Source organism: Sturnira hondurensis, unplaced genomic scaffold, assembly GCF_014824575.4.
Source record: "Sturnira hondurensis isolate 20B ecotype Veracruz unplaced genomic scaffold, ASM1482457v3 Scaffold0023817, whole genome shotgun sequence".
In the NCBI taxonomy this organism is placed as follows: domain Eukaryota; kingdom Metazoa; phylum Chordata; class Mammalia; order Chiroptera; family Phyllostomidae; genus Sturnira; species Sturnira hondurensis.
Window position 1 is genome coordinate 10340884 of NW_028096448.1, and position 144179 is coordinate 10485062.

The 144179-nt window shown below is 39.5% G+C and overlaps 1 pseudogene; it reads right to left on the reverse strand.

The window, feature by feature from the left end:
- Nucleotides 1–88596: 88596 nt before the first annotated feature.
- On the reverse strand, nt 88597–89783 carry LOC118981225 (40S ribosomal protein S2-like; annotated as a pseudogene).
- Between the last annotated feature and the right edge of the window lie 54396 nt (nt 89784–144179).

Below are 144179 nucleotides of genomic sequence, written 5' to 3' on the forward strand. Positions count from 1 at the left end.
AATGAAGTCAAAGGGTGGAGCGTGAAGTTGGCCATGACATCGTTGCCTACAGCTGAACCTGAGTGAGTGCTTTATTATTTCAACCTGAACACAATTGGCCAAGCCAAGTACGTGTTTTTTTGTTTGTTTGTTTTTAAGCTTGCGTAGGCAATAAAAGATGGATGCGAGGGGCTGGGAGGTGGAGAGAGTAGAGGATGGGGAAGGGTTGGGGCTACTTCGGCAGGCGTGTTGCACAGTCACATCCTTGCCTAGAGTGGAACCAGCAGGGGCTGGTGTGAGATTTCAGGCTGGAAGGGCCAGGACTTGGTGACTGTGAAGATGTGGAAGGCGAAGGAGAGGAATATTGTAAAGGTTTCAAGTCTGGTGACAGAAGTCCCCTCTTTCCTGCCTCTGTCCTTTGTGAATTCTTACGCTCCCAACTCACCTGGTGACGTCCTGTCCTTTAAGACTCCATTCAAATGCCTGTGCTCAGCCAAGCCTCTCCTGCCTCCCTCACCTCTCTTCCTGCTGCCCTGGGATGCAGCTCTTCTCTCCTGGCGCAGCTTTCTGCGGAAGCTTGACGGCCAGTACCCTTGTGTGAGTCTCTTTTTGTTCCCTCCCTTCTTTCCTTTGTTTTTTTTGTTTTGTAAAACAAACACCCCACCAAAAAAAAAAAAAGAAACTCAACCTACTTTATTTTTTAATAAGTCGTGGTGGGCAAAAGTAGGTTAATAATAAATAATACAGTAATTAGTAAATAATAATACAAGAATAAACTGTGTGTTTCACATACTCATGACTGTAAACCTACTTTTGTGCCCCCCTGTGTATTTACTGAGCACTATGTTGAGCTTTTTTGAGTATAAGGCCAATGATTTCTTTAAGATTTAATTGCTATCATGAAACTAGGTATGATACATATTGCATATTGAATAAGTGAATAAACGTGGGAAATCATGGTGCTAGTGCAGAAATAAGTATAAATGAACAAAGTTTACAGCAACATAGAATGGAGATCCACTGTAATTGATCAAGTGATGATCTTCCTTTTTGTATTTTTACCCCCCAAAAAGCCTACATGAGTTTTAGAATATTTCACCTGTCACTACTCCATAGGATAATAGGCAACTTCACAAACTGTCTATTTTGAGACAATAATCAAGAAAGAGAAAATCAACAAAACGTGCTATATCATGCTGTTATCTATGGGTTTTTATTCTCTATTAGCTTCTATTTCCTTTGGCTACCTTTTGTCCAAGAATTTGATTGGCGAGGTTGATGAGGTTCTGCTTGGTAAAGGTTCTGGTGAACTATAAAATGCCCAAATATTGGATAGTATAAGGGCAAGAAAGAGAGGAAACACTTTACGGAATGACTCCTTTGCTCCCTGGAGTTGAATATGATCGAGTCCCAGGAAAGGACGGGCAGTTTGGGGAAGTAGACAAAAATGGGGTTGCACAGAGCTTGGGATTTAAGAGAGGAGCTGTGGAGTGAGGGTGCAGCAAAATTCATTAATGGACATCTAGGTTGAGAATTTTTACATTAGGAAAGAAATGCCAATAAAAGCAACTTGCCACCTCATCTCAAATCCAGCATTACATGTTTAAAGATGGTGGCCCTTAGCCGGCAGTCAAAGCTTCCCAGCAGGTTCGTCCGTCCTGCGGTAGGGAATTTACCCGGCCATAACTGAAGCATGTTTTCTGTCCATACCTTGAAGGAGAGTCTCTCTCGGCTCTGTGTTTAGTTATTTGACTATCTCCAAGACTGCAGGAAGGTTAGCATGTACTTAATAATTTTTAAGCTCCTGAGACTAGGCTGGAATTGGTTTTATCTGCGACTTGTCCAGTGACAAGCACACTGTTGAAGAAAAATAAATATTGACTGTAATTTTTATTAATTCATGACCAATCATAAATCAAAGCCATGGAAAGAGTTTAAGTGGCTCTTCCCGATACCTGGGACCCATAGCTTTCCCTTACCGTTTGACCAAAGGCGGAAGCTGGGCCCCACTGCTGTCCCGGGGCTGTGAGCTTCCCGGAACTTAGCCTTGCCCTCCCATCTGGCTTTAAGACATGATGTTGCTGTGAGACTAGGGAGAGTAGACTTTTTAGTTTAAATCTCTCCTTTTCCCTCAGGTAGGACTCTATATTTTAGATTTCATGGATGAACAGGTAACCTTAGTGAGTGATTTGAGACTACAGTACATAAAAATGTGTCAATAGTTCAGGATGACTGATAGCTTCTCTTGCAACCAAAGCTATCTGCAATTTTTTATGGTCCTGCAACATAAGCCATCTTGAACAGATAATCAATTCTATTGCACAAACAGTCACTTCTGTTTACCAAGGAGGCCCACTTTCTCTCCCCAAGCAGGACTGTAAAAAAAAAAAATAACCTACATAATCCACATGATCAAAACTTCTGAAATGTCGGGGCCCTGTAACTTGAGCCATCTGCACCTCCTCTGGGCACTTTGCCCCGTCTTCCATTGTGAGTTACAGACCAGTGGAACCATGGGCGCAGCTGTTACACAGGTCAGAGAGAGCCTCAGTGACCTGTTCATCTGTATGCGTGCAAATACCCAGGCATGCATATTTTAGTCAGGGCATTATTTCATGCCCAGGCTTTGCCCCGAGTTTTGGTCTTCAAAGCATTAGAAGAAAATTAATTTTTCTCCTTAGGAGAACTATCAGACTGCATTGAAACAACAGCCTGTCCACAGCAGGAATTAATTTTTTTCCAGCTACTTTATGTATTTCATTGAATTAAGAATTGTTAGAGTTTGAATTTGAAATCTGGATTTTTAGTGAAATCTGAATTTCACTGAAAATATGCTTGTGAAATAAAGTTTTTCATTAAAGCTGACTTAACGTACAGATAAAAGGTTTGTCTATTTTTCATCCATGAAAATACCATTATACTGTAGAATCAGTGTTGCTGTGTTTCTTATTTCTTCAATGCAGTATGCACAGTGTCATATTGACCATTAAAATACTGAATAGTACCCAAATGCAAATGAAGTCATTCATTTATCTCACAACTATTGAGCTTTGAAGAGGCGATAGGCACTGGTTTGAGGTGCTGGGACTGGGGATGCAGCATTGAATGGGACAGTTAGGAGGTGACAGTTGAGAAGGTACCAGGGGTGTCTAACCTCTTGGCCTCTCTGGGCCGCACTGGAAGAAGGAGAGCTGTCTTGGGCCACACATTAAATACACAAGCACTAATAAAAACGGATGAGCAAAACAGTTTTAAGTAAATTTACAATTTGGGGTTGGGCCACATTCATAGCCATCCCGGGCCACAGGTGGCCCTTGGGCCAAGGGTTGGACACCCCTGATGTAGGTTCTAGTGACCTCAAGTCTAAAATTTTCTTACTAATAGCAATTGGGCTACCAACAAATAATGATTTTGAAGGAATCACTAAATCTCAGAATTTCACCAAGAGGAAAAAATCAATAGTCATAAAATATCTTTTTCATATTTGGGTTTCAACTTGAAATACAGTTGTTATTACTTAAACTCAGGTACTTTTGGGGTGGGGAGTCGAGTGCACTGTCAAAGCCACTGGGTTGTGTCTTTCCAGTTTCTAGTGAATAGCTTAGAAACTGTATAGAATTCTCATGTTTAGATTTTTTTAAATCAATTCCAAGTGGAAAGCCAACTTGGGGAGATACATATTTTTTTCCCCATGTGAACTTGCCCCTAAAAGGATCCTTCAATGACCTGGCAAACCACTGCCCAGTTCCCAACTGGAGTCACTGTTTTCAGATGCCACAGTGGCCTAGAGCAGTAGTTCTCAAAGTCTGGTTCACAGGCCCCTGAGGTCCCTGTGACCTTTTCAGTGGATCTACAAGGTCAACGCTATTTTTGTAATAATACTAAGATGTTATTTCTCTCACAAGTGTACCGTGAAGTTTTCCATTGTACATTTGGAACGTCTGCATAACTCAGTGAATCAGTATTTTATAAATGACCAAAATTGCACATGGGTGAAGATCAAGTGCTGAATAGGTCAATGGGTTTTAATATATCAGACCATGAAAAGTTCACTGATGAGGGTTTAGAGTTCCTTAAGAAAAACTACGGTGGTCAAATTTTGGTATAGTATCAAGGAAAAATATCCAGAATTCTCTGAAAAGGCTATGATATTATTCCTCTGTTTTCCAACTAAATACCTGTGTAAGAATGGGTGTTCTTTTTGTACTATAAACAGAGTATCACAGCAGATTGAATTGCAGCCGTTAGTAAGTGCACTGCAGCTGTCTTCCATTAAGCTGGGCATGAATAAATTCGCAACAAAGTCAGACAACGCTACTGTTCTCACTGCATGTTCAGGGACATCCAAGCATTATTTATAAAAATTTATCATTTATGTTAATACTAATGGGTTTTTAGAGTATGTTTTCATGAATTAACAAGTATTAAATAATTATATTAGCTTTAAGTTGTAACACAGTAAATATTGATAGATGTAAGCTACAGCTAAGAAGAAAAAGTTCTTTGGAACTTTATTGTTAAAGTCCACAGTAATTGTTAAGATTAATTAAGAGATCTTGATGTTAACCACTTTGAGAACTCCTGATCGACAGCAATGTGTTAGGAAATGTACCTTTGGAAAGTTAAATGTGGAGGTGAGAATTTCCAGTGTTTACATCACCTAGGATCCGGAGTCTGCCCCAACTTCTCATTTTGGAGCTGCTCGGGAAGTTCAGTTCGAATCTCCTTAACACCTCCCCGTTGTGTCTGTGGTGACAGAGCAGGAAGACGAAAAACTCGTAATTTAGTCAACAGAGGCCATTTGTAATCTCCAGTCTCCTGTGTGCCAAAGTCATGAAATCCTCCAGGGCCATTTAAGAATTTCAAGCTGCAGGCACTGAAGATGGAGCCTTTTACAAGGCCGGCATGACATTTATTCTTGGAGATGCAGCTCGCAGCTCCGCATGCTTAAAGGAAATCAAAACTGCTTATCTGAAACATCTTCATCATCCATTTAGAAACGAGGAATTCTGCCTGCTCCACTTCCATCCCTGCAGGAAGCTACACCCAGCTGCTTTTTCAGTCTGGACCCGTCCTCAAGGTCACCTATGTAATTTTTCCCCAAGCTTCAGTGTCCTTAGTCTTCTCGGAGATAATAGCGCCGAGCCCATCAGTCATCATTTCCACGTCCTCAATTTTCTTTTTGGCTTCCTGCAATTTTAATCCCAACTCTCTGCAATTCCTTTCCATGGAGGCTTAAGTGGCCCCATTTACAACCAATTTTCAGCTAATATTTGATGCATTCTTTTAAAATAAACGCAACTTCCTCCCTCTTCAGGTTTTGCACCTTTGGACCTGATAAAATCATAGGCCCAAGTGTGGACTTGACACTGGTATTTTTTGTTTCATGATTTTTAAAGAAAAATAGATCTTTAGAAATGGGAGTTAGACATTTGTTCCTGACAGGCTAATTTCAGGACCCAGTGCCGGCATTAATAAAGGGGAAGAAATTACTCTTTCATCTGCGTTGCACATTGCCACAGTTCTTACAAAGGGGGCAGAGTGGGAGGGAAGGAGGGTGGGGGAGAGGAGCAAAGAAACCGTACATTTTTCTGGGGGGCCTCTTCCTTCTAACGTTTTTTTTTGGTTGCCTTATCTCAGGCCCCTTCTGTAAGCTGATCCAGCTCATGTCGGCCTGACACATGAACCATGCAAAGCTTCTTTTTAAAGAGATTTTAATTCCTGCTTGACAGGCTGGGCTGAAGCCTGTGAGCGACAATAGGTGTGTGTGTGTGTTTTTTCTTTTCTTTTTTCTCTTAAACAAGAGTGAAAGCTGCAGTGCACCTGGTATTTCATTGAACACTACATATACACACACACACATGCACACACATATTTTTTCCTGGAGAACAAAAAAAAAAAAAGTAAAAAAAAGCTAAGCATTAAGTAATAAAACAGCTCAATTCGCCAGGAGTCACGTACTAAGGAAAGAGAGCCACCATTTCCGGCCTCCCTGAAGACTGTTTTTGTCTCTAATCTACTTTCAATCTTTTAAGGGTTTTACTGTTTTACCACCTTTCCATAAAATCATCTCATTTCTTTAATTTTTTAAATCCTAGTCTGCAACTTCATTCTTCATTAGCCTTTTGTGGTGAAGTGTCAGCACATCACATCACATAAGATAAATGACATTTTCAGACCCAAGATATTTGGGCAAACTGACTGTCCAATGGCTTGGTTGGGGCAGGAGGAAAGCTAGAAACTGGGATCAATCCTTAAAGGATTGTGTGAAGCTAAATCCAGAAAAACAACAACGTGATTTAGGAGTTGCCTAAATGTCCTTTTGCAAATGTGAAATGAGCTCTGTTTTATTTACGACCATAGCAAATTTCAAACAGCTTTCATTTCCCACCCATGGTATGCATTGCAAGCAACATTAAAGTCTGCAGGGAATGACGATGGAGACCATGATGACAATGCTGTGACAAGGGTGGTGACAATAGAGGAGCTGTCATTTATTAACTGAGCCTGGAGCCAGGCTTTATATTCAGCACTTTACACACTTTTTCTCTCACTCAATTTGCAGACCAGCTCCTAGAACTCAGTACTGTCATCTCCATTTTACAGAGCAGGGGCAGGGAACAGGGATACCAAAAGTTGGAATGACCTGCTTAGTATTGTGCTTCCAGTAAGCTCGGTGCCAGAACTGATACCTTGTTGCACACAGTGGGTTTAATCAGCTTATTGACAGAAACTATTTACATCAAGGGAAAAAGAGCCTCTTTCTCCAGTAGAGTCCAGCCCCATTTACATAATATTTTTATAAGCTCTCTCAGTGTTTTCACTATGTTGATGAGGTCGATGGTCTTATCCCTGCTTTGCATTTCTTCCCGAGCTTGAAGCTGTGGTGACTGATGATGCATATGATGACTTGGAGGAACTCCGAATATTAGGGGAAGGAACAAGTTCCTGGTAATGCGGACTCTATTCTCAGTTCAGTGGGCGAGCATTTTATTAATGTTCTCATGGAAGAGACTGTTTTCTTCTAATTATTTAAAAGTGGCTTGCTACATTCATGGGTACACATTTTTCTCATGAGTGCTTGCAATATCACATGTTCTCAGTGGACATATCTTAAAATGGATGTTACTTATTTGCAAGAGACTTTCAAAGGTAGCATGACATTCTGATCTGGAAAGTCAGGAACCTATGGTGGGAGGTTCTGATGAGCTCTGTGACTTTGAGTGAGGCCTGTGACCTTTCTGGGCCTCTCTTTTCCCTCTTTACCAGAAGGGGGTGAAATGTTCAGTAAGAACATGTTAGAATTTCTTTTTATCTCTTTTGAAAAAGTTAGAGACACCTTGTTCTTGAAATTGTTGTTGTAACTCTATGAACAATTCTATATCTTACACACACTGAAAGACAGATGACAAATGATTGGAAAGCAGCAAACTATTTCCCCTATGGCTAAGGACCAAGGTGCTGTGTTGCTATAATTATTCTTAGGGTCTAAGTTATGTTTTTATCAGATTACCAAATCTCAAAAATTTGGTATTGCCTGCCATCTTTTCTTGCTTGCTTCCTTAATTTCTTCCTTTTTTTTTCAATAATTTAGTCAAAAAGCTTGAGCAAGGAGGCCCAGTGAGACCCATGAGCAAATATATTGAAGGTAATGGGAGTCAGACTTCATTCTGCCAGAAGAGAAAGTTACAAATATCAAAAAGGAGAAAGCTAGAGTGAACTCTGTACTGCGTGTACTGGAATTTTAGGTATCAGTGTACACTCAAGAATTTCTGTAAGTAAAAATTATGTAAGTAGAAATGTCAATATAGAAATGTTACAGTCTGTATATGTATGTGAATATGTACCTATACACACATACCAATGAAACATAGCTATTTCCTGATCTGCTCAATGAAAGGGCCAGGATGTAGTGATAACCCAGTAAATATGAGCACATTTATTGTCCAGATCTTAGTCTCTAAATACCAGTCTTTGCTGACAGGAACCACAGGTCTTTGAAAAATGTCTGTTTCTAGGGCTGAAAGAGGGAAGGTGCAAAAATAAGTGTTGAATATCTTGTTTTGCAAAAAAATGTGGATGTTTTCCAAGAATGATGGGTAGATGCCAGAAGAAGACAGAAGCCAGTTTGAAAGAGTTCCCACTAGGCAAACCTGGGAGCGTCCGCGCATCAGAAGAATAACGATATTATAGGTCGTGTCTCCAAACAAACCAGGAGTTGTTGGGGCCACAATGATATAAATAAATGCATGAATAAGTGGGGTAAAGAGAAAGTTTTTCCTTAAAGCAGGATGCCGTGTGATAAATAGAAGGCCTGTTGAGAGTGGAAAGATGGTGATTTGACACCATTCAGGTAAGAAACATCAGTGGGTGCTAAAACTAGTGAGTGAAAGCTGGACTGGACCAGGGTATTCGTGTAACCAGAAAGCGCCACCCACAAATCCTTATTATCAAGGGCAACACGTTACCTGTACTGGAGAAATTCAGAAGGTTTGACCTTAGTCAAGTGCTCAAAGTTACCATCACCAATGATGTGACAAACTGACATCAGGTGTCACTTGATGGGATGTAATCAGAAGAACGAAACATCATTTCCCCAAAATGTGACTTATCTTGTGAAGGAAACCTGGCTAGTGCCAATGTCAGGGGCCACTCTACAAGAGAATTAAGCAGCAGCCTTCAGTAATATAAGCACAGTGGAGGACTAGGCAGGGCTGGGTATCGCTCCAGATTCAATGAGACTGAGGAGAGAGGACAACTAAGTACAATGTGTGGTTCTGTACCAGATGCTTTGGCTATGAAGAACAGTATTTGAGTGGTTGGCTCCACTTGAGTCTCTGGGTGAGGAGAATGTGGAGGATTTTTGAGCAGTTCCTACAACTTTTCTGCAAGTTTGAAATTCTTTTGAAATAGAAAGTTAAATATGAGTACAGGAATGCTTCGCTTTTTGTTTTTACTGTATTGTACAAAGTTAAAAGAAACAGTTTCTGAAATCTATTTAATTTTTTATTTTATTAGCATAACAATCTTACAGGCTTTAACCATTAAGTCAGACTTTTAGTTTTAGATTTTTGTGAAGTTGTTGTATAGAGAAGAATATATTTTCATGAAATTGGGGCTTTTCTGGCCACGTGGTATGCTTTGTATACCTACACAAACTCACTCAGATTTGACTGGGAGAAAAATTAGAACATTAGGGTGTTTTAGGGGCAACACTATGAAAATCGTAATAATGGTGAGGTATTTTAGAGTAATGGTATTATGAGTGGGAACACGGAATTCAGGCAACCTGGGCTCAAGGCCTGCCAATGCCAGTTACGAGGTGTGTGATACTAAGTGAACTGACCTCTCTGTTTCTCATCTGGTTGGCAAACTAGCTAATAATAGGACCTCAGCCATGTAGTTATTGTGAGGACTACCTATTACCAGCAAGGTGCTTAAAGGGCATTTGGTGTAGAGTAAATACTATGCAAGTGTTTATTATTATGAATTGCTACTATTGCAACTACTAACATAACACCTATTTATGTAAAGACTAGAGATGATAGTTGAAAGAAATGTCACTGGGTAATTGAAAGCCTGGCCCCTCCTCACACAGGTGGATACTAACATCTTGTACTGATCCTTTGAGTTCCTTCTCTAATCCCCAAAGCCAGCCCCCATGCTTGAGCACCCCTTGGGATTTCTTTACTCTTTTATAAGGGGAAGGCCACACATTTTAAATGTTCAGGAAGAAAAGTGGAAATAAAGACAGGATCCAAGCGAAACACAAAGAAAATAATATTGGAGAATCGGAGAATGAGAGAATCAAGATCCAGAGAGAAATGTTTGTTTTGACAGAAATACCCAGGAAATATAACAATTGCAGGTCTTATTTCAAGGGCACATGGTGAATCTCAGCATGTTTGTGTATTTGCAAATATAAGTAAATTTATTCACCAAAAAGAGTCAGCTCACAGAGAATATCCCTNAAAGAAAATAATATTGGAGAATCGGAGAATCAGAGAATCAAGATCCAAAGAGAAATGTTTGTTTTGACAGAAATACCCAGGAAATATAACAATTGCAGGTCTTATTTCAAGGGCACATGGTGAATCTCAGCATGTTTGTGTATTTGCAAATATAAGTAAATTTATTCACCAAAAAGAGTCAGCTCACAGAGAATATCCCTGAAGAAAGAGAGTTGGTACTGCTAGGCTCCTGCTGCAGCCTCTTAGGAACTCCATGTCTCTAAGGGGTTTCTGATCAAGTTCGTGACATATTCTACATAATACTTAAGAGCATTAAATATTGTGCATTTTCATTTATTTATACTCTGCTTCTTTTTAAAAAGAGTTTGAAAAAAACCTGAATTATGTATTAACCTAATAAAACTAAATTATCCAGGATAGACCAGCATTAACAAAGTATGAAATGAAGGAAGAGACCAATTGGCAGAGTGGGAGGAGACTCGGAGCAGTGCCTAGAGGAATGACTAATCAGAAAAGAAAACTTGCCAGCAGTGGAAGAGGTGAGGGCTTCATGGAGTAATGGCCTTTCTTTTTGCACTGGTGTGGAATTTTAGAACTAGACATACATTAGAGGTCAACTAGTTGAGCAAACTCAGGCATAGCTGATCTTGAGAAACATCTCAACACATAACCCATGAGTTGTAGCTCTGCTTAATTAAAAGTTAGACCCAGGTTCCCTCACCTTAATTAAGTCTCCTTTCCTTATGTCATCCTGACTTAAAATATTTTGAATTTTGGATCACATGTATATATTTGAAGAAACACTAGTGACCAATAAGGAATGAATCACCTAGAATTCCTCACACCATTTAAGCTTTAGGAGTCTTTGGAATATTGTATGTGGAAGTATGTCAAGGCAGTCTCTGTAGTGATTTAAGAACTCAGAACCTACAACCAGAACCTCTGGGTTCAAAGCCTGAGCCACTACATTTTTCATCTGTAAAATAGTGTTGGGATAAAAAACAAATGAGCCTATATGCACAACAGTACCTGTTACATTTGAAGCTTTAAAAAAACTGTTAATATAACTATTATATATTTGTCTAATAAGTAGAAGTCAAACACTACTACTTCTTTTTCTTTTTTTTAAATTTAATTATTGTTCAAGTACGGTTTTCTGTCTTTTACTCCTATCCCAGCTCACCACCCCCAATGCTCCCCACCTTCCTTCCATTCTCCCTCCCCCCACCTTAGTTTTTGTCCATGTGTCCTTTATACTTGTTCCTGTGAATCCGTCCCTTTTCCCCCTGAAATTCCCTCCCCTCTCCCCTCTGGTCCCTTTCTGCCTGTTCTGTATTTCAGTGTCTTTGGTTATATTTTGCTTGCTTGTTTGTTTTGTTGTTTAGGTTCCTGTTAAAGGGGAGAGCATGTGGTATTTGACTTTCACTACCTGGCTTATTTCACTCAGCATAATGCTTTCCAGTTCCATCCATGCCGTTGCAAAGGATAGGAGCTCCTTCTTTCTTTCTGCTGTATAGAATTCCATTGTATAAATGTACCATAGTTTTTGGATCCATTCATTTACTGATGGGCACCTAGGTTGCTTCCAATTCTTGGCTATTGTAAATTGTGCTGCTATGAACATTGGGGTGCATAGGTTCTTTGGGATTGGTGTTTTAGGGTTCTTAGGATACAATCCTAGCAGTGGAATTGCTGGGTCAAAAGGCAGGTCCAATTTTAGTTTTCTGAGAAAATTCCATACTGTTTTCCATAATGGTTGTACCAGTCTGCAATCCCACCAACAGTGGACCAGAGTCCCCTTTTCCCCACACCCTCTCCAACATTTGTTGTTTATTGCTTTGTTTATGATGGCCATTCTGACCGGTGTAAAGTGGTGTCTCATTGTGGTTTTAATTTGCATCTCTCTGATAGCTAGCAATATTGAGCATCTTTTCATGTGTCTCTGGATCCTCTGTATGTCCTACTTGGAGAAGTGTCTGTTCAAGTCCTTTGCCCAATTTTTAATTGGGTTGCTTGTCTTCTTAGAGTGGAGTCATGTAAGTTCTTTGTATATTTTGGAGATTAAACCTTTGTCTGAGGTATCATTGGCAAATATGTTTTCCCATACAGTTGGTTCTCTTTTTATCTTAATAGTGTTTTCTTTAGCCATGCAGAAGCTTTTTATTTTGATAAGATCCCGTTTGTTTATTCTTTATGTCCCTTGCTCTAGGGGACATATTAGTAAAAATGTTGCTGTGTGAAATATCTGAGATTTTCTTGCCAATGTTCTCCTCTAGGATTTTAATGGTATCACAGCTTATATTTAAGTCTTTTATCCATCTTGAATTTATTTTGATGTATGGTGTAAGTTGGTGCTCGAGTTTCATTTTTTTGCGTATAGCTGTCCAATTCTCGCAACACCATTTGTTGAAGAAGCTATTTTTACTTCATTTTATGTTGCTGCCCCCTTTGTCGAATATTAATTGACCATAGAGACTTAAATTTATTTCTGGGCTCTCTGTTCTGTTCCATTAGTCTATGTGCCTGTTTTTATGCCAGTGCCAGGCTGTTTTGATTACAGTGGCCTTGTAATACAGTTTGATATCAGGTATTGTGATCCCTCCTACTTTGTTCTTCTTTCTCAAAATTGCAGCTGCTATTCAGGGTTGTTTATGGTTCCATATAAATTTTTGAAGTGTTTGTTCTATGTCTGTGAAGTGTGTCATTGGTACTTTAATAGGTATTGCATTGAATCTGTAAATTGCTTTGGGTAGTATGGACATTTTGATGATGCTAATTCTTCCAATCCATGAACACGGTATATGTTTTCATTTGTTTGTATCTTCGTTAATTTCTTTCTTCAGTGTTGTGTAGTTTTCTTTATACAGGTCTTTTACCTCCTTGGTTAGGTTTATTCCCAGATATTTTATTTTTCTTTTTGCTATATTGAATGGGATTTTATTCTTGATTTCTGCTTCTGCTGTTTCATTGTTAGTATACAAAAATGCCTTTGATTTCTGGATATTGACTTTGTATCTTGCTGTTTTGCCAAATTCATTTACTAGGTCAAGCAGTTTTTTGGTAGAGTCTATAGCATTTTCCATGTACACTATCATGTCATTTGCAAAGAGTGACAGTTTTGTTTCCTCCTTTCCAACTTGGATGCCTTTTATTTCCTTTTCTTGTCTGATCGCTGTGGCTAAAACTTCCAATACTATATTGAATAGAAGTGGTGAAAGTGGACAACCTCATCTTATTCCTGATCTTCAAACACTACTACTTTTGAAGACTTGGGACATTGACATGACCTGGCAGTAGCCATATAACAACTTTTTTTTCATACAGTGCTCTAATAAATCATTTGCTCTTGTCCATAGGTATAATTGTCTGGTGGCATTATTTCCTTTTCACATTCCATGGACATCTAGATCTTGATTTGGAAGGTTTTTACAAAATGTTCAGAGTCTGACTTAATATCAAAATTACCAATGAAGTTAAGCTAGTATTATTCATTTCAATACATGGAAAATAAAATTAACATGTTTTGATCTAGAACATATCAAGTTAGAATTTGTTTTTCTTAGTGTTGAAAAAATTATGGATGCAGATTTTAAAAAGACAAAAATAAGATACAGTGAATCGGGAGGAAAACTTGTTTTCCCTAAGGCAATGAAAAACTTCATAAGAGCCATATTCATTTCAATTTTTGAAGTCTACAGTACCTAGTTATTGAAATAATGTCATAAAATATGAGGAAATTACAAATCAAGCTGATTACTGTGGGACTGGAACAGTTAAGCTGAGTAGGAAAGCCTTGGGGATGTAAAGCCTTGCGTAGGAAGCGGCAGGAAGTGGAGGAGAGCCTTTCACACTCTAGTCTGAGGATCCAGGACGCTTGACCTCAAAGAAAATCTGCTGAGATCTCCAGCTCACTTGGTGCCTAAGTTGATTGTTTTATAGTGTTGAACATGGAAGGCATTTTGTTTTGTTTTGTTTTGTTTTAAGCAAATCTGGAAAACTTCCAGTAACTGGCTTACTTTCCAGTCATCTCTCCTCTTCCCTCCTCTCCTCTTCTCTTCTCTTCTCTTCTCTTCTCTTCTCTTCTCTTCTCTTCTCTTCTCTTCTCTTCTCTTCTCTTCTCTTCTCTTCTCTTCTCTTCTCTTCTTTCTTTTCTTTTCTTTTCTTTTCTTTTCTTTATAGAGCTTGTTCTTTACCTTCTCCATTCACCTCAGACTTCCTGCCCTGCCACCTTGCTGCTTACTTATCTCAGGGTCAGAAGAGAAGCTATAGTTTCAACTCCCTTAGCTCAGGGGTGTCAAACTCATTTTCATGGGGGGCGGGGGGCACGTCAGCCTCGTGGTTGCCTTCAAAGGGCCAGATGGAATTTTAAGGCTGTCTAAATGTAACTTCTCCTTAGCAGTTAAAGTAGAGTTCGGGGCTGCTGACAGGTAGAAACAAGGTGGAGGGCCAGATAAAACAAGGTGGAAGGCTGGATTCAGCCCGTGGGCCTTGTGTTTGCGACCCGTGCCTTAGCTTCTGTCTGCACAGCCACACAAGCAGGCTGCGCTGCCCTCTGTGCCCTTGCCCTAATGGAAGGTGGGCCACCCTCTCGGTTCCCTTCTTCCCACATGCTGGAACGCACAGCAACTTCCCTCTTCTCTTTATCACCTACCATTCTTGCCGCGTTTTCCTTCTTTTCTTCTTCTTATCTGCTCACCCTTATTTCTTTTTTCTGTTTTTAATTGAATTATAATGCATATTCCTCAAAATTATGCATTTTAAAATGACAATTCAGTAGTAGTATGTTCACAAAATTGCAACACTATCACCATGCTGTAATTCCAAAATGCTTTCATCAGCTCAAGAAAGAGACCCTATACTGAGTTATAGTCACTCTCCATCACCCTTTTTCTCCCCAGCCTCTGGAAACCGTTAATCTAGTCTCTGTCTCTACATATTTGTTTATTTGGGACATCATAAAAGTAGAATCATACAATTTGTGGATTTTTATATCTGGCTTCTTTTTGTATAATGTTTTCAGTCTTCACCCATGTTCATATGTTCTTTTAGTTTATATCAATGCTTCATTCTTTTTTATGACTGAGTAATTCTCCATTTGGGAATGTAGTGCATTTTATTTATTCATTCATTTGTCCGTTGATGGACATTTGAGTTGTTTCCATTTTTTGGCTATTTTGAATAATGCCACTCTGAATGTTCCTATGCAAGGTTTTATGTGGGTGTGTTTTCAGTTCTCTTGGCTATATATTGTCGAGTGAAGGAACAGGGGCATAGGGTAATTCTATGCTTAATAATTTGAAGGAACTGTCAAATTGATTTCCAAAATGAATCATTTGACATTCCCACTAGCAAAGTATAGGGGTCCAATTTTCCACAACCTCCCCAACACTTATTAATACCAATGGTTTTTATTAAAACAGTCTGAGCAAATGCAAAGCACTTACCTCTTAGTCTTTTCGGGCATCACTTCCATTGGGGGACTCTTCTGAACACTCCTAACTTCTCCCCTCTTCAGAGAATGTTGAAAAATCCCTTCTATATATTTCCATAGCACCCTGTGCTTATCCTTATGTCCTCATCACACTGAATTCTAATTGTTAGTTTTATCTCATCTAATACATGTGACCGTATTAGGAAGAATGTCTTAACTTTATCTCTTCCACTACACGTGACCGTGTCATTTCCTGTGGCATATCCTGGGATTAACACAGTGTCCAACATAGTTCTTTAGCCTTATCTTTTTTGGGCAATGGGGCAAATGGAAATATTCATTGGTATTCCAGTATTTGTTAGCTGATATTTAGTGACACGAGAGAGGAGACAGTATTCTTTAACCTGTATGTTTGGTTATTTAAAAAAGTACTTTTTCTTTACTATTGTGCTAATACAATATACTTCCTTAATTTATCAAGAAGTTGAAAGGGGAGAACTGAGAATAGTATATGATATCACTGTGAGGGGAAAACACCTACATGGCATTAAAAATATAAATATAGCTATTTTTACTTTGCCCATTTTGAAAAGCATAACTGATTGAGAACTGTGTCCTTTAAAGAAAATATTACTAGTTACATGTAGTGAACTGAAAAAATTGCCAATGTAGTTTGACATGAAAGAGAGTATCATGAAAGTTGTAGACTTTCAAAAGTAATGCCCAATTCTGGTCGCGTTTAGTTACAAGTATCAGAAATATGAGATTCATTAGCATCAGAGTTGAACAGATAGGGATCAGTGCTGGGGTTAAAAGCTGGAAGTAGAATTAAACATAATTAAAGGCTTTTGAAAAGTTTGAATTAAAAAGTAGAATTTTAAGTTTGACTCATAGTAAATTATAAAGCCCTGTGCATATGTACACATTAAAAGAGATTAAATTAGTTCTTTTGAGAATTTCTGTCCAAAAATGCTTTTAAAAATCAATATTTAAGTAATTTTTTTCCAGTCGTTATTTCATCCCATAAAGACTGGTTCTATTCTAGTGTTTTAGATTATTCTTAGTTGAAATGAGACTATCCTTGGAGTAGATGGCCGTTTCTTTATTCAATAGTGTTTTCAGTGTATTCTCGGCAACTCCATCCAGCTTCTATGCTAGGGTTTTTGTATGCTTCTGGAATGAAGAGGCAAAGGAGGAGAGAAAGAGGGAGAGAGAAACAAATGCAAGCTGGCCCTGGACCAGTGAGACAGCATCTGATGAGGCCAACACGGACTTGGCAGATGCTCTGCTCACGTTGCCCACTGGAGCACACACATATTGCTGCTTGGCATGCCACTCACATTTCTTCCACACTTAAAAGACTTTTCTTCAGCTTCAGTAATAAACTTTTAACTTCAAGTAGGAGCCAGGAATGAAGGTTGAGGCTTTTTTTTTTTAAGTGTCTAAATGTGCTTAAAACGGACATTTTGCTGTTAAGGGGTTGTTAGTAAATAATACAATAGATTCATTTAAAGCATAGGAGTGAATGCGTGGAGGGGCAGAGATAGTGAAAGGGGTAGTATGTTAGTGTCGTGTAGATCTGAGTTTGAATCCACATTTTTCACTCAGTAGGTGCATGACTTTCGCAAATTAATCTGTCTAGCTTTCCTTATATGGAAAATGGCCATATTAACTTTTATGGTGTTTGGTGGGATGGTACTGAATTTAATAACACAGAGAAGCCACTCAACAAGCTGCAGCTGTTTCAAAATTATCTTACTGGAAAAAAAGTGGTTCAGTAATTCTTAGAAGAAAAGTAAATTTTCTTATCAAACAGTCTTTTTAATATCAGCCGGACACTTTATTCTCATAATGTTCAATTTAGATATAAGTGGTAGTTTTTTTTTAGATTTTATTTATTTATCTTTAGAGGGGAAGGGAAGGAGAGAAGTATCAATGTATGGTTGCCTCTTGTGAGTCCCCTGCCAGGAACTGGCTTGCAACCCAGGCATGTGCCCTGACTGGGAATTGAACCACGATCGTGCGGTTTGCAGGTCCACGCTCAATCCACTGAGCTATGCCAACCAGGGCTAAGTGGTAGTTCTATTTTTCTGGTTCCTGTGTGGAACATAGTGAACAAAGAACAGAAAGAAAAACCTCTAGTGTTGGAACAAATACACTTGTATAGGCAAAATAGTACAGTACCACATAGTAATAAGTATTTAATGTTTATTAAAAACTATTTATTTAAAGTTTTTTAAGATTGACTGGGAATAGAAAGAATCCATTATTTTGTTTCTTGTGGTATTTATGTCACTGAACACAACAGAGAATGAGCTTTTAAAAATACATAATTGTATCTATAGTTTCAGAAATATATGTTTATTTCCTATATATCTCAAATATATATATTTATATATGGACTATATGAGATCTATAGATATTTTAAATTATATAATATGTTTTAATTATATGTTTAAATTATATATAATTTAATATAAACATATAGTGAATATTATATAATTTAACACAAACATTATAATGTTTAAATTATATTACATATATTATGATATATGTCATATTTCTAGTGTTATATATAGATATTATATATATCTTTCCAAAGCAAAGAGAGTTAGGTAACCTTCTGAAAAAGTTCATTCCTGTTATTTCTAAAAAATGTATTTAAAAATAAACTTAGGTCACCAAAAAGTGCAAAAATAATAGCATTCCCATGTAGCCTTCACCCAGCTTCTCTTTTGCTAGTATCTTGAATGACCATGGTAAAATACTCAAAAGCAGGAAACTTTTAGAACTTAACTCATTCTACTCTTTTTAAATAGAAGAAATTCTTTAGTTCTCACTTAATTATACTTAAGTGTACTCTTTGAGAATCAGTACACTTAATGTAAAGACATTTTGAAGTAAGAACACCTTCAGTTAAACCTTGGCTCTGCTACTTACTTATTCTTGTGTAACCCTGAGGACTTTTCTTAGTATCCGTGGTGGTCTGTTTCTTCATCTGTAAAAGGGGAAATCATTTCCCTTGCAGATTGTTGTAAGGATTGGCAGCTGTTTGTGCTCAGGAGTCTTTTCAAGAAATTCTAGTTTTCATTATTGTTGTTCTTTTTCTGTGTTTTCATCAAAATTGGAAGTAGCTGGTCATTATCTTTAATGAGGTCTGTGTACTTTTGCACTTTGTGAATACTTAGGAGTTAAAGGACCAGTAACTGAGAATACGTTAAAACAATTTCAAGGGTCCTCGGTGCTCATCTCTTTTTAATGTACCTGCTGTATAATACAGCGCCTTGGCTTTCCTTTTTCTCTTCCCCTCCCCTACCTTACCTATGCAGCCAGCTCATCTTTCTCTACCTTTTTCTACCTGATAGTTCAGAAGTCATTCCTCTCGTTATACAAATTAATATTTCTTCTCCAGGTGTCTTTTGTTCTGTGGATTTGATGTAACCTAGTAATTTTTAGATGTTTGTTTGCTTTATTTAAAAAAAACTCTTAACTTCTGTTTTGTAAGTAGTTGATTATAGCCCTGGCTAGAAATGCCTGCTTTAAACCCAAGCTTTTACAACCAGCTCCTGGCGAAGCCCCCCACCCCCAAAAGTTGCCCCCCAGGGAACACTGCTTCCAGTGGTGTGATGTGGGCTTACAGTGCTGCCGCCTGTGTGTCTGCAGGGAGAGGCAAGGCTGTTCTGTGTCTAAGCCCATCATCCACACAGTGGCATCTCTCTCCTTGGACTTGGCTGTGAAGGCACAAAGTTCAGGGCCCTGCTCCTTACTGTACTTGGTCACTTTATTTAGCCCAGAAGTGCCAAACCCAATTTAAATACTTTAAAATGAGTGCTTTCTGTATTGGCCTTAAATGTGTTTTCTGGGAAGACCTTCTTACCTTCAAAAAACAGTTTTCAGTTGATTTGGAATAGAAATTGTCCACTTTTAATTTTTATTTATTGAGCTACAGGTTGGGAAGAGCCAGGGACCTTGCTAGTCTCTTCTGTAGCATCTCCACCTATTGTAACCTAGTCTCCTGCTCCCTTGAAGTCTATGTAATCTCCTGTTTCCAAGCGGTTTTGTTTTATGATTTTGCTCCTTTGAACTTCCACCATTATCATGTTTTCCAACTTTACATTTTCAAGAGAGGAACCATATTTTCTTGTACCTACATCTTACTCAAATGTGTTTAAGGAATGTTTGAAAACGTTCCTTTATGTTTTAAACTATCTCTTTTATGCTTTAGCAAGTGGCATATCGCTTCCTGCTTCAGTTTTGGCCGTAGGCCGACCAGCCGGGGCTGAAGTGTGGGGTGAAAAGTTCACTCTCCGGAAGTGCTGCTCAGGGCGGAGTCACGTGGGGAGCAGCAGCCTCGCCGAGGGGCAATTCCCTGCGGGTGCTTCTCTGGGAGGAGGCAGCGCTGAGGGCCTTTTCCTCAGTTCTGCTTGATGTGCTTACATTTTTAATGAGTGCGTGACACTATTATTATTCCAGGAACTCATTATAATGCCCTTATTATCGCCTAGATCAGTGTTTTAAAATAGAAAGTTGTAACCCATTGGTAGGTTATACAATCAACTTTATAGAGAGAGATCAGCATTTAGAAAAAGGAAATAGAAAATGTGAACAGTGCTTTGCATGTAATTAGAACATGTTCTATAAAACTTGTTTGATGTCGCGTGTATACATGAACATACAAACATACTTTCTGGTGTGCTTGTGCCTGCATGGATGTTGGCATTCAGACACTCCCTTTTATCCACAATTTTATTCATTCAGGTACCTAGTTTTCTCAGTATATGTACTTGTCTGTGAATATGTTCTTATAAAATATACGCTTTCTTATTTTGAATTTATTGTGCCTGTGTTTTAATTTATGTGTGTTATATATCTTATTTTGTTTTTTATTTCCTTTACTCAGGACTGTATTTTGAGGCCTGTGAATACTGTTGTATATATACACATGTACTCCATTGCATCTGACTGCTCATGGTATGATACAGTGTGCCCGGAACACAGTTTCCTTACAGTCTCTGCGGTGTCTCACAGGATGAGGGCTGCTGTGAACAGCCTCATACTTGCCCCCTGTTGGAAAATACCAAGGGACATTTATTTAGGACCTAGACTGACAGGAGAGTTGCTGGGCCATAGGGCATATGGTTACAACTCAGATACTATGAACAGTATTAAGTTCACAAGTTCTCTCTCAGATTAGCACCAGAACGACTCAGCAGTCCACACTCCTCCCAGCGATACGCGCGTTTATGGTACGGTACGTGTCCACACTCTTAATGATACATAGCATTACTAAGTGTCCTAAGTTTCCTCATTTCCATCTAGTGGGTACAAAATATTATCTTTTTGTCTTATTTGGCTTTTATCTGACTACTGACCAACTTGATCAGCTTTTTACATGCGTGCTGTCTTTCGGATTTTTCTCTTCTGTAAATTCCCTTTCAAATTCATTGCATATTTGTCTACTGGAATTTTTTTTCCTACTGATTTACAGAGGTTCTTTATATATTCCAGATAGTCCATAGCTGGTTTCAGGCAAATATTCTCTCAGCCATTTTTCTATTAATTTTGTCCATTATGTTCTTTTTTTGAACAGAATCTTAATTTTGACATAATTTAGTTTATCAATTATTTTACATTGGAAACTTGGTGAAAGAAATTATTTTCTGTCCGTCTGTTACAGAATTACTTGACATTACCTATTATATTAACATGATAGTGTTAACATTTGGGTCTGTAGTCCGGCCGAGTCCCTGTGTGCGTATGGTTGTAGGCGGCAGTCCAGTTCTCTGTTTCTGCGTGGCACTTTGTTTCCTCAGAAGGTTGGTACCGTCCTTGTCCTCTTCATTCTTCCCCCGCAGTTCGTGCTGCGTGGTTAGTAGACCTTGGTTGTGGATACATCAATATCTGAGCAAAGCAAGTCCTCCTTACTGGTTTTCATTTTCAAAGGGGCATGTGAACTTTATCTTCTCACATGAATTTTGAATACACCCAAAATACAACTGAAATTTTAATTTGGATGGTTTTGAATTTATACATGAAAACAAAAAAAAACTAACATCTTTTTAATAAGTTGATCCATGCAGGAACTTTTACTGTCTCTCCATTTATTCTGTCATCTTGTACAAACAAACCTCACTACAGTTCAAATTATTCTCCATACGCATATAAGGTATTCTTGTTAACACTTGTAGTCAACAGAAGATGAAGATAAACAACACAAATAACCCACAGAGTGATTCTAAAAATAGTTATAGAGACTGAGGGGTTAGCGGTTATTACATTAATAATATTCTTTGATCATGGGTTATTTGTGCAAGAAGAAATTTTAAAGATAATCTTAGTTACCCTAACGTAAGAAAACTCATCCCCAATGAGTAAATGACTCACTCACGANCCGTAGTTCGTGCTGCGTGGTTAGTAGACCTTGGTTGTGGATACATCAATATCTGAGCAAAGTAAGTCCTCCTTACTGGTTTTCATTTTCAAAGGGGCATGTGAACTTTATCTTCTCACATGAATTTTGAATACACCCAAAATACAACTGAAATTTTAATTTGGATGGTTTTGAATTTATACATGAAAACAAAAAAAAACTAACATCTTTTTAATAAGTTGATCCATGCAGGAACTTTTACTGTCTCTCCATTTATTCTGTCATCTTGTACAAACAAACCTCACTACAGTTCAAATTATTCTCCATACGCATATAAGGTATTCTTGTTAACACTTGTAGTCAACAGAAGATGAAGATAAACAACACAAATAACCCACAGAGGGATTCTAAAAATAGTTATAGAGACTGAGGGGTTAGCGGTTATTACATTAATAATATTCTTTGATCATGGGTTATTTGTGCAAGAAGAAATTTTAAAGATAATCTTAGTTACCCTAACGTAAGAAAACTCATCCCCAATGAGTAAATGACTCACTCACGATTACAGAGTCAGATACTGTGAGGGCCTCAAATTGAGATCAGGTTTTGTAATTCCTAGTTCATTACTTTTGCCAACAAGCTGTGCCTGTAATGGCCATTTGTCTCTGGTATCTTGGCATGTTGTGTATTTTCCTCTGTGGCAGAATTCGTGTCATAGTTTGCTTCTGTATCCAGAGAAATCAACTCATCTCAGTGATGCTCACAGAGGTTGACCTGGGAAAGCCATATGACAGAAACGAAAAAAAAGCCTTTTGAACAGCATACTGTGTTCTTATTCATGATGGTGAGTTAGCATTTGGGTCCCTGCATTCTAGCTGAGGTTGATAGACCCTCTAAAAACATAGACAGTGGTACTTGCACAAAATAATTGTCACCCATTAGCATGTTAATGAAGTGTTAGAGTGTTAAGCATGGCTGGCACGCTGAAAGAGGAGAGAAAGGATCTGTCTTCGCTGCTGCGTCAGCCAGACTACACAGTCACATGGAGGCGCAGGGCTCAGGGCGACTGGCAGGGCAGTATTCATTTTTGACGTGCTCTTTCTTCCTCCCCCCACATGCATGCTGAAATTTGTTTTTTGCTGTCTTTAACCCATGTAATGTTCCCCCAAATAAGTTGGTTTGGGGACATAAATGAGTGCTCTTCCTTTTTTCAGACAGACAGCAGAACATATAAGGGAATAATTACGAGACTAATTCCTCTGTTTTAATGACATCAATTGAATAACATTATAAAGTCAAAGCCCACATGATTGCCTAGCATTTTAACTTGGCACATTTGAATCTAAATAACATGCCATTTTGCTTTGAGCTTGTCTGTGTAGTAGGGCCATTAACTTAAAAACCCAAATTGTGTGTGTGTGTGTGTGTGTGTGTGGCTGGTCATGTTGGTGGGTGGCAGAGAGAATTCTTGAATGTGTTCTGAAGGTTGGCAAGATGTCAGTCTGCTCTCGTAGCCAATATAGACACTGCTCGCCCACGCAGGAAACCGTAGAAATGCTGCTGAACTGCCATATGGCCCAGTGATTCCAAAGCCACATCTTAGGGCTCAGCCTTTCTTGTGGACTTCAGTTTCTTATTCCCCCTCACCTGTCAAGATTTCTTTACCCAGCTGTTCCCTGCCTACCAACTCGACACATCTAAAACCAAGTTCATTGTCTTTGGCTAAAACTCAGGTTTGCTTTTGAGTCCTGTATTTCTGGAAGCATTAGAAGCACTCTCCCAGGCTGGTAGGCTTATGCCTCCCCACCCCTATCCACCGAGTTCTGATCAGTACTGCTGTGCAGTGTCCCTCATATTTGTGCTGTTCTGCCACTCCGGCCACTGTCCTGGAGTGTAGCGCTAATCACTCACACCTGCAGGCTTAAGCTTATATCACTGTCTTTTTAGCAAACTGCCCTGCATGGTTCCAAATTCTCCTGGACTCTGGCATCCGATGTGACCTATTATCTGTTCTTCTTGGGAAGCTTACTTAACAACTTTCATGAGCCTATTTTCTAATAGTAGTAACAATTTGAAGAATTATTTTGAAGAATATGGAGATATAAATGCCAAGCACCAAGCATGGTGCCTGGCGGGTAATAGGTGCTCATCTTGTATCACTCTCTGCCTTGATTTTTTTTTGACAGTGACCTCTTTCCTTCCTAGACATACAAGTTCCTTCTGTTTGTCTCTGTAGCTTCCCCTTTTCAGCTCAGATTTCACCTTGCCTGATTATCCCTGTTCCAAGCGGCCTTGTCCCACCCTGCTCCGTCGCTCCAGCACGTTGCTTTTATATTTGGGGCTTTTTAAGTGTCTTTATTTCTTTGAAATTTTCTTGCGTATAGTTGTCTAACTTTGGTTATCTGTCCTATTTCTCACTTCACTAAACTGTGAGCTATGTAAAAGCACAGGCTGTGGGTTGGCTTTGCTGCTGTGGCCCAGAATGAGTGAGGGAATCCTAGATTTCTTCGTAAGGCTCCTATTCAGGACACACAGCGGGTGCAGTAGGAAGAGGATGGGGAGGAGGGTCCTGAAGGTGGAGATATGGACATGTAGGAGACATGAACCTACCTTGACGGGCCTTTGTATTTTATACCTAGAAGAATCATCCTAGGGGTAGTGAGTGTAAGGAAAGACCCAAGGGACTCCATAAAATTAAGTTTTTCTTGCCCTGACTGGTGTGGCTCAGTGGGTTGGGCGTTATTCTGCGAACTGAATGTTCAAAGGTTAGATTCCAGGTCACAGCACATGCCTGGGTTGTGGGCCAGGTCCCCACTTGGGGGCGTGGGAGAGGCAACTGATGGATGTATCTTTTGTACATCAATGTCTGCCTCCTCTTTTTCTCCCTCCTTTCCCCTCACTCTAAGAATAAATAAAATCTTTAACAAAACTAAGTTTTTCTTGTTGGATCAAATAAACTTTCTTATGGCTATTTCATTTTTGGCCTTGACTTTCTTTCAGCCTTGCCTTCATCCCTGCCCAGGACTCAGCATGCCTTGTCCATTACCAGGGCCTTAATTCTTATTTGTAATCTTACTTCATGCTATTTAACCCTGCTTTTAGTTACCACAGATTCAACCTTGCTAAAGGCTTGGCCTCCTCCTGGCTCATTCATGCTCCTCCCCAGCCTCACTCTTCATCTCTGCACCCCTAAAAGGGCGTGCACCACCAGTCTGTCATTTTTCCCCGTTCAGTGGACATGTAATAAGCATGTAACTTGTATACTGTGCGAGGCTGTCCCATTTCAACTGTACTATTAAATCAGAGTGGACACAGCACACTGACCGGCCTGCTGTGAGGTGGGGGTGGGGAACTGTGGTCTCCCTGTCTCCGTGACCTCTCCTTCCACCCCTACTTTTGCGTTTCCTTGCCTCTGAATCTTCCTAGTCCTCCACTGTGTGTACATTTCTTTGCTGCGGAGAAAAATTCAGTGCTGCTTCATCTGCCCTAGGGTAAACTTGAACTTCTGAGCTTAATGTTCAAGGCCTGCCCAGTCTGGATTCCGTCAAGCCATCGCTGCTGAGAACACTTTGCCCTGCTTTCCCCAGGCCCACCAGCCATGTCCACATTGAGGTGTTTTAGCTTTGTCACAGCTGTGTCTCCGTCTGGATGACCCTCCCGACCCTTCATGCATTTCAAGACTGTGCTGTATTTCAGTGCATAATTCAAGTTCTGATGCTTGTGGAAGCATCTCCAACTTTTCCTATTAATCTTCTCACTCCTGCCCCTTGAATTTCACTTTCTTCTCACTGTACCCTTCACTGAGTGGTAGCTTCTGCTTCTCACAGTGCTACTCATCTCACTGTGGGTATGTAGGGTCCCCACTTGGCTTGAAAGCTCCCAAAGGGAAGAAATTTCGCTTTCTTCCTTAAAAATGTTTTAAAAATGTTGTAAATATTATAATTGTTCTCAGTTATTGCTGAAGATGATAATGATATTTGCCATTTTTCTGGGCACTGGGTCTCACGTTTTGTGCTGTATATTTTGTATGTATTGTCTCATTTAACTTTTCCATTACTCTGTGACATGAAACCTATATTTTACAAAGGAAAATGAATTTATTCAGCTAGTATTTGGGGGAGTCTAGTTTCAAAAGTCTGTCTGATTTGAAGGAAAGCTTGTGCTCCTTCCACTCTCCAGTGATAGTAGTCTGTATTTGAGGCTTTGGGATAGAGGTCAGAAAAGGAGAATGAGCTTGTTAATGTGGTTTGAGTACTTTGGAGTCTGTTATCATGGAGAAGGAATAGTGAAGGCGAGGAAAGACTCAAAGCCTGTCAGTGAGACTAACACAGATACACATGAAATTATTCTCTGTAAAACTGTTTTTGTTCTTCTTTCCCCATCAGAAGATGAATGGGCAGCCAGTTCAATTGAATCAGGTCATGGGAAACATTGACAAATAGACGAAGTAATATCATTGATAATATCGGAGATGTATTTTAGCCATTGGTTTTTAATATTCCCTTGAACTTGTTTCACTAGAGATGTGTACCGGTAAGAAAATTATTGATTGTTGACTTTTTCTTCTTCTGTGCTTTCTTGGGAGCCAGACTTGTTTAGTGGAAGGATCACAGCTTTACAGCAAGTCCACGTGGTTTTAGGCTTATGTTGAATATAAGAGGAGAAAGACCTGAGTGTAATTTCTAAAAACTGTTTTTTGTCAAAGGAAGCAACCCAATCTTAGTCTTTGAATTTGTCTTTTAACATCTAGCAAGTTATATATCCTTCTATCATCTTTATTTTGTGCTTTCACAAAGATATACATTCTTCCATGTTTTCATCCAAATGATTGCTTAAGAAAGAACATGTTTTCAATCCAAATGATTCACTTAGGAAAGAACAAACTAATGATAACCAGAGGGGAGGTGGGAGAGGATAGTGGTGGAGTAGGAAGGAGGAAGAGTTGTCAGGAACATGTATAAAGGACACTTGGACAAAACAAAAGGTAGGATCAAGGGTGGGAGGTGGGGAGAGCTGGGGTGAGGGGGAAATAAAGACAACTGTATTTGAACAACAAAAAAATTGTGGAAAAAATAATAGAAATAAAGGAAAATGCATGTTAAAAGGGGCTTTTAAAAGGTTAAGTATAACGTTACTAATAATAATGCTTGGTATTAATTTTTGGATCCACATTATCATTTTCTATACTTTAATTATTACTATCATAACTTTACATGTCCCAATGAATGGACACCAGGTTCATAGAAGCTCTGAGATCTAACTAAATATTGATGTCAGCCTTTTTTTTTTAAAGATTTTATTTATTTATCTTTAAAGAGGAAGGGAAGGAGAGAAATATCAATGAATGGTTGCCTCTCGTGAGTCCTCTGCTGGGAACTGGCCTGCAATCCAGGCATGTGCCCTGACTGGGAATCGAACTGTGATCGTGCGGTTCGCAGGCCCGCACTCAATCCACTGAGCTACACCAGCCAGGGTATGATGTTAGCCTCACGCGGTGCTTGTTTATGACCCTAGAGAGAGAGGAAGGGAGAGAGAAACATCGATGTGAGAAAGAAATATTGATTGGTTACCTCCCATATGCTCCCAGACCAGGGATGGAACCCACAGCCTAGGTATGTGCCCTGATCAGGAACCAAAACTGCAGACTTTTAGTGCATGTGATGATGCCCCACCCAACTGAGCCAGCCGGTCAGGGCTAACTAATATCAAGTTTTGATGTGGTGTTGTATGATAGGAAGATCATGGAAATAGAATTTCTCAGATATCTGGGGCAAGTAGTTAACTTTCCCGGGATCTAGATTCCAAAAAACAAAATTAGAGAATGAGATGAAATGATCTCTAAGGTCTCTTCCGCTTAGCACTTTTCAGAATCTGTGACTCTGTGTCCACTTCTGGACTCATTAATCTCTCCTCCAAAAGAAAAAACTAGTGTCGGCAGTCAGAAGAAGTAGAAACAGTATGTTTATAAGAATTGTAGAGACTGTTTCTTTACTCTGTGTTAAAGACAGCAGTGTCTTTGATTATCAGGAAATGAACAGGATGCATGAAAGGGACTCCTCATTCTCTATGATATGAAGTTAAAAAGCCCCAAAACCTGGGTGATAGGATTCTGCCTGTCCAGACATGGCCAAGAGAGTGTTGGAACTAGGGTGGTAACTGTCCCCCAGCCTTTAAAACTTGAAGTAGCCAAAGATAATCTTCCTATCATAACATAACTAATGAGTATACTTTATTGTTGCTTTCTATGTGCAGGGCCTTACATCCAGGATCGACTTAGTGTTAAGTCGGTATTATTGTCTCCATTTTTTCAGGTAAGAAAACTGAGGTTTAAGAGATGTGACTTCCTCATGGTCCCCCACAGACTGGTGGACTCACTATCCAGTTGTGTCTAGTTGTGTTTGACCACTGAACCTGGGTTGTTTGCACCGGACTCATTTCTATCCACACCAGATATTCTGCCAGAAGTGTCATGTACAGGCTCAAGATCGTGCGTGGTTAGCTGCGTATAACGTGTGTGCTGAAACTCACTACCAGACCTTCTCTGGTGTTATGACTTAATTAAATGTGGAATAATAACGAAGGCGCACTTCTCTTGGATGTGTGAAAACACTGTTTACACCTGACAAAATCAACTCACTGTTATGTCTATCAAGGCATAAGAATGCAAATTGCAAAGTGCTAGACAGAGGCCTTTTCTATCATATTCTTAAAATTAGGGGTGAGTAATACCAATGGTGTAAAATGAGTATTTTTTCCGTTGTACTTTTCTTTCCTAAAATAATCACGGAGCACTTGGTAATCAGTCTTACAATAATGTATTGCCTACAATAAATAAAGAGAAATGTATTTTTCTTTGCAAATTATAGTATTGTATGAAAAAATACTATACTTATTTTTAAATATTTTAAATTACAGACACAGTATTTTAGAATACAGACTTTTTTTTAGATTAATGCCTCATCAGTTTTTACCTTGGTTTACCTTGGTTACTAAAGTAGTTGCCTTGGAGTTGTGTTTGGTCTTTTAAAACTAAAGTTTAATTCCAGTTGCAAAATTATTTTTCATTCCAGATTTTGAGCCAGGGCTCAAGCAAGGACTTGTTTTCTACTGAGTGAGATTTCTAGAGCTGTGCTGTTCAAGATGGTAGTCACTATTCATGGGATATTTAAATTTAAAATAAAACCTAACATTAAAGAAAACTAAAATTCAGTTCCTCAGTCACAATAGCTGCATTTCAAATACATAGTAGCCACATATTATTGGACGAGGCATTACTAGGTTGGGAAGTGTAGACCGATGGTATTTCTATCATCCCAGAAAGTTCTGTTGGACAGTCATGACCTAGGGTCTTTGTAATGATTTTTAAAAAAAGACTTTTATTGGTCTTTATGATAATTTAAAAAGTAAGACTATTCTTTAGAGCAGGGTAGGGCTCACAGCAAAACTTCAGGGAGGGCACAGAGATTCCCTGCGTGCTTCTGTCCCCACGTGCACAGGCTCTCCCCATCGTCAGCGCCACCCACTGGGGCCTACGTTCCCTGGGGGAACTGATGCGACTGATAGAACTGCCGTGACTCATCATCACCCAAAGGCCATAGGTCACAGTATTGGTCATTCTTGGTGGTGTGTGTTTTATGAGTTTGGACAAGTGTGTAATCATGCGTATCCATCATTATGGGACAAAGAATATTTTCACTGCCCTAAAAATCCTCTGCATTCCACCTTTTCATCTCTCTCCACCCTTCTGATCCTGGGAAACCCCTACTCTTTTTACTGTCTCTGTAGTTTTCCATTTCCAGAATGTCGTCGAGTTGGAGTCACGTAGTATGTACCTTTTCAGATTGGCTTGTTTTACTTAATAATATTCTTTAAACTTTCCTCCATGTCTTTTCATGGTATGATAACTCATTTCTTTTCAGCCGTGAATAGTAGTCCATTTTGTGGATGAGCCACAGTTTCTTTATCCGTGTCGCTGCTGAAGGACATTTTGGTTGTTTCCAAGTTCTGGCAGCTGTGAGCAAAGATGCTCGAATCATCCGTGTGCAGTGTTTTATGTGGATATAAGTTTTAAAACCCCTTCGGGTGAATAACCAAGGAACACCGCTGCTGTATGGTAAGAGAAGACTTTAGTTTTATCAGAAACTGCCAAAGTGCCTTCCCAAGTGGCTGCACCGTTTTGCATTCCCACCCGCAATGTTTGAAAGTTTCTGTTGTCCCACGGCCTTCTCGTCCTTGGGTGGTGTCACTGTTCTGGATTTGGGCCATTTTCGTAGATGTATAGCGTTAACTTATTGCTTTCATTTGCATTTTATGACATAGGATGTAGAACATCTTTTCATACACTTATTTACTTTCTGTTTATCTTCTTTCATGAGGTGTCTGGTCATTTTTTAATTGGGTTGTTTTCTTATTGTTGAGATTTAAGAGTTCTTTGTACGTTTTGCCTAAGAGCCCTTATTGGATATGTATTTTGCAAATATTTTCTCCCTGCCTGTGGCTTGCCTTCTCAAATGAGAAGACATTGTCTTTCATAGAACAAAAGTTTTTGAGTTTTTGAAGTCCAGCTTATTAATTATTTTTTTTTCCACGGATTGTACCTTTGGTGTTGTATCGAAAAATTTATTGCCATACCCAAGGTCACCGTGGTTTTGTCCTATCTTCTTGGGGTTTTATAGTTTGGCATTTTACATTTAGGTCTATGATCCATTGTCTTAAAGCGGGTGGTGATCTTTGTCAAAGATCAGTTAACTATATTTATGGGAGTTTATTTCTGGGCTCTCTGTTCTGTTGCATTTGTTTTTCAGTTCTTTCGCCAGTACCACACTGTCTTGATTACTGTAACTTAATGGTAAGTCTTAAAGTGGGTGGTGATGATCTGCTTTTAATAATTTGTTTATTTGGATTAAGACAGTATGAATTAGGTTGTTGTCATAAAAGGTAACCAGATCTTAAAGCCAGTAGGGATTGGTAAGGGTAGTGTACTTTGTAAACTCTGATACAGGCTTCTAATTCCACATAGCTAGCTATATATTATGTTGTTTGCTTTAATATATGTAATAACATTGACCACTGTAATTTCACCTTGTTTCATAATTGGTATTCTAAATAACTATAATTATATTAAATCATTGCACTGCTGGTTTTGATTGGTTGTACCTTTCGTGAGTGGACCTGGTAAGGAGTAGCCACAGACTCACACTAATTTGGTGTAACATCCTAACACAGAGTCTTAAGTTACAGAACTACTTGTTTAAATTCATTTTGTAGTCAAGAGATTGCCCTATAGAAACTCACTCCTGATGGCCGCAGGGAGTTCCGCAGACTGTCTGGTGGCTGTCTGTCCAAGTTCCTTGAGGCAGAGAAAAGAGACAACAGATCCTTGTTCTTTGACAGCTTGATTGAATGTATTCAGTCCTGAGTTCTGAATAACTTGTTTAACTAGAGATATTTTGCACAGTGAATAAAATTTGGTGTGAAATTTAATCCTTATAGTATCTTCAGAATAATTATAACACTGACCAGATCTTTATGTCTACTGTCCAGCTCCGGGTAGGTGTCCAAATACTTTTACTATTTGAGAATAAAACTCTACTCTGAATTTCTGATTTTTCATCCCTAGTAAGAGCTAGGAAGTGTAGAAAACATGTGTATAAAAAATACAGAAGATGATTGGCTTTAAACAGTTTCTCTTGATATTACTTGCTGCAAGCATACAATATTTGACCAATTTTCTCTAAGTCTTAGGTTTCTCATTTATTAACGAGTAGAACAATGTATAAAAATAACTCACAAACTGAAGAATTAGCTCAATAGTAATTTAAAAATAAATGACTGGACAAACGTACCTCCAAGGTTTAAGTGAAAATGAACTTGAACTTGGAGAACAATTTATTCTCAACCAGTGCTTGTTGTTCTTTAAACTCCTTTATGATGATAAACATCTTCACTTAAAATAATTTGCTATAAGTTAGCTTAATGTAATTCTTTTTCTGTTAGGCATTGTTCTTTTTTTTTTTCAACCAGTCCCCATGCATATTATAAAGGTGAATGGAATGTTACTTGCCTCTTGTGCCCAGCAGCCCACCTCCTTTCAGAACTCTATTTATGGAGCGGACTTGAAATAGGAGTGAGTGGGTGTGTTGGTGCCTTCAGTGATGTAATCTTAGCTTCCTGTGTTTGGGAGCCTAGAAAGGTGTCAGCTGTTTATTATCCTTCCACATTCTGTCCCATTCAAACCTGGCCCCGTTAACACTTGGAACGCCTCTGTAGTCAAGGAGTGCAAGCCAAAGAATTGATTCAGCATATGGCTTCACAGTATTTACTATCCTAAAAGTTTTCTCTGCTTAAATCATAACCTTATCTCCTGCGCTTGTCATGCTTGAAATTGGTTGGCCCTTTGGAGAATGGCAAGTTGTTTAGGTAGTATTTGTTCTATAATCCAGTTTAGATCTAAGTAACGGAAATAATTTAGTTAATATAATCATTTTTACTTGTCCTTTTTTGTGAATGATTTCCGTAGTGTTGATTAGCAACTCAACTACCCTTTCTGAATAAGACTGCAGAAAATGTTGATTTGCCCCATTTGCCACGTTTGGAGGCTCAGGACAGAAATATGGAGTGGGTGACTCTAGGTTTCAGAGTAGTGGCTGGCCCATATGAGGCTGGAATACTTTCTTTTCTTTTCTTTATTTATCTTTAGAGGGGAAGGGAATGAGAGAGGGATAGAAATATCAATGTGTGGTTGCCTCTTGTGAGTCCCCTGCTGGGAACTGGCCTGCAACCCAGGCATGTGCCCTGACTGGGAATCGAACCGTGATTGTGTGGTTCGCAGGCCCGCACTCAACCACTGAGCTACACCAGCCAGGGCTGGAATACTTTAAGGTAAAGAGTTTAGAGAACTCCTTAAAGAAGGGAGAGAGGCAAGCAAAATATTGACTATTTATTAAAATAATAATGTCAAAACGCTGGATGCTCCTTATTCTGTGTGAAAGGAAGACATGGATACATATGAAAGGAGAAATGGAAATCGTACAATGTTTGAAAACTCAAAATCCTTTGTTCTTAGTCCCTGCTTGGTATTATGGATTTTGGAGAAAACAGTATGTATTTGTAGTTTCTATTTCTATTTAACTTGATTTTCTAATCTTTTATATTTGGCCAGCTCCTTTCTGAGAACATATTGTACACATGTTCTGATGCTGTTTGAAGGCCCTTTGAGAGACAAGAGTTGATTGAAAGCTTTCAGTTCTACTGAAGTGGGTGGCCAAAGAGCTGGAACCGAACAGCTGCCGTACACCCATTGAACTTTTGTCATTTATAAATTATTTTCCGTGCCATCTGGAGCAAGAATGGTGCCATGGCTTAGAGAAGCTCTTTGTGGGGTGTGTTCATATCCAGTGCTTATATAATTTGCTTATTACCACATTCTACTGAAGTTTTAAAATCTTTATTTGCTTGGAGGCTTCAGATGCAAATACATATGAGTGATTTCTTTAAATGTCAGAGTAAAGACACGACCTCCACCCCCACCAACATTTCCTCCTCCCTCTCTCCCTTCCAGTGGCTACATCCTGCCTGCTTTCAGCTCCAGTGGAAAATACATTAATCCCAGAGCCTCCATGAGGTTTCCTGTTTGATGACATAATCAGAAAACCCTCCTCACATTGCCCTTGGGGTGGCTGCCTGGATGTTATGTTGTCTTGGTGGGCGTAACTCAGCCTTCAGAAAAATCAGCACAGGCTATAAACTCAGAGTCTGAAATGCATTTATATCATGTTAAAAGAAATAAAGCTGTGGACATGTCTGCAGCACTGGTAGGGAATTTCATTAATCTGCAGCTTCCCGCCAGCATGGAATGCATTAGCTGATGACTTGTATGCATACGGCATGAGCTGGTGCAGTGCCACCAGCCGGAAGTATCTGAACTGCTTCAGTGTAAGCTGTTACACCAGATCTTGTGGGAAAACACCACAAACTGGACTTTGGTAGTGTTGGTTCAAGTTAGATCCCTCATCCTACCCACTGTACCTATTTACCTAATGAGTTTTGCCTTTGGTCATTGATCATAAGAAGCAGGGACAAAGAAAACTACTAGCAAAAGTCACAAACGGAAGAAGGGGTTAATATTTTAAAATGAAAGGCAAGATGGCATCTAACATGTAAAACGGTTTGGAAACGTTCTGAAGTAACAATGTTGTGAGGCAGAAACTTCAGTAGCTATGAATTAGTTGGATAGGAGAAGCTGTGATATAAAAGTTGAACTAAGAATATGATATTTAGATGCCAAAGGGCATGTACAGCTTCACAAGTTTAGAAGTTATTGGCTTCGACAGTTGAACATATGCTCAAATATGGATTTTTCCTCTTTGATATGGAGAATTTTTCATGCTTTTGGTTGTTGTTTTGGTAGGCTGCCACAACTATCCATTTGGTTGACTTGGATCTGGTAGCTCCTGCCTTGGATCTTGGAAGTCCAGGCTTGACTGGCATTTGATCAGGATGAAAACTAAGAGCAGGCCCCTTGGCGGGATTTAAATGTTCTAGATGCAAGCCACCTCTGCGACTATCCCTCCTGTTGTCATATCAGACTCTTACGTCTACTTCAGAGGGTACCGGGAGGAGGAAGAAAAGATGTTGCCTGTTAGTGTTTCACTGGAAAGAGTAGAAGAGGAAGAAGAGGGCTTTAGCTTCAGCCCCAGTGAATTGAAAGCCTGGGAAGGTGCCAGCATTTCTACCATTTTGCATCAGAGAAGTCATAGTTGGGTTTTCCATATTATATCCTAAGCAACAATATACCTTTCACAGGTGCTCCCCATGTGGTTGGGGAGTCTGGACTATATAACCCTGGAATTATATTCCTTTATGGATGTTGCGAATATTTTAGAATTTTATAAATCACTATCAGATGAACTCTAAAGCTTATAATTCTGGATTTCAGGTTCTATGGTTTGTTTTCTTATATGAGGCGGGGACTCAAAAGAACCCTGGTATTTATTTATAAAAAATTGTGTATTTATTCTTACATGTTTAAACTTTAGTCACCTTCAAAGTATTCTTCATTTGATGCAATACAGCTATCAAGACATTTTTCCCCTGCTCAAAACAGTTTTTGAACTCATTCATTTTGATGTCCTTCAGTACTTCTGCCATTTTTTGTTTCACCTCTTCATAATTAGGAAACCATTTTTCTTTGAGGACCTTTTTTTCATCCAGGGAAGCAAAAAAAAGTTACTCATGGTGAGATCAGGTAAATTGGGAGGGTGGGGCGCAGGACTCATGCTGTTTTTGGTCAAAAACTGCTGAATGGTCAGCTTGGTGTGACCAGGTATTCTGGTAAATACCTGGTCACCCATCATGAAATGGGCAAACACGTTGAAAGAATTTTCAAAAAAAATTTACTGAAGTTTAACGCAGCCTCTCACAATGCCAGCCGGTACACTGGTACAGATGGGCTCCTACAACACTCACCTAGCAGGGAAGCCTGTACCACAAGGACCTGTCCTCCAACAGATAATTCATTGTGTTGTTTTTTTGGGGGGGTCTCCTCTCATATACTATAATGGCTACATGTCCAAACTGTGAGCATGTAGTTCATTTAAACATCATGCACTTTGTACTAGAATAGTGTTATCCCCAACTCTCCCAGATGGGAACACATCCTAAGTCTCACATCTGATGGGTGAATCACTTTTACACTGATAACATTTCTTCCAAATCTCATCTGATGTGAGTGTAGCTGATGACAGAGTTTCCATTACTTTCCCAACTCCATTTAGTCTTTGGGTACCTCTCATGTTTGTATCAGTCAGAAACTTCTCAAGTTTCCATTTATGGTGGCTTTGTACTGTACCAACCTAGTTAAACTAAAACTATAATTTGCAGATGCCCTTTCTCACTCATTTCTCTTGGGCGGTTCTTGGTTAAGCTTGGGCACAAGAAAAAAATGTATGCAAGGTAGAAGGGAAGGAGCAGGCCATTTTATGCCCTGAATCCGGATGTAGGGAGCCTGGCACTATGTGGCTACATGCACTGTCATTCATGCACTTGGATCTCCCCTCCTCCGCCTCCTGTGCCATCTCGGTCGGCTTCTCCAGGTCCTGGATGAAGTGTGCAGATCTGTAGTCAAGGTACCTTTTCCATCTCATTATCCATGTTGGGGTCAGTTAGAGACATGTTTTCCTTTCTCATCCCCACTTCATGACCAGCTCTTCTTCTCATGCCCTTCCTTCTCGGAACTGTAGCAATTCCTGTCCAAACAATGGACACAGCTCCTACAATTACATGAGATTTGGTCCTTTTATAATTCTCTGACATATCACCTACAGGGATAGATGTAATTTCCCAAACAAACGCTAATAAATTATTGTTCTGTTTCTTCCCTCTCATGGCATACATAGTCTAACCCGTGACGTAAATTTGAAGAGAGCTGTTGGTCTGTTTTCCTTCCTAGCCATTGTTGCTATTTTCTCTAATTCAACATCTATAATTCCTTCTAGTATTCTTCATGTTACATGATTTTTTCCTTCCCTCATCATTGTGATAAGTCCTTTCTAGTTTATTCTCTATTCTTCTTATAATCTACCTAAAATGGTGAATGCCCTTGCCCAGGTGGGTTGTGACCAGAAGAGTGAAGGGTTGACTATGACCCTTTTTTACATACTCGAGATACAGAATGCAGCTTGGTTGTATTAGCAAATTTCCCATTTAGAAATCTCATTGTGCTGACTTTTCAGAACTTCCATATGACAAAATGCTACCCATCTGGATACACTGGGACTCCATTCATGCTATTTCTCACGCATTTCCTCTCGCTTCTGTTTGTGAGATCTGTTTGGACCCTGCATCTGTACTTGTTTCCTGTCTCAGGCTTTGGTCAGAATGTGAAGACGGAAACCTTGAGGTTATATCCTACATCTACAGTTTTTCTAGCTTTACTATTTAATACGAAATGTGTAATTTAACCATAATTTCTCAGTTCTATCAGTTGTGAAATGGAAAATAAAATGTTTAAATTTTCGCATTAGTACTTGTGAAGATAAAGACTAATAGTGCATATAGGTTTTGGGGTACAAAAATAAAGCATTGCTCAACTATTCATTTTTATTTAGCAATCTTAAAATGTGATACGTAGTCCTCCTTAGGCTTCCTCCAGGTCATTGGTTAAAAAAAATGGTGAAGCAACAGGATTAAGGACAGAACACTATTTCTAGGGACCTCCCACAGAACGGCAGTGATTGGGTGCCGTGCCATTTGGTCCCAATGTTTATTAGTGTGACAAAGTGCCCTTGCATTCAGCCCGTGTTTGTTAGATTTCTTACTCAAGTTTGAATATATCTTGTGCAGCACGTTCCCCTGATCGGTTAGCCTACTGACCTTGTCAGAGAGGGACATGCAGTTTTTGTTGTCCCTGTTGAGCCCACGTTGTGTGCCAGTATTTTCTTTCTTTTTTTTTTTTCTGAGTCAACGCAAGCCATTCTTTTAACAATTGGCCAAAGATCTTGTCCAGGGTCAACAGTAAGTGCACTGGTGGTGTGTAGTGTTGGGGTTCTCTCTTTATGTTTTTCCTTCCTGTCTTTTGAAAGTGGGAACTTTATTTTCTTCATCTCCAGTCTTCTGGCACCAGTTCTTTCCCCGCAAGTATTTACAGGAGGGAAGTTCAAGAGCAATCAACTTTTTGTTTGAGTCCAGGTCACAGTCACATTGGCTCATCTGATCTCTGCCGAGGTGATGGGAAGTGCTGAGCAGCCATGAACTGTATTTACCATTTTAAATTTTAAGTTCAGAATAGTTAAAATCCATGTAATTAGAAACGTATGCCTACATATTACACATGCATTTAAAAATCTAGTGTTGTGTTCAATTCCCTTGTGAAAGCAAAACTAACAGCATAAAAAACAAATATGTTATTAAGGATATCGTAATAATACAATTTTATTGTTAAAAATGCTGGACTTTTGTAAGCAAAGAAGAGCCTGATAGAAACCCATTAAATGAAATTTCACTTGGCCCTGTTAGTTTAATAATGACATGGACGAACAATAAAATGATTTTGCTCACAAGGTTTTGTTCAAAGCAGTAATACCAATAAAGCTGGCTATTTTGCAGTTACACTCTGTGGTGTGTATCAGACATTTTACATTTCTTACCTCATTTAGCACAATTACTCTGCAAAGTAGGGGTTCACCACTTTTGGAAATGAGAGAACCGAGGATCAGACTTTAGTAAAATGCTTAACAAGGGCCAGGCTGGAATTCGAATCATCTGATGCCAGGGTTTTCCATTACACCACAATGTAACTTTGAATGACATTTTCCATGTGACTTTTAAATTTTTACTTACTTACTATTATGATGACTGTGCTGAGTGGCCTTTAACTTGGACCATGTTGGTGGGAATTGCTTTAATAAAGCTGTTACATTAATAAGTTGAGTGGTTGTTGAGTTGGACTGCTTTATACATTTTAGATGGAAAACATTTACCAATGGAAAAGGAGCTGCCTTTTTCAGTTGCGGGTCCTAAGTGGAGATTTTGCTTTCTTTATTACAAATCAATTAGTGGTCCTTTCCTCTAACACCCCATCCATCAGTCCCTGGACGTTTCCATTGGTAGGAGACCTCACCTAAAGAAATCAATCGTCCTTTGTCATTTTGACAGGAATTAGCCATAAGGGTGGATTAATCCAGAATGCAATAAGGAGATACCTGCAGGCTATGTCCAAAACCTGGTTTTGTAAAATCAAAATTGTCGTACGAACACTTCACAATCAATGACAACAAAAGGCTTTGCCCCTTGATCCGATGATGAGGCTTCCTTTGCCTCTCCAACAGAGGAGTTGAAACTACTGGGTTTTTTATCTGACCACTCCAGTCCCAGTGCCAGATGCTGTGGAAAGACTCGAGGTGCTGTGTGCTCTGTTTCCCAAGGCTTGGTTGGAATTTAAACCATCTTAATAGGGAACTGTGTAAGAAAATTTAATGGAATGCCTGAAAAATGTACAGTTGCAGGTATGCACGAGGCTGCTTTCTGGCTCTCATACGAGGCTTCTGTCACAGTGGTCCAGAACAGTCTTTGGAAAGGAGAATTTTCGTTAATGCAGGCTCACCAGAGGAGTTTTTGAAACTGTACGAGTACCATCTACGTCTATGCGTACAGTGTTACTAATGGCATGTTGGAATGCAGCAACCCACAAGCTGCATCTGTGGAATCTTATTTTAAAGGGTGATTGCAAACATGTGAGTAGTGACCATGATGACTTCCAAAATTAGAGTATGCTATTTCCATAGTACTCATGGAAATTCATTTTTAAAGAAGTTTGAAGGCTAGACATTAAAAGTCCTTTCTACTTGGCTGTGTGATATAAGTATTCCGGAAACATTGGTGGTGCTTCTAGTTCATGTTTATCCCCAGGCTGAAAATTTTAAACCATTTTTAGCCCCTTTGAGGATATCGCCTAGCTTTTCGATTTTGTAAAAAATTAAGTTATATAGGTCAAGTCCTTGACTAAAAACTCTTCCAAATAAGGTTTACTTCTGAATCCTGGTGTTTAAATAGCTTTGGGGAAACTGTACTTAACTAAATGGTTTTTCCTATAGTAAGACATAAACATTGAATATTTGTTTTTTTCACTTAAAGTTTAAAAAAATATATTTTAAAGTACCATCATTTGTAGGAATATAAAAGTAGTTTTATATGCTTGTTTCACTTAGAATGTTTTAATAGTTTATTTTTATTGCATATTTTCCCTTGCCATTTATCCCCCTTATACCCTTTCTCACCTCCCTCCCCCATAATCAATCACCACATTGTAGTCTGTGCCCATGAATTCTTTCCTTTTTTGCTCAATTCTTCTACCCTTCCACCTCCTCCTCAGAGCTGTCAGCCTGCCTCTATTTTGTTTATTAGTTTATTTTATTCATTAGATTCCACATATGAGTGAAATCATATGGTACTTGTCTTTCTCTGATTGGCTTATTTCACTTTGCATAGTTTTGTCCAGGTCCATCCATACTGTCACAAAGGGTAAAATTTCTTCCTTTTTATAGCCAAGTAGTTTTCCATTGTGTAAATGTCCCATAGTTGTTTGATCCACTCATTTACTGAGGGACACGTGGGCTGCTTCCAAATGCTGGCTGTTGTGAATAATGCTGTAATGAACATAGGGGTGCATATATTCTTTCCAACTAGTGTTTTGGGTTTCTTTGGATAAATTCCCACAAGTCAAATCACTGGGTCATAAGGCAGATCCATTTTTAATTGTCTGAGGTAATTTGATACTGCTTTCTACAGTGGCTACACCAATCTGCATTCCCACCCACTGCAAAAATGGTTCTCCTTTTCCCACATCCTCACCAGCACTTGTTGTTTGTTGATTTATTGATGATATCCATTCTGGCAGGTTTGAGATTGTATCTCATTGTGGTTTTAATTTGCATTTCTCTGCGGGGCGGGCAGGGTTGGGAATATAAGACAGAAAGCTGTACTTGAACAAGAATTAAATAAAAAAATTATTTAAAAAGTTTACATTTCTCTGATGATTAGTGACATTGACTGTCTTTTCATATGTCTGTTTGCCATCTGTATGCTCATGGCTAGGAAGAATTAACAACATTAAAATGTCTGTACTACCCAAAGTAATCTGCAAATTCAATGTAATTTCTATCAAGATGCCAATAATGGATTTCATAGAACTAGAAAAGATATTCCAGAAATTTATATGGAACCCCAAAGACCCCAAATAGCAACAGTGATCTTGAGAAAGAAGAGAAAAGTTGGAGGAATCACACTACCTAGTATTAAACTATACTGGAAGGCCATAGTAATCAAAATAGCATGGTACTCACATAAAAACAGACACATAGATCAATGGAAAAAATAGAGAGCCCAGAAATAAACCCATGGCTTTATAGTCAGTTAATATTTGACAGAGGAGGCAAAAATGTAAAATGGGCTAATGATAGTTTACTCAATAAATGATATTGGGAAAATGGGACAGATACATGCAGAAAAATGAAACGAGACTACCTTCTTAAACCATACACAAGAATAAATTCAAAATGAATTAAAGACTTAAATGTTAGACCCGAAACCATAAAAATTGTGGAAGAAAACATAGGCAGTAAAATCTTGGACATTGCTTGTAGCAGGTAGTATTCTGATACATTTTTTCAGACAACAGAAACAAAAGAAAAAATAAACAAATGGAACTACATGAAACTAAAAAGTTTTTACACAGCGAAGGAAACCATCAACAAAATAATAAAAAAGGCAATGCACTGAATGGAAGAACATTTCACCAATACATATGATAAGGGGTTAATATCCAAAATTTGAAAAGAGCTTGCTTATAAAACTCAACACCAAAAAAAAGCAACAATTCAATTAAAAAATGGGCAAAGGAACTGAGAAGGTTTGCATTTTTTAATATTATATAACCTCTGTATCTAAACTTTTAAAAATGTATTAGGGTGATACTGGTTAATAAGATCACATAGGTTTCAAGTATATATTTCTATGATACATGATCTATGTATCCCACTGTGCACCCACCACCCAGAGTGAAGTTATACTTTCATCACCATTTGGCTCCCTTTACCCTTTACTACAACCTTGTATATAAACTTGGATGTGGGATCTGAGATTTCTTAAATCTCATATACTGATCCAGTTCTATTTGCTGTAGGATAAATTTCAAGATAATTAGTTGGTCTATTACCCAGTGTATGCTCATAGAGGTAGAGTAAGGGATTAGTATTTTTTCTTTAAAAAAAATTTTTTTAAAAAGATTGAATTTATTTTTAGACAGGGGAAGGGAGGGAGAGAATTAGAGAAACATCAGTGTGTGGTTGCCTCTCACATGGCCCCCACTGGGGGCCTGGCCTGCAACCCAGGCATGTGCCCTGACTAGGAATCGAACTGGCGACCCTTTGTTTTGCGGCCTGTGCTCAGTCCACTGAGCTATACCAGCCAGGGCGGATTAGTATTTCTTTTAGAAATTGTATGATTTGTTAAAAATGGTGTCATTCTAAGATATCAGTATATAGTCTTCAGTCTGTTTTAGTCATCACTTTAGTTAAAAAAGGATACTTGTGCCCCTAAAAATAAGTACTCTGTCCATTTCCTACAAGTAGTAATCAAACTTTCACTTAATTGAATAAAAATTTTTTTTAGCTTGCTTCTACTTACTTAAGCAGTCCTATGAGTGACTGATATTTTCAATCAACGTAGCCACAGTGAATGTAGCTATATTAAATTATGCTATTATTAACATTATTTAAATTTCAAATGTAAGACCATATGTTGAACCATCAAATGAGTCACTATAATTTAAAAGGGATTGAAATTACATTAAATATGTTCTTTAACAAAAGCAAAATTAGTAGTTAATAATAAAAAGCCATCTTAGAAAATTCCTTCACATTTTACAATTGAACATCACACTTCTAGATAAGCCATAGGTCAGAGAAAATATTTTGAAATGATAATAAAGTATACTCAATATATAAAAGTCTCTGGGAGATGCAGGTAAAACCCTACTTGGAGGAAGATTCATTGCTTTCAGTGGTTCTGTTTGAGAAGAGTGAAGTTTTTAAAACATGTAAATATAGTTGATAAAGCTATTAAGAAATCTAACACAAAAATCAAAAGAATAGTTACTCTTGGGGGGACAAGGATTTTGGTCTGGGAGGGACCCAGAGAGGGGCTGCACACGTTTAATTTCTTTAAGTGACGTGGGATATGGATGTCTATTATGGGTTGAATTGTATTCCTCCCAAATTCATGCTGCGGTCCCAACCTTCATAATGTAATGGTATTTGGAAATAAGATCTTTCAAGAGATGACTGTGTTAAAATGAGGCCTGTGGTGTAGGCCCTGATTCAACCTCGTGTCCTTACAAGAGGAGGACACGTGGGCACACGGGAGATTCAGTGACACACAGCACAGGGTGGAGACCACGTGGAAGAGGCAGCAAGAGGGTGGCCCCCTGCCCGTCCAGAAGAGATGGACATCCCTTATCACACATGCCAGCCGGCACAACACGCCTTAGCTGGTTTATTAGTAGTGCTTCTGCCATTTGTTGTGATTATTTTATTGCAGTTTAGTTTTCTTGAAAGGTATAGGCTTCAAATGAATCTCGCACAGTAGACCTTGTGGAAAGGGCAGTGAGTTGAATTTGTGAAGGATATTGCCGTTTCCTACTGGCCTGAGGTTAAAACTTTCTGGAGTGAGAGGATGTGAGTGTCCTCGTGGGGCTGGACTGTCCTGCCTCCATCTCCCGCGTGGTTTCTGCCTGCAGCCACAGATAACCAGAGACGAATTTCTCCTTCCAGGGCTGCTACTGCCTTTGGGTCACTTCGGTACTTTTTCCAGAGGAAGTTAGAACAGGGAAAGAAGGGAAGGGCTGATGCTGTTGAGTCACAAAGTGTGTGGACCTGAGTGGCATGGAGGTTGCTCTGTGTGTGTGTGTAAGTGTGCACTCATGTCACTGCAGGCTTAACACCAGGCACAGATAAATTCACACTTGCTTTGGGGATGATATTGATAGTCAAAATGCTGTTGATTGAGGAATGAAGTGTATGTGGACTGTGCTGTTACCAGAGAGCAATGGGAATTAAGCAGTTTTTCCCTAAAAACTCTGCTTGTAAACAAATCTCTCTCCCTTCCCCTCCCTCTCTTTCCCTCTCTCTCTTTTTTTCCCCCATCCATCATGCCTGGGATTCTAGAGTTAAAAATGTACTATTTGGATTAAAGACACTGTGGTCTCTTCCAAGAATTTATTTTTATATGCTGAGCATCTTGGAAAATACGACCTTGCTCCACATGAGGAATCCATCCATCATATTGCTTTCCCATATGGTAGCTGGGCTGAGAGTGAGGATGGAGGAGTGGATCTGGAGAGGTGGCCCGACGTTGGGCTCGGGAGTCCTGCCCAGAGCATGTACTCCCAGGGACTTCGCTTCTGTCCAGAACATGTCAACTTTGTGTTTTCATTGTGATAGCAGTAATAAACGTGTGCAAACACATTGGGAATCATCTGGATGGTAATCTGGAAACTTCAGCGCTGGTGTTTACCTTTGTGCCCCCTCCTAAGTAGTAGTCTTTCTTTCTGGCTAATGACTCATTAATAAGGGATGAGCTTCTGCCCAGTTTGGGCTGGATGGCACCCCTTCTGATACAGGTTAGAGGAGAGTGGTGAGGCAATTGAGCCACCCTGCTGTCCCGGGAACGTAAGCACCCTGAGCTCCAGAGAACGCTGGCTGTAGCCCGAGTGCCACAGTCGGGCTGCAGGTGACAGATCTGCAACATTACCTCATCTATTATACTCAGTTAATATTGTTAAATCCTGTTGTTTCGTAGCTTTTTGTGAGTTTTTCTTAACACTTTGTTTTGGCTTTGTAGTTGTATAGGACTTAGATGCTTCAGGAGTTTATTCCTAGTTGTGGTTTTGGTACATATTTTGAATACTGAATAAAATAGTTTAGTCACTGCTGGGAGTATGGGTAAACTTTTGTAGATTACCCAAGTTTGAGAAACGCTCCCCTGGTGTGCTGCAGAGGGGTCAGGCAGGGCGGGTGCTGGGATGCAGGGCGTGGGGAGGGAGGGGTGGTTACGGTGATAGCTTTGATGGTTGGGGATGAAGAGGCTTTGGTACGCTCTTTTGTAGGTGTTCTGTGTGAACAAATAAAACCTGGGAACGGATTTCAGTAGATTGTCCCCAAGACTTGATCGGCTCCCCAGTTTGGCCTGCACCTGGCCCCCTGGGTGAGCTGGTAAATAATGGAAGAGCCACCTCAAAATAATTTGACGTTTCTCCCCTGGATTATTTCAAAACAAATGCACTTCTAAAGTGATTCATTATGAAAATCGAGGTCAATGATTTCCATAAAGAAAGGTGAAGTGGTGTCAGACCCTTTCCATTTAGCGACTGGCAGGTCCACGGGTCAAAGGTGGGGCCCTACACTTGCGTGGTGAGCAAATGGAATCAGCAGCAGTTAGACAGGAGGGCAGAGGGGCCAGCAGTGTGCCTCCTGCTCCCCATGTATTTGCTGAAGCCTCATGCTAATGCTGAATTCCTGTGTTTAAACTGTTATCGAGATGAAACTTCTATTTTTGTATCCTTTAGTTCTTCATTAAGTGATCTCACTTTTAGTTGGATTCAGAGAGGAGCCAGCTTTATGTCAATTTCTGAGACAGGGAGTGTGTCCCCAGGTTCCCCTGTGGGTCACACATATTTGCAGGAAAGGAACTTGAGCTAAATGACCTTGTACTCTTTTAATTTAATAGAGATGTAACCCTAAGTCTAAATAAAAATGCCATTCTTTAAAAGATAAACATAGCTTGGAAAGTTAACACAGTGCTGATTATCTCTATGAAATATTACTACATAGAAACAACAATGACAGCAGGAAGTAAAGCATGAGATGTTATGATTCCTGGGCCTTTTGGCGCATTAGTGTGCCAGGCAAAGACGTGTCCTGCAAAACCCGGGCACTTTTATAATACTAAGAATGTTCTAATCAGACCAAAAAAAAAAAGAGAGAGACTCTCACTTGTTTGAATAAATAATTGCCACTAGATTTCATTAGAGAAGATGTCAAATTGTTTAAGGTTCTATATATGTGTATCCGTGTTTATGTCTTATCACATGTATTACATATATGAGTAACACATTTTATATGTAGTATCACATGTACAATGAGAAACTTTTCAATATATTTCATAAAATGAAATTAGTTTTGTTTTTTTTGTGCTCACTATTCCATCCACTTTTCCCCCACGCCCTGCGATGGGGCGAGCTGCTGTGGGCGGAAGTCCAGTTTTTCCGTCTTCGGAGAAGGAGACCATGTTCTCCTAGAAAGCGTGGAATGACTTCAGTGAGATGATCTGAAGGTGGACTTGCTTTACAGCGTACACTCTGCCACTTCCACGTTATGTTGGCGTCAGATACCAAAAAAGCCGTCCTTCTGGAAGGAAAAGGATAGGCTGAGAAGGGGCAAGGGGAGGGGAGAGGAGGAAACGAGACTTTACTTTTTTAAAAAAATATTTATTTATTTATCTTTAGAGGGGAAGGGAAGGAGAGAGGAAGAGAAATATCAATGTATGGTTGCTTCTTGTGCATCCCCTGCTGGGAACTGGCCCCTGCCGGGAACTGGCCTGCAACCCAGGTATGTGCCCTGACTGGGAATCGAACCATGATCATCTGGTTCGCAGGCCCGCACTCAATCCACTGAGCTACACCAGCCAGGGAGAGACTTTACTTTTAGAAAGAAACAATACTGAAAATATGTGGGATTAACTCCAACAAAAGTAAGTCACCCAATGAAAATGTAAAAAATAAAAGATATTTTAGAAGGCATGAGACCAGTATGAGATCTAAAGATAAAAAAGAAAGTGATGTTGAGTTTGAGAAGACTGGGAAACAGACGAGGGAGAGAAGACACGGATAAAAGGAAATGTTACCAAGTAGGTTTGGGTTTCAGATCTTTCCTCAGATGACATCCATGAAGACTCCATTAAACTAATTTACGTTTATTCGATAATGAATGAAATTTTGAATGTGTTATTTTAAGAGTTTTTCAGCTGTAATAAAATAAAAATGCATACCCCCCCTGTAAAGCATTCGTTAATGTTTTAAATGAAATGAAAGAACAATTAATATCTAGATTTGCTTTAACAATGTTTTCCTTTCATCAAGAGACAAAAACTGCTTCCCTTTGTGTTTAAAGGGATTCTGCATGGACTGGCCTGCAATATGGCCTGGACTGGCCATATTGCATATGATGCTCAAGCCACATTGAGATAAAAAACATAAATATGGGCAAATGAGTCACAGTGTAACACACATATAACTTCCGCAGACATGCCGATACCAGAATTATACTTTAGACTGCATAATGGATTTCCCAGTGATGACTTGACCCAGGCACGGCCAATGTATCTTGCAGTAATCGACGTGACAGCACAGAATAGCATCGAAGGGAACGTGGTGGAGGTTGCACGTGTGCTGGTTGTTGGCAGTCACAGCATTGGGGGGTAAGTCTTCTACTTAGATCACGTGGAAGTAATAGAGTCAACGTGTATCGTGTGCTTTCTGTACTAAGTGGTGTTGAGACAGCCTCTTGGGGGTTAGCTGCATTGAAACTTCACAACAGCACAATGGACTAGATGTTATTTTATCCACAGTGGTCAGATGAAGAAACCAGTGAAGCTCAGAGAGGAAATTTGCCCCGGGAACCTAGTACCCTGCAGCTAGCATTTGAATTTAAATCACTGGCTGGAGGGCTTTTAATCAGTCCTCTGCTACCGCTCAAGGACAGGCAGGAATACTAGTGATATAAAGTGGGAGGTTCGCCCCAAACAAGCACCATTTAATTTGGGGTGACCTATTCAGAGCAAAGGAGAAACACCGGTATATGGGAGAGTTTCAGAGGAGATGAGGTTTTATTTTAAGTGCTGAGGGATTAAACAGAATCGAAGATTGAAGGTTCTAGCCCAGGGAACAGTCCAAATAAAGCAGGGCAGCAAATGTCTGTTCAGGACGTGGGGAGGACGTGAACTTGAGTGGAGGGGTGACTTTCTGGGGGGCGGGCACTGGAATATCAGATCTGCACTGTTCATCAGAGCTGTGAATGTATACGGATGGCGATTAAGGGTATTTGGGTCAGATTCTTAAGTCTTGAATGCTGAGCTCAGAAGGTCGGAGCCGTGTTTCCCAAGCTGTATATATTCTATGTCGTCCTGGTATCCCATGAGGTTCCTTATGAAAATGCATTCTGTGGTGAAATAAATGTAGGAAGCTCTTCACAGAGTTTCTACAGACTTCTCAGTCTTGAATTTACCAATTTATATGTGTTCCCCAGAAGGAAGACTCTGAGCACATCGTCTTTGTTTCCAAGAAGACCACAAACAGCTACTCTGCTGGTTCTCTGTTTTGTGCTGTTTGGGGAACACTGGCTCAGACTGTGCCTTGCAGGGTGAGGCGGTAAGAAACATTTCTGAAGAGGGCAATAATGAGAGAGTATTACTTAAAGTTTTGTACTGATTAAGTCAGTCTGCAGTTTTTAATTCTCTTAGGCATAGATCAAAGCAGCTAATTTTTAAAAAATACAGAGGAGTTCTAAAATTTCATGTAATCCCAAAGTCACTTACTGGAACTAATTTTGAGGGTGGTTTTTTTTTTTTTTTGTATTTTAAAAATTTTAAATGCTGAGCTTCTGGTTTCTGTTGCTCTCCTTATCGACACTGAATTTGAAAAAGTCTTTTTCCTTGTTGATCTCTTTTATCCAACATCAGCATTGCACTGGGCATTAGAAATGTAAGAGGCTTGCGGCCAGGGTGAGAGAAGCTTGAACACCCGCATTTCCTGCGGCATTTTCCACACCGCTTGTGTGATGACAAAGGGATTCACTAGGACCCCATGTGCTAGAAGTACAGAATACATCCCGTAATTTTCTTAAAAGAAATACTGCATTTCATCCAAACTCGACTTTAAAAAGTAGATAAATGTGAATCAGAAGTACTTTTTAAAAATATGTCCAGAAGGAAATGTTTGCAACTTGTCTGTTGGTATCAGTCATTCTATTTTTCTTTGGTCACCCTAAATGGTCAACAGTTTCTCTACATTCAACTGCAACCTTTTTTATTTAAACTATCCTTAGAAAGTGTTTGTGTGTGTATGTGTGTGTATTGCTATTTTCTTTTGGTTTGTTTGTATTTGATACTCTTGGAAATTTTTGAAATAATCAAGAATCACTTATGTCATAGACAGTGTTTACTGTCTTTTAACAATAGTTTACTTTTGGGGTTAATAGGACATGTGGTGTTGGAGCATGTATTTAAGAAATAGGGTGGACAGCATCGGGGTAGAGTGTGAGGCACTGAAATCCTTCTGCTTAGATTTGAGTCCTGGCTCCACCTCGTACTGAGGATGTGACTTTGGACAACTTACTCAGCCTCCCTGGGCCTCGGTTTCTCCTTCAGTAAAATGGGGTTGGTGATAATAGTACCTGCCACATAGGTATTTTGAAGATATTTAAGAGCTTATAATAGTACTAGAAGCATAGTAAGTATTAAATTAGTTAGCTGTTATTACTAAACAAATTAATAACAAGTGTTAGGCATTACTTTTAGATTTTCTTATTTGAAAAAGTAGTTTCTCATTTTTGGTGGGGGAGAAATGAGGCAGGAGGGCAGTGTAATTTTCTTGTTGTTGTTTGTAGTATCTCTGGGACATTTTCACCTGGAAGATAGGACATGACTGTTAGGTTTTTATTTATATGCAGAAGCCATGTCATTTTCCTCTAATGAGCTTCAGAACTCTGTACAGCTGCGGAAATGACTTCTAGCTTTGTGTTCTCCACCAGAAGCTCGAAAACAACCCGAGTAAACATTTACTTTACCTCTCTAGTTTGAGAAACCTTCTGTGGCTCTTTGACACTACATTTCACAGTGTTTGTGGCCTTAAGAAACCATCGACGTGTATGTCAGTGGCTGTTACTGTGGTTGTCGGTGGTGGGGGGAAAGGGAGCACTGAAAATAACAGACCCTACATACCTATTGGTGACTTTGGGTTTTTTTTTTTGGTCATGATGTTGAATGATTAAAAATCATGTTATAAGCTAACCATAATTTATTTGTAGCTAAATTCCACAGGACTTTATTTAATGCTATTACTAACCATAAAGTTGATAGTTTGATATTTTAGGATGACTTTTGCTTGTTAGATGTTAGTCTTTGAAATATTTTGAGAAATATGTTCCCTCTATAAGTTCAGTCTCATCTCTGAAATGTTTCCAAGTTCTTTGGTTTAGAATATTTCCTGATAGTTTGCCACTAAGTCAGAAACTGTGATGTGTGTTTCAGAAATTCCAAAATCTTTTCAGCTCATAGGCCCTGGATTCTTTCCCTAAATGGTTTCTCAACGCCTATATTGTTATTTCAGTTTCCTCCCAGAGTGCCGATTTCTAACCTTGGCTCTTCAGTCTGCAGAGCTCACCTTTGCTGTCTCCTCTCCAGAAGATACTGCATCCAAGTTGTACTATCCCCATCTCAAGTACCATGTCTTTAAAACAGAACCATTTTCTCAAATGATGTCCACCTTCTTCCTTCCCAGTAATGCCTCCGTAATGACATCCTTATTCTTCTGGCTACTGATCCCAGACCATTTTTAACTTCCCCTACCCTTTATTCTCTTTTTCCACACAATCACTCAAATCTTTTCCTTCTTCTTGAGTACTCTTTTTTCCCCCACCATCTCTCCTTCACCTTTTTTTCTTCCTACTTGGTCAGGAACTCATGGTTTCATGCCTAGATTATTGTAACAGCCTTCTAACTAGCCGCTTAAGACAAAGGTATTCATTCCCGTCTTCCCTGTGTGGCTTTCTGATTAAAGCCTATAGTGTATGTTTCACTCCTGATCTGACACTAAGCCTGGGTCTAAGTAAAGCCCACACTCCTCAGTTAGCTGGTCTTCAGCTGGCCCTCCCCTCATTGGCTGTTAACATTGTCCGTTCTGCAGCAAGAATTTCTTTTCTATGCTTGTTTCATAACTTCCATCGCACCAGGCTCTTTCTTAGCCTCTTTGGTCCCAGTCCTTCGGAAGTTCCTCTCCCCATGTGCCCACTCATGGATCCTTCATCCATTTTGCGTGGACTCCAGTTCTTAACTTTCCTTTTTTCTTTTCTCTGTCTCTCATTTATTGCCTTGAAGAATATTTAACTCTTACCTGTAGATTTTCAAAATGTGTTTGTGTTTTGCACTTTTATATTTCTGTGTTTTATATTTTTCACTTAATCAGTTTTAACTCCCTGAGGGCAGGTATTATTACTTACATGTGTATTTCCCATCAGAATGATTTATATATTAGGCACTAAATAAAAACATGTGGAGTGAATCCATGGTTAAAATTTGGGGGAGTCAGCATATGCCCAGCTTTGCTTGGAATCCGATGAGATGTTATGAGGCAGCATTCGTAAGTACTACGCAGATGTAAGGCCGTGGGATTAACTTGGGCTGTGTTTTGGGCTTTTCTCAATACAGTCCTCCATTCTGGAATATCAGTACTGTGAGGACTTCTCGTGACCTTCAAAGCTTAAACAGATGCTGAGATAGATGTGTTTTTTAATAGGTCTGACTAATAAGACCTGCTTTTCTCATATGTTTGTTTATTTACATCTATTTTACTAGGCCTTTTATTTATGCGCTGTGGGTACTTGCTAGTCTAAAAGCTTATTAAGATAAAGGTGCTATTTGACTGTCACCTGCACTGCAGTGGTCTCCATTATGGGGCTAAAGAACCTTACTTGTCTTTACATACTCTGACTGAGGACAGAGATGATATCATCGTCCTTTGCACCCTCGCATTAAACCTCGCTGCCTTCCCACACGTCAGCCCTCCCAGATTGTCTAATCCGGGATTCCACATTTCAACTGGTACTAGCTGTCAGTTACAAGCTAGAGCGGGGAGCCCCTTGGATTCCGTGAGAGAGCATTGCACACAGTTTTGGTGGAGAGGAATACCGAATCTATAGCTGGTTTATAGCTTACATTTTCTTCCCCAGATAAATCTATATCTTTCTATTAATAGAAAATCTATTAATTTTTTTCTTCATCTCTTTCCCAAGGTGTCTGTTGGGCTGTTTTCTCAGTGACATACTGGGCTTTGTTCTCTTTGTAAATGTGTGTTTACCGTTTACTTGATGTTCTCTGTGCATTTCAAAACTATGCCTTCTTTTCCATCATCAGGTCATCCTGCTGTCTTCCCCAAACTGCCTTCTCAGCTGCCCCGATCCATGCGTGGCTGCCCTCTGTTGTCCAGTCCACCAGATAGCCTCAAAACTAACAGGCTCAGAAAGGAAATGGCTAACGGTAAGAATTTTTTCCTCCTCTTAGAAAATTTCTAATACATTTACTTTTAAGTGTTGCCAGTGGAAGGTTTTTCTTTTTTTTTCCAAAAATTTTTAAAGATTTTATTTATTTATTTATCTTCAGAGGGGAAGGAGAGAGGGAGAGAAACATCAATGTACGGTTGCCTTTTGTGCGTCCCCTGCTGGTAGTTAGCCTGCAAGGAACCGGCCTGCAACCCAGGCATGTGCCCTGACTGGGAATCGAACCGTGATCGTCTGGTTCACAGGCCCGCGCTCAATCCACTGAGCTACACCAGCCAGGGCCTGGAAGGTTTTTCTATAAGTGGGTGGCATGACTATGATTCCAAAATGTTGTTTTAAGGATATTAAATGTTCAGAAGCTTTTTTTTTTTACTCCTTTCATAGTGATGGGTCAGGAGGAAGAAGATAAGAGTATATTATAGATAGCCTTTTAAAATATCTCAGACATTTTTTACATTTTGAGTTTTAGCTTCTGACTGTCACCCCTGACATGACCCATCAATACCTTAAATTCAACATAGCCAAAGACAAACTCATTTCTTTCTGTTCTACCATAACCTTTTCTTTTAAATATTGTACTTCAAGGATTGGTATTATCCTTTACCCGCTGCCCTCATGCCCTACCAGCCACTCATTCCTTATTCAAGTAATTTGCCACGTCTTCTCAATGTTTTTCTAGTCCTTCTCCAGTTTCCTGTTCTTACTCTCTGGTCTTGGCTGGGTTAATTACCTTCTTACTGGGCTCTTTAGTCTACTGTGGATAATCCTACCCTGCTCCCACCCTCCCAAAATAGATCTCATCCAGTTATTTCCCTAATGGGCTGAAGAGCACAGTCCAAGCTCTTGGGCACTCTGGATCCCAGCTGTCTTATTTCCATAGTCTTCCCACACCGTGACCCATGGATATCTTTGATTTCGTGGTCTAGTCCTGATCCAGTTCCTGATCCCATTCTGATTGAGTCAGGGTGCACATATGTGTTTTCCATCTCTTTCATACCTCTTCCCAAGTCCAATGGGCACTTAAAATTAAGCGACTATCCTATACCAGAAATTTGGTGACCCAGTGATGTCCTCTGAGTTGCTGTATCTCTTCTATTTTTCCCACTAGTATACAAAGGCAGTTCTCTTTCCCCATGTGTCATTTGGTGGCCCTGATTTGCATTTCTTCCATCTGTCTTGTATTAACTTATTCTGTGCTTTTATCAGGTTACCATTGTCTAAATTTTGGCCAGTTGCTCAGTTCGATGCATGAGCCATCCTTTAAGGCTTCAGCTTGTACTTCATCTTCTCCTTGATAGTTGAGGTGCCTTCCATCTGAATTGGTCAGATGGAAGGTTTATTAGGACTGGAGATTGTGATACGCAAGAGCACCTGAGAGAGGATTCTTTGCTCACTCTGTGTATGTTTCCTGTACTCCTGTAAGAAATTGCCACAAATTTCTAGGCTTGAAACAATGGAAATTTAGGTGCCAACAGGAATGCTGTCCCACCACAGGCCTGCGGGAGAGTCTGTTCCTTACCTTTTCAGCTTCTGGTGGCTGCTGACATTCCTTGGCTTGTGGTTCCATCAGTCCAGTATCTATCTCCCAGGTCAGCAGTTTTCTTTTCCTCTTCTTTCTGTAATCAAATACCCATCTGCTTGCACCTAATCAGCATACTTGTTACTGAATATAGAGCCCTGCTGAATAATCTGGAATAATCTCTCCACTTCAAAACCTTAATATAATCATGTCTGCAAAAATTTTTTTTTGTTCTGTTATTAGGTTTATTGTTTTTTAAAGATATTTTATTGATTATGCCATTACAGTCCTATTTCCCCCCCTTCATTCCCCTCCACCCTGCACACCCCTTCCCCCACCATTCCCCCATTCCCTCCCTTTAGTTTATGACCACGTGTCTCAAGTTCTTTAGATTCTGTACTTCCCATAGTATTCTNTATTGATTATGCCATTATAGTCCTATTTCCCCCCCCTTCATTCCCCTCCACCCTGCACACCCCTTCCCCCACCATTCCCCCATTCCCTCCCTTTAGTTTATGACCACGTGTCTCAAGTTCTTTAGATTCTGTACTTCCCATAGTATTCTTGCCCTCCCCCTGTCTATTTTCTGTACCTTCTCCCCCCTTCTCCTCCTCCCACTCCCCTGTTGCTAACCCTCCATGTGTTCTTCATTTCTATGGTTCTGCTCCTGATCTAGCTGTCCTCTTAGTTTGCTTTTGTTTTAGGCGTGGTTGTTAATAACTGTGACTTTGCTGTCCTTTCACTGTCCATATTTTTCATCTTCTTTTTCTTAGATAAGTCCCTTTAGCACTTCATATAATAAGGGCTTGGTGATGAGGAACTCCTTGAACTTGACCTTATCTGAGAAGCACTTTATCTGTCCTTCCATTCTAAATGAAAGCTTTGCTGGATGAAGCAATCTTGGCTGTAGGTCTTTGGATTTCATGACTTGGAATACTTCTTTCCAGCTCCTTCTTGCCTGTAAGGTCTCTTTTGAGAAATCCGCTGACAGTCTGATGGAAACTCCTTTGTAGGTGACTGTCCCCTTATCTCTTGCTGCTTCTAGGATTCTCTCCTTCATTTTAATCTTGGTGAGTGTAATTCTGATGTGCCTTGATGTGTTTCTTCTTGGGTCCAATTTGTTTGGGACTCTCTGAGCTTCCTGAACTTCTTGAAGTCTATTTCCTTTGCCAGATTGGGGAAGTTCTCCTTTATTATTTGTTCAAATAAGTTTTCCACTCGTGGCTGTTCCTTTACCCTTCTGGTACCCCTATAATCCGGATGTTGGAACATTTAAAGATGTCCTGGAGGTTCCTAAGTCTCTCCTCATGTTTTCGAATTCTTGTTTCTTCTGTTTTCAATTCCTTGTTTCTTCTTTTCTGTTTGGTTGTTTCTTTCTTCCTTCTGGTCCACTCCCTTGATTTGAGTCCCAGTTTCCTTTCCATCACTATTGGTTTCCTGTGCATTTCCCTTCATTTCAATCAGTTTAGCCTTCATATTTTCCTCTAATTTGTGACTAAAATCAACCAGTTCTGTGAGCATCCTGATCACCAGTGTTTTAAACTGTGCATCTGATAGGTTGTCTATCTCCTGGTCACTTAGAAGTATTGGCTCTGGGGCTTTGAGCTGTTCTCCTTGGGCCATAATGTTTTGCTCTGTTCGTGCCTGTTATGTATGAGGAGTGGAGCCCTAGGTGTTCACCAGGGCGGGGCAACTCAGTCGCTGGGTTGTGACACTGTATGTGGGGGCGGGGTCAAAGAGGGGCAATGGCGGTCCCCTCTGCTGCTTCCTGCCACTGGGACCTGAGTGGTCTGTCTCACTGCTTGCTCCCCCGCTGGTTTATCTGAGCACGAATGTGTGACCATGATCAGCCTGCTGCCCTGCGCCCTCACTGGGTCAGCCTGTTGCTAACCCATACCTGGGATCTGTCCATAGCTGCCTAGGTGCCTGGGTCGGGGGAGCTTTCCTGCCCGACCCTGCTCCACTGCTGGCTCTGCCCCTCTTACTGGTCCTAGTTGAACGGTTCATTATTGTTGGACTTCCGTATAGTTCAATTTTCTGTTCTTTGGCTGTGTCTTTGTTTACTAAAACTTTGTTGTCTTTAAATTTAGTTGTGGGAGAAGGCAAAGTGTTTCCACCTATGCCTCCATCTTGTCGGAAGTCCCCTCATGTCTGCAAAATTACTGCTATAGAAGATAACATCAACAGGTTCCAGACACTAGATCCTGTTTTCTTTGGAGGCCCTTATTCAGTCTACTGCACTTTCTTTTACTCATCTGCTATTTCTCTTAGAAACCCAAGTCTTCCTGACCATTTCAGAGTCATGGTTGAGCTTGTTACCCCCCTTTAGCCAAATTGCTTTCTACCTACCTCACCTACACGTAGAGAATGGGCCTCAGTACTGTTGTCCATTCTCTAGAGTCTGTCTCATGCTAGGGGCAGGTACTGCCTCCCCTGCTCCGTTCGTTTTGCCTCAGTCTCACATCTTGAATTATAGAAAATAATCAAGTCCCTTTTCAAAAATATCATCCTGTGATGCTCCGTCTCTCTCTCTCTCTCTCTCTCCCCCAGAAAGACCTTGCAATTCATACCGTTCAGATCGTCTCTATCGTGCTTCACTTGGTTAGGACATACTGAGATGTGCCCTGAGACTCGAGCCGCTGTCTCCTTACCTGGAAGGCTGTTTTTCCCCTTCTTCCGTAGGTGGTGAAGTAGTGTTAATTGTGCCAGATCTCTGGAATCTCTTGAGTTGCACCCCTCTCCTTTTCCATGCAGAATTAATTACTTATTTTATGTCTTCCTTGAAAGCATTCTGCTTATACTTGATTCTAACCCATTGTATTCTTTTTCTTGTGTCTAAGTCTCCTGCTTGCTAGACTGAGTTTCATGAGAACCAGGAATAGGATATTTCTCATCTTTCTTATTTTAATCTGACACATGACCCACAAAAAGGATATAATATAATATAATATAATATAATATAACATCATATAATAGCATTTATTTGACCAATTTCAAGTTTCCCATAATTCAGAATATTTTAGGACATAGGAATATTTAATAATCTCTTAATTTTCTATAAATTCCCAAATAATAGTTTTTTTAGGTGGCCATGTACAGTTCATTTTGTCTTTTGTTTCTGGTGTGAATTGATTAAAAATACTCTATTCTGCATTTAAATTTTATTCACAGTGAAAGGGTCATTACACTTAACCTTCTGGGGAACCAATTTTATTTTAATATGAGATTTTACTTTTTGTGAAAAACTACCAATGCAACGTCACTTGGTTGTCTTCTCGTAGATCTAGTCCTTTAAACAAAAATCTGGAATTTTGTTTGTCAGGACTGCTTTTTTTGATTCATCGGCTGTCTGTCAAAACAGTACTGTTGTTTTCCTATTCCTGGCTGCTTTGTTTGGTTTCAGTAGATCTGAGTTTCAGATCTACTGAATTCTGCTGTGGGCAGAATCGCCCACCACCTCTCTGATCTGAGATGTATTTAAATTCGGGGTGAGTTATTGGCCCTGTTGTGTCGCCGGCATCTGTTCCCTACGTCTAGGAGTTTTGTAGGGGGTGCTAGTGTTTTTTACATTGCGTGTCTTATATTGATGAGAAACTCAAAGGGCTTTGGGTTTTTTGTGTTTTTTTGGCATCTAATCTTCTGATGACTCTCTGAGGTGGGTAGTGTGAAGTGTTATCTCCATTTGCAGCTTTTAGAACAGAGGTATCGCACAACTTGATGTAGGCCCTACAGCAAATCCGGGGCCTAGTGGAAGCTGTCTCCTCAGTCTTTCAACCTCCATTTCAGTGATCAAGATGTCAAATGACTTAGTTTTAATTTTAACACCTATGCCATTTTGGTTTTGCATGAAATATTATTGTTGCTCCTCATATGGTCACCGGTGCTCCAATTTTAACATTATTTCTCTATCTTCTGCATCCTATGATCCCTTCTCATTTGTTACACACACATACACACAAATATATACTTTGTTATATAATAAATATATAAAATATACTTTGTGTGTATAATAAAAATATGCTTTAAAATAATATACATACAAAAGTGATATCTGTAAAGGGGTTACTTGGTCAAGGGACTACATGTACATATGTGAGATTTCAGCTTTATCAGTGATAAGCTTTTTTGTCAGTGAAACATATTTTATAGGCATTAGCTAGAGACCAAGAAAGAAATACTATAAACTGAACAGCAGGTACTCATTAATAAGTGAAATAGATTTTTTTAAATTTAATTCTTCTATGCAAATGACAATAACCCCAAAGTGAGCTTATACTGTAACTTTCATATACTTTTCCTCAAATGTTAAGATTTTTTTCTCTCTCAGAAAATAGTTAACACATTTTTTTGGATTTAAAATTTTACTGCAAATGTATGTATTTGATCTGATTTGCTGGAGTCTTTAAAGGGAATGTCCCAAGGGACTTGTGTCTGCATTGCTTCTTTCTCTTCAAGACTGAGTTGGAAATGCCCCCCACTCTTTTGCCAGGTGGCATTAATTATACTACTGCTTCCAGAGCACCAAGCTTCCTGGCTGGAAAATCTCCCCAGTTTCTGGAGTCTCTGAGGCACAGTCTTAGTTTATTGCTGTGGAATGGCGGTGAGGCAGGCTGTGACAGCTGCCTTAGGAATCAGCCTGGAGACCTCCTTGAGATTGTCCTAAGGCCCTAGAGGGATTTAGAGCACCTGGTGGAGGGGTGGGGGGTTGCAAGGCGCCACCCCTCTGCTTTGTCAGCCTTTCCTCCCTGGGCTTCTGAGCACCACCCAGCTGCAGCGTTTTTGCCTTGAAACCATTTGGAGCTGCTGGAAGAGAGGCCACCCAGAGCTTCTGGGAGCAGCTGCGGCTGTAGGTCTCTTATTGGCCAGAGCAGAGAAGGTTCTCACTTATCTGCACTGAACACGGGTGGCCGTGATCCCTTAGGATAATGCAATTTCTCACTGTCTGGGGGTGGAAGCTATTGTCCTCCTTCCCAGCTTCTTGTTTGAAGTAGTTTTGTTAGTCTTCCGGCTCTGCTGACTCACAGACACACACATAAAAACTCCCTCCCTCCCCCACCTCTTCCCTCCCTCATCCCCATTTGATGGCTTTTGAAATGACTAAGAAGATAACAAATCTCCCTGCCAGGGGGTAACGGCTTACACAGTAAGTGGAAGGAACTGTTCACACAGGTCGACACAGTCTGAAAAACTTCATCCAGCCTCCTCTTTCACTGCTGTTTGCTTCTCTGTTCCCGTCTCCCCTCCTCAAACATTCTGCCTGAGCCATAAGCCTAAATGTGGCTTGCATATGATTACAGAGGCATAATTCACATTGGGGAACTTTGAACATGAGCAAGTTGAAGGATGCCATTTTTGTGTCCCTAGCAGAAATTTCTTACTTCGAACGAACGTTTTATGAAGGTGCTTCTTCACCTTCTTCTTTCACTTGCGCCGCTGAACTGTAATTAAAATGAATGAAGAACTTGATTCCCGGTGTGTGCACCTGGGCTCTTTGTAGAGTCTCTCTTAGCGGTTGATGGATTTCTGAAGCAGAAAATCAAGCTTATTCACAAAAGAAGCTTATAGTTTTAGAAACCACATGGATGGGAGTACTGTAATTTTGCAAGATTGGGCAGGCCGCCAACAAACCCAGTAGCCACAGTGACCGAAACTAAAAATGTGGAAAGTCAGCTTACCTTCTTAATTACTTTTAGACCATGTTAGCACATCCTCAGGGTCAGAACAGCATTGTCAGTACTTAATTGTAGGGATGTCTTTTTTCACAATTAAATAATGTTCTAATGGTTTTTTTAACACAAAATAGGGCTTATTATTAAATGAGCAAAATTTGAAAGAGTATGTAGACAGCATTTCTACCAGGTAGTATTATAAACTCTTTGATTAGTAACATGTACTAATTGTGTACAATTATTCCAAATATATTAAATATGTTAATTCCAAATATATTAAAATCCCATTTTGTGAGCATCACTACTTGTCCAGCTGAATGTCACTTAACTGATAACATGTCTACCTTCGGAATGTTTTTTTATATTAATACCAAGATGCAAAAATAATCTCTGTTTTATTGTCTATGTTATTGTCATCAGTTCATGAAAATACTGCCAGTAGGGCTGGAAAACAAAATTTTCTCGTATTTTATATCACAGTTCCCTGGGCCCTAGGCCTAATTATTCTTAATAATTTCAGAAGGGATTCTGTACTTGGGCTCACCATCAGTTTCTGGTTTGTCTTAAGCTCCAGACTGATACAGATATTCTACCAGTTTCTAGGTGATGAAAGGTTCTGGAAAGTAGGTCATTTTATGTTGATGGTAGGTATGATACGCATTTTAGATGTTGTATGTATGTGTGTATATATGACTTGTGTTATTTGTATTTGACATAACTCTATGTAGCTCCTAGTACAAAAATCAGAAATCTTCAATTTCCCTAAGGCTTATCTCTAGTCCTTGTTCCTTGAATGCAGATTATAATGAAGGCAGGCTCTGGCTGGAAATGCTGGACATCTCTGCTAGAGTAGGAGCATTTGTTCCAGGCCTCAGGGGGTAAAGGCAGACGCTTGTCTTCTGGCTTGCCCTGAAGCCCCTGAGCCTTTGCAGATTGAAGTAACTGCCTTTATGTGCAGGATCTCTTCTACAGCCTCCCACAGTTCGTGGGGAGAGAGTAGGGAGCAGTGGGAGGAGGGGGATAAGTTATGCAGCCTCTGCTAATTGTCAGGCACTGTGCTGGGTGCTGTAAGTACATTCTCCTGAATCTACACCACATCCTTGACAAGGAAGTATTTTATAAACGATGCAGTGCAGAACTTGCAAGCTCAGACACTGGGGCCAGACTGCCCAGGTTTGAATCATCACTTTGCTCTCTTTCAAAGTATGAGGTTCCACAGTGCCTCAGTCTCCCCATTTGTGAAGTGGGCATAGTAACAGAACCAATTTCTGTTGTTTATTGTTGGGATAAATAAATTAAGAATTGTAAAATGCTTAGAAGAGCACCTGCCATGCACTACTAGGTTGGTGTGTGTGAAATAAAGGGAAGAGAAGCTGGGTGCGAATCCCGCCCTGCATCTGTCTTTGAGAAAGGTGATCTTTTCACTTCAACACTTGCTATACTCCCTTTTTTTTCCCCTTCCTAGTCCCTTTTGTGTCGCCAAATCTTGAGTCAGTCAGTTTTCTTCATTTCCCCTTTACCTTACCTGATCAGTGTGGGTTTGTGGTCCCCATATAATTCTTGTGTTTTCTTTTCCTTGTCTTGGTACAGCCATTCGGGGCCTGTTTCTCAGAGCTTAAGACTGCAGGTAGGAAGGTGACAAGGACCCTCCAAATGACTTGGGGTTGACCATTTTAGTTCCATGCTCACTTTTAAAGGATGGACTAAATGATTCTTTATTGTTTATTTTTTAAAAAAACTTATTTTTCATTGATAAGTTAACATGCAATATTACTTTAATATCAGGTGTACAACATAGTGATTAGATATTTAGATACCTTATGAGGTATCTAAGCCAACTTCCTTCTTTACACTCTTTTAAGAAATGGTGTACACCTGATAAATATGGTGTACACTCCATATAAATATGGAGAATGTATTTATCTGGCCCTTAGTTGTGACAATGAGGAACCTAACATTTGTTTTCCAGTGAGGAAAATACAGAAAGGGGTTGATTAGGCTTGCCTCAGTCCATGGTAGGTCTAGTACTCATCACTTTAATGTTTCTTACTGTTATTTTACATTGGTTCTTTTCTCAAAAATGGAAGTATCTTTGCCCTGGCCAGATGGCTCAGTTGATCAGAGCATCATCCCATACACCAGGGAGGTTGCAGGTTCCATTCCTAGTCACCGCATGTACCTTGGTTGCGGGTTTGATCCCTGGTGGGGGCACATACAGGAGGCGGCTGATCCATTTTCCTCTCTCTCTGTTTCCATCCCTCTCCTTCTCTCTCTCATATCCTTGGGTGAGGATTTAAAAAGGAAAAAGCATCTTTCAAGCAGGTTCTGTTTCATTCACCTCTCATTGTACTCATTCCAGGCAGTTGACTCTCTGCTAAGCACATAGGTAACAAACAGCTCATGGGTGTTTGGGTTGAAGGAGGAGAGAATCACATTTAATGGCTTTATTCTGTTTCTAAACACGAAGTGACAAAGGGCAGCTGTTTTTCTCTTACCGTGGTGGCAGTATCAAGAGTTTATGTTCAGGATTTGGGGATTTTTGACATATCCTTTGCTTTGTCTCACAATTTCTTCTGGGATTTTCGGTTCTAAGCTTATGCCCCTCTATCTCAGGTCTCCAAATGTTGTGGTGTTGGCTTGAACCTGTGAATCTTCTGCCAACTTCCTTCTTTACACTCTCTCTTAAAAAATGCTGCTAAATACGGAGAATGTATTTACACAGTCCTTAGGTGTGACGATGAGGAACATTAACATTTGGTCTACAGTGAGGAAAATACAGAAAGGGGTCGATGACGCTTGCCTCAGTCCCACCTAACTCACCCACACACATCCAATTTACTTTGGACAGGAGTTTTCAATAATGTTAAAATCTATCTAAACTGCAATGGGGGGTTCTTGCTAAGGTTGCATAGTCTTTAAGGCAAGACAACACTATTAATAGAATGTGGATGTGTGTGGTTTATTTTTGTTTTCAAAATGGAAATGTTTCTTTGGGGTTTTGGCATGCTCTTTGATATGTTGAAAGATGAGAAAACATCATTTGGGAAACTCAGCACTTATACCATATTAGGAAATTTACAGTGCCTCAGATTTCACGTTTAATGTTTTAATTGCTTGGTTTGGTAATAGAAAAACTGCAAGCTTCTTTCTTTCATTTAAAGTTGCCATCACTTTTTTGCCCTCCTCTCCAGGGGTGGGCTGTTGCCAGTTTCTACTTCCTGCCTCAGCCCCAGCGTGGACTGAGTATTTGCTCTGAAAAAGGAGTTCATCACATGTCCTTTTGAATCAATATCATGTTGACTTTCTTACATACTGTTTTTTTTTTTTGTGTGTGTGTGTGTAATATGCCATACATGCCGTTGTTTTCTGTGGTGTCTGAAAGTATCTTAACTGCAATGGAAATTGAGTTGTATATTTTTTTAATTTTAAAATATTTTATTTATTTATTTTTAAAGGGAGGGGAAGGGAAGGAAAAAGTGAAGAAGAGAAACATCAATGTGTGGTTGCCTCTCGCATGCCCCCTACTGGGGATCTGGCCTGTAATCCAGGCATGTGCCCGACTGGGAATCAAACCAGTGACCCTTTGGTTGAAGACCAGGGCTCAGTCCTCTGAGCTACACTAGCCAGGGCTGAGTTGTATTTTTGAAACTTTCAAGTTGGCTTTGAATAAGTGGTGCTAACTCTGAACATTATATAATGTACTGAAGAAAGAGCTACCATCTTGGTCTGAGGGCAGATAAGAGACACACCTAGACATTATAAAAGAGATAGAGGGAAGGAAGGAGGGGAAGTTAGATGGAGAGAGAGAGATAGGTAGGTGGGAGAGGAGAGTAGGGAAGAGAGGAAAGAGGAGAGTTAGTTTGTATTTATACACTCCCTGGAGTCTAGGCCTTCTGGAAAAATTAAAACCCCCAATAAAGTTGACATTTACTCTTCTTGTAAAAACCTTCTTAGAAGAAAACAATAATAGGAAGACTTCTAAAAGTCATTTCTTAGGGACAATAAGATGTGGAAGGAGCAATCCTGTATATCATCTTTATAGTCATACAGAGTCACAGGGTTTAGAAAGGAAACTTCCTTTTACCTAGGAATTAAGGCCTTATCACTAGGCAGCTGAGAGCGGGGATTAGTTTAATTTTCCATGGACAGCTCCCTCTAAATATTATTTGCAATTAAATGCTTATATTTTCAATATCCAAATATATATTTGAATTATATTGTAATCCATCTTTATTGTACAAAATACAGAAAGACCTCCAAAAGAAAACAAAAATAACCTATAGTTATATAAGATGAAGAAAATTTTCATATATTTTCATTTAGCATTTATTTCTGTGTGCTTATATCTATATGTATTTTATATAAGTAGAATCACACTGTGTTTAGTTTTGAATTCTTCCTGTAACAATAAGGTAAAAATGGTATTTGGTGGTTGTATTGTAATTCTTGCTGTGACTTTATCACAAGTTATTTCTAATTCCCTGTGGATATTTTGCTGTACTGATTGTGATCTTGATGGGGGTGGTTTATGGTGTTAGGTTAAGCAGTGCTATAAAGAGCATCTTCGGGTATGATTAGTTTTTTTATTATCCTGATTATTTTATCAAATTAGTGTTCTACGGGGACTACTATGCCTTTTTAAGGGCCCCTGCACATATTGGTAAGTAGCTTCCCAAGAAGGTTGTACGGTCCCAGTACTGACGTTGCAGAATGCCCTTCTAGATGCCCGTAAGCCAATTCTGGCCTCCCTCTTTAAGACTTCCCTAATCTGCCAGGAAAAATAATATCTTATTTGTTAGTTTAATTTATATTTCTTGGTGAATTGCTTGTATTGTTGTAATTTTATTGTGATGTTTTATTGGCAGTTTGCTTATTGGGTTTTGTAAGTTCTCTATAAGCACTTTTCTATTTTTGTACTGGGATTTTAACGATTGCTTCATTGATTGCTGTGACTTGTTACATACTCATGGTATTAACCCTGTTTATGGTTTGACGTATTTCCTTTTTTACACAAACATTTAAATTTGAATTTTTATTTGATGATAAATGCTTTGGAACATCACTTTTCTTTCTTTTCCTTTAGTTTGGATCTTCTCTTTCTTTTCTCTCTTGCTCTACTGAAATTCCCTTAAGATTTTTCTTTCTTTTTCTGTGTAATCTATCTTTACATTTCACTGGCCTACTTTTTCCCACATTATGTCCTGCTTCATCTGGTTTCTTTTCTGTCGTTGCACAGCTCACGCATTGCACCTCCAGCTCTGGGCACACATTCCCACCACCTGACATCCTATCCCAGACCCTTTTCGGTCTTATCTTTTAAGACGGAGCTGTTAGTCACAGCCAATTAATATTTGACAAAGGAAGCAAGAACATACAAAGGGGTAAAGATAGTCTCTTTAATAAATAGCATTGGGAAAACTGGGCAGATATGTGCAAAAAAATTAAGCTAGAGCACTTTCTTACATTGTACACAGAATAAACTCAAAATGGATTAAAGACTTAAATGTTATACTTGAAACCATAAAAATCCTGAAGAAAACTTAGGCAGTAAAATCTCAGGCATTTCTAGTAGCAATATTTTTTCTGGAAAGAAAAGAAAAAATAAACATATTGGGACTATGTAAAACTAAACAGTTTTTTGCATGGCAAAGGAAACCATCAACAAAATGAAAATGACAACCCACTGAATTCAAGAACATATCTGTCAATGATATATCTGATAAGGGGTTACTATCCAAAGTTTATCAGGAACTTATAAACCTTAACACCAAAAAACCAAACAGTCCAATTAAAAAATGGGCAAAGAACCTGAATAGACACTTTTCCAAAGAGGACATACAGATGGTCAATGGACATATGAAAAGATGCTCAATGTCACCAATCATCAGAAAAATTCAAATGAAAACCACAATGAGATAGTCACCTAACACCTGTCAGAATGGCCATCATCAATTGGTCAACAAACAAGTGTGGGCCAGGATGTAGAGAAAAGGGAATCCTCTTGCATTGCTGTGTGGTGAGAATGCCCATTGTTGCAGCCACTGTGGGAAGCAGTATGAGTTGCCTCAAAAAATTAAAAATGAAACTGCCTTGTGACCCAGTGATTCTACTTCTGGGAATATATTCTGAGAACGCCACAATATTAATTTGAAAGAATATATGCATCCTTGTGCTCATTGCAGCATTATTTACAATAATCAAGGTTTAGAAGCATCCCAAGAGTCCATCAGTACCTAAGTGGATAAAAAACTGTGGTACATTTACACAGTGAAATATTAGTTGGCTGTAAAAAAAAAAAAAGCAGAAACTCTAACCCTTGACAACAGTATGGATGGACCTGGAAAGCATTATGCTAAGTGAAATAAGCCAGTCAGAGAAAGAGAAATGCCATATGATTTCACTCATATGTGAAATCCAGCAAACAAAATAAACTAATAAACAAAAGAGAAATAGACTCCTAAACAGAGAACAGGCTGACATGTGTCATAGGAGAGTGGGGTTGGTGGGCTGAGTGAAAAAGGGGAAGGGATTAAGCAAAAATAACAACAACAACTCCTAGACACAAACAACAGGAGAGTGATCACCAGAAGGAAAGGTAGAAAAGGGTAATGGCAGCATAGATGATGATGGAAAGGGACTCGACCTGTGGTGGTGACCACACAATACAATACACAGACGATGCAGAATTGTACACCTGAAAGCTATATTGTTTTATTAACCAATGTCCCTCCAATAAATTCAATTAAAAAGAAAAGGGAAAAAGGAGGAGTTAGGTCATGTCTTTCAGAAAAATCTCCCTGAATACTTCAGCCTGTGGTGATCTGTCCTGACTCTGTCTTCAGTGCTCTTTTTGTACTTTTCATACACTAACTTAAACCTTTAGTTACACTGCCATCACTGTATGTTCTGTCACCTTCCGCCGGCTGCCGGGCCTTGCAAGCAAAGATGCTGTTGTTGCGTTCTCTGCAGACAAGCTTCCCACCCTGCACACCCCAAACTCATGCCTGGAACAGTTCCTGTGCATGAAGCACCTGAGTGCTCAGCAAAATGCAGTTGGTTGACCACTGGTGGTTCTTCTTCCATCTGGTTTCCATTTCTCTTTCTTACTGGTTTTCTTCTTCAGGATAAAGAATCACTTGGTATATTTATTTGGAAATCCTTGTCCCCTACTTGTACCCCTCTCTCTGAAACATTATCTGATGCCCTAATCATAATGTGTCACGTTCAACTACCACAGAATCTAGACATTCAGAAACTGGCTAGCTAGCTAATTTTCTCATCTCTCATTGTGTATTTTTGTTTTCTTGGCAGGCTAGTCAGTGTTATTTTCTAATTCTTAGTGCACTTACCTTGCACCTTCCCAGACAACTCCCCATGTTTTTAACCCAAACTTGGCTCTTCTGGTGTGTGAGGTCCCCCCCCCCCCATTTTAGAAAGGACATGGCTTGTGTGTGTGAAGGATTTAGAGATAAACTACTGAACAGTTACATGTGGGTCCTTGATGCATGGTGAGATCAGGAGGAAGGGGATGGCTGTGAGTTACTTTATTCAAGAAAGGCATTATAGGTACAGGCGATTATGGATATTGAAGTATTGGTAAGATTCATATGGGGCATGGGGAAAGAGAACATTTAACAGTTGGAATGATAGTAAACAAAGGTCTAAGAACTGTTTAATAGTAGTATTTGGTGGAAAGGAACATGGTATGTAAGTGGGAAATTGAGGATCATAAGGATGCCCAGGCCTATCATGTGTGAGAGGGGAACATACTTATCTATCAGGAGGAGGTGGGCACTCTCCCTCCCAGGAGCACACCACACCTTTCTCCATCCCTCTCTTCTTCCCCCAGGGGCCCTGCCTTTACCTTTCTCTCTCCCAAGCTTCAGCGTTCTTCTTTTGCCTCTGTAACTTGTTCCCTGAGCCCATTTCTTCTACTGCTCAGTTCTCTTGCCTCTGTGACTCTATAAATAAACTTTCACAGCTTGAAGGAAAAAAAGAAGGTAGTCTGTGCTCTATGTGGGAGCGTACCACGAAGCCCCTCAGTTTTCATCTCCGGGTTCCTGCCTGCAGCCGTCCCTGCACTAATTACGTGTCTCAGAGCACTTCTCCTATCTTCTCTTTCATATTTAGCTCCCCCTGGAAATGATATTCTATACGATTCTATCCTATTCAGACCTACTAAAAGGTTCACAAAGAATTTCACAAACACTATCTCATTTGATGCTTATAATAATCGTGGGCAGGCCTTCCTACATCAATTGGAAAGCAGGAATCAGAGGGTCACGGAAGCCACAAAACAAACAAGCAGAGAAGTGGACTGGGAGGCTCGAGCCCAGATGCGGTCAGTCTGTTGGTGATCAATCACGGCATGCCTGCCACGGAGGCCGCTTCTCTTCGTTGATGTGTTCATTCACTCATTCAGTAGTTTTTGGTGAATCTTGCCTGACCACCTCCTATGTGCTGGGTGGGCCCCAAGATAATGCAAAGTTGAACAAGGCACACTTCTTGCCCCTCCTTCGAGTCAAATGGGGTCACACACATGAAGCTGGCCGTGATGATGACTCGTTTTGGGGGAAGCCTGGGTGCTGCGGTTGCACCGAGAAGGACTTGAAGGCTGAAATTGTGGCAAGGACTAATACCTCCTAGAGTGAGTGATAACTGAATTGAGATATTGAGGGGGGAGTTAAGTGTTGGTGCCCATCACCTCCCACCCACCCTGAAGCAGTAACATCATGGGCCAAAGATGAGAGAGGACAATGGTAAGTGTGGGAAATTAAGAATAGTTGAATTTGCCAGGCATATGGAGTTCAAATTGGAGAATGGCAGAAGGTGGAACTCAAGAGGTAGGCAGAGAGGCCACACCATGTGTGTTTTGGGAACCACGATGAGGTTTGCAGTTCTCAGTCCAATGAGGAGCCATCTGAAGGGGTTGGAGCCTGCGAGGCGCGATCCAGTGTGTGTGTGGGAAGGTTTCTCTGGTGCAGTGGGAGGGGCGGTCTGGTAGAGTAGAGCCGTTAGCAGAGGTAACACACAGTGATTCTCTTGATCAGGCCCAGGAGTAATCTGAAGGACTCCAAGGGCTTTTCCAGAGCAGAGCTAAACAAAGTGGACAGTGCAGATTGGGGTTTGCTGTCTTGCGTGGTTTGGGCCTCGAGTTAGAAAAATGGCTTAAAAAGCCAGAATGTCGTCATCATCCTCACATTCAGACTACCTTTTTCCAGCTGGACAACCAAGGCCAACTTCGATGACATGGAAATTGTACTTTTTAATCTCCAAGTCCCAGGTCTAAACGAGCAAGCTGTTCTTTTTAAATATGTATATTTTAAAAAGTATAGATAATGTTGAAGTGTTTATTGGCAGCAAATATAATTTTTACAAAATCTGTAAAACACAAAATGTAGCTCAAGAGCTTTTCATTATGAACTGGTTCACCAATAAGACCATGTTGCAAAGAAAAGCAAAGAAGCTTCATGAAAATGCAGGTGTTGGGGGTCAGGGTAGCCAAATCTTTTGACCAGTAGGGCTGCTTTTTTCTGTGTAAAGAAAGCACTTTTCTCTTGTAGTCCTTTCTACATTTTTTCACACAAACAACTCCCTTTAGAGACTACTTCTTTAATTCCCCCCCCCCTTTCCCCTCAAAAGAGGGATGGTAGATTATTTCAAAGAGCAGCGGAGGGTGGGAGAGCAGACAATGAAGACCTAGGTCCTTACAGTCACCGGAGAACTCTGAACTTTCTGTGTCCCCCCTCAGGTGGCCTCAGTGTTTCTATTACCTTGGTAGAAAGAGTATGTGACTCTCCTGCCTGCCTTGAAGTCTTGTTGCCATGGAAACTTCCATTCCACATACCTGATTCACACATCATGCTTGGCTAAGTCCAGACAGAGGTCACAGACTGGCATTTGCCCTCTGTTTCCCCTTCTTGTGTTTGCCAGGCACTTAAAAATGAATACAGATAGATGAGAGGGAGGGCAGTGTCATGTGTAAGAAAGCTGTGTGTCGGGGGCAGAGGCTTGGGGATTTCAGAAGATAATACCTGTCGAGGGAAGAGTAGAGCAAACGGAAAAGTGTGTGAATTTAAGCTCCTGGAAGCAAAGGCTTTGCTCTTATGATGTGTCAGAAGGTAATTTTCTGGATTTCCAGGTGAGATAGGAAACGAGTGAACAGATGCAGAAGGCTGTTGCTCCTTAGTGAGTTTTCCGTCCCATTTTCACTGAATTGTCCAATCATCCGAGCTCCGTGGTGAACACCTTAGGACTGTAACCTGGTTTTAGGGAAAACGTCAGTTTAAGCTGTCTAATAAGAATCTGTTCTTTGACAACACTGGAACCTTGGCTTGCCTTTTATCATATTGTAGAAATATAATATTGTAGAAAGCACAAATTATTCTGTGGAAATTATTACTCATGAAGAGTTGGCACACTGTCTGGGGTACATTTCTGTTTTTCCTCTGATATTTTCTTTTCCTCTAGTATAGCTCCTTTAATATGTTACTTGGAGAATAGCACTGTCAGAGGCACATTATTATTAACCTTCATCTCTATCCAGAATTTCTCTTTTATAGGTCATCATTTTCTCTTGATTCCTGTTTATGAGGCAGAGTTTTAGAAATTAAAAAAAAAAACCCTTTCAAACTGTCATGGTAATCAGTGATCCCGAAATACTGCATTTCAAGCCTGTGTGGGTGTAGTTAGGTACCATCAGGTCTCGGCAGTGGGATTAGCTACCCAGTGCCTGCCCTGCCTCACCACACTTATTCTCCCATGTCCTCTAATTGGTTAACAGTCCCCTTGTTTAGATGGCTTCATTTACAAAGTGTGCCCTTGCTGCCAGCAGCCAGGGGTTCTAGTTTGGAGTCAGTCCCACCTGAGGGAAAAATTTCATCACCTCCTTGGTATTCTTGCACAAATGATGTTCTCAACCTCAGTTTCTCCATTGGTGAAATGATCTTCATGCTGTAAGGTTGCTGTCAAAAATACTGTAATTTTTAAAGTGCTTTGTACAGTGCTTGCTACATAATAGCTATTGTTCTTATTACCTTGCTAGATCATTTTATAAAGAACATTTACAGTATCTGAAAGAATATTCTTGACATCGGTATTGCTAATTTTTGCTGTTACTGACTTTGGCATAGGTGAGGGTAGACACAGGCTAAGAATATGAATGGTAGATTAAAAGCAATAGGTAATTCTTACCAAAAGTAGTGTGCACATACCCTCTCTCTCTCTCTTTCTGTCATTTGTATATGTGCACTCGTCTGTTTTTTGAATCCCACTGCAGGTTCAAGCAGCAAAATACAAAGGTTGTACATGTAGTGGAAGACAGAATGCCGTCACAGAGAGAGCAGTGATGTTCCATCGACATTTCAAGGTAGTCACGTGGGGATGCGTGTGCATTCCTATTCCATGATGTGGGGGCCATTCTAACTTTCCCGACACCACTGGCTTCTCACCTCCTCACCCTTCCTCTCGTCACATTTTTAAAATTGTATTGAAATATACATAACATAAAATATATCATTTTTTACCGTTTTTTTGTCACCTTGTCGCACAACCATCATCACTACTCACTTCCAGAACTTCTTCATCTTCCCAGCATGACACTGTCTACCGACTAGATGGCGACTCCCAGCCCTGCCTCCCACCGCCCTGACTACCGCCCTCCTTTCTGCCACGATGAATTTGACTGCTCGAGGCACTCCGTAGCACTGGGATCGTGCAGTGTTTGCCCTGTTGTGACAGGCTTCTTTCCTTTAGCGTAATGTCTTCCGGGGTCATTCATGTTGTAGAATTTCCTTTTTAAGGCTGACTAATATTCCATGGTATGTATAGAGTTCATTTTCTTTATCTGCTTCTCTGCTGATGGCCATTTGGACTGGTCCCACCTTTAGCTATTTTGAATGATGCTGCTATAAACATGGGTGTGCAACTATCTGTTTGAGCACATTTTCTCTTTTACTGTGGTAAAGATTAGAAGTTGTTAGACTGAATCAGAGTCTTCATTGTGGACTCTTCAATAGCAGTGAAATGGGCCATGTGGTATGCATTTCTCCCCCTTTATAATGTGGTATAGAAGCAAAACAGAACATTTACCACTCTAGCCATAGTAAGTGAACAATTCAGCACTGTTAAGTACATTCACATTATTGTGCCACCACTGCCCACATAGTTTTGTCCGGCAGCCCTGTAACTGGGCACCCACTGAGCAGAAACTCCGTGTCCCCTGTCCCAGCCCCTGGCGACCACTATTCCACTTTCTGTCCCTGTAGGTTTGATTGCTGTAGGGACCTCACGCCAGTGGGATTATGCAGTGTTTGTCCCCTTGGGACTGGCTTATTTCACTGGGCATTATGTCCTCCTGATTCATGTATTTTGTAGCATTTGGCAGGTTTTCCTTTGACAAGACTGAGCAACGTCTCCTTGTCCATGCCCCATTTTGTCCATCTAGTCGCCTAGGTGCCAGTGGACATGTGGGCTGCTTCTCCTTCTTGGCTATTGTGAATGTTGCTGCAGTGAATGTGAGTGTGCAAATATCACTTTGAGAATTGGAATTACTGGATCATATGGTAATTCACGTTTAATTTTTTGAGAAACCCCCCATACTGTTTGCCATAGCTGCTGAGTCATTTTACATTCCCTCCAACAGTGCACAAGGTTTCCAATTTCTCCACAACCTCACCGACACTTGTTATTTTTTCTATTTTAATGTTTGTTATGGTGGCCATTTTGATGTGTGTGAGGTGATAAATCGTATTGATTTTGATTTGCAATGAACTTTCTTAAAGTGATTTTAAAGACATATTGAAAGCAAACAGATGGACTGAGACAATCGTTGTGTTTAGAATGGAGAGAGGCTTGGACAACTGTGGGGCTCCCAGACGAGTTGTCTTACCCCTCCGACAATCCCTTGTGTGCTTGGAAGTGTGTCTGCCTGCCCTGCTGCTGTGCTGTCCCCAGCGTGGGAGTGGAGGGGGACTCTGGCCTCCGCGGTGTGGCCTGGCCGACACTCTGCCGCCCTCTCATCCTCTCAGAGTCCTGGGTGATTAGTAAGCATTTTCTCACAGCAAATGACTCAGAATGAAATGTAGCTCCAGATACATAGTTATTTCAAAAAAAACAGCGATGTCTTACTTTTTTTTTTTTTTAGCCATTTCTATTGACTGTTTCTGTGTGGATTAAAAAAAATACTAATGCTGATCTTAATGCTTTAAGATCAGCATTAAGGTTCATTCATGAGCATTAGTGAACTACCCAGAACAGTTCTGTCCAGTAGAAGTATAGTGCAAGCCATACATTTGATGTTACATGTTTTCCAGTATCCATGTTAAAAAGCAAGAAGAAAAACAGGTGAAATTAATTTCTACAATATATTTCAATGAACCTGATGTACCCAAAATATTGTCATGTCAATGTATAATGAGTATAGAAAACAGAGAAAGCCTGCTTTGTTCTTCATCCTAAGTCTTTGCAGTCTGGTGCTCATTTTAAATTTACAGCAATTCTCGATTAGGATTGGCCACATTTCAAGTGCTCGAGAGCCACACGTTTCCAGTGGCCAGCTCATTAGACAGTGCGGGCATATCATGTTAGCCAAGGACACAGGATGTCCAGAGAGGGTTAGCTCTCGGCTCTGCCTAGTGGGCAAGATATGTCAGTAAAGCGCTAATGATGGTGTTGAGGGCTTGTGCGCAGCGTTACGGACGCCCAGAGGAGGGGCTCCCTGCCCCCTGCCATCGACTTGGGTTGTCTGCCACTGCTAGACCTCATTCCTTTGAACTAGTCCCCTGTGGGGAGGGCACTGAGCTGGGGTTTGGCATGGGCCCCAGTTCATCAGATATTAACTTTCTGCCTCCTGTGCTAAGAGAGCTGCTGGCAAGTTTATATTTAATTATAAGCTCTGCGCTATCCCTGGGTCTGTTCCGGCACCAGAACCGCACTGCTCTCCTGCTTATTCCCACAGCCGGGTTCCTTTACTTCTCCTTTGGGCGGTGGGAGCCAGGTTCACCACCTCAGCCCTTTGAGCTGCAGTGCCTAGGGGAAGGTTAGATGTATGGTGCTGAGACGAGGAGAGGAAGAAAACACTTTTTTTTTTCTTTGTCCCAACACCTTTTCCCTCACCTCTGGGGAGCAATCCCAAGAGCTCTAGTTGTTAACGAAGAGGTCGCAGTCCTTGGACGACAGGCTTCCCTGAATCCACCCTGCTGCTATGCTGACCACCCTCCCCGCTGACCACCCTCCGTGCCCAGGTTCCCGGGGAGCCACAGCGGCACCTCTGCGGATGCTGTGGATGGGAGGTGCAGTGAGGCAAGCCTGTGCATCTCCCCGGCTGCCCACGTGGGGAAGGGTGGCCAAGACGTGTTTACAGAGAGCCAGCCAGGAAGCACAAGGGAAGAGGAGGAGCTGTTTCCACTTATCCTCCCACCTCCTTTTGGCTTTCTCTTCTGGCATTGCCCACGGCCAAAAAAAAAGATGGGAATTTGGCAAAGTGAAAGTATATCATTGTATTTCCCTTGCCCTCCGTCTCATCTCCCTCCTAAGGAAGCCAGGCTGGACTTTTTTTCCACCCAGTTTACTTAACACTCAGAGACTCAAAATTCCTCTCCTACTGCTGATGTGGAAGAGACTTGGAAATATGTTCCTTTGCAGGAGATGAGAGATATGGCAGAAAGACAAGGTCAGACGAGGCCAGGGGACGGGAGCCAAAGTCTTACTGAACTCTTGAGGTAACACTGTGACTGCTGGACAGGCTCCTCTGAGTGCTGAGGAAGAAGAGGAGGCTGTGGGGCCCCACATGGCCTAGATTCCTCTATGATCGGTGCAGTCAGAGGAAATGGGGGGACCAAGGTGGGCGGGATGAGTCCGCCTTCCAAGGACTGTGCTAGTGGGTGTTGGCCTGGTAAAAGGTGGAGTGGAGAGTTCTGCCAGCCTCCTCTAGGCTCTACTTCTGATACTGCCCAAGCTCTTTTAATCATAGTTTAAACTTCACACTGTTAACATACATTTCTTTGGGACTTGCTTATACCTTCCACCTTTGGGAATCAGATCCGCAGTGTAAAGATTATGAGAATCTCAATAATTACCTAAATTAACAAAGAGGCCAAAGTAAAATATTCCTTCTCCCAGGGAAATAAAATAAATGAGAGCAGAACATCTCTTCTCATCATTACTCCAAACTCACAAATCTTCTAAAACTCAGTTAGCTTTGTCATGTACTTTAGCAGATAGTGTGTTTATTAACAAGAACGGTTACATTAAGAAGTTAACTTCAGGCAATGAAAACATGAAGACAATGGAGAAGGTCACACGGTTTGAATGTCACACATGCATACTTATTTTGTATTGGAGTAATGAAAGGGAATCAGGGTCACTGCTGTGACCTGTGGTCATATACATTTTGGTACCAAAAATATTTTGCCTTTTGCTTAGCTTTAGGAGATGGGGAGTGAGTGATAGTTTGAGCAGGTCAGGGGTCCAGATGGGCAGCTGGCTGGAGTTACAGCAGGCTGTCTGGTCAGGCACCAGCACCGGTGACAGGCCAGCACAGCAAGATCATGGGATAGAGGTTTGAATCCTGGCTCCCACTGATTAGCCCTGTGTGAGTAATTCAACCTCTCTTAGCCTCATTAATTGTCTATAAACTTGGAATTATAATTTTTGAAGTGATTCATGTTTAAAGTGTTTAGTGCATTGTGCCTGACAAATTTTGAGAACATATCAATTGCTATTATGAATACTAGCAATGAAAATGCTGAGTTTAACTAGCAATATACAGCTGCCCTTGTTTATGCCTACCAGTAGCAAAGCAATACATTGTTTGGTTAACACTTGCTTGGCCTCTTTTGGAAAGTCTTTAATTGTGTATTTTTTTTCTTCACATCCTTGCAGGTGTGTGGTGTGTTGTATGGGAAAGGCCAGTAATTACGGCTTGCAAACGGAGTTGACCGAACAGTCTTTCCCATGGCAACTGAAAAATAAAAAAATAAAATAAAATAAAATTGGGGGTTACATAATTGCTGTCACTGGACTAGGAGGAATGTGGAGATCATGAATTTTTTTGTGGCTTTTGGTTTTCTTTTGGTCGAAGGTGTTGGGTGAAGATACAGAGGTCCTCCTGAGTAACTGAACAGGATGCCGTTGCTTGCTTTGAAGGGAGTAAACTGGTCTAAAGTACAAGTGGGAGGGGAAGTTGAGGTTTAATGAAGGAGGGTCATTATTAATGTTTCCATGGTTTTAGCAGTTTAAAAGTTGGGAGTTTAAGTAAGGTTGTTGGTTGTGGGGAAAACAGGCCACAGACATTCAGACATGGTTCAAGTTCAGTCTCTTAGTTTTCATTTTAATCTGGAAATAGGGAGTCAAGGCTTTTGAATAACATAGCAAAAGGATTGCTTCATAATTTTAACAGTGAATGCTAATTACCACTTGGCCACAATGGCACAAGATCCAGAAAACTACACTACTCTTCTCAAATCCCAATTACCCAAATATTGTTTCCCCTGCGAGGAGAAAGAATATTATTCCTTTGGATTACTAATTCTGCTTTCAAAAGGATTTATGTTAATTTTCCCAAAGCCTGTGTGGAACTCAACACTAACTTTCAATAAACAGGTGGTGTCTTTCCCCAACGTTCATAAAATGATCTTGAATCCATTCTTTTTATCTTGCTTGTATCAAGATTAACATAGAAGGCATTATTTATTTGACTGGAAGATAGGATTGAGTTTGCCATTGTGGGGTTGGCTCTCTTGGTTCTAGAACAGGGTTGGAAGAAACTACTAGCCTCCACCTGCCTCTCCCCCACCATGTATATTAAATCAAACCCATTTTAGTTCTAAAAATTAGGTCTTTTTTCTTCCGAAGACTCAAGAGATATATAAAGTGAACTCTACGTTTTTAGCAATAATGTTGGGGTAGAAAGAACATGGAGAATTGAAATCTATAAACTAAAGCCCAATATTTAAAACATCTTCTACTCCTTGGCTCTTTATTTTTTTAAAAAATATATTTATTTTATTGATTATAGCATTACAGTTGTTCTATTGCCCCCCTTCATTCCCCTCCACCCCCACACTCCCTCCCCCACCATTCTCCCCCCCTTAGTTTATAACCATGTGTCTCAAGTTCTTTAGATTCTATATTTCCCCCACTATTCTCACCCTCCCCCCTATCTATTTTCTACCTACTGTCTATGCTATTTTCTGTACCTTCTCCCCCCTTCTCCTCCTCCCACTCCCCTGTTGCTAACCCTTCATGTGATCTTCATTTCTATGGTTCCACTCCTGATCTAGCTGTCCTCTTGGTTTGCTTTGGTTTTAGGTGTGGTTGTTTATAACTGTGAGTTTGCTGTCCTTTCACTGTTCATATTTTCCATCTTTTTTTCTTAAATAAGTCCCTTTAACATTTCATATAATAAGGGCTTGGTGATGATGAACTCCTTGAATTTGATCTTATCTGAGAAGCACTTTATCTGTCCTTCCATTCTAAATGAAAACTTCGCTGGATAAAGCAATCTTGGCTGTAGGTCTTTGGATTTTATGACTTGGAATACTTCTTTCCAGCTCCTTCTTGCCTGTAAGGTCTCTTGAGAAATCTGCTGACAGTCTGATGGGTACTCCTTTGTAGGTGACTGTCCCCTTATCTCTTGCTGCTTCTAGGATTCTCTCCTTCATTTTAGTCTTGGCTAGTGTAATTACGATGTGCCTTGGTATGTTCCTTCTTGGGTCCAACTTCTTTGGCACTCTCTGAACTTCCTGGATTTCCTGGAAGTCTATTTCCTTTGTCAGACTGGGGAAGTTCTCCTTTATTATTTGTTCAAATACGTTTTCCACTCGTGGCTGTTTCTTTCTCCCTTCTGGTACCCCTATAATCCGGATGTTGGAATGTTTAAAGATGTCCTGAAGGTTCCTAAGCCTCTCCTCATTTTTTTGAATTCTCATTTCTTCATTCTTTTCTGGTTGGATGTTTTGTTCTTCCTTCTGTTCCATTCCATTGATTTGAGTCCCAGTTTTCTTTCCATCACTATTTGTTTCCTGTGCATTTCCTTTCATTTCAATTAGTTTAGCCTTCATATGTTCCTCTAATTTGTGAGTATAATCAACCAGTTCTGTGAGCATCCTGATGACCAGTGTTTTGAACTGTGCATCTGAGAGGCTGGCTGTTTCTTGGTTACTTAGAGTTATTGGCTCTGGGGCTCTGAGTTCTTCTTGAGCCATCTTTTGGACTGTTCATGCCTGTTACGTATCAGGAGCGTATCAGGATTGGAGCCCTCCGTGTTCACCAGAGCAGGGCAACTCAGTCGCTGGGTTGTGATGCTGTATGTGGGGGCGGGGTCAAAGAGGAGCAATGGCTGTCTTGTCTGCTGCCTCCCGCCAATGCCGCCACAGTTGCCACCATCACCGGGGCTGCATGTTTCATCCCTCTGCACTCGAGTGTGCCACTGCCGTCAGCCCTCCACCACTGGGTTCGCCCGCTGGGGCCTGCGCTGTCCGTCTCACTGTGAGAGAATGTGAGACTGCGGTCAGTCTGTACCGCACCCCAACTGGGTCCGGGCTGCCTGTGTGCCTGGATCTGGGGATCTTTCCTGCCCGATCCTGCTCTGCTGCTGGCTCCGCCCCTCTTACCATCCCGGTTGAAGGGTTCGTTGTTGTTGGACTTCCGTATATTTCAGTTCTCTGTTCTTTGGCTGCGTCTTCGTTTACTAAACCTTTGTTGTATTCAAACTTGGTTGTGGGAGAAGGCACAGTGTTTCCACCTATGCCTCCATCTTGGTGGAAGTCCTTGGGTCTTTAAATGTACGTTAAGCAGAGGGTGGAAGAGTCAGAGGGATGAGGCGGAAGAGTCAGTGCCAAGTCTGTGGTGCCTGGAGTCAGCAACCCTGGATTAGGAGTCAACCTCTTCCAGTTTCCTAGTGAGCACGGGGATATTTGTATCTGTAACTTCTCTGAGTTCTCCTTTCATCATTTGTCAAGTGGTGATTTGTACAGTATTTTTTATGGTTATTCTATTAGATCAGATGAGATATATGTGACAGTTTGTAGTCTGTTGGATGCTCTCTGTATCTATCTTGGTCTCACCTGATAGAGGGGGAGAGGAGATGCACACTGTCAGTAGTCTGAGCAATCATTTTATATCATTCCCCCTAAATTACCAAGAGTGGACTGTAAACTAACAGTCTTCAATGCTTGGCCTTCATCAGCGATCATAGCCCCAGGCCCAAAAGTTGCTATTGATAAGGCAAGTATCAATAAAAGCAAGCTTCATATTCATATCCATATCTTTTTGCTTCCCTTTTCCCAACCAGGATGGTCAATTGGGGATATTAACCTAGTTCTGACCGGGGAGAATAAAAGAAATTTTCTCTGTGCTTTTTGGCAATCTTGTATCACCGGTTTCAATCTTCATAAACTATAGGAGCCAGGAAGTTCTTTCTTCTCAATACTGGCCTCTTTTACATTGGTAGCTGAGGGAAGAAACGTTGGAAGTCTGGAGGGAGCAGTGGAACAGTGGCAGGTTCCTTTAGCTGGTGAGCTTGGGGCTTTTGCAACATCTGCTCCAAGTTTCTGTTCTATGTGGAACTTAGGTAAAGAAATCTGTCTCTGCCTTTTCACCCTTGCGTTATTCTAAGTTAGCAGGAATATCTTTTTTCGTATAATGTTGCCTAACTTTTTTCCTTCATCCCTACACTGAAGAGTGGGATGAACATCATCTTGCTCTCTCAACTGGTTTGGGTTCAGAGTATTGGGGAGTCACCCTTTCAGAAGGTCACGCAGTGCACATGGCGTCTGCTGCGGGCTCTGCGCTCCACCTCAACAGCCAGCGTCCTCAGCTCTCTTAGGGCGCGTTCCTAGCCTCGTCCCCAAGGCCACAATCTGTGATACCAGGAATCTTTATGAATTCTGCAAACAAGTTATTTACATCCAACCATGAGAAAGAAGAGAATTGGCAGTCTAATTAAAAATGCTAGATACGGTAGAAACATCATTCCAGTAATGTAATAAAAAAAAAACAGGAGTCAAGATCGGGGATCTAGTCTTGACTTTGCCACTAACTCGAATTGTAAAGGTGATAGAGTAACTTCATTTTTATGAATCTCATATCCAAATACAAAATTATTTTATATTTCAATTTATGAAATAAGATTTCAGACTGAATTTTCATTCAGACTTCTCTCAGTGTTGTGATTCTGTTTTTAAGTTCAGTACTTCTGATTATTGTTTATCTTATTAAGGATTACAGTGTTTGTATTTTATATTACCATATCACGTTATTCAAGGTTGGTCATTGCCATTAACATGCTTAACACTCAAAGCACACTGGAGAGAAAATAAAAAGTTTTCCATGACTCTCACTTGTCTTTCCTACCCAATGGGAGAAACTGGTCAGGGACAGTTCTCATGAAAGCAACAGAAGAAACTGAGGAGCAAAAAAAGACATGGTGTCATATCTTTTATTGGGTCTTTGGAAAGGAAACTCTATATAATTAAAAAATCTGAAAAGCTGAGTTCATGACTAGTATTCCTTTAGGTATCACTTTTGAAATCTTTAAACATGCAGTCATCAGATCAGAATTCATTAGAAGACAAGGATTTTAATTGCCTTTCTCAAATCTGAGTCTCAGCCTTGGCTGGTGTTCAGATGCTTTTCTTTAACATAAACCTCTGTTGAAAGTTTATGGATTCCTTTCAGAAGAAAGTTAGAAAAATTATCTAGGTGCTTAGGAAAGCCAACAGAACTACAGTTGGAAGATAGAAATGTTCCCTTAGAAAGTTTTATATCTACCCCTCAGAAAGCTGCATGAACAACAAACCAGGCTGTTCTTGATCATGCCACATTTGTGGACTTGTAGTTGACTCCCAATGAGCTACACACAAGGCTGTTTAAGGCAATAGGTTTGCACTGGTATTTAGTCGGCTGAATGAAGCTGTGTCTAACCTTGTTATCCCTTTCCAACACAAATAATATGTCTTACATATAACATCATGTGGGAACTTTTTCTCTTACTCTGCGTCTAATCTGGATTGCAAGCTAGGCATACATATGCCCTGACCGTGGTGTTCTGGGCTGTCTCTTCACATTCCAGATTGGCATAAACCAGAGTGACTTAGTTTACACTTGTCAGGGGCTAGCGCATATTACTCTGTTCTAACTAGGGCTCATCATCAGTGAGTATTAAGCTGTTTCAGTTTTCTACCTATGTATACGAGTGTATCCTTTAAACAAATGCTTGTATCGGGAACTCATTTATAGCTTTCCTTTACCTGTCACTGTCCTTCACCTGAAATACTTTGTTCTAGTAGAGGATCTCATGGAGCATCGTTGTCCATGAATATATTTTGTGTTGAACCAAGTTCATCCAGATTTTATGCTATGTTATCTTCTAGGAGTTTTTTAGTTTTGTGTTTGCAATTTAGGTCTGCGATGCATTTTGAGATAATTGTTGTGTGGGTGTAAGGTGCATGTCTGGATGAATTTTTGCCTACGGAGGGTCAGTTGTTCCAGCACCACTCATGGAAAAAGTTATAATAAGTCTTGATGCTGGGTAGTGTTTGTCCTCCAGGTTTTTTTTTCTTTTAAAATTGTTACCTATTCTGGATTATGTCCTTTGTTTTTTTATGCGTTTAGCAGTTTTCATAAAAGCTGGCCTTGGATTTTTACAAGATAGGAAAGTGGCTTTTGGAAGCACGGTCCAGATATAGGAGATAATCGTGAAAACGGAGTGACATGTTGATCCATCGTTCACTGAACAGCCTATCTGAACCTGTTAATCAGAGACCAACAGCTGATCTGAAAGCATTGTTAGAGGAAAGGTTTCAGTTCTTTTCTTAAAGTTTTATCTGGCTGTAACAATAATATTTCTGTTCCTCTTCACCGTGGCATTTTCAAAGTAAACAATCTGAGTGTCTGCTTATACCTACTGAATAAGAAGGAAACACGCAAGACCATCGCTAGCCGACTTCAATCTGCCTCTCTAGGCGTGGCCTCCACAACTCTCCTTTGGGAATGTGTATTTTCTGAAGGGCCGAGGTTTATGGGATGAGGGATGTGGGGAATTAAGGGAGCTCTGGGCTCAGATCCCTATGCTGCATGTATTAGCTGTGTGAGCTTTGTCACGTCACATCACCCCTCTGAATCTTAGTCTTCTAAGGGCTAAAATAAATAATAAACATATTGACTTTTGTTTTTATCTGTGATACTAGGTAAGTAAATATCATGTAGGATCAGACATTTAGGTCCATTCCCTGAACTATTGTTTGTAGCTAAATTGGATTTGTAGTATCTGAACATAAGATATTTGGAATTTAAGAAATATTCCTTTTTCTTGTTTCCTATTTGGTGGTAAATTCTTTTTTTTTTTTTTTTTGCCTATTATCTAATGTCAAAACACTTTGTCCATAAAAAAAGATGAGTTTAATAATAGATTTAGGGCACAAATAAACTATTTACAAGTTACTACATTAAAAAGGCTATGCATAAATCATTTTGGCTTTTATGTTCAATCTTTGGTTTTATATATTGCTCAGTTAGGAAGAGGAGAGAGAACATAAAATCTGATTTTATTGGATTACTTATATGCTCAGAATTATATTTTGGGGGGGTCTTATCTAATCCTGCAGAAATATCTGGGAGGGTATACAATTCAGTGTTCTCAGATACTGCTTACCATCTGCTTTCAAAGTGAAAAATGAGCATTATATTATACTTTTATTGCCCTTTGTCTGCTAAGTTCAAAGTCAGGAGATAGAGGTCACTGTCATTTTTACTACTGAGTTGTTACTAACATTGCATATTCCATCATCTGCCTTCTCTGCAGTTTTGTGATAACCATCCACCCTTCCTTGGCCCCTTGCACACTTTCTTTTCCCCTCACATACTTTTGCAGCAGATATTCTTGGCTGAAGGAAGTAGGGAACACATTCATCAGGAATGTGTAACTGGGTTTTATAGAAACAAAAAGGTTTTTTTGCTTTCTTTAGCTTCCCCCCCTCCCCCCATTTGGACCTGATTCAGTGTGAAAGGGAGAGAAAGTAATAAGAGAATCTTTACTTGAAAAACTGATGCAAGTTCACAGATTTAGATAGAAATTGTGAGGAATAAAAATATAGTAAGATTGCATGGATCTTCTGTATATTAGTGCTTACTTATATGTGATTTAAGCTTTATCGGAAGCATTAGTTATAGTGAAGACGTTTGTGACAATGACTCATTGCGTTGGACAGATAAGAAGCTGGCTGGCAGAGCCAAGTAACCTGGTCCAAAACATAGTGCTAGTAACTCTTGTTATATGGGGTGAAAAAAGACGTTTTCTGGGCAGTCATATGGATTGTGGTAAAACCAATAAAACTGTATTTCCTTGTAAAACATTCATGATTGCGTACCCTATAGGAACGTAATATTTTAGGATCCGGTTGTCCCTGCCTACCAAATGCTCACAATGACAGCATCTTTGTGGCAGAGATTTGCTTAGGAGGGGCATTTCCTCATCATCTGGAATATTGTACTAAGTAGTCATTTAAAAGACTAGAACGTATGAAGATGACCTTATAGCAATAACTCTACTGCTTAGTGTGAGCCACAGATGCCTGTTTGCTTTGTCTGTGCTAACTTTTTTCTCCATGCAGTGCTCCTGTGGAGTTGGCACCCGTATTTTTCCATTTACAGTTGAGGGGTTGAGGCACAGTGGAATTCATAACTTGCTGAGGTCCCAAAGCTGGTATGGTTTCAGCTCCGAGTCCTCTGACTCCACAGCCTCTCTACAGTGCTGCTTCTTAGCCTGATGAGGTAGTGCCTGTGGCTCCCCGAGAACCTTGACTTGGCCTCAGTTGACTGAGGAAATAGTTTTGTGTGTATGTATTTCCAAGCCTATCATATTTTTTCATTAATTATATGGAGTGCCCACTTTTTAGGAAAGTAGGTGTAAGATGTAACTCCAGGCACAGCTCAAGGGTGGGCAAGGATTAAGTCATCGGGAAGGGTTAGGAAAAGCATTCCGGGCAGCTTCCCAGGAAATCAGAGTTTCATCTCTGGACATAGGGACTCAATGTTTGGCGAGCAGGGGAGATTTTGCACATAGGTGTCCCTGCATCATCTTGGTCTTCAGCCTGAACCACTCCGTCTCCAGTGGAAAAACAAATCTCAGAAAGGTGAAAGAGGAGAACTAAAGGAGACACCACATAGGTTTCAAAGGACTAGAATTTCATAGCTGTAATTTATAACATCCAGTGTCCTCGTGATAATTTATAAGGGATTATCTTTTTCTGGTTGGGGAATATACTTTCCTTTCTATTTAAAAAAAAAAAAAACCCTGTCTTTAGAATCATTTGAAGTGTCATGACTGGAGGGCAGAAATATGAAAGCTAGGTTCTTTTCATTCTAGCCTTTTGTTTGTTCATTTGTTTTAGTCTTTGGGATCATTTAAATGCTTCTTTGTTTACTGGCACACGTAATCGAGGGATGTTTATTGAACACCTACTATATGCCAGACTCTTAGCCAGACCAGGGGCATAATAGATGAGATGCTGAAATTGTCTTCAAGGCATTTGGGTTCTGGTGGGACAAACTGCCTTGGACTCAGCTAGTCCCAATGCAGTTTAAGAAGTGCTACATTAGCACAAGGGAGGGAGGAAGTAATTCCGTGGTTATCAGCAGATATTTGAGCTAAGTGTATGATAGCAGAGCTGGTCAGGCAGAGGTGGGCAGGGAGGGCACAGGAAGCTAGAGTGCTCAAAAGCCCAGAGGATGGAAATAATTAGCATCATCTCACAGCTAGAAAACTGAACGATATTGCCAGCATTGTTTACCTGGGACTGAAATGCCATCAACAGGACTCTGGGATCTCCCTGGCCAATCTTCATTTATTACTGGCTAAAATTGGGCTGCTTTTATTTATTTTTTAACTTTTTTTCTAGTTAGCTTGATAGGTTTGAATTAGATGTAGGTGTTTTCCAAATCAGGCTTTAATTATGCCAAGGAATTGGGGGTGTGTGTGGAAACCAAGGTGCCTGTTAGGGCGCAATGGAATGTAAGGTTTTGTGTCACTTGTGTCTGTGTCACTTTCATATTTATTTTTCTCATTTTTTCTGCCATGCCATTGGGATGTGACCCTTTATCACTACCTCTGGGTCCTTCCCTCTGCTTCTCTCAGCTTTTCTGGGGAACCAAAACAAAAGGCATGGCATGGCAGTGGGAAGACATCCTCAGTTTTGTACCTTAAATTTGCTAATTCATGTTTTATATGGAGACAGCCAAATGTTCATGTTTAAATAACTTACCATTCCTGGGCAACTTGTGAATCTGCCCGACACGATGTTCAGTAGTTTGTTCCTCTAAGAAACTTTGCAGATGAAGTGGTAAGTATGAAGGGTATTTTATGTTTTGACTTACTGTCTCTCAGCTACATTATATAAAATTCAGGCTTCTTCATGATCATTAGGAAAATGAATGATTTTCTTGTCATAAATCACAAATATCACAACCTAGAGGAGGGTTGAAATGGACAGGTACCCACTGACAGTTTATTCATATTCTCCAAGGGGACTCACAGAAATGTTGTGTCTACCATATTTATTCAGAAAATGTATCTTTAATAATAATTTTTCTGCCACTGGGTGCTGCGGCTAAGTAACTTAATTCCAACTGTTAACTTTTCCTGTTCAACCAGCTGGGTGTCCCGCACATGACTGTGTAAGATAAAAGAACATGGCGCCCGAACTTTATAGCATGATCCCAGAAATAAATGCACATGTGTACACACACACGTACAGTTGAATACATTGTTCTGACTCAGGGAAACTGGAAGATGATTTGGAGTTCTGGTCGACTATGTATTCATTTCAGAAAATCTCACTTGGGAAGACATTCTTGGTATGCAACAAAACCCCACATTTTGTTATGTAGTTAATTTTGTCATTTAAATAATTATAATTTATTCAATAAATCTAATAAACAAGGTAAGGTTGAATAATGAGTTCCGTAAGTAAAAAAGTACATGAACGACCTACCATTTTGCAAAATGTACTACTGAGTTGTGGATGCAACGTGAATGCAACTTTGGATGGGCCTTTCCCGCCTTTTGGTCTTCTTCTACCCCATCCACACCTGCAGGTCCTTTCTTCTCTCCCTAACCTCCCTTGGTTAGAGGAAAGCACTCTGAGGAAAGGAAGCCTCAGGAGCTTTAATATAATTACATGTAGGATGAGGATTTTGTTCATAATTTCATTGGCTGATTGAGGAATTTCTAGAGTTCTGCCAGGATTTCAAAATACTTTCAATGACCATTGCTGAATACTGCTGTTTTCCTTCTGGGATTGAACTGTCTGGGATTTTGGTTTCCTAATACGCTCCAGTGGTACAAGTATATTGTCTAGTAAAGATTTCTTTAAACAACCTGGTTACAGTAGAAATGACCCAGTCTCCCTTCTCCTAATTTTTCTCCTTTTTAAAACCAGAACTTGATAACCTGCTGTGATTTCCACCACACTAGAGAGAGATTCTATCGACAGTGATTTAAAAAAGCATCTCTGGTGTTGCGTCTGTGGAACGGCTGGGATTGTAACAAAACTAGAGCCGTGTTTTTCCCTTTCAGTCACACATGGGCAGTGTAGTAAACCATTACCAAATTCATATTCTATTTTCCCTTTATAAGAGGAAACATTTACCCTCCCCCCAGTTCAAATAAAATTGCTTTGGACTGTTTTGCTCCCACTACCTGGTGTATGGTGGATGTTCAGTAGTCAGTGAATGAGTTCCTTTGTCATCGTGTCTCTGTGTGTTGAGTGGAAGTCTGCGCCGGCACAATAGCTGGTGGAAGATCTGCACTGGGGAGGCCCGGGCTCAACTTCAAAAGTGATTTCCCCATCCCGGCAGGGCAGGACATGTTCTCCTTGGGCTGGGAAGGCACAGCTCTATCCTTGTTAAAGACCGCACCTCCTTTTTGCTTTTTTTCTTCCCCGGAGCTGTTGAGTCCAAGTGTGACTGCCAAGAAGCATCCAGGAAAGCCAAAGAGCCCGAGCACGTCAGGCCTTCCTGTACCTGCCACACACACTTGAAACCCCAAATAAGTGAGGATCAGTGGGAAGGAGAGAGCCAGCCAGGTGAGCCACCCATCAGTCTGAGGGCTGGAGCAGCAGGAAAGGATCCTTGGCAGTTCTGTTGGTTTGGCAATATTGGGATGTGACCTTAGCTTACACTACATTACCTCACAGCAAATTGCTTTTTACCAAGCTCTATAAATGTTAGGATGACTCCACTGGGCTCTTGGGCTGAGGACAGATGAATACATCAAAGAATGTTAATTAGTCTCTAGGTGTATTTGCATGGATTGGCCCTCTTCTTTCAGGAAAGGGTTAAATCCCAACCCTGTCTTCTCCACCCAGGTGGGGTTCCTTTGTCCAAAGCCAATATAAGGGCTTGAATACAGTCTTTCGGTTTGGGTACGTGTGGGTGTGTCTGTCCACCAGAGGTGGTTGAGGCTGTTTCTCCTCTTTATATCCATAAGACCCATTTTTCGCTGTCTTTGGGCTCATGTGTTTTAAAGCCACCTTCTCTTCTAGGTGAGTTTAATGAGATTACCGCAGTTATTTTATGACGTTTTAGTAATGAAATCGCTGGTTGGAGCCTTATGCAAAGTTTGGTACCATAATAGGATTTACCAGGGTTCTATTGTAATTCTAAATTAGTTTGAAATTTCTGTCCCTTGCCTTCCTTTTTATTTTTGTTAAATGTTACCTGCTGTGTGGAAAGAAGGTATTTCAGTGACAGCAGGGTGTCCTAGGGACACTCCTGCTCTGCTGCTCTCAAACACCGTATAGAGTATCAACAGAGGGGGTTAACCCCTGGCACGGCTTTCAGGCAGGCTCTCTCAGCCTCGGCACTGTGGACACTTTGAGCTGGCTAACTCTGTATGGTAGGGGGCTGTGCTGTGGACCCTGGTCTCTCCCGCTAATCGCCAATAGCACCCTTATCCCTGGTGTACAACCAAAAAAAGTGCCATGGAGGACAAAACTGCCTCCAGTTGGGAATCCCTGGTCCATTGACAGATACGTATATGGAAAAAGAAAGTTAAAACAATAAGGTGTAGATTGTGGACCTATTGTTTGTAAAAATGTTTTGTCATAAGTCAGAAACATTTTTAAAAATGTTTTGTCATAAGTCAGAAAAAGAGAGTAAATTCTTAGGAGGTAAGGTGTGCCAGTACAATTTCCTCTTAGCCACCAATGATTTATTCGTCATTGACTAGCATTTGGTTTAGATTAATACAATTTTAACTCAGAGCAGGTATTGATTTTGACGCTCTCACTGTCTGTCACCTGAAGAACTTCCAGGTGTTTCTGTAACATGCAGAACTTTCTGTGCAGGGGCCTTTTCCCCTGATCTCCAGGTGCTTTCATAGTGCTGGTTTATTGGGTTGAAAGATGGCGTGCGTGGTTGGAGAACAGGATTCAAATGAGACTCTATTAGGCTTTAATAACTTAATGCACGAATTGAATGAAGAAACACACCCTGTCTGCACTGTCATTCAGCAGTTTTATGAATGGGAGGTCAGATGCATGACCTGGTTTCAGATAAAAGGCAGATTTCAGTGAATTTGCTGTGCTTTTTATTACTGAAAGTGTCTAGAATATTGCATTTTTCTTCTGTAAGGATTATAATTCATTTTTTCTGTTTTCTGTCTAAATTTACTTCTATCTCCATAGCAGAATGTTTGAGCTATCAGACAAGTAGAATCATGTCTCTCCTGTGATTAATTTTAAATGTCCCGTTGTCTGTATTTCCGTTTTTTCTTTTTGTCCTCTTTCTTTTCCCTTCCCCTGAACATACGTGTTTGCCAGGCGCATTTGCTTGCTTTCTCTTTCTGATGTCCCGCCCTTCCTGCCCTTGTTTTCTTCCCTTTGCTCTGACTATAGAAAGTGTCAGGTGGCCTCGCTGGCATCGTCTTACCTTCTGTGAACTAGGCTGCCCAGAGACTTCCATTTATCATGCCTCGGGCACTCTCTTCCTTTAATGCTATATCTCTCTGAGGGATAGTTAATGATCTTTGCAGCAAATGAAGGTGAATTGCAGTCACATTACTGTTATAATACAGCCAACTGTATGGAACAGATTGGGCTGAGCTTTGAACAGCTGGGGCTGGCAGAGTGAGTCTCGACTCCTCTCGGAAGAGTTCCAGAACTGCTAAATCATCACACTCGGAGGGGAGAGAGGGACGAGAGAGGTTATGGGGTAGTGATTCCTGCAGGGGTGTTTTGCCTTAGTGATACACCTTTTTGAAATTTTTACTGGTTTGTAGGTCTGGGAAAGCAGGGACTCGTTGAACCCAGGGGCTGCCGTCCCTGCTGTTGGACTTGCCTGCTTAGTATAGTCTGTGGCTGTGATGATATTTTATTGTTCATCCGAACCTGTGATCGGATAGACCCTTCTGTTGTTAGACCGTATGCCTCTCTTCTGTCCATGGAAACTATTTGTAATGTTAAAGACTGTTTTGATTTGCCAAGCGTATGGAACCCTAATAAAAATTAATAAAAACTCCACTGGACTTGGACGATAGTGTGGCCTCCTGGTGGATATAATGAATGGGAATCGAGGCGGCCCAGGGCAGGCACCATAAACGGATGGCCCACAGAGCCTGATCTAGCTGACGCATGTGTTGTGTTTGCCCATACCAGGCCGTGTGTGTGTTTAAAGAACCACCTGACAGTATAGATATATCATATATAATATTATGTCATGAATACATTATATATCATTATTAACAGGTATAATTCACTTTATTTGTCTTGTATAAAATTACTTGGTGGCCACAACTGGAACCTGGGTCCTCTTCACAAAAACCTGATGTGACTCTTAACTAGATAATCAATGAATTCTTGGCAGGGATGGTTAGCCTGCAGACAAAATCATAAATTTACTTAAAACATTATGAGTTTTTTTATGTTTAAGTGTTGTGATATAGTTAATGTGTGACACAAGACAACTCTTGTTCCAGTGTGGCTCAGAGATGCCAAAAAGTTGGACACCCCTGTGAGAGAATTGGCAAACATGGTGTGTTTCCAGAGGTTGGGGAGAGAGAGCTGTAGGTCTTAGATATGGCATCGAAGGTGGCCTTGGCGAGGTTGTCCAGGGTGGGAGTGCAGCCCCTGGCCACGGTGTACCAGTCGTTGACACTGGGCATCAGCAGCCGCTTCTTGGGTTTGGGGGCTGAGATGATGCCAAGGCCTCTGGGTGCAGGGATGAGGCGCACCAGCACAGAGCCACAGTGTTGGTCACCTTGCAAGGGATGGTATGCGACTTGCCTCAGTGCAGAGGGACAGTAGCTTGGCCAGGATGATGGCCCCATGGATGGCAGTGGCTACTTCCTTAGGGTACTTAATATTCAGATCAACTTGTCCATTATAGTTCCCAGTGGTGACAAGTGCCTTGAACAGGGTCCTGTAGCCTGAGTGGCTGCTTTTGCATGGCCATAATCTTTAAAACCTCATTCCTGAAGGATATTCCCAAGAAAAAGTCAGTGATCTCAGATTCCTGATGGGCAGGGAGAAGAGATAGATTTCCTGCAGGGACCTGACCTTCATGTCCTCAACCAGGCTGCCCAGCTTGATGACAGGGATTCACGCCTTGTCCTTGGCCTTACCTCTCTGCAAGCCACAGCCTCAGCCCTGTCAAATCCCCACAGAAGCCACCGTGGCCTCCTGTTCCAGGACCCTCCCATAGCACCGGCATCATCTGCTATGTGGTGTTTCCCAGGAAAATAACCAACTAACTAGCAATATTTTTTTAATTATATAAAAATCTAGCCCTGGCTGGTGTAGCTCAGTGGATTGAGCGCGGGCCTGTGAACCACGCAATCACGGTTCGATTCCCAGTCAGGGCACATGCCTGGGTTGCAGGCCAGTTCCCAGCAGGGGCCATTTCCAGCAGGGGATGCACAAGAAGCAACCATACATTGATGTTTCTCTTCCTCTCTCCTTCCCTTCCCCTCTAAAGATAAATAAATAAATATTTTAAAAAATTATATAAAAAATCTGGTTAGTTTTTCAATGAAGCTATAAGATCTGGCTTGGCTGGAATAGAGAATTCTCCCATGGTGAGCTAAGGTTGATTACAGGTACCCTTATCAGTCCTGAGTGGCAAAGCAGAGGCTGCCCTTGCCTCCGGAGAACTCGCCTCCCATCCCCACAGTTGCTGCTTGATTGGGCTCTGCAGAAATGCAGGAGAGAACAGATAGAAGCTTTGGGATGAGGAAGAACTGGGTTTGAATCTTAGCTTTACCACCAGCTTTGTCAATGTGGGCAAATTACTTTTCTAAGTCTTCATTTCCTCCCGTGTAAAATGGAAACGTGCTACTTTACCTCATGGTTGCTGGAAAGAGTATTAAATGACTTAGCATGCCCAGCACCCCGAAAAAGAGCTGTGTACTTGCCTAGGAGAATTGCTACACACATGAGCCATTATTGTACTTTCCAGTTGCCATGTGTCATAGGTGAACTGATACCAGTTCTTTAGAGTCACACATGCTGTAAAAGTAAATAAACACTTCTGTGACTCAGGACAGCAAGGGGACTTGTGTCAGGGTTTCCCATGCTTCTGTTTTTGTATCCCCTTAGAGACAATACAGTAGAAACTGAACTCTTAATGGAGATCTTGTCTAAAGAGAGAAGAATCCTATAATTTAGTTCATACTAGGTAAACACCTGGTGCTCTTTTGACTGCGTCATGATTTTGTAATTTTGGATCCAAACTCCTGAAGTTTCTGTTGCCTCGTTCCCATCCCAACTACATTCAAAGTCAGGTTGATGATAATAACCCTGTGCACCGAGGGCATTCCGAGTCTTCATGGAAGAAAAGGTACAGAAATGGGAGCACTCCCTCAGTTAATATATTTTCTTAATATATTTGTGGTTAATTCTAGTGTTTGTTGGGCTTGCATCGTTGCTGAGGGCAGCAGTTAATCAGCACTCTGTGCTCAAAGACCCATTGAAATTTCAAGGGGCTTCCCCATGTTATTACATTCAGTTGGCATCTTTTCTCTCTGTTTGGCTGTTGACATCTCCCTGAAGGTTGCAGCACACATTTGGCTGACACACCAGGTGGGGGGCAGGGGCTTCCTGGTTATTATATATATACGGCTGAGACATGCAGGTTTTTCCGCCTATTTTTCTATTTCCTGCAAAGATGGGTGGATATTTCACTTTAACGCATACTCTTGCCTCAAAATAGTAAAGGGCAGCAATTCAGTAATTGCTTCTCATACTTTGTGAAGTTGTCTGGGAAACTCTCCTGAGTCCCAGTGAAGAGCTTCTCAGAAAGAAGAAGGTGGCAAGATGGCTAGAAGATGTGAAGGTCATTCTGGAACTAGAGGGAGAAAATTGACCTGAAATATGACAAAGTTGTGATTAGCTCATTATAGTGTTCAAAAACTATGTTTTCAAGTGTTCTCTTAACCCTCCCCCCAACCCCTTACCTTGGATGAGTGACTGCCCTTTTTAGGATAAACATTCCCTGAACAGAAGACATGAGAAAAGAGAACAGTATTTTTAGAGCCCTATTTTTTAGAAAAATTTGTAACTAGAAGTATAGGTCCACCTCTGGAACTTGACATTGGGCCCCATCCCGGATTCTGGTTCCAGGTGACTACTCAGGATCCCTTCTCATTCCTTTTTTCATCTGATACTGTGGGGTGGGGGGTGCGGTGAAGCGAAAGAGGGAAGGAGGTGAAGAGAGGAAGTCCAAGTATGAAGAAAATGAAATTTCTCTGTATGTTATCAATATTGTTGTCCAAATCACCAAAAGAATAGTGGTGTATTTGAATTGAAGGAAATATTTAGGTTGAGCCATCTGAAATTGACAGTATTTCAATTGTACAAAAAAGGCGATTTTATGTAATTCAACCGAATACAATTATTACATTTTTTGCTAGAATTTCTACAGCTCCCCTGACTGGGCATATAGAGTAATTTAAAGAGACAGAAATGTTTTGGCATCTAGTTTTTTCACATACTTTGTTAGAATATACACGTATTTTGGATTTCATGATCCATTTTTATAAAATCAGTTATCGCATCAAATCTCACGGTAAAGGAGACTGAAAGGCAAGATGAGTGTGAGGATGGCTGAAGCCAGCAGAGTCCTGTCAGCCCATTCATCTGGGGGTATGCATGGCTGACCGGGTTGGCTGCGAGGTACCAGAAGTGCATTTTTACCTTTGCAGACATCGCGTCTGTTTTGAAAATAAGAAATGGATGTGGAAAGATGAAAAGCGATCCACGTGGACCTGATTTATTATGACCTTTTTTTTATGGTAGGTTGAACCTTGCTGAAAATTGTGAAGTTTGCTCAGCTAGGCACTTCCCCTCCTATATTTTCTGGGTCAGAATGCTTCTATGACTACTGTAATGTTTTGGGGAAGAAACAAATCCACTTAGTTAAGAAAAATTAAAAGTCTCTAGGAAGGCCTGGGAATAGTACAATGAGCAGGCCTTTGGTGGTGGTGGTGGTGGGGTATGTGTGTTTGTGTTTGTTTCGTGGGAGAGATTTGTTCAGAATGAAAGAGACAGATGCTTCCTTCACTTGCTTGTTTCCTGGTTTTCAAAGCCTTTTTTTGTTGTTGTTTTATTTTAAGATTGGGTGCCTTTTCGATCGGTCGGTGAAGGCGTGGAGAGCCTGCAGGGGCACACGCCTGCCTCTGTAACTTGCTCTTCCTGGCATAACATCAAGTGGAAGTGCAAAGCGCCGCAGCTGCTCTGAGCAGAGCCCACTTCCCTCCACTCACAGAGAACACGGAGCAGTTATACCGACATCAGTCAGGGGAAACCCACAGGCCGAACTCACACCGTTGAAGCAGGTGCATGAGTGAGCATTCCCCCACAGGCCCACGTGGTTCAATGGTACCTCGGCTTCTTGCCCACAGATGTCAGTTATGATGGCTGTTTGGGGCTGTGCCCTCCTCACAGAGGCCAGGCCAAGCCAGCGGTACTTATGGGACAGAGAAAGTCTAGCTCCTGGCATCTCAGCTGATTTACTGAGACTAGGGGTAACTGCAGACGTTACTGTTTCTGTGTGTGTATATAAACATGTACATTGATAATATATCAAATACATGTATTTGATATATGTATGTGTGTATGTGTATACATGTATATGTATATGGGTATATACACACATCCATATGGATGTATATGGATGTAGGTGCACACACCTACACATATGCATACCCATGTGTGCACGCATGCACACACACACATTTAAAGCAAAACTCAAGTGGGCCATGAGGTAAAGAGAGAGTATGAATATTTAAGACATTCTTAAATGTCTGGCAGTAAGGTGAAGGTTCTGATTTAAAAAAAACACCACACACCTCATTCTAAATGGAACCACTCTGATATACTTTAAACATGTGTTAGTTCCTCAAGCTGGTTATACGTATTATGGTTATGAGTATCCACTTTGATCTAATGTTTCAAAATGTTATACATATTATTTATATTTTAATGTGTGGACAATCTTTGTCTAAGTAGTGCAGAGTGAAACAACACACCTTCAACCATTAAAACTGGCTAAGTTTGAGAATAAATATATCTCGTGTTAGTATAGGTACAAGAAAAAACATTCTACTTGGGGGGCATTTTATGTATTATCTGGAGATTATTTTGCAACATTGTCAACCCTTGATCCATGTGGGGGTTAGTGATACTGAACCCCCAAAACCCCACACAGACAAAAGCCCACATTTAACTTTTGACTCCCCTCAAAATTATTTGCTGATAGCTTACTGTTGATTGGAAGTTGTACCAATAAGAAAAACAGTCAATTAACACATATTTTGTTGCCGATATATATATATATATTGTTGCTGATGTGTGTGTGTGTGTGTATATATATATATTACATACTGTATTCTTACAATAAATTAAGCTGGTAAAAAGAAAATGTTATTAAGAAAATTATGAGAAAGAAAAAATGCACTTACAGTATTGAACAACATCCACATGTCAGGGGAACCAAGCAGTTCAAACTCATATTGTTCCAGGGTCAACTATATGTAAGACCAAAAGCCATAAAATGTGCACATTCCTAGTTCTGGCAACAGAGCTCCCAGGAATAGTCATCCTAAGCCTAGGATTGAACATGTGTAAAAATATTTTACTACCAGAATGCTTTATCACAAACTTATTTTAATGTACTTTGTTATAAATGTCTAAATGATGTTAGGGTAGCTAAATAAATTATAGTAGAAATATACAATAAAACACCAAATGAGGCATTAACACAATGTTATAGATTTTTGTATGATCCTATTTTTTGAAAAAAATACCTCCATTGCATGTATATATGAATGTGTAGGTATTGGAAATATTTGGAAGACAAAAATTATGATCTCTAGGTGATTTGAGAGTAATTAAATGTATTTATTTTGCCTGTCCTTAATAATTTTCTAATATTTATTTGTATTACCTGCATATTAAATACAACAGAGGGCAGTCATAGAAGTAGCACTATAAGTGTAAAAGTTATCTAGAAAGATCTGTGAAGAGTAGGAAGGGAAAGAACTTCATTTTTTCTCTAGATGACTGTGGAGCAGATGTCAGAGACTCCTGACTGATTAATTCAACAGTATATGTATGTCCATGTGTGCCAAGCACTGTGCAAGGCTCTGTGTGTTGCTGTGTGTTTTTCACATGGCAAATGGATGGATCATTTCTATTGGATACGTTGGTGTAGGTGGCTTTACTCACAGAGTTAGTACTGTTATGAACACTGTGATACAGACATGTAAACATTAAGAATAAACAGTAACCTTTTCCTTTATACTTTTGCCTGTGTGTTTTATCCACTCCATGCTTGCTCACATGGTTAAACTTTTCCTGCCATGTGGATTGTTGGCAACTTCAGATGTCTGGAGAGCCAAAAGCAGATAGGAGAATCATTGGGAGAACTTGACACCATTCATGAAAACTTTAAAGAACACTAAAAAGCTTATCGGCCAGAGCTTTGAAAAATCTGACCTCTCCTTATTTTGTAGGTTTTTGGCTTTGAAACTCAATCTGGGTTTAATGTTCAGCAGGTGTCCTGTGGGGAGCTAGGAGAGGATTTGAAGGGTGGGAGATTAGTGTAATGCATTCAGTGTCCGTCCATCTGGAATGTTGAGACAGTGGTGGATATAAATAGGAGGTTTAGATTAGGGATGTCTGAGCAGAGGGGGATCAGGATTCAGGCAGACTGGGAGATACTCATCTAGAAGCTTAAATGCTCCTGAGTCGCAAGAATCTACCCGAAGGGCAGTCTTCTGATGTCCAGTCTCTGCTTCATCACACTCATCCTTGAAGAGTAGCTTCTGTGTGGCCTCTCATACTGGTGCATGAAGTTAGAAATTAAAAATTCCAGCCTAAACCTCCCAGGGCTCGACAATGAGACAACTTTGCATGCTTTCAGCTATAAAAATAACGAAGATTCTTGAGAAGAAGCGTTTGTTTTGGATGACTACCAATTTGCTAAATGTGTATGTGTGTGTCTGGGGGAATCATTATGACTTCTTGAACTTGGTTCATTTCTTTCCCATTGGTGAAGAGAAGAAGTTAAACTTTGGGTTGGGTTCTGTGTCCCTTGTCCAATGAATCAGGAGAGTTAGCTCCATCCGTTTACTCGACTGCAGTTTTTCTGTGATACTGTGGGAAAATGTGTTGTAGTCACTTACTCTTTTTTTCTTTTTTATCTGTGTCTCCTACTAAAACAGATATGGTGCCATTAACTGACTGCCTTGGGATAGTTTGAAGTATAAAGGGGTGGGGGTAGCTATTCCTGCGACAAGCCCAGAGTAATAGAATAAATCAATAATTCAAGGAATCACTTGCCTTTAAAAAAAGGGAAAAAAAGATTTGTAAATAGAATAAGATTGAGAAAAACATGTCTTTAGGCAAGCTAATCTAATCACATACAGAAGGAAGCCTGTTTTCTTACTTGCTGGATCATTTCTACTTTATATTCTCACAGGGAACAATATATTAAGTACTGTATTTAGAAATATTTGTTGAATCCTGCTGTCTGATTTTGGCAAATCCCTAGGAAGAAAAGATCTTTCTTGGACTGCTCAAACCTTTCTGAGAGGACACAGGCATTTCCCAGGGAGGCTGGCTTCCCACTGCGGGAAACGCTGGTGCGAGAGGTAACGCTGTTAGAATTTCTATTTCAGGGACATTTAGTTTTCTTCAGGTGTTTGAAGTGGCCACAGCTGATCTTGTATCTCAGGATCTGAAGAAACCCAAAGTGTGTGCTAATCTTTCCGTATGCTGATGTCATTTCCTTTCGCAGGGTGCCCAAGCCCCTCATCCTGTGAAAGCAGCAGGCTGAGCTCATCAGGACTGAAATATCCAGCGTCTGAAGGGAAGATGGGGGGTGATTGAAAGAGAGGGGATTATGGAGTAAAGTGTCCATTGGTTAATGCTTTTTTCTCATATGGAATACTGAAACCTTGATGATTTGGCAGAATCTTACTAATTTTGTATAAATGTGATCATCACATGGCACTGCTTGAAAAATTGATATTTCTGATGAAAATACAGATGAAATATTTTGTAAATAATGGTATTGTCTCTTTCTGTTGAAGTGTGCACTAAGATAAAAGTGCACTGCCACGAGGAAATAAATTCCTTTATTTTAACTTTCTCAGCATATATCTGGGTAAATTGTTTTCATAGATGCTGCTATTTAAGGGCTGACGTCACAGCCTTGTCCACTGGTTCCTTAAATGTGAAATAGACATATCTGACTAAATTCTTGTGCTCTTTTTTCGCTTGTAAGTTTGAGAAGCTATTTAATCTACGATTTTTATCTCTAGAAAGGAGATAAGAGCCCTGCACTCAGAGGTTTTAAAAATAAACTTTACCGTAGAAGAGTTTTAGTGTAGCAGACAAGTTGCAGTGATGGGGAGAGTGTATTCATACAGCTGTCACCTGGTTTCCCTCACGGTTACCAACTACCTTCCCATGGAATGTTTGTCTAAACTAAGGAGCTGACGTGAGTTCTTTATTATTAACCAAACTCTCAGTTTATTTGGATTTCGCTAGTTTCCCCCTCATGCCCTTTCTCTGTTCCAGGGTTCTCATCGTGGTTCTCAACCACATTGCATTTGGTTGTCATGCCTATTTAGACCCTTCTCATCTGTTTCTCAGACTTGTTTTTGAGGACTTTGACAGTTTTGAGGATTACTGGGTAGTGTTGTATAGATGTCGTCCCTCATTTGGGATTGATCTGATATTTTTCTCGTGATTAGACTGAGTTACAGGTTTTTGAGAGGAAGACCACAAAGTTGAATTACCATGCTCAATATGTCATATCGAGGATATATGCCATCCACATGGCTTGTCACTGTGGCTGTTGACCTTGGCCACCTGGCTGAAGTCACGTTTGCCAGGTTTCCCCGCTGGAAAGTCACTCTCCCGCGTCCCTCTTTTCATACTGTCCTTTTTGGAAGAGAGTGACTAGGCACAGCTTCTAGGGTTGTTTTTAAGGTATAAATGAAATTATAAAGATCTTAACACAGAACCTGGTGGTTAGAAAACAGTCATTAAATGTCAGTTAACTGCTCCCATAGCTGTCGCTCTCACACTCATCCTCATCATTACATAAAAGCCAGGAGCCTTTAGAGCTTCTTCCTTGTAGACACAGAGTGCTCAGTCATGTACTGTTGATCAAAACATTTTTTAAAAATGAGTGCTCACAAACCTCTCAAGGGAGATGACTGTACCTTAAAATGCCTTGTAGGTTGGAGGTCTGACCAGGCTGTACCACTGTGAGGTTGTGCTAACTCATGACCGTCACCATCTGGTCCTAGTTCAAGGGATGGTGTCAGTCATCGAGGACGCACCTGAGGGGTGGGGATGCTGGGCCAGGAGGGCTGCCTGGTCTTGGGCGTGAAAGGGAGAAAGACGGCACTTCAGGAGCCAGCCTACATGAGAGCGAGATCCGTTTTCCCCTCTTGTTCAGGTTTGGTAGCTTGTAGGTAGAATTTAGAGTTCTTAGGATAAATTGTCTCAGCAGTTCTCTGTAAAATGAGGGCCGTGTTCTGCGACCTGAAGTGCTTCAGAGCCCGTGCAGTTGTTGCTAGAGCAGGTCTCTGAGCCTAGAGAACAGCGTTGGGAGTACTGTGTAACCATGTCTGTTGGAATGAGTAAGAACAGCTGGTTTCTTGTACAGATACTGTTTGGCATGAATTTTTTATTTAAGTTTCTCCATGTATCTAGTAAACAGTAAGCAGTATTCTAACATTACTAAAAGCCTCCCAAGTCTCCTTCCAATAAATTTCCTTTACTCCGCCCACTTAAAAGTTCAGGGTAGGGGAACGGGCTAATGTACCAGACAAGGAATGCTAGGAAGTATTCCCAAGCTAGAAAAAATAAGGTTCTACTTCTATGTATTCTTTCTTATTTGACCTTCAGCTTCCCTCTTGATAACATGTTTTTGGACTGATTCTTGAGAAAGCAAGATTTATGCAGGCGTTCTTTTGCTGTTCTGTATGTACTAAATAAAGAGACTTATTCATATTAAAATGGAATACCCTGACCCTGAGTACTCAATGGTAAGAAAATTTGTACCTTCACTAATGGTAGGTAAGATGGAATATTCTTTTGGTTCTCTTTAAAGGACTAGCAAGGAAATTCTTTCCACATATCCTTGTGAATTTCTGTCTTAACAAGCTTATTTAAGACTGGGTACTCCTTTCCTACCCTGTAGAGAGCCCTGGAAGCACTTGAGGCACAACGATGGTAACATTTGTTCACTTATTCTGTTGTTTTTGTTGTTAACAGCAGAAAGAAAGTTTTTACTTAACCTACCCAGCTATGAACTGTCATAGATACACTGCCCAGTCTCTGTTGTTTTGTTAAGCGGAAGTCAAGTTCCCTGTCCTAGGGGCTAGGAATATAAAGTAAGAGTAAGGTGGGATCCCTAGACCTCAAAATACAAATACAGTGGTACCTCAGCACTCATTGTTAATTTGTTTCAGAACTCGTAACAATGTGGGAACCAATGAGTACAAAACAATGAGGCATTTTCTCTTGTAGGGTGGCGTCATGACTCTTATAAGTTCTAGCAAGAGCAGCGAGTCCTGTGCAAGCACCCAGTGCTGAAACATGGTTTCTTCTCATCAAAATGCGATGAGTATGAGCTTTGATGAATTCTGAAGCCAGTGAAACTGAGGTATGACTGTAATAGACTTTATGGGCTCTAGAAAGTTGTTGTTCTTTAAAGCCTTCGTAAGATTCCTTTGGACATTAAGGATGATCACAAATGTATCAACTGCCCTTCTGGGGGGTCACATAGGAAAGTCATACTTCCTTTCCCTCTGAGGTTAGACATGAACATAGTAGGCCTTGGCCCATGAAGTGTGAGCAGAGGCCACTTATGTTGCTTCCCAGACGAAGAGTTATGAGTCGCAGTGGAATTTGCTTCATTCTCTTTCTCCTACCTTCATTGAAACACACACCAAATGGAGCCTTCACAGTCTTGTCTTGTAGAGGCCGTGACGGAAAGACCGTCTGACCCAGGTTGAACACATGGTGTGAGCAAGAAGTAGGCTTTGGTGCTTACGAGTCATTAGGGCTGTGGGGGTGGGGTGGTGCCGGTGATCTGTCTGCTGCCTGTTAGCGTGTCCTGACCAACGCAGTCAGCATTAGCATCTCTGCAGGGTTGGAGGAGTTAAGGCCTAGATGTTTGGGCCACGGAGGGGATAGTCACAGTTGTGAATATGGCAGGAAATCTGGTATGCTATTGCACAAAAACTGGGTGTACTGTTTTAGAGGTGTGACCTACATTTCACTCACAGTTGCTACATTTCTTCGGTATGCACTGCATGTATGCTTTCCAACAGATACCTTTACCTAATGGAGAATGACTCTAAAGAAGGAAAAATCAAAGTACGCACACACAGGTTAACTGTTAATTTACTCTCTGTAGAGTCAAATGAGAGATTTTAATGCCAAACTACTGGTTGAGTGCCAGAAAGAACTTCTTGGGTGGACAAAATGCTTAATTTATATTTAGGGAGTTTCCACTACTCAATCATGGAGCTTGTAAAATTTGAAAAGAGGAGGGCGTGGAAAAGAGGGGGAAAGGCCCAGGGATGTGGTGGACAATATTCCTTTTAATTTAAAGCCACCTGAAGGCCTCAGTTGCATAATAAAGTAATCCCCATATGGTTTCCGTTCTTTCAATGTTAGAACCTCAGAAATGCAATCTACTTTTAGCCTTGGCTTCTGCCTGCCTCTTTGTCAGGCTGAGAGTGCTTCCCGTCTGCTTGCTGGTAGGAATGTAAGCAAAGCTCTATTCTCTTGGGGATAGTTCCCAGGCTGCGCTTTCTACACGGGCAAGTTGGCTCATTTGCAAGGAGGACCTATGCTTCCAGAGCACTGTTGACTCTGAGACAGACGGGGCCAGCCAGGGCCACCTCGTTGAAGGTGACTTCATGTTTCATCAGTGAAGAGCCTTCCGACGGGCAGTTTTCTCAACCGCCTTTTGTTCTTCCCTCCCTTACAATTCTGTTTACAATAAACTTCTCCCAAAGTTTAAAAAAAAACATGACTCATTCGGGTTTTGTTGTTTTCCCTTGAAGTTCTTCATCCTCAGAATCTTTAGGAGAGCAGATAGTAAATCCTGAAACTTGAATATGGAGTTCTTTTCAATGACATGTATGTACTTTCATTACGAATATTTTCTCTTTTTCTTATCCTCTGTAACTTTACTTTCCTCCTGTGTTCATATACATTCCTGGTATACTTGGGAAGTTTATGGAAAACATTTTGAGAAACAGTTTCATGGTATGATGCTGGACATCACTGTGACGGTGTATTCTGGGTTGTATGTAACTACTCTTGTCTGAATTTGTAAACTCTTGCAATAGTCATTAAAATGCCATGAGATAACTTTGTTGTGGCTCAAAATAAGGACATCTAGGAAGTGAGAAAATAAGAACTGTGATGCTACTTCATAGTGATGGTGTCACTATTTAACTTCTTTACCTGTTTGTCCATGTAAAACATGAGATTAGTGGTGCTCTCTTTCCACCCCTCATAGACTTGCAAAATGATTTCTTCATACAAGGACAAGCAAGGTAATATGTGTAAAGTGGCCTGAATCTTTGGAAGAAAAGTCCTTCAAAAGTATACGTAGATGGAAGCCCAGGAAGACCATTTTATACTGAAGAACAAGAGAGTTTTAAAAAAATGGGGTTATCAGCTCTTTCAACTGAGTAGACAGTACTGTGCGTTCCCTTCCCACCCACGCCAGCGTTTCCAGGAGGTGCCTCTGGCAGAGTCATCGCGTCAGTTTCTTCCTAATTTGAAGTGAGTGAGTGCATGGTGAGCGCGGGAGCTCTCTGAGGATGCACACATGCCAAAAAGGGCCTTCGTGTTCCTCGGAAATCACTGTGGGACATACCATTAGGATGAAAATGATCTTATCTGGCCTGTAAATTAAATGCTACAGTTTGTCTTCTGCACAATGTGTCCCTAAATGGTATTTCATGTGTTTCTAGTAATGCCTTCTATCAACGAGACTAACATATTTCATGTGATTATTTTTCTTTCTGCGTAATTTTTAAAAAATGTTATTTATCTTTAGAGGGGAAGGGAAGGAGAAAGGGAGAGAAATACCAGTGCATGGTTGCCTCTCGTGCGTCCCCTGCAGGGAACTGGCCTGCAACCCAGGCATGTGCCCTGACTGGGAATCAAACCGCGATCATGTGGTTCGCAGGCCCGCGCTCAATCCACTGAGCTACGCCAGCCAGGGCCAACCAGGGCTTCTTGTTGCTTAATTTTTAATTGTCAATTACTAATAGGTTGTCAATTACTAATATAGTGACTTTGAATCAAATGTAAAACAGAAAGAAAATCAAACACAATCCAATACCAATCCAAATTAACATAATGTCTCTGTTGCCTATAATTTTCTTCAATATAAATTTTAATGTGTGCATCACTCAAAAAACTGTAGTTCTGATTTTTTTGGATAACTTTTCAATAGTATATTTAAAAATCTACTTTAAGAGACGGGGTCACTAGTACAGTATCTTTCTTTTTCCTTAGCTCTCTCTATCCTCTACTCTCCAATATATATAAAATGTATATTTGTTTTCCCATCACTAAGATTGTTAACGATTCTATTCTGTATTATAAAATTTCCCGTGTTAAGTATTTAGGTTGATACTAAAAATTGAAAAGCAGTAACCAATGTTTATGTTATATCTATGCAAATATTCATTATAAGGCCAATTAAGGTGCTCTGATTATATTCTCTTGCAATTTCAAAACCCCCATGCCTCTCTACAGAAAGGGGTCAACCTAATTGTATCAACTCATGTAACATTCAGTTTGCTTCGAAAGTGGCTTATAACCTTCTTTTACAATTTCTTAACTCTGAAGTGTTTGATCTTTGTTTTTTCTTGTTGGAAGAAGAAATATAAGCCTTTAAAAAATGCGTTTTCTTTCTAGGTTCAGTGTGGTTTTCTTTCATTAATCTTTTGGGATCTCTTTAAATCCTGGTATTCTCAAATTTCATAATGATGTTTGGGTCTTATTAATTCTGAGTGGTACTTGGAATAATCTGAAAACTACATCTCCCATGGCCCTGGGGGATGTTCTTTTATTATTTTGATGTTTTTCTTAGTTTTTTTTCTGTTCTTTCTTAATGGGCTTCCTGTCACTCAGAGATTGGCCCCCTGACTTGATCCTCTGCGTCTCTTGTCTTTCCTTTACACACGTCAGCTTTCTGTCCATGTTGTAACGCTGTGGGGGATTTCAATTCTACCTTCTAACCCTTAGTATTTCTTAGCAATCAAAATTTTAATTTTTCAGAGCTCATTCTTTTCTTTTGGGGGCATGTGTTTTGAAATACATTAAACAATAGCATAAAGCACTAGCATTCTTCCAGGAATTCATTTATTATAAAGATTTACACTATAAAATCAAAATACCCTACGGGTATTTGAAGAGGCATCTAGAATTGCCATCCAGTTTCACAGTCTAACCACTTAGGAAAGCAATAGCGGTTGGCACTGGCCTTCTGGTTGGAGTTGTTACCTTACTGATAGAGAGCACTGAGCAGCAGCTAGAGAAGAAAGGCCCAGTTGCTGCCCTCAAGGCGTTTAAAGCCCAGTTGAAAGAAAAGACTAAAGCAGAAGCTTTTTAAGAATAACGAAAGGACAATTATGGAGTTTTAAGCCAGGTGTTTTTGTTTTTTTTTTTAAATTAAGATGAACCCTTTGTACACATAATTTTTCTATATTTTTGATTTCTTATCGAGAGATGCAGAAAGTCGAATTGTTGGAGGAAGACTGTTGCTTTTCATACATATATTCATATTCTGTTTATAGAACTATCCATCGTCTATCACAAGATTAAATTTACCAAAATCTACCTAGCATTGGATGTTGTAATTTTTTAAATGCTGAGTAACATTATGTGTACCAAGTGGTGTTTTATTATTTTAGCTTCAGTTATTTCATTACTATTATACTACCTTTATCACTCATTGACATTTATGTATAAATCATAGTGTACCTATATGCAAAAGATTTGTCTTCCTCTCCTTTTCCTCCTCCATCTCCTCCCCTTCTTCTACCTCATCTTCTTCCTCTTCCATATCTTTGATCTTCCCCATAGTATTGATATAAGAATATACTCAGTCAAACCTGTGTGTGACTCTTTTCCACACATCTAGTCAGCATTATGATGACACAGGATCATTTCCTGAAGAAGTAGTTGGATGTGTATTTTATATACTATTGGTCAGAGACAACAGTTTATTAATAATATTAAGGCCACCTATTCTTAGATGGCGGGAAATGTACATGTGGCTTTTGCTGATTTAGGACTTGAATTGGAGAACAGAGGGCAGTTGTTTGTACTCTTGAACTTTTTCCTGAACACTAATTTCCATGACTTGTTTAAAGGCTATCTTGATGTGAAATAGGAGAACTATGTTTTAGGACTTGGATTCTTAACCTGGCATCTGAGTGGCACTTAATTGAATCAGCTCATCATGGAGTTACTTCTGTTTTGAAAGCTCTCTACAAAAATATACAAAGTCTGTGCTCTGGTTTCTCTTCAAATCGTATAAATCTTTCGCCTTTTACAAAAATATACAAAGTCTGACAGTTTCACTCAAAGAGAACAATAATGGGCCCTACTTACTATATCTAAGTTTCCATCCCTAAATTTGTTTTTTAGTTTTGAAATTTGGCTGTCAGTACATTTTGGCTCAAGAAAACTCAAGAAGAAATGTTGTACCATTTAGAATGAGGCGTTACGTTGGTCAGTTCTCACCAATGAAAAGTTTTATTTCTTGGCAAAGTGATTCTGAAAATATAAATACGTATTGCTTGATAATTTTGACTGCAGCTATTTGACTAGGGGTCTTCAGGGTGAGAAACTAGTCTGCAGCCAGTACAGGTGGTAGGGCCACTACTCTATTGCTGTTGATATTCCATGTTATGCTGTAATACTTACACTTTTATCCTATGTGCTTTCACTCTTAAGAGGTAAAAGCAACTCTCTCTCTCTCTCCCCCTCTCTCTCTCTACTTAACCCAATAGTATTACTTTAAGCTTGTAGGTAATTAACATTTAAATACTTTGCTGATGGTCAAAGCCCAAGGTGAAGGTGTAGTCTTGGCTCTAACACTGCTGGCTTTTAGAGCCTCCTCTGGCTGAAGGCATTTGGCACAGACAATAAGAATCATGGGGAAATATCTGATTAAAGAAGAATAGAATTATTTGTTCAGGTACAATAGAAATGTGGAAAAATCTATATTTATGTCTTTGGATTTCTTTGATTAAAGCAATCAGTACAGGGGGCAGGGCTGGGAATATAAGACAGAAAAGTGTACTTGAACAAGAATTAAATAAAAAAATAAATTAAAAAAATAAAGCAATCAATACAATATAAGACCTCAAAACTATAGGTAAGCATGCTCCTGTAATACATATCACTTTATGTCACAGTATTTGTTGGATGGCATTGATATATTTCCTGATTGCTTTTTCCCTCTGATTGATGGTAATAAGAATGATTTATCGCTTCTCTTTTCAAGTGGGTTCAAATGATGATAAGCAAATAAACCATTCAACCGAGAGTAGACCTGTTTGTCAGAAGCATATGTCTAAATATTCGCAATAGGAAGTGAAGAACAGGAAGGAAGATTGTGTAAGGATTGTTCTGGGAGCTTTCCTTACAGTCAGAACTGAATGAAGAGCTCATTTTCATGCCTGGTTCTCTGTCTGCTCCGTCAGCAGCACTGGTATCTGGATCTTTATCAGGTTACTGCTGCTGATGTCTACATTTTCATTTATCTTGGCTTCCATTTAGTTGAAAAGAAAGCAAATGGCTAAGGTGAGGCTAGGAATGCAGCTCAGCTGAGAATGCATGTCTCTTTATTAGTATATAAGTCTACTGCATCACCTACAGTGTTTGCGCTGGGAAAAAGTATTGTAATTTTACCAAGCCAGGGCCCCCAATTCTTAGTTTCCTAATTTTTCTAACTTTTTGTCATTTTTTGAAATTATAAAAATGACAAAAACCCTGGGATCTCATTTTTAGAAGTTGTTAGCTTCCAAAGAGTCTGAAGTACAAAGCAAAAGACGGACAGGTAAGGTGTCTCTGAACTTCGCAGAAAGGGAAGGCTTCCGCCTGCTCTTTTAATTATTGCAGGGACAAGGAGGGTCTAAGGGGGCCAAAAGGTAATGGAAATAATACAATTAAAAATTTTTAAAATAAAAATAAAAATGCATTGCTAAAAAAAAGTATGTATTAGAGTTCTGTGAAATTCCTTATAGAAAAATATTTGCTGAACCAGGTGTGAAAACCATTGATCTGGGTCATGAGAATTTCTGAGTCATCTTCCTCCATTTATCAGCACAGACAGTTGTTTTGCTCCTGTTTGTACAACAAATTTCTGAAAAGCATTTCCACATTGATCATAGCTGGAGCTGGCTACTTTTCTCAGACAATCATACTTCCTTTGTTGTAAGTGTTTTTGCTGCTGGGTAGGTAGGTATATGGTTAAGTTGATGGACAGATCCATAGTGATAGAAAGGAAGGAGGGAAGGGAAGAAAAGAAGGCTATGGAGTTCCATTGTCTATGACTTTGTGTCAATGCATATGTTTTAAATTATTTCATTTATATTTCTTACCACTTAGAGCAGGAATCACGTATTGCCTACATTTTATTATACAATATGCAGTTTAAATAATAATGGACACCCCAGTCACATTTTTACACATATAGGGGCCTTTGTAGGTGCAAAGAACGTGACAGTAAGAAAACACAAAAATTCTGACCTTTTGGAGCTCCTTTCTAGTGGGAAGAAAAAGAGTAACACTGAAGTGAGCTATGGCAGGTCAGTGAATGATAATGCTGTGCAGAAATATGAAGCAGGAAAGGGAAGGAGGTGACCCACTATTTTATGTCCAGTGACATGTGCACACAACCTGAAGGAGGTGAGGGAGGGAACTTGATCCTTAGGTTCAGAACCTTTTGGGTGGGAGGAGGGGGCAGTAAGGGCAAAGGCTTGATGCCAGAGTTTGTGTGGTACATTCTAGCAGCTGCAAGAACAGCAAGTTGCTGATCGCTATTGGGTCACAGAAGTGGAAGGGACTCTGGTTTCATTCTCCTCTAGTCTGAGCAAGATGGAAAGCCATTGGAGAATTTTAAGTAGAGGAAAGACATCTAATTTAAAAGGACCAGTCTTATTTTGGGATTGACCATAGACTTTTCAAAAAATATAGTACAAATGCAGTCATGGACCATATGTAAACACATGGCCATGGCTGTGTTCCAGGAAAACTTTATTTTGAAAAAACAGGTGGTGATGGGATTGGATATGCATGCCATTATTTGGCAATCACTGAAATAGACCATTTGCTAAGTAGTTTTGTATAGTAGCTGGGGGGCGGGGAGTGTGACTATATCACTTAGCCCTATATTCCACCCAATACCAGCTACCATCAACTGATAATTTTTATGCACACCCCATCTCTGTACAGCTCATTTGTTATAACCTCAAAGCTATGGATATAATTTAATACATGTTTGTTGATGATTTCAAAAGACTCCTCTACTAAAAGCACAGTCAGTGGTACATAGGTTCTCTGCACAAAGGTTTCTCTGTCACTGTGAGGGTTGCAATATCTGGGACAAGGACGGTCCTGTAGCAGTAATTCCTTGTAGGAGTTGTTCTGTCCCCGCCCGCTCTGAGGCCTTTCTCCGCCACTCTCTTCTGATTGGTTATCCCGTTGCTGTCCAGAAAAATGTGGCATGGACCTCTAATGCAAACAACCTCAAGAAGTTGAAAATTCCAGTATCCACATAAAAACAAGAAGAGAAACAAGTTAAATGAACATGAATAATGTTTTTGTTTAAACCAGTGTAATCAGAATATCGTCACAGTTTGGACTAGTCACGTGCTGAACACTCCATGGCCGCGTGTGGCTGGTGCCTGTCATATTGGAGAGTACTGGCACATGGGTAGGTGTTGGAGAAGGTTCAGAACTCAGCCTGCCCAGAATCAACAACACCGATGACCTAACAATAACTTTTAAGCTGATCTGTGAAATTAGTTTACTTTATTCTTGAAAGATGATAGATATGGACCGTGCCTGAAATGTTGGGGTCCAAGTCCTTATCTGCCGCCCTTGGGTTGTCAGCAATGATTAGCAGCAAAGTGTGATACAAGGAAGACTTCTACTATTCAGTGTGTTTCTCTTTTCCTAACTCTTATTTTCCCAAGTTAACTTTCTCATATGCTTATAGACAGCTGGTTATAAATGTAAAAATAGTAAAAGTCAATGTCCTTGGCCATCTCTCATCCCCAACCCCAGAGCTAAGCAGCTGATTCCAAGGTCATTCGGTTTGTACCTTTTCCTTCTATGAGGGGACTCTTCTGTGTGCTCTGTCAGTCATTTCATATGAAACTGAACTCAGAGGTGGAGACTGGTAAAGGCCCAATGTAAATACAGCTTAGTAATATTCATCTCACACAATTTAAATGTGTACATTTGCTAAAACTGATCCCACCCTTGACAAAATTAGCTGGAATTTGCGTAAGAAACAAAGAGTTTTATACAAACTGCAAAAACACCTACATTTTGCAGTTATTTTTAATGGATATGTGAGATCCCAGAATTTGGGAGTTTGGGGATACAGCAGAAAGGCTATGAATAAAAATAGCTACAGAGCTATTTGAAAACCTGAGACAGCGGGAAGCTTGCAGCACCGTGACAGGCTCCTCCCGTGGTGGCCTGTGACACGGGGAAAGCAGCATCCTCCCTCGCTTTGCCTGAGACTGCCGTTTTGGCTCTATCAGCATGAGGGTTCCCATGCCATTGTGGGAATGGCCACAGTGGTGTTCACAGGGCTTCTCAGAGCATTGGCCATAGTGTCTGGGGAAGGAGGTGATGGTAAGAGCTAGGGACATTTGAGTTGAGTTTCTGCAACCACATCTGCATTCTGCAAGGGCGTATATACTGGGTATGTTTGAGGTGTGTACATGAACATTTCTGCCTTGCCCGGTTAGTTATTTTCAGGCAAAACCAAGCCATTGAGACATAGTAGTGGGTGGAGATACAGAACTGAGCTTGTAAGAAGTAGGAGTCAGCACATGTGAGTAGAGATACAAATCTGCATCAAATTTTGTGTTAAGCTTGAATATTCCTCCATGAAAACTATTCAGGTGATTCAGATGGACAACTGGTGATTGGCAGCTTGATCATGACAATGCACCAGCTCATACATCACGTGTAGAGGTTTTTCGGCACAACATCAAATCACCCAGGTGACTCAGCCCCCACCTACAGCCCAGATTTAGTGTCCTGCAAATTCTGGCTTTTCCCAAAACTGAAATCACCTTTGAAAGGGAAGAGGTTTTACACTGTTGCTGAGATTCAGGGAACTATGATGGGGTAGCTGATGGCAACTGGGAGAATTGTGTGTGGTCCCAAGGTGCCTACTTTGAAGGGGACTGAGGCATCACTGTCCTATGTATACTGTTTCTTATATCTTCTTTAATATCTGTATTTTCGTATTGCATGGCTGGATACCTTCTGGACAGACCTTGCATATCAACCATGAAAATGAGCTTTGTCCCACACGTCCAAGTCTCTAAGATAGCAAAACACAGATGGGATCTGGACCTCTGTCCTCCAGGAAATCCTGGTAAAAATGACATTGAGGCATTATTAGCTTAAAACTTAGTAGTTTTTAAACATAGATTGTTTGAAATAATCAGGCTTACCTAAAATGGAGGTCATCTATAGAAAAAAAAAAGACGGCTTTCAGCTGCTCAAAAAGTATGTACTAACTAAATTAATAAAAGAATATAAAATTGTATGGCAGGGAGTTGTTCTAATGTGAAGTTCATAGTTAAGAATTGAACCTTGACCTAAATCTTGCTTTTAGCTTATTAAGCCTTTCTGACACTTCTCATGGACACACCCATCTGATAGATGAGAAGTTCAGGCAGGAAAACACAGAAATCATCGTAGGTGCCCATCCTGAACCAGCTCCTAACATAGATGCCTGCATTCTCAGTGTGGATCCTGCCCTCACTCACTCGGCTCCTTTTTTTTTTTTTTGGTAGTTTGTATTTCCAGTTTTTGAAATTCAGGTTTCCCTAAATAACTCCTGACTTTGGTCAGCCCTCAGACCCTCAGCAGTCACTTGCTGTCTGGGCAGAAACCCTTAGTGTGACACCTGCACCCATAAAACTCAGCCCCACTCTGCCTTCTTGGACTATATTTTGAAACCAAATGTACTAGTGTAATGTCTTATTCAGAATTCCATTTTCTAGAGATCTCTCTGGAGGTTTTTGTGGGCTAATGGCTCTCCACCCACTTGACATTTTGCCCATTACATTATATGTTTCTTCCAAGCAACAAAAATATGCGTCTCCTTTTCTGACAGCATGGGAGACGGTCTCTTGCTGTTGCTCTCCAGGAAAAATCTCATAATCTAACTAGACAAACCCTTGCTGAAAAATTAGACCAAATGGCATTTGTAAACTCCAAAGAAAGCATTTTTCTTTCGTGAAGCATTTCCTAGCTGGAAGTGTTGAAACTTTACATATACTGATACCAGTTAAGTTAATGGAAAAAATGAAAAGTTATAAACAGCTGGATACACTGTCCAAACTGAACCCGGTCAACCCAGCTTTTCCCTAGCCCTGTGTGCTGAGAATTTTGCAGCATTTTTAATTCACATTTATGAGATGAATGAGAAAATAAGTGGATAAAGTTTAATTTTTAAAAGAAAGACCATGTAGCTAGCGAGTTGGTTTTTCTTCTTATTTTTCTTATTAAATTCAAATGAAGAAAATAATATTAGAAAATATATTTTGGGATAATATCCCTGTATCCTCTTTCTCATATTGTTTTAATACATAACAAACAAGGCACAATCAGTTTGTGTGCCTGGTACTGTAGGTGTTTGCCTATTTGTTCAATTGCTTGTTTTGGACTCTTGCTCTAAATCCAGTAGGAAATGAGATATTACATCCTGAGAAACAAATATGCTTTACACCTTTTGGGTTACCAGGAAACTACAAAGAACCTAAACCCCTGTGATGTTTGTTTTCGGTGTCAGATAAATAAAAATGTTAGATTTGTAGGGAGCTGTTTATACTGCACAAATGTGATTTTTAATAAGGTTCATATTTTCCTAATTAATACTGTGCTAATACAATATATACATTTGTTTTTAAAATCCTCACCCAAGGACATGTTTATTAATTTTAGAAAGAGGAGAGACAGACATCGATGTGAGAGAGGAGCATTGATCTGTTGCCTCCTATGCATGCTCTGACTGGAGATCAAACCCACAATCTAGGTGTGTGCCCTGACTGGGGGTCAAACCTGCAACCTTTTGGTGTATGGGACGATGTTTCAACCAACCAAGCCACTGGGCAGGCTGTCAAATAAATTACAAGTAATCTTGTCATGCCCTTTATTTGGTGGGAAAGTAGTAGTGAAGGAGTATTAGAGCCAGCCACTTATTTAACATACTCGTTAAGTAAGGTAAATGCAATTGTATAATCAAATGTTCGCAACAAAACCAGGATGGAGTGCATATTTTCTAATGTATGGGTGATATTAATTGTAATTCACTTTATTTGTCTAACGTGCCTTTTCTTAAGAATTACACTACTGACATAATCTTGATGCCAAACAAAAGCACACAAGGACGCTTTTTAAAGTAGAGGCCTTAACGAATACTATGAATAGGATACAGGAATGCATAAAAGTGACAATATATCACAAACAAGTTGGGTTTATCATCTGAATAGGAAGTTAAGTATTTGAAAATCAATCTATGTAATTCACCAGAACCACAGAATAGCAAAGAAATTACATGATTAAGTAAATGTAGAAAAAGCATTTGACAAAATGGAACACCCATTTATAGTAAAAATGAGGCAAAGTAGGAATGCTAGGGAACTTTAAACAGAGAAATTGACTCAATGAAAAATCTACAGCTCACATACTGAAAGGTGAAGTGCTGAATGTTTTCACCTTAAGATTAATAACTATGCAAAGATGTCTACTGGATCTTTTTTCTTAGTTACTGATTTAGAGGTCCTTGCTAGTGAAATAAGACAAGAAAAAGGTGAAAGAAATATAGATTGAAAAGCATGCAGTACAACTCTTCCTGTTTATTGATGACTTGGTTGATTTCACAAAATACCCCAAAGAATCTATAAAACAACTATCAGGATGAATAAATGAATTTAACATGGTTGCAGGATATAGTGTCAATATACAAACTTAAATTTTTTTTACATGTTAGTATAAAGAATTGGAAAAATACTTAGGAATAACTCTAGCAAAACATGTAAAATATCTACATGGAAAATTATAAAACATTGCTTAAAGTAATTAAAGATCTACATATATAGGAAGAGTCCATGTTTATTGCTTAGAAATCTCAATAATGATGACATACTAGTTATTTCCAGATTGATGTATAGAATCGGATAATAAATGCATGGGAAAAATGCTTAGCATCATTAAGCATTAGGAAATTGCAAATGAAATCATCTGAGGTACAGTCACTGGAATGGCTCAGTTCACTGTGACTAATAGCAAGTGTTGGTGAGGGTGAGGAGAAACACTCACCTTCAGGTTTTTAGAGGGCATGTACAATTATGTAACCACTTTGGACAAACCTCTGTTAATTTCTTATAAAAATGAAACATGTATGTGCCCTGGGACTTGCATTTTCACTCCTGGTACTTTTACAAGAAAAATAAAAACATGTCCACAAAAAAGTCTTACACAGGAATGTTTGTAGCAGCTTTATCTAGAATAGCCATTTTTGGATATAGCTGAGGTATGCAAAGGGGAGAAGATAAACTGTGAGGTTCATAAATGGAATACTTTTCAGCCATAAAATAGAAAAACTACTGATTCATACAACATAGATGAATCCCGAAAACCTTTATGCTACATAAAAAACATTAAGATTCCATTTATAACAAGTTCTTGAACAGGCAAAACTAATTCATGGTAAAAATATATCAGAAGAGGAGGGTTAGGGGCAGTGATTAACCAGAAAGGGGCATGAGGGGGCCATGAAAATGCTTTTCATCCTGATGGAGGCTTGTGTTATACAGGCATTCAGGTTTGTCAGAGCTCCCCGAGTGGTACATTTAATGTATTTCGTTGTATGTTAGTTTCGCTAATGAAACACTATAAAGATTTTGATGCCTATTTCATGCATGCAGAAGTGTGTGGTGGTACAGTATACTGACATTTGCAACTACCTTTGAAATGGATAAAAAACAAGATAGCCCTGGCCAGGTAGCTCAGTTGGTTAGACTGTCATCCTGATAGGCTAAGATCATGAGTTTGATCCCTGGTCAGGACACACTACAAGAATCAACCAGTGAATGCATAAATAGGTGGAACACAAATTAATGTGTTTTTTTCTCTCTCTCCATTGATCCAAATCAATGGATTAAAAAAATTAAAGTCGATTGATTAAAGAATACAGGAATGGAAAGATGCATAGGTAACTGATAAAAAGCAGATGTGATCAAATGTTAATCATAGAACCTAGGGGGAGAGAAGTGGGCTTTCGCTATATATTCCTCTCAGCTTTATTGTATATGTGAAACTATTCATAAAATAGTGGGGGGAGAAGGCTGTTTTTCTGTTCTAGCCTTCAAGGGTAGAAATGATGCCCTTGTCTAGCAAGTGAAAGCATCAGAATCGAATTCTTCCAAATCTAAAGTTGTTAAACGACTCTCAGGTGGCTCTGAACCTACAACTCACACTCCTTCTGTGTTGCTGCCCCAGTTTCTACATCCAAATGCCCAGAGCCCATTGGGTAAAGGTAAGCAGGGGCATGCAACCTCAGCTGTGCTTTGTGCCCCACGGCACCTCTCCAGTTTCTTAAAAAACTGACCTTTTTTAAAACAAAAAATTATTCTTGAAGGAAAGGGTGCTAGTAGTCAGGTTATTAAGCATTTCTTTACTAAATATCCACAAGAGGTAAATACTATTGATAATATGAAATCAGTTATAAATCTATTTTCTCAAGGATTTCCTTTGTCCACACGCATGCACCTACTGAGAATTTTAAATACAAAAATAAGTATCATAGAGTCATAAGCCCATGCCCTTGAGTGTCTTGTTGCTTCATGTATTCAAGCAGAACTTTAGCAGTCTGCAGACAATAAGCCTGTGTCCTGTTGTGAAGAGGGCCACCGTGGCCTCAGAGAGCGGTGTGTGGCAGTGGAAAGGGTCAGAGCTGGGTGTGGGGTGGTGAAGACCCTAATCCCACACCTGGCCTTAACTGACGTTGTGCAACTCCCATCGCCTTTCTCAGCATCATCCTTTAATCCTGCTTTCCTTGTTAGTGTGAGGATAAAAATAAAGCAAATTTCAAAGTAGAAATAGAGTTAAAAGATAATCAAGCCCAACTTCCTCATTTTATTGGTGAGAAAATTGAAACCTAGAGAAAATAGAAGCCAAGCCATGCCTTACAATAATCTTTTCCTCACCTGCAGGTGAGCGTAAGTGCCCCGTCACAATTATCTCCATGCAATACCTATGAATGCCCCGTCCGGGACAAATGCACTGTAGGAATGCAAATTTTTTTGTTGATGATATTTCTTTATTAAGGTGTATAAATATTGTGTGCATATTTTTACATACAGACTATGTCTTCTGGCTTATAAGAAGTATACTACAGTTCTGAAACATTTATAACTATAAAACCATATGTAGATAATAATCAGTTTACGTGGAAGTAGTCCCATTGGTAAATTCATTATTTTTTGTTCATATGATGATTGCTTTTCTGAATCTTCTAATAGATTATTTTTAAGTGTGATACTCAGTATACATAATAAATTACAAGACTAACTTTTCAACTGGAGACGTTCCAAGGACACATGGTTGAATAAAAGTGTATAAAGCAACATTGGGCAGTATTACCTTTTGGAATAGTAGGACTTCTGCAACACTGCAACTAAATATAATGTCATATTTTCAAACATTATTTTCTTTTTATCTTTAAAAAGAAAAAAACACATTTTGAAGTAAAACAGACTAAATGAATTTTTCTTCAACCAAATGTGTATTGGCAGCTTTTCCATTTTGTGTTGTGTTTATGTTTTATAGACTTTTTTTTACATCTTTATTGAGGTATGATCGAAGCACAATAAAGTACACACATGTAAATATATTTGATCAAGTTTGATGTGTTTTTACACTGGGGAAGCCATCACCACAGTCAAGATAAAGAATATTTCCATCATGTCCAAAACTTTGCTCAGAAACCCTTTGTAGTACCTCCCCCCTTCCAACTTCATTCCCAAGGAACCATTGACTTGATGTTTTTTTTCACTCTAATTAGTTTCTATCTTCTAGAATTTTATATAAATAGAATTTAAGTGTATACTTTTGTTCTGGCCTGGCTTTTTCACTTAGCATGCTTTTTTAATTGAAGTATACTTGACATGCAATATTAGTTTACATTATATTATATACATTATATATGTCAGGTACACAAAATTGAATTGCAAGAGTGCTTCTGAATATTTTAAGTACAAGTAATTCATCTGATGTTTATGTTGAGAATATTTTCTTCCTGAATATGAATGGCTTGACTTTTCATTTTTTACCTTGTCTTTCCAAGAACAAAATTTGAAAATTTGGTAACAATTGGATTTATTAGCTTTAATGTTTGTGGTTTTTTTTAACAAAAACTTTGCCCACCACAAGATTATAAACATTTTCTCCTGTGTTTTTTTAGAAGTTTTATGTTGCACATTTAGGTATATGATTCATTTTGAGTCAATACTTTGCATTGAGTGTGAGGTTAGGGTCATCATATTTCCTGTATCATTTGTTTAAATGCCTTTCTTTTCCCCATCGAATTTCCTTCACACAGTTGTAAAAATCAATTGTTCATGTATGTGTGGGTCTATTTCCCGGCACTTGATTTTGTTCCATAGACCAGTATCTCCATATCTTTGCCAATAACCCACATTTTTCATTACTGTAGCTAAAATGTGGGTTATTGGTTATCTTTGCCCCAACCTCCATTTTCATTACTGTAGCTAAATGGAGGTTGGGGCAAAGTAGGCCTACAGTTGTTCATATGAAAAATAATATAATAGTTAATAAATAATATAAGAATAAACTCTCTGTTTGATGTACTCACAACTATAAACCTATTTTTACCCCACCCTGTAGTAAATCTTGAAATTAGGTGGGGAAATTCTTCAACTTTTAATAGTCTAGGTCTTTTTTTTTTTAATATTTTGTTTATTTATCTTTAGAGGGGAAGGAAAGGAGAGAGGAAGAGAAACATCAATGTATGGTTGCTTCTCCTGCATCCCCTGCCGGGAACTGGCCCCTGCCGGGAACTGGCCCCTGCTGGGAACTGGCCTGCAACCCAGGCATGTGCCCTGACTGGGAATCGAACCGCGATCGTCTGGTCTGCAGGCCCACGCTCAATCCACTGAGCTACACCAGCCAGGGCTAGTCTAGGTCTTTATTATTTCCAAATTGATTTTAGAATCATGCTATCAATTAATGCCTGTCTCCGCACCCCTGGTGGATTTTGTTTGGAATTCCACTGAATGTATGGATTGGCTTGGGGAGAACTGCCATCCATGGACATAGCGCATCTCTCCACTTATTTATTCTGCAATGCAGCAGTGTCCTGTGGTTTTAACATAGAGGTATTAGATATCTTTGCTTAGATTTATTTCTAGGTGTATTCTTTTCCCCACGAGTGTAAAAGAAAAGAAAACATTATTTTCAATAATCTTACATTAATATGTCTTTTATATTCTGTGCAGATATTTGTGGGTTTCTTGATATTTTTAGATAAACGATTGTTTATCCTATAGCATGCAAATTCTGTCAGTTTTAATTCTTTAACTGTTACACATTTCTTGCATTCATGCAATAACTGAGTCTTGCAGCAAAAAGTTAAATAAGAGTATCAGAAGCAGGTATGCTTGCTTTGTTCTTTATCTCTTGGGAATAATTAGTTAGATCCTTTACTTTTAAGTGTGATTTTAGTTGTTGGTTTTCCTACATGTCCTTTATTAGTTTAAAGACATTTTACTACTATTATTTTTAATTATGAAGACGTGTGAAACTTTTTTTCTCCTCAACCCAAGGACATTTTTTCCTTTCCTTTCATTGCTTTTAGAGAGAAAAGAAGCGAGAGAGAGAAACTTTGATGTGAGAGAGACACATCAATCAGTTGCCTCCTGTACAAACCATACCATGGATCGTGGGCAGCTGGACCAGGACTGAAGCTGCAACCCAGGTATGCACCCTTTGGTTATGGGATGATGCTCTAACCAACAGAACCACCATTGTCCAAAGCAGGGACTGTTGAATTTTGTATGCTGTTTTTGATATATTTTTTCTCCTTTATTCTGTCAATATGCTGAATTGAATTTTGTATGCTGTTTTTGATATATTTTTTCTCCTTTATTCTGTCAATATGCTGAATACCTTGATTTCTGCATGTTAAACCAACCTTGCATTCCTAGGAAAAGCCTTCCTTCATTATAATGTCATACACCAACCCTGCCACCCCCGACCCCCTGCCAACACACACAATTAGATAGTATTTGATAATATTTTTAAGGATCTTTACATCTATATGAAGGTTAAAAAGATACTGTAAAAATAATTTTTAGGTTTTGGTGTTAGTGTTATGCCTGCCTTACAAAAAAAGTTGGGAAGTCATCCCAAGTTTTCTATTTTTAAAAAATATTTATATAAAGTAAGTGTTATTTTTTTCCTGAAAGTTTGTGCCTGGATTCACTAGTAAAAATATCTGGACCTAGCAATTTTTTTTAGTAAAAGTATTAGATAATTTAATTTTATGTATATAATCTATCTTTGTTTTCTTTGTGTCAGGGTTGGTAACTTGTGCTTTTTAAGAAATTTGTCACTTATTTTAGTGTAATGTTGTTGTGTTACCTTATTTTCCTTTTAAAGTCTGCTCGTTCTGTGTGATTAACTCATTTACATTCTTGATATTGTTCATTTGTGCCTTTGCTCTCATTTTCTTGAACATTCCAGTGAGGGCTTTGCCCACCTTGTTGATCTTTTCAGGTAACCAGCTACTAGATGATGTCCATCTATTTTAGGTTTCATTGATTTCTGCACTTCACTATTTTCTTCTTTCTATTTATAATATTTTGGAGTTTAACTTACTCTTTTTTGTAGCTTTTTAGGGTAAAATCTTTAGTCATTAATTTTACATCTTTCTTCTTTTCAATATAAGCATTTAAACTATATCTTTCTAAGCCCTTCTTCAGCTTCACTCCATAACTCTAAACGTGTTGTATTTTTGTTGTTATATAGGTCAAAGTCATTTTTAATTTGTGCACTTGCCTCTTATCTATTAATTATTTTGAAATGTGTTATTAATTTACAGATATTTGGTATTTTTCTAGATGCTATTATTGTTTTCTAATTTACATTATGCTCAGAGAGTAACTCTACAATTTTGATTGTTTTTAATATTGAGAGTTTATTAATGGACCAGAATATGATCTGTCTTAGTCAATGTGTATATGTCTAAGCATTATGTTGTGTACTTTAAATATATATAATTTTTATTAAAAAGTAAAATTTTCTTTTTCAATGTCCAGCTCTTCTCCTTTTGGTGCTTCAATTAAGTGTGTTCATTGGAGATCTGTGGATGTTGTTCCATGGGTCTCTGAGGCTGTTTTCATCTATTTTACCCTGCTTTTCACTTTTTTTTTCAGATTGGATAATATCTATTAGTGTATATCCAAGTTCCTGATTATTTTTCATTTTTTCCATATTGCTTTTGAATCCACCAGCAAGTTTTTCTATTTTAAATACTGTATTTTTCTTTTTCAAAAGTTTTATTTCTTGTTTAAGCTTTATTTTTTTCTGTTGAAAATGTTTATATTTTCATTCACTTCAAGAGTGTTTCACTTTATTCATCGAGCATAAATATAAAAGCTGATTGGATATCTTTGATAGTGCTGTTGCCTAGGTCATTTTTTGTCTTTTTCCTAAAGAATGAATTTTGATCATATTTTACTGGTTCTTTGAATGTTGAGTAATTTTATTTTATTTTTTAGATATCATTTTATTTTATTTTTTAAGTTATTAGTTCCTTTTTATTTTTTATATGATTATTTTTATTGTATTTTTCCATTGCCATTTATACACCTGACCCCCGTAATCACCACACTGTTTTTTCATGTCCAGGAGTCCTTTTTCCTTTTTGCTCAATCCATCCACCTCCTAACTCCCCCACTCCCATAACCATCAACCAGCTCTGTATCTATGAGTCTGTCTCTATTTTGTTTGTTAGTTTACTTTGTTCATTAGATTCCACATATGACTGAAATCATACAGTATTTTTCTTTCTCTGACTGGCGTATTTCACTTAACATATGTTCTCCAGGTATATCCATACTGTTCAAAGGATAAAATTTACTTTTTTTTTTAAATTGCCAACTAGTATTTGATTGTGTGGATGTCCCATAACTGTTTGATCCACTCATCTGCTGATGGACACTTGGGCTGCTTCCATATCTTGGAAATAATGCTGCAATTGTAAAGAATGCTGCAATAAATATGGGGGTGCTTATGTTCTTTCAAATTAGTGTTTCAGGTTTCTTCGGATAAGTTCTCAGAAGTGGAAAAAGTTTTTGCACAGCAAAGGACACCATCAACAAAATAAAAAGACAACCCACTGAATGGGAGAACATATTCACCAGTACATCTGATAAAGGGATAATATCCAAAATTTATAAAGAACTTATAAAAGTTAACATCACAAAAACAAACAGTCCAATTAAAAAATGGGCAAAGGACCTGAACAGAAACTTCTCCAAAGAAGCATACATATGGCCAATAGACATATGAAAAAGCACTCAACATCACTAGTCATCAGAGACATGCAAATTAAAACCACAATGAGATATCACCTCACTCCTATTAGAATGGCCATCATCAATAAATCAACAAACAGCAATGTGGAGGATGTTGAGAAAGGGGAACTCTTTTGCACTTTTGATGGGAATGCAAATTGGTACAGCCACTGTGGAGAGCAGTATGGAGATACCTCAAAAATTAAAAGTGGATATGTTGAGTTATTTTAGATTGTATTCAATATTGTGAATATTCTGTTTTATAGAGTCTGTTATAATTATATCTTGTAACAGTCATCTGAAGGTGATGATGTTTATTTTAATTCCCTCAAGCCATTCAGATTCAGAGTGTAGTTGTATCTGAGCTCCTTAGGGAGCTGGTTCAGATCAGTTTAGTTTTCTGAAGTCTAAAGCATATTGGTTTATGTCCTCTGGCGTGTGTGCGATTCAGGTTTAGAATGAAGCTTGTGCAGAAGGCTGAAATCTCTGTTCAGTTCCCAGAGCCTTCGATATCTTTGTTTGAGACTGTTATTCATGCTCAGTTCAGGAATTAAAGTGGTACTTGTTTATTCACAGAATTAGGGGATCCTTTCTCATTCTCTAACCTCTGAGATTCACCCCAAGCTCTCTGGCCTGCAGGATTTTTTATTTCTGGTTCATCTTGTCAGAAAAATGGAGTTTACCTGCTTCTGTGTTTGCCATTGCCTCACCACTTTGCACTGGGGTCTACTCTTGGGGTCATACTGTGTAGGAGAAAACAAAAAATAAATAAGTAAAACCGGAAATATCACAATACTGGTTACTTTTGCAAGTTTTGACTCTCTTACATAACCTGCCTGATTTTGAGCAGACTCAGGTGGTTGATATATATCTGCATATATGTATATCTGTGTATTTATAATATATTTTTATAATTACATAATTTAAAGTTTTTTGATGTGATCACATGTGGAATGAATTACCCCCACCATTATTGAACCAGAACCCCTATGGAATTGTTTCCCTCAGACAAAAGTTAACTGTATGACAAGGTATAGAATCTTTTCTTGTGAAATTAGCCAGATCATTGTGACTGCAAAGAAAGTTTTCTCTTTATGTGCAAATTGTACGGAGCAGAGCAAGAATTATAGTCAAATTGTGTCCATTTTACAAACACATACAGTTTAAGAAAATAGTTATAGTGATACTTTAGATTCCACATTCTTTGCACTTATCGTTATTTCAAGGGCATGGAAGGCAATACTGTGTTCTCTTCCTCCACTGACTTATTAAAGATAAAGTTGGTTATATATGTGAACTGCCTGGAAGCATCAGAATCAAGCCATATATAGTTTAAAGTGGTATTAATTTTGTAACATACAACTAATATTTAGATAGTGTTTAAGCCCCTTAGGACTGATTCTTTATGGTGATTTAAATATAAATATATATATATGTATATGTATTATTTTGAGAGAGAGAGGGAGAGAAAAAGAGAGGGAAACATTGATTTTTTTAATTCTACTAATTTACATATTTATTGGTTGATCCTTTTGTGTGCCCTGAGTGGGGATCAAACACATGACCTTGGAGTATCAGGACAGTGCTCTGACTAACTAGCTACCTGATCAGGGCCTTAAATGCATGTATTTAAGTTGAAAATAAAAATTTCAAGAATTAATATTGGTGACAACACTTCCTGTTGTGAATTGCATATAGTAGGTCAGTGGCAACTTCCTTATGAAGGTGTGTTTATATAATGATAAAATACAAAAATTAAAGGGTATATTACTGTGTCTGATGTGCATTTTGAAAATAGTACAGTAGTAATCATAAGCTGATGTGAATCATGTAATGTGTAGTTCTACTTTTTTTTTTTGGTAATGATTAAGTGACTCAAGGAAATAAAGAATGGGAGCAAGCCATTCATGTAACAATAAATTTAAAATGTTTAAAAAAATAAAGGATGTATAGACATGTGATAAAGCATAAGATTTTCCATATGTTTAAGATACCCTTCTGACCTTGAATTTGATCGAGTTATTTAAATATAATCCAGATAGGAGCACATTGCAGTTCAGGTGAATTTCCTAATGAGCACTTTCCAAGCATTTATTATTGATTGCCTCTTGAAATTGTGGTTGCAAAAATAGCAATTCTCTGATTTTTTTATTATTTGTAAAATGATGCAGTATTTGACATTTTGTTATAGGGCAACAAGAATTTTAAAATAACTGATTTATCTCTATTTCATTGTATGAAATTACTTCAATGTTTCACAGTTTAAAAATTGAGATATAATTTGCATTCAATAAAATGCACAAATTTCATGTGTAAAACTCAATGGCTTTTCACAAATACACTTTTGATAAACATACGTCACCCAAGATACTGAACATTTCTATATGTCACCCTGAAACTTCTTTCATACCCGCCCCCCTCAATACCCTCCATCCCCAGCTAGAGCTGACTTTTATCAGCACAAATGATTAGTTGCCTGTTCTTAGACTTTCTGTAAACAAAACCCTACAGTGTGTCCTCTTTTACTCAAATGTTCTGAGACCTATGTGTTGTGTATATCAGTAGTTTTTTTCCATTGTTTAGGAGTGTTAAATTTTACCAATACACTCCAGTTTAATTATTCATTTTTCTCTTGCTGGCTTGCTTCTGTTTTGGGGCTATTATCAATAAAGACACTTAGAACTTTCTTATACATGTCTTCTTATGGATATAGTCCACATTTTTCATATTAGATAAGTTCACTTTAAGTTATTTTGAATATAGCAATATGTGCAGTACATTTCTTCTTCACATTAACTTTTAGAACATATTTTGCTATAAAAAGAAAAAAATGGTCCTAAGATATGAAAGTGACACTAGGAATTCTAACATTTCTTGAAAAATTATTCTTCCATTTTCAAAGCAAGACTGTCCTTACTCCATTCTCCTATACAAACTGTAGAGAAAAATTAAAATTTATAAATCTATTAGAAGCATACAAAATTAAAACATACTACAAACACAAAATTCTCAGTTTTTCCAAGCATATATGACTGCTTCATCCCCAAAGCTATACCACAGGGCTCTGTAACTCTCCCCCACTGTACTTTTCACTGTCCTATAGAATAAGCAATTTACGTGTCTATCTCCCCATAGGACTAAAAGCTCCTTGGAGACAAATGCCACCTATGTCTTACTTGTCTTTTCATCTGTAGCGCCCAGCACTTTGCCTGGCACATGGTCGGCGCACGTTGTATGTTGGGTGAACTGAATAACTACCTTTTGTCTAGGGTGCTTTTTTGCCTTGCAAACATTGTTTTTGCTATGGAAACATAACAACACTTAGGTTTAGCTCAGGACTTACTATTCCTTTTATGTCTTAAGTCTTTTGTTTAGTACATGAGCTGACTTATCCCAGTTTCCTGTTTATATAGGGTAGGCTTTTGATGAAGATGCACACTACCAAAAACCTAGAAAAGATTTCTGTTTTATTAGTTTAATAACATTGTTATACTTAACTGATGTGTCATTGAGAAAAACAACGTCAAGTGAAGATATTATATTTATATGCATGCAAACATACATATATATATATACACATGCATATCTAGTCTTAACTCATCTTCTAGGTTTATATACCTAGTGCAATACATACTTAGTGTATAGAGTTCAAACATCATTTTATGTATCTGTTTTCAATGTTGGCAAAAGAACTTGAAATTATTCATGATTTGTAATTACAATTGGGATTTCTATGTTGAATTGAAGGTCATAATTCTAATCATCTCAGACCCCCCTTTTCTCCCTAATAGATCTTTTCAGTGCCCATCTGTCTATGGTTCATGATGTAACCTTTTTTGGTGGGGCAGGGTGGCAGATGGACAGCAGATGGGCGTTTTGCCCTGCCTCCTGGTTCAGATCCTGGCCCAGACAGGACCTGTCAGGGACTGTCAGTTTGTACTCCCAGCTAGTGGGCTCCAGGGCTGTGTTTGGCATGCTCACCCGGCATCTGAACTGATGCTGAGCAGGACCAGGTATTGATAAGTATGACTAGTTAGTTACGGTGAAAGGCTAGCAGTAAGGGTGGGGAGACCCCGTGCATCAGAAAAAGCACGTGAGAGGAAGTGTCCTTTCTGTTTGGCTGTGTGCTAGATCCTCCAGACTTTGGAGTCAGCTCCTTCTCAAGATTAAAGTTGCAGAATTAGAGAAACTACCATCATCATGTAGGTATTTATCTGTTTTTAAAGTGTAACTCTGTTTCCCAACAGTTTTTGTTTCTCTCCAAAATCAAACGAGGAAGCCAGTGAGAAACGAAGATAGACAGACAGTGGCTTCATCCATAAACCAAATGTTTTCGTCTAAATTGTTAGACAACTTGTCATTGTCTGGAATTCCTAAAAGGGTCTTTCATGATTAAAGCTTACACTGATGGTAACCTTTTTGAATGCAGGAACTATAACAGCTTCTACGAAAGCATTAAAAGACAGTCCTGAGATTCTAGTCCCAACAGGGAGAAAGCAGAAAGTCTTTCCATTTTCATTCTGAACTGCAGGTACACACTCTGTGTGTGTGTGTGTGCATGCATAAATTTGCTGCTTTACAAGTGACTCTCTTTATTTTAGATAGAAACCAGATTGGAGTAAACAGATGAGGCTGGGTAAATCCTCCTAATGGAAGGTAAGCCTTGGCAATGACCATGAATAAAAGGCAATAATGAGTCAAATTGTTTGCTGAGCTGAGAATTTTTTCCCGGACTTATTTAGTTTCTTTAAACTTAGTGCTTCACAGAGATCCCATTGTGCCCTTTCCCATCTGAGCTGAGTCTGATTTGTAATGTAAGATTTTACGTAAGGAATAGATCTTTAAATAATTGCCCACCAGAAATATAGAAAACCACCACACATTTTCTACAGAGCCATCACTAACCTATCACCCTGTATTAAAGGAGACCCTTACAGTATTCCATATTCCATTCCTTCCCTGAACTAAATTGAAATATTGCACCCTGCTGCTTATAGTATTTTGTTCATATAATAGGTAAGTTATGGCATTATTACATAATTTATTAACACAAATTGCTCACATATGAATAATTATGTTCTGGGAGTCAGGGGCCACTTCTACATATGTATAATAAATTACGACACTGTTCCAAATTATATAAGTAACATTTCGCTGTTATAATCAAATAAACTATGTTTGCATAAGTTCAAGACCTTCCTTCAATCCAATTTAATATCTGTAGCATCTACTACCATAGGACAGTTTAAAATTTAGATGATAATGGGTTGCTGAGCAATCATTTACCTGAACCTTGAGTAACCTGTACATTATAAAATGAATATACATTGTGTTCCATGTTCCACCAGATAGTCTTTTATCTTTATTTCCAGTTTTCTTCTTTTCTCAACTCATGAATATACTTACATTTTAAGAAACTCTGTGCCTATTTGCCCTGGTGACATTGTGTGTGTGTAATATTCTGTCAACCTGTGTATTTGACAGGTGACTGAGACACCTTCTCTTTGGAACCCTAGCACTATATCGGGCTTCCGTAAAACAAACTCATTCTTTTTTTAAGAAAGAACCTTTAAATGAAAAATATCTTGTTATGGTGCTGCCTGCAATGGCCTAAAGGTCTGTGTCACACCCCTACTAGCCATAAATGCACTTGAACATGGATCTTGGTAACATGATTTCAGGCAAGGCGTGGACAGGATCTAATTAACTATAAGTCTGTAAAGGCTTGAACAGGCTTAGCTTGCAATTCTCCATAGTACCGATATAACTGCAACACTCTAATCCTAGAAAGCTGTCTTGTAATGAATTCCTATTAGCCACAGAGTTAAGGCAAAGTCATGAACTTGAGGAAGCTAAGCAATCCCTATGACAGCCAGTTAGAAGCTCTGCCTTCCAGGGTGCCACCTGCTTTCCCAGCCTTGTTCTTGCTTTGGAAAGCAGCTCGTGGAAAAAAAGTTACAATTACAGCAAGCTGTTTTACAGAAAAATTTAAGCTATCTTACATTGAACAGCTAATTTCTTGTATTTAATCATTCTTTAAATGGTATAATGCTTATTCATTTTGAAGTGTTATACCCATGCTTTATCTCTTGATTTCTAAATAAAAACTCACTAGGCAAACAGAGAAGAAACCCAAATAACCAAGAACACAGATCAAAATTCAGCATCCAGTTTGATTAATTATTGCCTTTTAGTCATAGCCATTGCTATTGGATATATAATGACAAATTAAAAAGTGGTCCTTACCTTCAACACACTTATGTTTTAATAATGAAGATGATAGGTAAGCATATACTAGCATGTCAGATTTTAATAAATGAATATTATCACAAATACTAAAGCAGGCAAAAGTGTAAGAAAAAGATGGAGGAGTGAGGGTCAAGCACTTGTTTACTGGATGCAGGTGTGTAAGGACACTGGGAAGAAGTAATTCAACTTTCAACAAAATGCTGAAAGCCAAGTATGGGATAGCAATAGAAGCTAAAACTTCTGGGGACTGCATACATAAGGGGACTTTACAGCAATTCCGGGCTCTTGTACTGTGCATAGCTTTCGTGTAGAAGAGACAGGTCAGGTGTCCTGAGAAATCATTCTTGTGAGCAGGCCTGGGAGAGAGGATCAGCTATGGTTGAGGGAAAGGCAGGAAGTCCCACCTGTATGGTTCTCTCTCTCCTATGGGATAAAAGCCTTCACACCAGAAAGGGAAGAACAATAAACTCTCATTCCTCAGGGACTCCTGAAAGGTCATTGCAGCTGAAAGAGGGTACAGAAAACCTGAGTATCCCTGGGAAGAGGGCAGGAATACATCTCGGGCCCAGCCCAACAGGTTGTTGTGGAGCAGGACCCTGAGAAGGTCCCATTTCCAAGACCTACGGACTGAGCACCTGCCTAGTTAATCAGAACGAAAAAGAATCTTCCCCTCAACTTCACCACATGGCCAGTTGGTGTCAAATGGCTAATATTAGTATAATTCCCAATTTATAGATAGGAAATACTAAGGACAGAGAAATTAAATGAGTTGCCCATAAATCTCAGAGCCAATAAATAGAAAAACAGATTTTAGCCAAGATAATTTGGCTCCAAAGTATTCACAAAGGCTGTGCAATACTGCAGGGGAGTGTTGAGGCGAATAAGGCAAATCGGAAGAGTGGGCTGTTTCTGAATAAAGGGACTGCTCAAAGATGCATGTGGTTTTAAGAGAGGGGTGCATTCAACAAGACCAAATTTAACAGAGCCGATAAGCCAGGGGAAGGATGGAAAGTTTGCTTTCGACTTTGCAATTGAGAATATTATGTAACTTTAGCTGTAAGTAGTTTCAATGGAATGGTAAATATTAAAACCACAATCCACGGGATTCAGAAATGAATATGGAGTGAAGAAGACAGTTCACTAAAAATATCCCACTTTTCTCAAAAGTTTAGATAGGATGGAGATCGATGCAAAGGTAGTGAATAACATGGGAAGAGGACTTGTTTTCAAGGATAAATGTGATTTGAGTCTGTTTATAAGATGAGAGGAAGCAGACAGTGGAATGGGAAAGTTTGTCATTATGAGAAAGAAAAATAAATAAGGTGGCATAAAGAGGTTTGTTGAAGTGTCTGGGGTATGTATTGAGAGAATTTTCTAGAAGTATAAATACCCTTATGTAAATATTAAAAGATGTATAATTTGTACAGTTTCAATACATTCCTTATGTCAGATAAAAACTTACCTATTCTTGGAGACGCATATATTAATCTCGCATACATCTTCTTTGTAATTTTGTTTGAATGAGCTAGCCAGGGAAAACTTGTTTCATCTCCACTGACGTGTGATACGCACCGTGTCAGAATACAGGTATTGGTAATGGTGCAATAAACAACTGTCACTCTAATATAAAAATATGTAACAGACACAATAACTCAATCACTCCGTCTACCTTGACAAAATGGAAAATGGCTTGAAAAAAGAGCCCAAAACACCAGGTTGCAACTCCAGGTAGAGTGAGTTTTAGGGTGTCTACACTTAGAGTGATGACTGTGTATACATTCACATCTTTATCCTCATTCCTAGTTTAGTAGTAGATGTCTCAAAGTGTCAAATGTATTGACAGAATATATTTAATGTAAGTCAATTATCAACATTTCAAAGCATGTGCCTATTTAAACATCTTTACTCTTATATTTGACATCTAACAGAACCTATAGAGATCCTGGAATTTCAAGTACAGCCATGAAGTTTCAGCTGACTTTAGTGAAATTTAGTCAAGAATAGCCCATTGCTCTCGTCAACCTAGAAGACATTCCACCTGGCAGAAACACTGGACTCTTTCTCCCTTGTGCTTCTAAATCCTTGGCTGTGTGGATAAGGTTGTATGATCTGGTCTACATCCATAATGTCCACCTTATTCTAGATAGTCAGCCTACCCATAAGACAGATACAGTACATTTGTTATTTTAAAATGCACATTGCTTTTTACTCCAAACGTGATACAGATTTAGTTGTACCTTTATCTGTATATTAATACATTTTAATGAAAAATAAAGTTTTTATTTGGAAAGGGAATTGACATTGGGAACTTGAGGCTGGCTGTCACAGTGGATCACATGGAAGAACTTGGCCAAGTTTCTCAGCCATATTTGGCCTAGTTTTCTGCATATGTTTGCAAGATGCGAAAGCCAGTTTATTGCCTGAGGGCACAGAAACTTGGAGGAAAAGCTTGGAACTTGTGCCATTTAATCCACTGGATGTCTTTCCTTTTGCCTAGGTTGTGCCTACAGAGGTCTGATTGTAACGGCAGAACATCAATACAAGAATAACACTTCTCTTTGCCTTTCGTCAGCTCTTGAGTTTTATAGAATGTTCTTGTCAAACATTTTGAGGTACACAGCTGCAAAAATTTTTTTAAATGTGAACTTTGTAATAAAAATATAGTTTTAGGTATGAATGATTGAACAAATGTGAATATAAAAACCAGTCTGCTTAGGTTTTCCTAGTTTTTTGTGGAAGTTTTCACTTAAAATGGGACACCAGAAAAATATCTGTATGTATATGAAGTTAGTAACATATTTCAGAATTTTTGATGAATCAATCACATAGTTATATAGGTCATATATAGTTATAGCTGATTCAACCCCAAAATGAATAGAGATGTCAAAGCATAGAGCATATTGGATATTTACACATGAATAAGCAAGATGACAGAATTTGTTTTCGAGCAGATCTGTTTTTTTGCCTTTGCATATTTTTGGTAGTTCTTTGACTTGCTATTTTCATAGAATATTTTTAAAAATACTAGTAGGTAGTTAGCATATATATAATTCCACATATGTAAAAAAAAGAGGATATGTAAACGATCCTCTTTCAGAGGAGAGGAAAAATAGGTATGTGTTGTTATTTTCCTTACTAAATGTATTTAGACTAGTTAGTTTTTAGAGGATAACCATACTTTTTTCTTTTTTAACGGAGTTAATAATTTCAAATGAAGCAATAACCTATTAAGTTCCATTTTTAAGTCAAGGATCTTAATATTCCAGGGCAGCTGTTTGAGGTAGGATTTGGGAGAACGTAATTCTGACACATTTGTTCCTTTTCTTCCTTCACCACGTTTGGCATTTGAGTATTACCGTCACTCTTCAGCTATCAAAGGCAATGGCGCACTGTTCTCATAAACCCTTCACATAACCAGGCACCGAAACGTTCACTCGAAGTCACAACATGCTTCTGGGGGCACTCTCCCTGTCGGTCTTCTGAGATCACTGGAAAATGTCATATTAAGGAAGATGCTTTAACGAAGTTTACTGCATTATTTTTTTAATTGATAAGATTGAGTTTATTGAATTTTTGTTCTTTTTTAAAAAGATTTTATTTATTTATCCTTAGAGGGGAAGGGAAGGAGAGGAGGAGAGAAATATCAATGTATGGTTGCCTCTTGTGAGTCCCCTGCTGGGAACTGGCCTGCAACCCAGGCATGTGCCCTGACTGGGAATCGAACTGCGATCATGTGGTTCACAGGCCCGCGCTCAATCCACTGAGCTACACCAGCCAGGGATGCATTTATTTTTTAATGCAGGCATGTGTGGTATGCATAGGCAACACCTGCAGGCGCTCTGGAGAGGAACTGCTGGCAGTGCGCTGAGGCTCTGACCAGTAGATTGTCCAGTGAGAAATAGGCAAGAAGTGCAGATAGGTGGCTCTCTTGCCTCCCAAGTTGCTGTTTGTGCATGCTGTGTGTACATTTTTGTCTTTCCCTTTGTGATTCGCCGACTTATTGAGAGAAGCATTTTTTACTGTCTAAGTAATTCCTTTCTTCCCAACATGTATTGACACATAATGAAACTTCTGCCTGTAGAGTTAGTATGAAATTCTAGTAAACATTTGAGGCATGAAAAAAATTAATTTGTATATCCTGGGAGCCTCACGGCTTAGTTGGTTGGAGCATCATCCTGTGTACCCAAAGTCTGCAGGTTCAATTCCCAATCAGGGTACATACCTGGGTTGCAAGTTTGATACCTGATTGGGGTGCATATAGTGGGCAGCCCATGGGTGTTTATTTCTCACATCCACGTTTCTCTCTCTTTCCCCACTTCTAAGATCAATGAACATAACCTCTAGTGAGAATTTAAAAAAAAGTCATATAGCACTGCCTTTGCTTAGGTGTGTTATAATCACGTTGGTCTGTCCTCCCCACTATATTGAGATTTAATTAAGAGTAGAGACAGTTACTTCAGTTACTCAGAAGTATTCGATAAATACTAGATGAATTAAGAAAATAGTGCATGAAGAAGTTTAAAGACTCATTAGGATTTCTCTCTTTTGTAATCTTTGAAGCCATGTTTATGTTTGTGTAGGAAGTATCAGGAAATCATATTCCCATTTCCCCTTTTGGATTGACTGGCATTGTCAAGGAACTTCTATATTTATAGTAAAAAGAGCCCTGTAGTTATAATACGAGTACTTGAACTTAAATTTTGGCTTCACTGTTCACATGCTGTGAAAATGATCTTCCCTGAGCCTTTCTTCATCTCTACAATGGGTTAGTTACAGCTCCTTATGATTGCTATTTTACAAAGTCATTTTTCCCTTTATTCAAGAAGCTCTCTAATCTTAAATTACCTAGTTTATGTAGTATTGAAAATAATTTTGAAATATTCAGTGATTCTTCTAAAACTTTCTCTGTGAATCCTGTTGCCCCGCAGCTGCCACAGCTGTGAAATCAATGGCCTTTATTACTTTATGTGTGCGGTGGATACCGTCTAGATTCTAGAACAAATGTATCATTGTGTATTTGTTAGAAAAGTTTTTACCCAAGCCAGAATTGTTGGAAAATGCTAAAGCTGCCATTTACTGCTAAAGCTGCCATTTACGTATTGGGAAGAAAGCCTGAGGATAGAAGACGGACCCAATCACATGGGAAAGGAGGCCCCAGTCCACCCCTGCTCCTCCATCCCCAGTGGTGCAAATCGATGCTTCATGAGAGACTGGGAATAGGAACCGAAGGAAAGGTGATGTAGAAAGAAACGAAGATGGTTAAGGAGGGAGATGAGAGGAACAGAGGCTGTGTCAACTCCCCTCTTCCCTCCCCCACCTCACCCTGGAACTCAGAGGAAATGCCTCTTGGGAGCCTCTAAACCACCTCGGTGTAGCCAGTAGAGTTGAAAAGTGGCCTCTTGAGAAAGGGCCACTCTCCTCGCCTCTCCTCCAAGAACTCTGTGGCTCAGACATTCTGGTGCTGGGACTGAGCTGGTAAGTAGGAGTCGGCACATGTTACAGGGGGCCAAGTACTGCAGAACCAGGGAAATCTGGCAGAGACCTTGCCTGCCCACCTGGGGCTCCAACACTGCACACGGCCAAACGTCTGAGGTCAGAGTGAGGAGTGAGAGCTGAGTTGAAGGGTCTGGCCAGGCAGGGAAGATAGACAGAAGCAATCATTGTCCCCTGCCTACGCTCAGAGGAACACCCCAAGCACTTCACAAACAGGTGTAGTGAAAGCAAAGACCAAAACCCAAGGAGCAGGCTGGATTAGCTTTGACTTACTCAGGATGTAGCAGCCCACCCAGAAAGGGCACTCGTTAATGAAGGCAGATGCTCGCCCCCACCACCGCAATACTACATAACTTTTTGAAGAGAGGCCAGTCTGTGTGAAGAAGGGAGAGAAAAGAATAAAAATTTACTCCCAACTGACTGTTTAATGAAGAACCTGAGTTATAGCAAATAAACAACCTTAAAATCTTATTTTGTTTTGCTTTGTTTACCACTAAATAAGAATAAAGACTTTTGAGCAACTATGTGATGGGAAACATGATTTTTTAAAAAATTAGTTTTTGCACATCTGTGTTATAATGAGTAAATGTCAATTCAACCCCACTAGTTTGCCTTTCTCTGTATCTGTAACTTCCATATATGAGGTCTGTCGACAAAAGCACAGCCATTGTTAACGTAAAGAGAATGGTTTGCACGACATGATGTAACCTGGCAGCCAAGGAGAGTGGACTGGAGTGCCCATGTGTGAACAATGATGACTTCACTGTACTAGTCAGTGGGGAAGGTAGATGTCATTGAGTGAGCATGTGTACTGCATGGCCATTGCATTCAAAATGACTGAGTAAATAGATCAACAAATCTACATCAAATTTTGCATTAAGCTTGAACGTTCTTCTGAGGAGACTATTCGGATGATTCAGAAGGCTTTTGGGGACAATGCAATGAGTGCTGCACAAATGAAAGTGTAGTACAGATGCTTCAAAGGTGGTCGGGAATCTGTTGAAAGGGATCCACATTCTGGAAGGCCTGTGGCAAGCAGAACACCTGAGAACGTGGAACGTGCATGGGCTGCAATCAATAAAGATTGGCACTGACAGTGCGAGAACTAGGCACTAGTAGTGAAGACACTACCGTGTCTGAGATTTTGATGCAGAATCTTGGCATGAAACATGTTGTGGCAAAATTCCTTCCGGGGCTTCTGCTGCCAGAGCAGACAGAATGTTTTGCTGCAGATGAGAGAACTATAGGGTCCCAAGGTGCCTGCCTTGAAGGGGACTGAGGTGTCATTATCCTATGTGCAGTGTTTCTTTTGTCTTGCATCTTCGTCAGTAAATGCCTTTTTTTTTTTTTTGCATACACCTGGATACCTTCTGGACAGATCTTGTAATTAGTATCCTCATTTGTAGTTTATAAATTTATAATATTTTATGGTGTACAGAGTGCTTTTACACAGACCTTCCTTACCATAATACAGTGAGGTAATGTCAGTATTGTTATGTCTCAGGTGAGGAAGTTGAAGATTTGTTCAGGACCAGAGAGTTGATGAGAGAGAGAGAGAGGAGAAAGATCTGCTGCGAGCCCCCGTCCGCCTCCATCCCCGGGACCCACCACACGCGCCTCTGCACTGGGCCTCGTTTTGCTTCTGTCTGGAACTCTGTACTGTTTCGAAATGGTATGATTGTTTGTTAGGAAATCTTACACAATTCTCTTGTTAATTGAAAGACACATTGCCACACAGCTTTATCAGGTTGTATTTATGTATTTAGACAAAATATTCTCTTGTTATTTAGCGTGCAACTGACTCTTTTGATTTGGTAATGTTTTAATCAGAACCTCAGAACAGTCTGTCTAGGTGACAGACTGAGCACATCTGGGCAAAACAAAACAAGAACCTGCAGAAAACTCACTCTGATCATTTCCTGTCTAGGAAAAATGCAAAAATCCACAAAACTGAGTCGATATTTTATAAATTCAAGGTCAATATTCTCTGTCAATGTCAATGATGTGTGAGTTCCAAAGGATTTGTGTCACTATTAAATTAAAAATGATTCACTCTTATTTGATGTATAGTGGGTTTAGCCATAAAATGTTCAGAAACAAAGAGAATACAAAGGATAGAGCACAGACATATTTTGTGAGATAATTGTAAACCCCTTATGGGCATTGATACAAAGTAATAGAGACCATCTCGTCTGATACTATTCATTCACCTTTAGCATTAGTGAATTTCAACTTTGACCTAGATCCCTGAAGCGCTTCATGTCTTTGCACTGCTTCAGCAGGTTCATTTCAGGGAAGTGACTGTGTGTTACATGTTACTTATCTATAACTCAGATCTCAGATAAATGGGCGCTATTAGAATTGGAACAGAGGCGATAATTTAATGTTCAGGAATTTCCCCTTTTTGAATCTATTTGTGGATTGTGTGTTACATTTTCTTGTTAGCTTTTTATTCTCAATATTTTCTCTAGTTTAATTTGTGAGCTCTTGGTCATGATGGTAGAAATCAACCCATAGGTATTTCACTGGTAATATCTTTTGTAACTAGTCAGGCTTATGGATAGCCCAATTTGTGTGTTTCTCTGAGAGGTACACGTTAAAGCAGAATTCTCCTTTTGGCTTAGTAACTCTTTCTACTTTTCATTAGATGCAGTGGACCATGCAGCACCACCACCAGTCATAGAACTCACTATTTAAATATTTTCTTCTAAATGTTAAGAGAGCATGGTGTCCCTTTTATGTAACTTTTGCTTTCAAAGTCAGACCACATTAGCCATTACAGTGTTATATTACAAATGCACATGTTACATTTCTTTGACATTCTTTTTATATTCATGGTTGTAGTCTTCCTGCCAAGGAGAATTTTTCCAGCCATCTCTACTGACCACCACTGATGAGTAAACCCGTGCTTTTCTGTGCCTACAACAGAAAGCCTCTTTGCTACATACTGTATATCACTCATTACCTGATACAGAGGCCAAATGTAAAAATGTTCAGGTTAAGTAAATTAAATCTTCTCATCCGTTATTTTAGAGACATGACCACACAGCATGAATACAGTTTAATATGACCTGCTGGGATATTTTTGGCCTCATTGGGAGAACATTTACACAGATAAGCCTGTTTGTTTAGCAGAGTTTTCCATATTATTATATTAGCTCAACATTCTTAATATCCACAGCCCAATTTTTCCTATTGATAATGGCTCCATTGTGTATATACAAATATAATTAAAATATCCCTACCTGTATTTAAAAATTAGTAATTTATATTTAATTCACATGGGTTCTATTATGCAGTCAAATAAAGACGAGTTATAGGTGGGGCAGCAACGAAAGAGGCATTGAAGTATTATAAAAGAGAAGATGGGAAGGAGGGTGCTATTTGTATTTACTTTTTATTTTTTATTATTTTCATTGTTGTTCTGTTATACTTGTTCCAGTTTTCCCCCATTGCTCTCCCTGCCCTGTCCATCCCCCACTCCCACAGTCAGTCCCCGTCCTGTTGTCCATGTCTGTGGGTCATTTATACTTGTTCTTTAACCAGGTCCTTCCATTTGTTTTGTCCCTTATTCCCATCCCTGCACCCCTCTGGTCCCTGTCAGACTCTTCCTTGTTTCCATGCCTCTGGTTCTATTTCGCTTGTTTTGTTCATTATGCTCGACTTACAGGTGAGATCACGTGGTGTTTGTCTTTCACCGCCTGGCTTACTTAGCATAATGCTCTCCAGTTCCATCCATGCTGTCACGAAAAGTAGGACTTTCTTCTTTCTGCTGCATAGTATTCCATTGTGTAAATGTACTATAGTTTTTTTACCCACTCATTTGCTGATGGGCACTTAACACTATTTTCATCACTTGGCTATTGTAAATTGTGCTGCTATGAAGTTAGGGGCGCATAGGTTCTTTTCAACTGGTGTGTCAGGATTCTTAGGCTATAATCCCAGCAGTGGAATCAATAGATCAAGAGGCAGTTCCATTTTTAGTTTTTTGAGGAAATTCCATACTGTGTTTTGGAAGTGGCTGCACCAGTCTGCATTACCTCCAACAGTGGTAATGCACCAGGGTTTCCCTTTCTCCACATTCTCACTAGCACTTGTTGTTTGTTGATTTGTTAATGATGGCCCTTCTGACCAGTGGGGTGTGAGGTGGTATCTCATTGTGGTTTTAATTTCCGTGTCTCTGATGGCTAGAGATGTTGAGCATCCTTTCATATGCCTATGGGCCTTCTCTATGTCCTCTTTGGAGAGGTGTCTGTTCAGGTCCTCTGCCCATTTTTTAATTGAATTATTTGTCTTCCTGGCATTGAGTTGTATGAGTTTTTTATATATTTTGGAGATCAAACCTTTGTCTGAGGTATTATTGGCAAATATCTTTTCCCATGTGGTTGGTTCCCTTTTCATTTTACTGATGTTTTCTTTAACTGTGCAGAAGCTTTTTAATTTGATCTAGTACCATTTGTTTATTCTTTCCTTTGTTTCCCTTGCCCTAGAGGATGCATTGGCAAAAATATTGCAATGTGCATATCTAAAGTTTTACTGCTTATGTTTTTCACTAGGAATTTTATGCTGTCACAGCTTATATTTAAGTCTTTTATCCACTTTGAGCTTATTCTGGTATATGGTGTAAGTTGGTGTATACTTTCACTTTTTTGCATGTGCCAATTGTTGAAGAGGCTATTTTTACTCCATTTATGCTTGTGCCCTCTTTGCCAAATATTAATTGACTATAGGGACATGAGTTAATTTCTGGGCTCTCTCTTCTGTTCCATTGATCTAGTGTCTGTTCTTATGCCAGTACCAGACTGTTTTGATTACAGTGGCCTCATAGTATAGTTTGATATCAGGTATTGTGATTCCTCCAGCTTTGTACTTCTTTCTCAAGATTTATGCAGCTACTTAAGGATCATTGTGGTTCCATATACATTTCTTAAATATTTTAAATCTGTGAAATAGGTTATTGATATTTTAATAGGGATTGCATTGAATTTATAGAATGCTTTGGGTAGTATAGACACTTTAATAATGTTGATTCTTCCAATCCATGAACACAGTTTATGCTTCCATTTGCTTGTATCTTCTTTAATTTCTTTCTTCAGTGTTCCATAGTTTTCCAAGTACAGGTCTTTTATATCCCTGGTTAAGTTTATTCCTAGGTACTTTATTTTTCTTGTTGCTGTAGTATATGGGGTTTTGTTCCTAGTTTCTGTTTCTGATATTTTATTGTTGGTGTACAAAAATGTCTTTGATTTCTGAATATTGACTTTGTATTCTGCTATTTTGCCAGATTCACATATTAGTTTGAGTAGTTGTTAGGTGGGGTAGTTTTTTGGTTTTCTGTGTACGCTATTATCTTATCTGCAAACAATGACAATTTTACTTCCTATTTTCCAGTTCAGATGCATTTTATTTCTTTTTCTTGTCTGATTGCTGTGGCTAGAACTTCCAATACTATGTTGAATAAAAGTAGTGAAAATGGATATCCTTTTCTTGTTCCTGATCTTAGGGGGAAAGCTTTTAGTTTTTGTCTGTTGAGTGTGATGTTGGCTATAGGATTCTCGTATATAGCCTTTATTATGTTGAGGTATTCTCTTTCTATTCTGACTTTGCTGAGTGTTTTTATCATAAATGCATGCTGTACTTTATCAAAGGCTTTTTCGGGGTCTATTGATATGATCATATGATTTCTGTGTTTCATTTTGTTTATGTGGTGTATTATGTTTATTGATTTGTGAATATTATACCATCTTGCATCTCTGGGATGAATCCCAGTTATTATGGTATACAATGTTTGTAATATATTGCTGGACCTAGTTTGCCAATATTTTGTTGAGGATTTTAGCATCTATGTACATCAGTGATATTGGCCTATAGTTTTCTCTCTTTGTTGTGTATTTACCTGGTATTGGAATTAGGATAATACCTGACTCATAAAGAAGGTTTGGGAGTCTTCCTTCTTCTTGATATTTTTGGAATACTTTGAGCTGGATAAGGGTTAGCTTCTCCCTACATATTTGGTAAGATTCTTCTCTGAAGTCATCCAGGGTTTTTGTGTGCTGGGAGTTTTTTGATTACTGCTTCAGTTTCACTAATTGTTATTGGTCTCTTCAGGCTTTCTGCTGCTTCATTCAGTTTTGGAAGCTTATATATTTCTTGAAATTTGTTCATTTTGCCAAGGTTGTCAAATTTCTTGGCATACATTTGTTCATAGTAATTTCTGACAATCCCTTGCATTTGGTATTGGTTGTAATTTCTCCTCTTTTTTTTTCTTTTATTTTATTTAAGTCCTGTCCCTCTTTTTTCTTGATGAGTCTGGTTAAATGCTTGTTGATTTTGTTTACCTTTTCAAAGAACCAGCTCTTGGATTTATTGATCCTTTGAATTATTCTTTTAGTCTCTATGTCATTTGATTCTGCTCTGATCTTGAATATTTCCTTCCTTTTATTCACTCTGGGCTTTGTTGTTCTTCTATTTCTTGTAGATGTAGGGTTAGGTTGCTTATTTGAAATGTTTCTTTGTAGGGTTAGGTATCGCCATGAAATTCCCTTTTAGGAGTGTCTTTGCTGTGCCCCATAAGCTCAGGGCTGTTGTGTGTTCATTTTCATTTGTTTCCAGAAGCTTTTTGATTTCTCCCTTGATCTCATTGTTATCTCATTCATTATTTAAGAGGATGTTATTCAGTCTTCATGAGTTTGAATGTTTTTGATTTTTTCCCTTGAGGTTGGTTTTTAGTTTCAAGCCACTGTGATCCATGAAAATGCTTCTTATGATTTCAATTTTCTTGAGTTTGTTGAGGCTTGTTTTGTCACCTACTATGTGGTTTCTCTTTGAAAATGTTCCACGTGCATTTGGAAAGAATATATATTTTGTTTCTTAAGGGTGAAAGGTTCTGTATATATCAATTAAGGACATTTGACCTAGAATGTCATTCATTGCCACAGTATCTTTGTTGATTCTGTGCTTGGATGATCTGTCCATTTTTGACAATGGTTGTTAAAGTTGCCTACTATGAATATACTATGAGTGCATTGCTGTCGATAATCTTTCTTAAAGTCCTCCAACATTTTCCTTATGTATTTTGGTGCTTCTATGTTGGGTACATATATGTTTACAAGGGTTATATCTTCTTCATGGATTGTTCCCGTAAGTATTACGTAGTGTCCTCCTTTGTCTCTATTTATGGACTTTGTTTTGAAATGTATTTTGTCAGATATAAGTATTGCTACCTCAGCTTTTTTTTTCAGGTCCATTTGCTTGGAATATTTCTTTCCATTCCTTCATTTTAAGTCTGTGTAGATATTTTGTTCCAAGGTAGGTCTGTTGTAGACAGCATATATGTGGGTCATTTTTTCTCATTCTTTTAGCTACTCTATGTCTTTTGATTGGATCATTAAATCCATTTACATTTAAGGTTATTTTTTGATAGGTATTTATTCATTGCCATTTTCCCTTTGTTCTTGTGTTCCTCCCTCCCTTTCCGTCCCTCCCTCTTTCTCTCTTCTTCTCCCTCTCATTCTCCCTCTCCCTTTTCCCCTCCCTCTCCATCTCCCTGTTTTTCTTCTCTTGCAAGGCTGGTTTGGTAGAGATGTGTTGTTTTAGCCTTTTTATTTTGGTCTGGGAAGCTCCTTATTTTGCTTTCCATTTTAAATGAGAGTCTTGCTAGTCTTGGTTGGAGGCCTTTGCTTTTCAGTACTTGGAATGTTTCTTGCTATTACCTTCTGGCTTGCAGTATCTCTGCTGAGTAACAGCTGCTAGCCTTATCTGTGCTTCCTTGTACGTTACTAGGTGTTTCTCCCTTGCTGCCTTAGGATTCTCTCTTTGACTTTAAATTTTGCCATTTTTATTATGATGTTTCTTGGAATGGGCCTATTTGCATTCGTGTTGATTGGGACCCTCTGTGCTTTCTGGACTAGTATGATTTTGTCTCTCATCAAGTTAGGGAAGTTTTTCATTGTTACTTTTTCAAATAGGTTTTCTAGCACTTGCTCCTCTTCTTCTCCTTCTGATGCTTCTATGATATGGGTATTATTATAGTTCATGTTGTCCTTCAGCTCCCTTAAACTCTCTTCATTCTTTTTGACTCTTTTTTCGTTTTGTTGCTCTGTCTGGGACCTTTTTTCTGCCTCGTCCTCCAGCTCACTGATTTGATCCTCTGCTTCATCTAGCCTGATTTTACTTCTTTCTACTGTGTTCTTCAGTTCAAAAATTATATTCTTCATTTCTTCCTGGCTCTTGTTGATAGTTTCTGTGTCCTTTTTCATGCTGATGTAATTCACTGTAAGTTTCTTGTAGCTTCCCTATAGTTTTCACTGATCCTATTGAGCTTCCTTATAACCATTATTTTGAACTCAGTGTCTGATAGTTTACTTACCTCTATTTCATTTGGCACTTTTTCTGGGGATTCCTACTTTCCTTTTGATTGGGGGGTTGTTTCTTTGTCTTCCTGTTCTAAGGGAGACTCTTCTCGTTTGTTTCTACTTCTTAGATTTATCTGCTTTTACTTCCTGTCTTCGTGGCATGAACTTCTATGGTAGGAGACCTGTGAAATTTAGTGGTGCAGTCTCCTTGATCTACTGAACTTTATGCTCTTGGGATGCTCTTTATGCCATTTATGTTGATTCTCTGGACATAAGTGGGTTTTGATCTCTGTTGGGTCATTCTTTGGTGGGTCCTTCCCACTGGCTGGCTGACTGAGGGTCACTCTGCCATTGCATCTTGTTTGGTGTTGTGCAGGTGCACTGTTTTTTTTCTTTCTGGATCCACCTCTGGTGATGTCAGGCAGTGTCCCAGTCTGGCCTTAGGCAGCCTGTTTGAGACTTCCAGGGATCTGCAGTCTGTGGCTGACTCCTTCAGTTGTTAATCCAGCCAGTCTGTAATTAGCAGTCAGGCCTAAGCACCACAGAGTGGGGCAGAGTGGGGCAGCTTTCCTCAGGCTGGTAACACTCTGAGGGGGATGGTCTGCCTAAGCAAGGTGGCTTCTGCAGTCTGGGGACGACTCAGTACTGGGATCCTGGTGGCAGTGGTGACTGGCTGAGTTCTCTCCCCAAAGCCAGTCTCTCCTCAAGCATCTCAAGTCCTCTCTGCCTTCCCTTTGCTGGAGCCCAGTGTAAGTAGCTACAAATCAAAATTTATGTGTTGGCTCCTTGAAGCTCTCTGAGTCAAGAGCTGTCTGTCCCTGGCAGACAGAAACCCTGCTGCTTTTCACAGCTGGTTATTATCCGGGTACTTCTCCGGCTCTGGTGTTGTGGGCTGGGGAGCCAAGTTTGGGGTTTAGACCCCACACTTCTCAGGGGGACCCCCTGGCCACTGAAATACCCCTCTAGCATTTTAGCTGCCACCTGTGGGGGCCCTGCCTGCCCTCTCGCGTCTCTTCCTCACTCCCGACCAGTCATGTTGTAGTGAAGCTGTTTCTCCTGTTTGTCTGTGGCTATCAAGCTTCGCCCTCACTGTTGTTCAGTTGTTTATCCCAGATGACTTCTCCACAATTTAGATATAATTCCACTCTGGCCCTGGGAGGAGGTTAGAGTAGCTTCCACTCTCTCCTCTACCATCCTGGATCCTAGGATGTGCTTACAATGAACCTACTCCTGCCATTATTATTAGATGAGAAGGTTTAAAACAATTTTTAAAAAATCTGTTACATAGTTTACATGTAATTATTTTTCTCATTGGTTCTTCCATTTCCACTTAGCTCTTCCTACATTGTCATCTTTTTTCTTTTTTGATATAAAAATGATATTGACTGAAAAGTGTAAATAGGTTTTTGCTCTTTAGAGAGGGTAGGAAAGAGGGTTTGCTAGGTCTCAAATATTTCTGCATCTGGATGTAGAATATAGCACATATTGATATGTGTTCTCTAATTCGTGTCTATTTGGAAGTACTGTGTACACATTTCAACAAATTTTGGCAAAAGATGTCCTCTGACTCAGCAAATTTTGGCAAAAGACATGTCCTCTGACTGGGAAGTGACTGTCCTCTTCTTGTGTCATTTCCCAGCCCCAGAGTCCTGTTTACACTAAGCTCCTTTGTTAAGGACTGAACATAAAGGTCTTTGATACTGTTGAGCCCATCTCTGAGTCATCCTTAGCTGACACTTTGTGTCTAGCTGGCAATTTTTCCATGAGTGGTAAGGTCAACCTCATACAATATTACACAACCCTCCCTATTCTTTGTGCGTCAGTGAGAATCAAATGACTCTTAATGGTGCAAAACAAAATTTTGGATTAAGATAGAAAGATGACCAATCTCTAGACAAAGCAAACCGATGTTGAGACTAGGATTCTCTCATGTTCATTATGCTTTTTACTCATTCTCTGTAGCAGCTTTCTCTTGCTAAAAGTACTCTTTAAAATGTGTGTTCATTAAAGGTAAGTGAAAATTATAGATGATGATGTATAGGTAATTATCATCTATAATTTTTGGTTTATCTCCTTAATTAATAAAGTTCTGGAATATTTGAAGGCAACTCAGTGCAGTGAAGAGGGCATTGAGTCAGCAGACTGCCCACTCAGGAGTATATTGGAAGAACCCTGAACTTCTCTTAGTCTGTCTCCTCCTCTGTACAGTGGAAATAATCACATCTATCTCATAGAATTGGTGCATCCATTAGTGTATGTAAAATAACTTGATAAACTAAAAACCTGTTCAAATGAAATAAGCTACTATTTTTGTAAGAGCCAGAAGAGTTTGCTATCATCATTTGAGAAAAAGGTCAGAATATGGAACCTTTTAGAAATTGCAGAATAATGTTTTAGAAAGAGTGATTTGATAGATACTGGCTTAGTGAGATTTTCAATAGCCTATTTGCAGCATTTTTTCTGATTACTTTGCCTCTATAAGGCTATCATGCTATATTGGCGAAATCTGCCTCCCTTAACCATGAAATTAAAAAAGGAACTGGGTTTGAGTTAGCTGCTCTTCTTTCAGTGGCTCGTGGGCTTGAGTTATTGTCTCTTTCCAATTGTTTCAGTTCTGACAACAATCCTCTTTCCTCAGTCCCTTCTTCATTGCTTGGAAAGAAATAATGGGGAATTTTCATTGACTCATCTCTGCAGTGTTTGATGGACACACATAAAAGTTTTTAAAGAAGCAAGCATCTAATTCAGAGAGAATTAAAATACATTTCAAACCTAGTGGTAGATACACCAATTAGGGAATCTATAAATAAAGTTGAACTTTGGAGCCAAATGATTGTTGGGGTTGTCATCTTCATAATGAAATTCTTTGCCATTATAATCTCATTTGGCAAAGATGAAGTTGTCCTCTTGGGAGATGCCTTGCCAAATTTTCATCCATAATTCTGAATTGATGCCAAGGCAGACTGTTATCTGCGAACTACTTCACATCCTTTCTTTGTGGTCCATGCTCTTAACCTCAAGGATTTGGTTTGTGAATATTGAACAGCCAGAAACTGTTTGGAGAAGAGCACCTTTTAAAAAATTACAGTCATTAAGATCTAATGCCATATGGACTCAAGGGGTGGCAGAGATACTGAGCAGCTTCTTATTCATTAACACCGAAATATTTATATGAGCAGTAATAATAAAATAGCATGGTTTAGTGTTTGTGTGCTATGCATTTGAACACTGATGCAATTAGATAATATTGACAGGCCCTATTGTAATTATGTAAACAATACCAAATGTAACTCTCCCTTTATCTTTCACTTCCATGCACACATGGAAGGGGAGGGCTAGAAAGTGAGCGAATGCTTAGCTGTTTATTTACCTGACAGAGCAGCCCCAAGCTTATATTATTAATTATTATTTTATTTATTTTAATTCTCACCTGAGGATTTGTCTAGAGAGAAGAAGGTGGGAGAGGAGAGACAGAGACAGAGAGAGAGAGAGAGAGAGAGAAAGAGAGGGAGAGAGAGAGATCAATTGGTACACACCCATACTGGCAATTGAACCCACGACCTATTGGTATATAGGACAACACTCCAACGTAGCCAGGGCTGAAGCTTATATTATCCTGAGCTATTTTTTTTCCATCTGAATTTAAGCAAGTCCAGTGCACAGAAATGACATACAGATATGGGTTTATTTGCAGGAAGACTTGGTGATAAAGCATCCATATGAGAACCCTGCCAACCCAGTAGGTCCGTTTTGAGTTTTTCCATTTCAGAGCTTTATTGGGTCCCCTTTGACTAATGCCAGTACTCTTTTTGTTACCTTTTGAACAGATCATTTTAAATTGTTCTACATCGGGATGTCTTGCTATCTATCAATCTTTCCATCTCAATGCAGAAGTATTTGATTAGTGTATTTAAAGTAATAAAGATGTCAACAGTGGTGTCACCTTGATTGATGCTAATTATAAGTCTTTAATAGTTCCTGTGCATTGGCCGCTATCTTTGCAGATTGTAATTTTTATGGTTAAAATGGTGCCCTATTGTCCAAAGGCTTAATCATAAATTCTGGTCTATCTTTCTCTAATGTTTCTACATGCAGTGGTATAATCCCAGTAACATACATTATCTTCATTCGTTAAAAGCAAGCAGTGACTTTCATAGGGGTGATTAATGCATTTATCAGGCGCTTGAAGAATCCTTGCTGGAATCACAGAAGAGGTTATGATGATTATGCTTTGTGGGCATTAGAATTAGCAGCGGTGGTACATAGACTGTCGGAAAAGAATTGAAGCTTGTTATGCAGCCCTGTTTAGCACATTAACGTTGCAAATGAGTCTATAACTGCGATGGTAAAAAGACTTAGGGTTGGGAACCTGAAGATGCTAGCAGGATGTGGTTGTCACACCAGTGAAACGAGAAGCAAGTTAAATTGTCTGAAGGCTTTCCTTCTTTAGAACAAACAGTCTTGTTAAGCAGATTTGGGGTCACTCCATTCGAAATATCTGTTGATTAAAATGTCTTTTCCACTAGGGTTTCTCAGGCTGGATTTTCACAGTGCTAATATGTGGGTAGTCTTTAATCTCCTCCCTCCAGCCCAGAGATCGAGTTTTAACTAAGAGTAAATGTGCCCACTTTATGGGCATTTATGCCCATACATTTATGAGACTTATAATATGGTATATGCCCATATTTACCCCATAGTAATACCTCTCTGAAAGGACGTATCTTAGTGAAGAGAAGCTCAACATAAAAGGATACTTTACTATTTTATAAGAGCAATTTACTTCCACAGCAATTATAGCACATGGTTCCTTGAACATAGTAGATGTTTTTAAAGTGTCTGATGCT